Source organism: Colletotrichum jinshuiense, chromosome 6 (genome assembly GCF_051148585.1).
Source record: "Colletotrichum jinshuiense chromosome 6, complete sequence".
NCBI classification, from domain to species: domain Eukaryota; kingdom Fungi; phylum Ascomycota; class Sordariomycetes; order Glomerellales; family Glomerellaceae; genus Colletotrichum; species Colletotrichum jinshuiense.
In genome coordinates this window covers 1,984,188-2,090,109 of record NC_139313.1, presented here as the reverse complement: position 1 = coordinate 2,090,109, position 105,922 = coordinate 1,984,188, and the positions used below count along the sequence as shown (strand labels likewise).

Below are 105,922 nucleotides of genomic sequence, written 5' to 3'. Positions count from 1 at the left end.
CAGCACTGCACTGTCGCCGGCTGTGTCATCTTCCACGGCCTACATGCGGAGTCCTTGCCAGGCTCTGGCAAGCTCGTTACCCAGCCGCCCTTGCCATTTCCCAAGAAACGATCAATTTCGACCCAAGGTATCGACGGCACTAGTTCCGGTCCAAGCAGATTCCTTCTACACTACTGGCCTCCGAAGCAGGGGATGATTCATTCGGTCCGCAAAACCTAGGCCTTGCAGTTGGCGGCTGGACGGCCCAACCTTCTGCGTGAAAGCCAACACCGATAGACACGGGAGACAGGTGATGCCACAGCCCCCTGCCGGAATGTCTACCTCGTTTCCATTCTGGACTGCTCGTCTTACAGTTCCATCTGGTTCGGAAAAGAGATAATATGGCCCAGAGTACGACAAGCTGCCTGGCTGTCGCTGAACAGCCACCGTGGGCTGTCTGGCCGATTCATATGCAGGCGGCCCAACTTGGATCACTGCCAAACTGCCATGCTCTAGGCCCCCCGGTTTCCCTGCGACAGGGAGGAGGTGGAAAGGATCAACGGAAGGTCGACATGAATTACTCTTCCGCTCCCCCAATGTGTGTAACAGCTTCTGCAAGGCTGCCGTTTGACGATTTCAGGCCCTTGTCAAAAGACCGGATGAATGTCTTGTCATATCCTAAAGCGGCGATCCTTCACAGTTCACTGGAGATTCCAGGCTATCTCTGGTAGCCGTCATTCCCAGACAGGCTTCGCTAGTCATCATTCCAGCAGTAAATTCACGAAAAGTGTTGAAGCGCCTATGAAAAGGGCAAGAGGGTTGTTTTGACACAGTTACCTTACCGGTGATGGATCCACCCTTATGAGGCAGAGGCGTCGACAAGTCTTATCGACTGACGCTAATGCCCAGACATGCCCTCGAGACTTCATCGTGTCGACTTGGAGGCTGTACGACGTGAGAGGCACTCGATTTCAGAAGCGGACCTTAACGAGGGAAAAAAGAAATCACCCATCCCTGCTGTAGTAGTCGACTCAGGTGGGGGATGTTGCGCCGTTCAGCTGCGTTTCGATATCCGATACACACCTGCTGATGGCAGGCACAAAACATGGAATAACAGTGGAGGCGGAAAATTCCCGACAATCTTCTCTTCTCCTGACTCGCTCACTGGGCAGGTCCCGTCGGCGCCGCTCTTGGGTCCTTTCCCTCGCACAGACACCGTTCTTGTTGCCAGGAATTTGATCAACCAATCACTCTAAGCTGAGTGCCACGGCGACTTGCCATCGGCTGGGGCCCCAGCAATGGCGCACGCGCTATCGATGACGACCCCTGCCGACCATACGGTTGAAGGCGGGCGAAACGGATGGGATCAGGGAAGGTCTCCGCCAAGCTGCTCTACTAGCCGAACGTCCTGCCTTACGCGGGGCGTCTGACTTCTGCAAAACAACGGCCTCGTCTCCGCGCATTCTCCCATTATGGAGAATATGACATGCCGCCTGGTCTCGACTCGCGTGTTCTCGCTTGATCGCCACGGACAAAATACTAAATTAGACCCAGACCTCACACTTCACGCTGTTGACATCCTTGGAGCGGAGGCGGAGCTGTACGGATACGGATCAGTCAGAATAAAATCCGAGGGCTGACCAAAACCTTGCTGCACCAACGGCCCTTTCGGCGCGAATCAGCGGGACACCAGAGTCGGCCATACCGGGCGTCGTCATGACGCGACGGGTCCAATAAGGCAAAAGTCGGACTCGACGAGGCCGTCGTCGTACATGGCTCTGACACAGATGAGGTCAGCCTGCAGCCCCTATTTCCTCGATTATCCGCGGCTTCCTCTCGTCTAGAATTTCCTGCTGCGTGCCGGCCACTAAAAACCTCTCCGATAACATGGGCAATTATGGCCCCGTTTATCACATCACGCGCCGCCTTAGGGGGGAGCCAACGCCGCCTAGGGTGGCTAGACAAGAGACATTTCGTCATCACCTCGACTCCAAGATGGGTTGCGGATGCAAAGACTGGTGCAGACGCTCACCGGTCGGAGATGGTTTGGCTCGCGAGATTTTCGCAGGGGGCCTAAATCAGCGCTGAACCGACCCCGTCACATGAATAGTCACAATCTTCAACAGTGCTAGGCTGGAAGAAAAGGTGAGATATTACTGCCGGCGATTAGCTGGCCGAAACGGTAAGGTAGGACAAGGGCGATGCAAGACACTGCAGCCAAGAAAAACCACAATGTTCATTTGCTAGAGCTTGACCAGGGTCTCTCGTTCGTGCAGGACTGACTCCTAGACTTGGAGAATCCCCCCCTCCTTCGGCGCGCTCTCTCCCAGAGCATTGAACTCTGGCCATCACCCCTGGCTAATAGGAGGTAGTAACCAGTGGGTTTCAGCCCGTGGATGGATGAAGACGTCGTGCTTTACATAACAAGAACTGGCCCCAATACCGTGAGAATAGGCATGGTGTCACGGATCTGTCAATGGAAAGTCACATATGTGCACACGATTGCCGACAGTCCAAATTGTACTGGCCGGTGCGGAGGAGCTGCGCGGATCCGAGACCTTGGCGATGGCATGCTCAACTAGGTGCTGTGCCAGAAAAGAACGGCAGGGAAGAGGTGGTATGGTATCGACTGCAGAAGCCTCTCGAGATGTGCGTCGTCTCTCATCGGGCAATAGCGGAGCATGCGTGCGACTGGCAGCTCAAAAACGCTTCTGGTCGTCGTCGCATGGGTCTCCATTGTTGCTGACCGGCATCACGGACATTTCTCACGTCGACAAGGGCGGTCGCTGATTGGCTTACCGTCAATGATCCTAGCCTGGGTCATTTCGTGAACATGCGCCACAGCTGAAACTCGGTGCTAACTAGTAGCCCGTCATCGACAATGGCGGCGAAGGAAACGGACCATGCAGCCGAGCAGAGGGCGGTCAAGTAATGCAAGAGCGGCGTTGACATCAAGATCGCAGGATGGCGCTTGCGCGGAGACGGTGCTTTACTAGCTTCGTCTCGGCCTCTGCGCGACGACAGCATGCTCGAAAAGCAAGCGGCAAGATTGTTTCTGCGTTTTCGTGAAGCTTCCGCTTACTCGTGTATCTGCAGCCCTCCAGCTCTGGCAAATAGGACCTGTCGACGAGTGGGTGCGTTTCAACCGAGTCGGCCCAAGGCTGGGATGACTCTTGCAGGGCGGGAATGCCTCGGACTTGGCCAAGAAGGCCGATCAATCGCATACGCCCCCTCGTGGCTTCGGTCTGATTTCCCTGATCGTTTCGAATGTGGTCATGATGGCCATGCTCTTACCTCCCGCCGTCTCGCGTCAGTATCGCGCTGCGATACGCTTAAACGCGATCCTCTCACCCAGCATGTTCTGAAGCTTGATCAGATAAGCAACGAGGGCGGGTGCCAAGGCTGGTGTGTAAGCCCTCGCAGAGAAACTCGACAAGGTTTATTGAGGAGGGGGGTGTGAGGGCAAGGCAAGGTGAGGATAACCGCCCGCCGGCGAAAGATGGTGTGGAGGGTTGATGTTGGCTTCATAGGCCTCCAGCTACAAAATGAGCCGGCGTGGGAGGCGCAGGCGGACGGACGGCAGCGACTGCGACGATGGAGGGGAAAGAAAGGTATGAAAAGACGGACTACTATCCGTACTCTGTATGTTGGAGACGTCTTGGCTGTTGGTTCTGCCGAATGGACGAGCGCGATTGGTTCCAGGTGTCGCAAGCTCGAGGGCGCACAGGCCAAGCCGTACATCATGGGGTTCAACAGAGCCCCACCATCAGGATGGACTGCTTCTTCCCTTCGCATAACATGAGCAGAGCATGGGTGGCCCTGCTGTTCGTCAACTGGGGGGGTGGCCTGGTGGAAGGGAAAGGATGGTGTGGTGGGTGGTGTGGGAGGGCGAGGGTGAAAGGTGCTGCTGCCTACCCATTCCTTTGGGATGACTCGATGCTAGTTGGAAAGCGGCATTGCGAGGTGGGAGAGGAGGAAGAAGAACAATGGGGGGGCTTCCAGACTCGAGACAACGGACGATGAGGGTCGAGTACGGCACGGGTGTGCGAGTTCCCACACCTCCAACACTTTTCTTACTCTCCGAATGAGCCCTGCCAGTGCAATTGCACGGTAGCAACCGAAAGGGGTCGTGGTTATCTTATCCTGACCAGGCCATGGACCCTCGTGGGTGCGCTGCTGGTCCCAAAGAGGGTGACGTTGGAGGAAAAAAGAATAGCGCAGCAGTGTCCATCCTTCTTATTCTTCAAGTCGACGATGTCCGCTGGGTTCTGCGGCCCGGGCGTTAGCCAGCCGTCTGGGGTGCAATGGTGTCTGCATGCCTCGTTCTGTTCTCGCCTGCGTGGCTGGCCCTTGCGTCCGAGGGCCTCAGGAACAGATGGCCATGTTGCTGCTCTGTTGGTAGATGGTGTCGAGTCCATGCTGCTGCTAGCTGTGATGGATGGCTGTCAAACAGTGGATGCCGCCGCAGTGGCACCCAATAGTCCGGGGTAGGGGGAGGGGGGGAGGGCTGGCTGGGGCCGAAGGGGGCGTGGGTGTGTGTTTCCAACGTCGAGGCGCTGGGCGCAAGTAGGTGCCGGTCTCTGAAAGCCCCGGCAGTTGAGCACTCTCGCCGTTGTCTGTCAGCGCTCTTCTTCTGTTCCTCCCGTTGGTCTTGTACAACTTTCCACTTGGCTGGGCCCGGGCACCTGTAGGCGGACAGAACTGACAAACGGGTTAAGTCGAGTCCGGGGCACGCAGCAAGTAAGTAGACCATGGCGGCGATGATCAAGGTCGCAGCCATGGTCACGCTGGGAGTCTTGGACGGTGTGGGGGACTAGAACTAGGACTAGGACTGGTCGCTGTGTTTCCTTTTTACACTGCGGGAGTTACCTTTGAATCCTTGCTACCCGCTCGTGCAGCAAACGCTCATCCATTCTCCATCCCTCCCCCATCCTCCATACCAGTCAGTCCACTTGGGGCCCTTCCCAACCCTTGAATCAATCACCCATCACCTCCCCCCCCCCCATCTTTTACTGCGTGGCCCCCCTCCACCCCCTCCCCCCAAACTGCAGAAGGGCATCGCCCATCTCGTTTCTTTTCGGGAACCCATCAACAAGAGGGCAACCCGATCTCAGTGGTTTCTCGGTCGCGGCAGCGAGCTGCTAATGTATGTACAGCTGCGCGTGTCTAGCCGCTGTGGAGACGCGACCACCATTGCCCCTCCCCCTCCCCCCCCCAGCCCGGCATACATATGTAAGTCATTCTGTGGTTCTGTCTTTAGTCACCTTTGATTCTCTTATGGGGGCACCCGCCTACACTACCTACACTACATTGTCGCTGGGGTTGGTTGGTTCATCTTGTTCCACTCTCCCGTATCCTTCAGCGCACAGGGGGCTTCTGTCACCACATCGTCGCTGCATCTTCCAGGAATGTTCACCACACCCAAAGTTATCCAGTCTGCAACTGCGTCCTGCCTCGGATGCACATTCACCTCACTTCATAATACACCCCCTCAATTGCCCGGCAGTTCTCCCTGTTTCCTTCTTCGCGCCTTGCCCTAGTCTTTTGGGGGGGAAGCCATGCGTAACGTAACCTCCCCTTGTAGGCGTGCATGTCGGATTCTGTGCCCTCCAACCGGGTTGCGATGCGACTAGTGTGCCAGCTTACCAGCCAGTGGCCAGCTTTCTGGGACGGATGCCATGTCTTAGTCTTGCGCTCAAAGCACGCGTGTCGGTCGGAAGAGGAATCGAACTTGAGCAGGCGTGTCGGCAAATGAGCCATCTCCCTCTCTCCTGGTTGCCATGGCCCATGGGCCGTGTAACTACCGGTTGACGAAACACCACCTCACAAGCAGCGATAGACCTTGCTGGCGTTATGCCTACAATGTGAGGGCCATCATTGGTCACCATACGCCTCCTCGCGGCGCATTTCAGAATGATTTCCCGGTGGAGACGATCAACGCGTTATAAAACAAGTCTGAGCAGCTATGACAGACGATGTACCTTTTCTTGCTTTCTTTCTTCCTTTCTTAGCTCCCCTTCTCCGCACAGAACTCGTTGGGTTTTACCCATGCCTATTCTGTCATGTCTTCCACCTATCGCTCTTGGCCATAGCTTATTCAGACGACGGGTACACCAAGGGGCCCGTCCGGCCGGCGCGACGTGGCTGATCTTCTGTGCCTTGACTCGAATGCAGCGAATGTGTCTGGCTCGAGCCCTCCCGTCAACTCCTCAACTGATGTTGGCATTCTGAACTGCAGGGGGGGGTTGGGTGAAAAATATAATATATAAAAAATAAAAGGCACTAATCAAAGGTTTTCAGGGTCCCGCCACAACACTGGCGACTAACTATGCGATGTAGGGAGCCCGAGTTCCCGGTCGAGAAGTCATTGCCAAAACGGAATGGGCAAGTGCTTCTATCTGAAAATCCGTTAAGAAAGTCTACGCTGCCGTGAGACAGTTCAGTTCGTCGGGAAGGGCAGCGCTTTCTCTGGTAAGCACCACACGCCCCCCTGGCCGTGGTGAAGAGTTTCCCCATCACCACCCCGGCGCGCTTCCGCCCGGCCAAGAATTTCTCGGACAGTTGCAAAGCCAGCCTAGGCAAGGCCCCGTTCCATGCCCCGTAAGATCGAGGAACGGGTTACAACAGACTGCGACGCTGACATGAGGGTCGTTCCCACCCATGGCCTGGCCTGGCCTGGCCTCGCTTCGCTCTGACCGCGGCCGCCTAGGCCACGGAACCGGGGGGGCCACCATCGTGCCATCCAAGCAGGGCAACATGGCAAAAGCCCGCCGGATGATATCCTGTTCGTAGATCATATCAAGGCGAGGTAAGCCATTAATAACGAAACACGGAATCCGAGTAAGCAAGGCTTAAGCGTCGGGTTATTCGTTCCACCAAAGAAAAAAGAGATGCTCAACCCAGTTTGCCACGCATGCATCACTCGCCGTTTACTCTCTGGGTTGGGTCCGATTCTAGGATGGGATGCCGTGGAGGGGTAGATTTTGTTTAAAAAATTTTCCCTTTTTTTTCTCTTCTTTTTCTTTTCCCCTTTGTACGGACACTGGGGGTGGGGGTCCTGCGAAACGGAAAGATGTTTCTTGGCAGATGGGATGGAGTAATCCCTTTGGGGGTGTTGTTTCTTTTCTTGTGCAACCGCGACATGTCTGAAGTCACACGCATTCCGCCGGTGCGCAGGACGGAACCAGGGGGGCGAACCGACATTCGGGGACGACGCCGTGCAACCGTTGGGAGCCTGTCGGGGACGAACTAGAGGTCCAATTTAGGGAATGATCCTAGCTTGTATTGAGGGCACTTGAGTTCAACTCGATGCATGTACCATGAGGTTGAAAACTTCGCCGAGTGCGATCACCCTCATATTCTAGAGGTTTCCGAGGGTGTGACTATGAGAGTGAAAGGGGCGCGCGAAAGAAAGAAAATATGAGATTTGGCAGAGTCGCGTCCGGACTGTGCACGAAGAGAGCTTGGCCATCCGGCCCATCCTGGGTTCCTGTCAAATAACACAAGACACTTAGTTCCCGATGAGGCTGTCAACGCGGACAAAGCTACCGCCAGCAGTTTAGACGTCGTACCAGGGTTGGCGGCCGTGGCGCCCACCTGCTACTGAGCGGCCGGTCCACGATATCAGCTTGGGGATACACGACAGAAAACGCCAGTCGGGAACCAGTCTTTGGAGTGCGCGTGCTAGGCCGCTGTAATTGGTAAGCGGCGCCGTGTGGCAGCCTCGATAAGCGATAGCGATAAGAGGTCTTCCGATAAGGGACCCCAAGCGCCACAAGTTTCCTGATTTGTTTGTCAGCCGCCCCGCGCCTCACGTCAGTTCAATTTTCATTATCAAAAAAAAAAAAAAGAGAGAGGCCCATTTGAAGAGGCGAAGGAAGCATCGCCAACTCACTACTCTCCGACAAGGCGTTGACTTGAATCGATTGACACGATGACGAGTCTTAAGCGCTCGTTCGCGGCGGACCCTTTCGCCGCCAACATCTCAAGCAAGGTCTACGTTCGTTCGACCAGGAAGGGCAAGGTTCAGAAGATTGTGAGGGAGGTCTACCTGCGTCAAGACATCCCCTGCTCGTCCAAGCTGTGCCGGAGCTGTCTGCAGACGGCCCCCAGAGATGCTGCCAACAATGGTACGTGTCGAAACTCATCGTAATGTGAGGCAGCCCATGCTAACGCCCTCAAGTTCAACCGTTTGTCCTATCTGACAAGCCCGCGGGGACCAAGGCGTTCCCTCAGGGACATTACGTCGTCCCGGACACCAACGCTCTGCTGAACGCCATGGACCTTTTTGAGCAGAGCTCAGCATTCTACGACGTCGTCATTCTTCAGACGGTGCTAGAGGAGCTGCGCAACCGCTCGCTGCCGCTGTATAATCGCCTCGTCGGCCTCACCAAGAGCGAAGACAAGCGCTTCTACGTGTTTTTCAACGACTTCCGCCTGGAGACGTACGTCAACCGTGAGGAGAATGAGACGGTCAACGACCGCAACGACCGTGCGGTGCGCAAGGCGGCGAAGTGGTACGCGGAGCATCTGGCGGAGACCAAGGCCAAGAAGGTCCCTGCCGTGGTCATGCTCAGCGACGACCAGGACTGTCTCAGAAAGGCAAAGGTTGAGGGCGTCGCCGCCATGTCTTTGTCTGAGTACGTCGGTGGTCTGGAGGATGGCGAGAGACTGCTGGATATGGTTGCCGAGTCAAAGAGCTCCGGATCCTTCAAGAAGCCGACCGGGCCGATCTATCCCGAGTACTTCACCACGTCCAAGATGATGACGGGCGTCAAGGCTGGCCTCCTGCACCAGGGCAACTTCAACGTCTCGCCGTACAACTACCTGGAGGGTTCTATCCACGTGCCCGCGTTCCCGAAGCCCCTGATCGTCCTCGGGAGAGAGAACATCAACAGAGCTGTCAACGGCGATGTCGTCGTTGTCGAGGTTCTGCCAAAGGAGCAGTGGAAGGAGCCTTCAACCAAGATCATTGAGGAGGAGGCCATCACTCGAGACGAGAATGCCGATGCAGAGGAGGTTCAGGACTTCGTGTCCGAGAAGGAGCGCAAGGCGCTGCAGGAGGAGGTGAAGAGGACGCACAGCAAGAACACCGAGGGCCGGCCGCAACCAACGGCCAAGGTGGTCGGTATCATCAAGCGGAACTGGCGGCAGTACGTTGGACACATTGACCCTTCGTCAGCGAGCAAGAGCGGCGGCCAAGGCCGCAAGCAGGACAACGTGTTCCTCATCCCTATGGACAAGCGCATTCCCAAGATCAAGCTGCGCTCGAGACAGGTTCCTGAGCTCCTCGGCAAGCGTCTGTTGGTCACCATCGACGCGTGGGACCGCGACTCCCGGCACCCTGTCGGCCACTTCGTGCGCTCGCTCGGCGAGCTCGAGACCAAGGCTGCGGAGACGGAAGCGCTTCTGCTCGAGTACGATGTCCAGTACCGACCCTTCCCCAAGACCGTCCTGGACTGCTTGCCTAAAGAAGGACACGACTGGAGAGTCCCCCAGAACTTGGAAGACCCAGGTTGGAGGGACAGAGAGGATCTGCGGAAGCTGCTCATCTGTAGTATCGACCCTATCGGCTGCCAAGATATCGACGATGCTCTCCACGCCCGGCCACTACCTAACGGCAACTTTGAGGTTGGTGTTCACATCGCCGACGTCTCCCACTTCGTCAAGCCCAGCAATGCCATGGACACAGAAGCCAGCTTGCGGGGCACGACCGTCTACCTCGTCGATAAGCGAATCGACATGTTGCCCATGCTCCTCGGCACGGACTTGTGCTCTCTCAAGCCCTACGTCGAGCGATATGCCTTCTCCGTCATCTGGGAGATGAATGCGAACGCGGACATCGTCGGCGCTCGCTTTACCAAATCAGTAATCCAATCCAAGGAGGCATTCAGCTACGAGGCGGCCCAGATCCGCGTCGACGATGCCTCTCAGCAGGACGATCTGACCAACAGCATAAGGACACTCATGATGCTGTCCAAGAAACTGAAGCAAAAGCGCATGGACGCCGGTGCCCTCAGCTTGTCGTCGCCCGAGGTCAAGGTGCAGATGGAGTCGGAAACGTCGGATCCCATCGACGTCAAGACCAAGCAGCACCTGGACACCATGTCCCTGGTCGAAGAGTTCATGTTGCTCGCCAACGTCAGCGTTGCCAGCAAAATCTACGAAGCCTTCCCCCAAACCGCCATTCTCCGTCGCCACGGTGCTCCCCCCAAGACCAACTTTGACGAGCTCTCCAACCAGCTCAGAGTCAAGAAGGGCCTCGAGCTCCGCGTCGACTCGAGCAAGGCCCTCGCCGACTCCCTCGACCACTGCGTCGACCCCGTCGACCCCTTCTTCAACACACTGGTCCGCATCATGGCCACCCGCTGCATGATGAGCGCCGAGTACTTCTGCTCCGGCACCCAGGCGTACCCCGAGTTCCGCCACTACGGTCTGGCCTCGGAAATCTACACCCACTTCACATCTCCCATCCGTCGGTACGCCGATCTCGTTGCCCACCGCCAGCTTGCGGCGGCGATCGGGTACGAGGCCATCCACCCCGCCGTGCGCAGCCGCGGAAAGCTGGAGGCCGTGTGCAAGAACATCAACGTGCGCCACCGCAACGCGCAGCTGGCTGGCCGCGCCAGCATCGCGTACTACGTCGGCCAAGCCCTCAAGGGCAGGGTGGCCGAAGAGGAGGCGTTCGTCATGAAGATATTTAGCAACGGGTTCGTGGTGCTCGTGCCGAGGTTCGGTATCGAGGGTCTCATCCGGCTGCGCGACCTGGCGGAGCCCGAGCCCGAGAGCACGTTCGACGCCGAAAACTACACGCTCACGACGACGGGAAGCCGCAAGATGAAGGTGGAGCTGTTCCAGAAGGTCAAGGTCAAGGTCACGGATGAGAAGGATGAGGCGACGGGCAAGAGGGGTGTGAAGATGGAGCTCGTCAGCGTATGAGGGACGATCGTGCCGGGGTTCAGAAAAACAGGGTCTGGGTGGTTTTACTTTTTTTTTTTCCTTCCTGGGGTTGTAACATAAAAACAAGGCATGATTGGAGCCGGCAAATAGAGGCTCAACAAGAGACGACTAATTTCCTTATGCATTCAAAAATGCTACTGCTACTGTCACTATTGCTACATTACCACTTTGTCTTGTCCTGCTACGTCTTGAAACCCTTGGCCAAACACGGCATCACGGCCCCATTGGGTTGAGGAAAAGGGGAGGGAGTATGAAAGGAATGGATACTTTTTTTCGGCGGTCAAGTTGAGAAACCAACCCCCCCACCTCTCCTCCCTCGCCCATCTCTATGAGCCTCTCCAGCGCCGTTCCGTACCACACCAAGCCCGGCCGTCCTGTGGAGCAGTTTCCCTTCGGACCGGGCGACGGGGAGGGTGGCCGAGTTGGTTATGGCGCCAGGTTAAGGTCAGCTTAACATCTGTTTCCTGGTGGGGCAACCCGCGCGAGTTCGAGTCTCGTCCCTCTCAAGTCTTTGCTTTTTGCGCGCCCTGTTGGCTTCGCTTTTTATTGTACCGGGCGTAGAGGGTTCGCCTTTGTAGTATTTCGTCCTTATGGTGGATGGTTGGTAGCAGGGAGTTGGTTTTTCTAAAAAACCCCGCCCCCTTTCTCCTTGTCTAGAAACCAGTGGTTCGTGTTGTTAGGGGTTTTTTTAAAAGTCGTCTTTATCGTCCCGAATGTGTACTCTTGCTTTCGAAGAGTCATTGCGGGATCACGATGAATGGTACACAAGGGCCTAGTTACCTAGAGGAGAGCCAAACAGTGGCCAGGGGGGCGGCTGCTGGGTGTTGTTGTCTTGGGAAAGAAGGAAGAGCAACGTCTAATCTGGCCTGTGCAGCAACAAGTCACAGCTTCCGGGTTATTGACATGATCCATCACCGAAGAGCATGGTATTAGTCCGAGACTTGCATGTCAACAGTCACCTTCCAATTCATACGTAAACACGGCGGCGAAAGGGGGCGAGGGGGGCATGCGTCACGTGGGACCGGCACAGTATCACGACCAGCATCGTACCGTTACTACGAAAGGAGGAACACATCCACAGCAGCATTTTTGAGGGATGGCGACCACAGGAGCAACGGGAGCAGGCTGCAGTGGCTTATGGATTGCTCAAACGACATACCAGTACTTGGGAGGTGGTCAGCAAAAACAAACCAAACCAAAAAGGAGAAAGAGGGAAAAAAAGAATTTTTCAACGCCCTTTTCTCGCGTGGCGAGAGTCGAACAAGCGCGCTCCAACGGGTCACCAGAGCTCCCTTGATTGAAGTATTTATTCGGTGCTGCTGGGTTTTACCAACTAGGCCACGCCGTCATCGCTGAACTGGTTGAAAGCTCTTGCCTTTCCATGGACTAAATACCAACTGTGCAGGCAGCAGCATGTGACTGGGCGGTGTGGTCTCTGTGTTGTTTGAGTATTCATGTTACGTGGATGTGCTTATACGTGGGACGGGGCTGAACCGAGGACAGCTCTACCATGGTTCAGTGAACCAATGCTGCTCTCGTAACATTTACTGGTTTCAATTACATAGGTCTTCCTCGTCATCCGTCTCTCGAAATAGAAGATGGCTGCGTCCAAGTTGTTCACACACGAACATCACTACTCAGCCCGTGCTGTTTGCCGAGCACCGTCTTCAGCAAATGATGTGGCTCAGCGTTTCCAAAGACATATAAATAAATGTATGGGGCTGCGTAGACCGTTACACACACCGGACTATACACACCAGCCTGTACACACGGGTGCAGAAGAGGCATGTTGATGCTTGTCCTCTGCCTCCCTTACTTATATGACCTATCGGTCTATAAGTAGCGTCAAAGACACGGGCCAAGGTATGCTCCCGGACCATTTTGCCTAAGAGTATAGTAGTATAATATATGATTCGGGTCGTTTGAGTAGGCCTGTCGGCTTGTCCGGCATGCATGAGGGAGCTTGCTCTTAGAGCCGCATCTTGAGAGTATCTGTTTGGTTCCCATATGAGAGGATGCCAAGCCACCGCCCCTAAAGTTCACAAACTGCCTAGTCTGGTTCTTCGTCCGCGATATCAAGACTCCATGATACAGCGATCATCTGCTTGTACGATTTGAGTGACACGAGTCTTCGGTCGGGACAAACACAAGGAGGCGGTGGTCGGTCAGCATAGGCTTATGATGATAGGGCTGACGTGTAGAAGTTTGTGGCTACCACTGGTACTCAGATGTTTCCTCTGCCGGAGTATCGGATGGATCGAGCTGAGACAGATCTAAGTTTGGTGCTACCCTAAATGATTTTGGGTCGTATTCTTTTCTCCAAAGTAAGTGATTGGGCGACTGCCCCTCGACTAACGCTGGTAGCACACACAATAACATCTTAAGGCAGAGCCTTGCAGCTGATTTCACGAAGGGCAATTTTAACTCACCTGAAGCGTTGATTATCCATTCAAGAGGCAATAAACAGGGAGGATCATAGGTAGATTCGCCTCGGCATCGATTGGGACCTCTGTACCCCAGTCAAGCTTGTGCCTTTGTATGCTTGTTACAATCCGCCACCAACACACCAGAAGTTAAGGCTTCGAGTGGGTCTTTATAGCCTAACCTTCCACAAAATAATGCAAGCCGATTTACTTCAGTATAGGTGAATATCTTGTAACTACGTGGTTCAAAATAGCTGCCATCCCGCCGCAGTCGCTCCTGGGATCTATGTATTTAAAGCCAGGAAGTAACAAGAAGAGGCATCGTCAAATACGGTTCTTCTTTGAGATAGGCCAAGAACAAGTCCGGTACGGTATTTCCCCATATGTTTCCAAACATCAAGTTCGGGCCCACGGAGATGGAATTTGCGCTGTCGCGAACTTCCGTAATACTGTAGCCGTAGCAGGGAGGACTAAAGCCAATGTTCAGGCCGTTGTTGGATGGTGGTCAAGATTCAGCACATCACAAGAGTTACCGCCAAGACAAATACGTATTCTATTGTGCCACAGGGCTCTGTGATGGCTGAATGATGTAAGAATCCGGCCACGGGGTTGTTTGCCCTCATGCCCAATGTATGAATGGCGGCGATCAAATGCAGAGATACCGCTAGCCGAGGTTAAACGCCTTGCAAGAATGTACTTATACTGCCACAGTAGTATGAGGGAACTACAAACAACAAGAAGAAACGCATGGTTTCAGTCTGACTTAAAGCCCAACACAGTGATGGCCTGACGGGGGCAGTATGGTTCATGGGGTAAAAGGGTGTGCCTTTGTTCGAATTTGTGGAAAGATTAGATGCAGCAGAGAGTGAAGGATTATTTTATTGGGTTATGGTCGGTTGCCGGATCTAATGCGCCTTCTTGGCTTTCTAGCTTGCCGTAGGGTCGGCGGGTGGTCCATTCTTCGGCCGGCGGATGTGGTTGTGGAAGCCAGGGCCGAAGTTGTCAACAATGGGAAGGTTGCCCCACCCGCAACGGAGAACAATAGGAAACGGGACCTGCAACAATGCAAAGAGGCGTCGGAGGAAGTGGACCTGTCTCCCGCAGGCCCCGACACATTCTCCCTTGCTCCGCGCCACCAGCAATGCAGCTTTCCGGGGGGAGAGCTGCTGGCGACGCCTTTCAGCAAAGGGCCTCCGAAACCTCGTAGTCCGAGTTATTTCTCGGACTTTCCGGGACCGTTCATTAGTGTTATCCGCAAGCCATAGAGGTTCCAGAGGTTATCTCGCTTTCTTGTCAATCTCATGCTCAGGTCATATGCCAGGTTGCGAGACTTTTCGTGAGTTGTCGTCGACCGTGCGGGATTCGACAGTCGACGAAGTCCTGTATAATAAGCACGGGCGGACTCATTTCTCTACATCAAATCCTCTGGTACATTGTTCGTGTTCCACTGCAGACAAGAAGGTGTGGTCCAAGCTAGAGGGCCTTGGCTTGGCCAAACAGAATATCGCGGGAGGCCGGCTCAACCCTTGCTGCTCCGTCGGCCCCAATAATGAACAATACACCCAAGAACGCTGCAGCACCCCTTGTAGACTTACACCGCGTGTCCGGGGAGAAGCCCAGGTGGAGCAAAGCTACAAGTGTGAGGAGATTATATGTCACCGGTGAACGATGGGATGGAGCCCTGGAGGTACGTAGTATCTTGTTATGCTTTCACTTTCTTCCTTCGGCGACCTTCAAAGTTTACACTGCCAGCCCCCGGGTAGTCGCTTCCACCAGCGGAGCTTGGAACGCCGAGGATTAAAATTGCATTCCCTACCAAATGTCGTCTCCTTGTCTTCTTGAACTTGTTACTGCTAAAGAATTCGGCCCTTTGCAGTTTGCTATCCGAGTAAGGCGGTAGATATATATATGGGACTGCTTCTTCTTTCCATGGGAGTAAAAGATTCGTTCAATCATACGTTCCCCGCTTATTTTACAAGTCTCCCCTTCATTGTCGCTCTATTGTATCTAGAGGAGTGGCATCATTCATAAAGCAAGTACCCAATAAATCAGACGCTTCACAACCTACGGCCCTTCCCAAGGAACTTCTTGTGCACACCACCACATCCAAGGATGCTCTCCGAGACTCAAGGTATCCAACCCCAACGATTCGCTCTGCTGCCGAGTCTCAACGCCTTTGTGACCCCCAAGGACAACAATCCTTGTCAGCAAGAGCAACCCCCAGCATACACCCCGGCCGCCCGATCAAGCATCATTGGGAACCTCGCCGCCTACCTCGCCAGCCGGAATGCTGTACCTGACGCCAGCGGCCATGTTCATGGAACTATTCCTTGTTCGCAAGCCTCGGTATCCGGAGATCATCCAGACGATGACCTTGATGAGCCATCACCAATTTCATTACGCATCTCAACGCGCATCAACGTGGCTCGTGATGGTAATATCATCGCTTTGCCTTGTTCGCCTGAAGAGCAAGCGAATTCCATCGCCAAGGCAATCATCGAGGCTATACAGGGCAGAGACTGGACAACGGGGTTACCCATGATCGACGAGAACGGCCTTCCAAGGCCAATCAGACTGGATATTGACGCAGGTATCACAGTTGAAGGATCTTCGAACGTCATCGGCACAGAATCAGTCATCAATGAAGTCCTTGGCCGCAGCACACAGACACAAAGACGAACACCAGGTCGGCAACGTCGAAGTGGGGATTCAACCCAAGCCGGATTTCTTTCATCACCAAATCGAAAACGGAGAGCTTCAGAGCTCGACATACCCGAACATGTAGTCTTCAAGCGGGCCCGAAGCGAAGAATAGAGTTCCACCGGCATGGGCGCTTCTTTGCGTCTACGGTTTCTTTCCAGACACTTTCTGTCTTGGAATCGATTCTATGTCGGGTGGGCTGATTTATCTTCCGACGTAGTGATAAGCGAATGCATAATTGCCCTGGAGAGGGGTATTGACGGCGTTCGGCTGTTGCTGTCTCGAAACGGTGCAGAATGTGTAACAGTAACTATGAGTTACGTAAACGACTATTGTTTTGGTAACTGGTGACGAATGTCCGATGGTGTGTATGCTTGGCTTCCTGGGTGGATTAGGCATCTGCGTGGATGTAGCCGCAACGTTGCGTTGTCGGTCTGACTCCTTTATAGCCAGGACCATCCGTTCCTTTTCTTTTGTGCTACATTATCGCTCTAAAAATTGCAAGATCTGACTGTACTTATGTTGTACGAAGGCATGTTTTATAAGCGGTGTTTTAACGCATCATAAACTATCATCATCATCTATACCCTTGGTGCAAACTTCCTGACCAAAAGTGGGATATTCCCTTTTATTTCTATTATGTCACCTCATTACTTGCCAGAATGTCATCGCACATCTTTCAGCTTACTACATATTTACATCTTCTAATGATCGAATGGGTATCGAATCGTCTTGTGTAAGGGCAGGGGCTGTCGACAACCCGAGCAAGCCCACTGCGAGCTGTATAAATCTAGCCTGAGCGATCCGCAATTTCACCTATTGAAAGGCGGGCGGGGAGAGGTATTGTTTGGGTTGAAGTTTGTCCACTGGGAAAGACGGTCAAATTTCGTTGATAACAGCTGTCGATGCGTCATTCTTAGCACCAGCGGTGTATATAAACAAATATATAGTCGGCTCGGCAAGTGTATAGCTCATGCTTGGGACTAAAAAAGGGGAGGAAGCTGAAGTTACCTTTGGCGTCGCAAGCCTGGCCAGGTCCCGCGAAGTCGTTGAAGGTGGAATACCCCAGCTGTGGTAATTAGTAATGTAGTCGCCCGAAAGCTAGATGTATAGGCCAGAAAATGTTCTGGCCCTGCAAGAGAATACCGGATTTAGTCATCGGCAACTTAAAATACAATACCACTCCTACCGTTCAGGCCGATTCGCACCCAAGGCTACTCCATTAGATTAGGCAGGAGCACAAGTTGTGCAGTTTTCATCGTTATAGCCCAACGCAACGGGCGAGTTTGCTGAGTTGATCAATGCACAAAAGCAGATATGACGGCTTAACTCTCCCGTACATGTTTCCGTCTGCAATAACTGCTCTGAGAGAGTTGGTCAAAGTGGGTTGGACATTCGCAACTTACAAAGGACGTCCTGCTCCCGAAACAGCATTTATCGACAATGGTAAGTGTTTCTTATTTTGACTTTGCGGAACTTGGTCCACATGCTAGGCTATGCAGCAGCACCAAACTTTCTTTCTTCCTCAATTGCTGTAGGTTTCATCCTTAATATTCCCTCTCTGTCTTTCCCCGACGAGCTGTGGCTCGGTCCGAACTGTTGCGCGCCAGTCAGCCTTAAACCGTCCTGTCCCTGCCAACCCACGCACGGTAAAGCGGCTCGGTACCAAGAACACCCCATTTTCAGCTCTGATTGACAGCTTCCATGGCCCAATAGGCGACGCCAATTGCAAAGACGGCCTCTGTCTGCCGTCGCTGGCGAATCATGACCGGTTTCAGGACCCCCTTACTGGCCTGCTCTACGCAAAACCGGCTGTTCTAGGCGGTCCATATTGCAATCTTGATTGCGCTGAGGAGGCGCTGCCGGCCTGAGCTGCTGAAAAAGCCAAGCTGAACGTGCCTAGAGGTTGCATCCCTCCTGACAGCGCCTCACCCCTCCTTGATTATAGCTCGGCCCAGCCTTGAGAGCCCCATTTTACATGCAGGTAACGGCTTCCAAGACGCCCTGGGCCCCATTACACTCGCGTACATGAAGCCGCGGGGGGGCTCTGAACCCCCGTGAAAATCCTCCTCTAATGGGTATCTGCTTCTCACTTCCATTCCCCTCCCCCTCATCCCCGCTACTCCCAACCGCGATGGCCTCTCTCACAATCCGCAACCTCACGGCGCTTCCCATCACCCTCAAGCGCCTCGAGCGCTTTGAGGGTGAGAGGAAGCGCACCGGGGATGTGCTTGGCAACACTCTTGGTACCATCACTTCCTTCATCAATGCGACAAACTTCACCACGAGAGAGACCCATGCCAAGGGAGAGGCGCACCAAGCCGAGGACGTCGACGTACATGTCGAGCCATTCGCCATCCACACTACAGAAATCGGCTCACCGGACACTGGAAACCACGAGGTTATTCGTCTCCAGTTCGAGATCGAGGGCCATCGCTACGAGGTCGATGCCCCGAGCCCCTCTAACCGCTCCTCTGTCATGAAGAAGCTCGACGATGCGCCACTCGAGCTGACTGCTGTCTACGTGCCCAATGGTGCATTCCTCGCCATCATGTCCTCGGCGAACCTCAATGCCTGGATGCACGAGCTGCGCGACGAATACCCGCTGCCGCTCCTCTCCATCCCCGGCACACACAACTCGCCAACGTGCCACACCGCGCTGCCGTCGGTACGCTGCCAAGCCGTTGGCGTTCGCGAACAGCTCGACAACGGCGTGCGCTTCCTCGACATTCGTGTCTCTGTCAACCCGGACAATGACGATCTTGCGCTTGTCCACTCCGCCTTCCCCATCTCCCTGACGGGTAACAAGTACTTTGCCGACATGCTCTCCGATATTTACGCCTACTTGGAGGCTAATCCCTCCGAGACGGTCCTCATTTCAGTCAAGCGCGAAGGCACGGGCAAGGGCAACGACGAGCAGCTCAGCCGGTACTTGCGCGACCGCTACGTCGGCCGCGACGCCCACCGATGGTTCGTCGAGCCGCGCATCCCCCGCCTCGGCGACTGCCGCGGGCGCCTCGTGCTGATCCGCCGCTTCGGCATCGACGAGTCCCTGCACGGCGAGCATGACGGCAGGGGGTGGGCCATCGACGCCCAGAATTGGCCGGACAACTGCGAGGACGGCACCGTCGGCGGCGGCCTCATCCGCGTCCAGGACTTTTACGAGATCGACCAGTCGACCAATGTCGAGAAGAAGATCAACTTCTCCCACGGCCAGCTCGAGCGCGCCGCCGAACAGCTGTTCCACCTCCCCGGCATGCCCGACTTCAACGCCGATGCCCCGCCGCAGCCCTTCTTCGTCAACTTCCTGAGCGCCAGCAATTTCTTCAATGCCACGTGCTGGCCTGAGCGCATCGCCGCCAAGGTGAATCCCGCAGTCATCGAGTATCTGTGCATGCGCCACGGGGAGCCGGGCAAGGGGCCTCACCAGCTCAACGTCGGGGACGCGGCGACGGGTATCATCGTCACGGATTGGGTTGGCGCACATGGTGACTGGGATCTGATCAGATGCATCGTTGGCATGAACGCACGACTGCAGCTCAAACACTAGATAGGGGAGAGTTACAGGAGGCGATTTCTCAAGTTACGTAGACACGAGCCACACAGCATAGTCATTTTCACCAAGTTTAGAGAGAAGAGCATGTGAACAGTGTGATAAAACATGTATTTATTGATTAATGCTATAAACAGAGATACTGAGATCTCGTAAGGGTCTTGCGGTCCTAACAGTTTCCAAGTTAGCTTATGTCTTGGTAACGATATGCAAAAAAAAAAAGGCATAATAATAAATCTCAATCAGTTCTCCAAGGTGAATCGGTATTGTTTTTTTCGTCATTATGAACTCAGTACTAGAGCTAATAGAAGTCATCCGCGAGATGGGTGTTGTGAAATGTGAAAAGAGAAAAAGACCTACCATGTGGGTATCATAGCAATGCGAGATGTGTCAAATGAGACATCCTACCTATGTTGCTAATTAGCAACAGATCAAGCAAATGTGAAGCCAACATAAAGTAGCTAAGCTGCAACAGGTTAGCCAAGTTCCATGACATGACAATAGACGGGTGCAATTTACCTCAATAGTATCAGAAGTTGTTAGTTGTGTTCATGTCCAGCAGCCACCGAAGTGAAGCCAGTCAAACAGTGTGAATACTTGACAAATCATCATAGTATTGAGAGAACACATACTGCCAAGGCAGAACGGAACAAGAAAAATGTTTACCTGCGCATGTCTAGTCAGCATTCTGTCAGACAATACGACGCAGGCGCTAGGGGTCCTCCATTGGAGTACCCCGGATGCCCAAATGATAATAGGTGACCACAATCTGGTGACGACATCTCAACAAGAAGCCCCGGCACCCAACACCACAAGGATTGTACGTCCCCGTTTGTTTCTGGCGAGGGGCGCCAAGGTTCGTTTATGTCCGCCCGTTCGTTCAAATCTTCTTCATATGTGGTGTGGTGTTTGGGAAGAAGGGCAGAGCGCCAGAGGCGAAGGGGTGATTTGTTTACCTATCCGAGATATGTTAGCACGAGTGCCTCTGGATAGATGAGAGCAAAGAATGTGGTTTTTTGGCTCTAGATCAGACAAGGCTGAAACTATTGCACCGGATTCAACATAATATATTCTGCATGAGGAATCCCTATGGTGTACGATGTGATCATCACTTAGAGGAAGGGGGTGTTGGGCGAAGACGGAAAAACATGTGTACGAACCTTTTGAAATAAAAATTGACAAAGAGCTTCCAATTTGAAGCAAGAGACCTAGAATGAAAAATCTGCCACGCGTTAGCTTGAGCTCCAGTAAACACAAAACGCGAATGAAGATGCTTTGCAAATTTTTGCTCAGGCTGTATAGATAAAAATTCACCATGGTGTAGGTATGATTTGGATTGTTCAATGTTGATCAATCATCATGGCAAAAGAAGAGAAACATGGTGACTTTGTATGTGAAGAAACTTACCCATTGGATTCAGCTGCCTGCCCAGCGTTGGCTGAAGCAGCTTTGCGAATGAGCAGGCAGGAAAGGTCAAAGGCTGTTGACCTTGATGAGAAGAAAGAGAAGTCTGTAGCTGTTGGAGAAGCTTCGTGGAAAATTTAAAGGAAAGAAAAAAAGTACGAGTGGGGGCCTGTTTGCAAGAAAAGGCTAGCCTATTCTGGACTAGACTTAGCCCTTCACACGGTTGATCTGTGATCTGTGGCGGTGCGGCCGGAAATCTCCGCCGACACTAAGGTGGCGAAGTCTATCTTATCGCCGCCACCCATATAAGTGCTCCCCGCGAACACCCGTCATCCCCAGGGGACTCTCACTTCCCCGGATACAAGCACGACATCTTCGACTCAGCTTGACGACCTTTTACTCCAAAGGCCGTGAGCTCTCAGGAGTCACCAAACACCCGCAAAAATGTCTGCAGCGGGGGGAATATGGGCTCCAGCAGCCCTACGCCTCCTCCGCGTGGGCATCACCAGAACGACCAAGATGATACGAAACAAGCTCGCCAGCGCCACGCGACCCGTCCAGGGCGAGTTCGCCCACATTCCCATCCGCACCACGCCGACAGGTCGTCAGCCCATCCATCCGGCCGCTCTTCTTAGACAGAAGCGCGCGGGACGCTGGTACTCGACCCAGAGCGTCCACAACACCGTCCGACGATGGATGTCAACAAGCGGCGGCAATGCCTCCACTAACACCGGCGCCCGCTTCAACCGAGCGTCATTCCCGACTTCCAATACCTCCCGCCGCGTGGGCCAAATGACTGGCAGGGCACCATTCGCGAGCACCCTCCGACCGAACCTCACAGGTGGCGCCCTCTCGCGCACCCAAGGCGGGTACAGCGTTGGCGGCGGAGCGAGGTACTTCTCGCACACCCCTGCCGCACCGGCGCAGGTGATCCAGAACGTCTCCGTCGCGATGCGAGCCTTCTGCCTTTCCGGTCAAAAGGTGCGATACGATGGCCTCAACTCCCGAGGCGATAAGAGCTACAGGGCCGTCTCGGAGCTCGAGCAGGCTGCATACGTCAAGATGATGGGTGCTGCCCGCGGAAACCCCGGCTCTTTCATTGACTTCCACGTTAGCCCCACCGTCACGGCCCTCAGCCCCCTGGCTGCCGCCGCTGCTGCGGGTTTCACCTCCGCTAACGCCGAGGCCCCCACCACCACCCTCAACGAGGATGGCTTCCTCGATGTTCTGTCCATCGACTTTGCTCGCGCCCTCAAGGACCTTGCAGTCATTTTTGCCGATCTGAAAAGGCTCGCTGTTCTGGGTGATCTACCCATCACGCTGGAAAAGGGAAGTGTGCTGCGGGTGCATTTCCCTGGCGTCGACGCCGAGACTGTCGAGCGACTATGCGATGATGCCGGCGTTCAACGTGGTGTCGTCGGCCAAGACGCGGATTTCGAGGCCGAGAATGGTGTGTCCATGGCCCTTCGGTTCCCCTATGCCCCAGGCGACGATGCCAAGACCATCACTTCTCCCGGAGGCTCACTCCGATCGCTTTCGGGTATCGATGTGGATCTGGAAGAAGCGTTCATGGACGAAATGGAGGAGAACTCCTGGATATCGGATCCCGAAGGATACGAGAGCATGCAACACACCCCGAAAACCAGTGATAAAAGCTCCGACGAATATGAAGGATTGGAGGGTATCTACAAGTTCTTGGAGGAGTGTGACCGCAACAAGGGACGGTATTAGGATGGAATATTCCTGGTTTACGGCTGGTTAATGCCGCAGATTGGTATCTGGGCTTTGTAAGGAACTACACTCTTTGTACAGTAACAAATGATTCCGGCCCCATGAGTGGCTGGGTCTCTGAATGATATTTATTATGTTGTGCCAAAATTACAAATCACCGTAGTTTGGTTTTTAGCTTGAGCGAGTCAAATTCGTACGCAGCTGTCGTGGGGATTTTGTTCATTCTCCATCTGTAATACTTGGAAGTTTCCGCCAAGCTAGTTTCTGATGCCTTGCCCCAGTCCACATTGATCTCTGTGATATGAGGGATAATGTACACAATCAACACTTGCCCAATTTTGCCGATTCTTCATTCTTGATCAGTATCCGGCAGGTTCATAGCCTTGAACCAGGTCTTTCTCTCCAATTTGAGCACCTTCTTGTCCCGTTCGAGCATGTTATTGAGACTGGCCGTTCGCTGGCTACCGCTGTAGAATGCAGTCGAAGGACTAATGAGTCGTATGAGATCCTCAGAGGCACCGAGGCCTGAGACGGGCGTCTGGCCCCGGGAGGTTGTGGGTGGCGACTTCATGACCACAAATGGATTCTTGGGCTTCTTGGGCCATGCTCTTTGCTTCTGTTTCTTCTTGGGAGGGGGCGTCGGGGAGCCTTGGTCGACCTTGTGCGGGGTCTCGACTTTGCCAATGGTCATGGTGACGCTCTTCACATCTGCATCCTGGCCCTTCTTCTTCCGCGACTCAGTTGTGTTGAGAACCCAAGTTTTGCCATTCTCCACCTTCGATGACTTCTCGATGCCCCTCTTCGCCCCAGAGCCTAGGGTTCCTTCGGGGTTCTGAACACTGAAGGCTCGAAGGTTTAAGAACGGATTGTAGGGAGTTCGACCAGCAGTCGCGAGGAAGGGAACACCAGGGGTGGTCGGGGTTTCAATGCGGGTCGGATCCTTCGGGAATTGCTTGATAGGGGGAATCACATGCTCAACTTCATAATTGACAGAGTTGTCGTTCTTGGCCTGCTCAAATTGAGGGGTCTCATCGTTCGTCTCTGGGCCTGGGGTCTTCATGACAGCAGATTGCTCGTCATCCGCGAGTTGAACAGGCTTCTCAATCTGGACCTTATTCTGTTTCTTGAAGGCAACATCGTTGGAAGATTGCTTTTCCTTCTTGACCTTCTTGGTCACACCAGTGCCTTCGTTGGGGCAGGCCTCAGGTATTTTGGGCTCCTTCTGTTCTTTGCGCTTGGTGACGAACTCGTCAGCAGAAGTGAATGCAGACTTTCCCTCTCTCTTCTTATTTTTATGCTTCTTCTTCTTCTTCTTCTCCTTCTTGTTTTTCTTCTCCTTGTTGGTTTCTTCGATTGAGGCCGACTCTTGTTTTCCGTGTTTCTCAGCGTCCTTTGAGACCCGGGGAATGGAGGCGGTCATGGAATTGCCGACATTCCCCTCTTGCTCCATCTCGGCGGTGAGGACGTGCTTGGAATTCGTATACTTCTTATTATTCGTCGCATCTTCATGCTCCTTCATTTTCTTGTGCTTCTTGGGAAGCTGAGCTTCACCCAAAATAGGAGCCTCCAGGTCTGAGTGCGAGTTGTTCTCGCTGAGCGGTCCGTTTCCCGCGTGCTTCGACTTATTGGAAGGCTGAGAAGCCTCGTCGTCTCGCTTTCTCTTCTCGTGCTTGGTGTCAATAGCCTTTGTGGAATTATACCCCTTCTAGGAGATAGTGCCCACGGGCTTCGACACAACGGGGCTGACACTCAGATCAGTTTCAAGGGAGGTGTGGTAGTAATCTTCGTCGACACTAGAGTTCTCAAACTTGGAGTCTGAATCAGTGGGCGAGATGCCATCGCCGACCTTTCGGGCCGAATTTCGATTCTGTCCCGTCTGCGGAGATCCGGCCTCATCGCTGAGTTTTGACAGCATCATCTTGAGGAGTTTGACGTCGTGAGCTCTGGCTTCCGAAGGGTCCATCTCGTAGAGCTTCTCTCTCTCATCCAGGACCATACTTTGGCGGCGGATAAACTTTTCCTCTCTCGACTTCATGCGGAGAGACATTTGTAGCAGTTCCTCTTGCTGAAGCTGGGCACTGCTAGACTGGCCAAGGTGTTCCATCGCCTTCATCATCCGTTCGTTCATATTGGCTCTTTTCTTGATAAGCTTGTCGACATGTCTAGCCATAATACCGCGATCGGACTTGTTGAAGGGCTGGGCTAAACCAAGGACCTTCCCTTTCTGGAGCTGCGCTGCTTTGAAAGGCGCCATCTTGTTGGTTCTGTGCTAGAGATCGTGGGTAATATAATGGCTTGCAAGAGAGTGATTTAGGGAAGAAATGTGAAGCTTTTCCATTACCCAACGCCAGGATGGAATCGGGGGGTTTGAAGGAAAGAATGTTTGCGAGGGCAAGCGGTAATTCTTTTTTTTTTTTTTTTCAAGGTCAAAGGAGATGAAGGAAGGAGCCAAGGCAGGTGAGGGAAGGCACGGCTGGTGGGAGCTCATACGGGTAGTCATTCGGGGGTAGTAACGGCCGACCTCCGATGCTAAGTCCTTACAACTGCAATCGAGGCTACAGAACTTCTGCACACCTAACAAGCAGAGCAATAGCTTTTGCTCCTTGGGCGGTCGGCTTCCACTGAGTCTTTTCAACTACGTCAATAGACTTACACGGCAACATGTCAGATTAGTGATACAAGTTCAGATGATGCATATCCGGCACTAGCCCTTCTTGGAACAGAACAGGTGCTCATCAGCTCAAGATGCCGAAGTCCAGATCCGGGGTACAAACATGGCGCAACTCCACCCCCACATTTGGACCTCGGCATTGGCAATTACGTTTCACTGCGGCTGGAGCAGACCTGGCTCTGTAAGGTAAGCTGGCCGGTTACCTGGCCATAGCTACGCCGAGGTAGCTCAGCCAGCACTTTCTTAAAACCGTTGCGGAATCCCCAGAGCTCGGCCGAATCGCGACCTTTGCCAGCAACCCCCTCCAATTTTGCCAACTAAACTCCCAACTTGATCTGCATCACCAACCATAACCCACAACATTACTGCCGAAAAGTTACAATGAGCGGCCCCGGTGTTGGATTCGAGTACCCTCGTCAGGAAGTTTCCTGGGTGAAGCGCGATGTGCTACTCTTCGCGAACACCGTCGGAGCCACCGCTGACGAGCTCCATTTCCTCTATGCAAGCCCTCCCTCTTCATTCTCTGTCAAATCCCCGGGACCTTCAACAGCTAATAATCTGCGTACAGGAGCTTCACCCGAACTTCTCCGTGTTCCCTACCTATCCCCTCATTCTCAGTGAGCCATCTCGATTCGCCGAGTCTACATGACCCAGCTAACAGCCAGTCAGCATTTAAGGGCAACACCCAGGAGGTGATCGACTTTTACGCCGCTCAAAAGGCCGTCCAGATTCCCAATGTACCCTCATTCGATGCCCGCCGCGTCGTCGATGGCCAGCGCAAAATTGTGCTTCACAAGCCCCTCCCCACCACCTCGGCTGGCAAGCAGTTCGAAGTCCGAACCAAGGTTCTCGGCGTTTACGACAAGGGCCGTCCCGGATCCGTCGTCGAGACCCAGACCGACCTCGTTGAGCTTCCAAGCAACGAAGTATATGCCAGCGTCATTACCAGCAGCTTTTACATTGCCCAGGGCAACTGGGGCGGTCCCAAGGGCCCTGCTACGGAGAACTTCCCCCCGCCCAAGGGCAAGAAGCCCGACGCCACCTTTGAACAGCAGACCAATACCGAGTCGGCGCTGCTCTATCGCCTCAATGGAGACTACAACCCTCTGCATGCGACTCCCGAGCCAGGCAAGAAGATGGGTTTCCCCGGAGCCATTATGCACGGCTTGTACTCGTGGAACTCGACCGCCCATGGCCTGTTGAAGGCTTTGGGTGGCAGTGACCCCGCCAACATCAAGGAGTACCAGGCCAGGTTTGCCAGCCCCGTCATGCCCGGCGACAAGCTGGTGACGGACGCCTGGAGGACGGGTGATGTTAAGGACGGATGGGAAGAGGTCCGTTTCCAGACTAAGGTTGAGGGCGGCAAGGTCGTCCTGAGCAACGGTCGGGCCCTGATCAAGGTTGTGGAGTCTCCCAAGTCGAAGCTGTAAAATCACGAATCACCAACTGAACATTGAGATTCTTATTGGCATATTGGTGCAACATGTTACGAATTATGTAATCTAAAAAGAACAAGAGAAAAAAGAAGAAGAAAACATAGCCATTGAAGTTGAGAATGAGTGAAGTCGTGATTGTTGTCTGATTTTCCCCTGCTGTGTGGTGAAGCGGTCACTCACTAACAATTGTGGCCTTCAGGGACAGCTCCAGTGACAGCTCACCAATGCAAAAAGCTGGAAGTTCTGTTGCCTGTACACCGTGGCACTAACCCGATAACCCAAAAAATGCACCCAGTCTATCGACCAAATCATCGGTGATAAAGGCTCGCCGAGACTCAATATGGCATCCAATCGTTACATCGGTCAGCGGCTGTCCTACGACGGCGTTCCTTGCACGGTCCGCTACATCGGGCCCGTCGCCGGCACCTCTGGCACCTGGCTCGGCGTAGAATGGGACGACTCTGGACGCGGGAAGCACGACGGCCAACACAAAGGCGTCCGATACTTCTCATGTATTCACTCCTCTCCTCTAATGCGTCCATGCCGAGTATCTTAACTGACGTGGGCAGGCCTCTCAAAAATCCCCACCGCTGCCTCGTTCGTGCGCCCGACCCGCTCCGCCGACGCGGCGCAGAGCTTCGTCGTCGCACTGCATGGCAAGTACGCTTCTGAGGCGGTCGCGGAGCGCGAGCGCGAGATTCAGATCGTCTTCTTCGGCAAGAAGCCTGCCGAAGAGGTCGGCTTCGACAAGATCCGGCGCCAGCTCTCGCGCGTCGAGGACCTAACCATTGTGATCCTCGACGGGACGCGCATCGCCATTGACGTAGCACCTGGCGACAAGAGCGTCAAAGAGACGAGCCCGCTCATCACGGAACTAGACCTGAGCAGGAACCTGTTTGAGGAGTTCGGACAGGTAGTGAAGATATGTCAAGAGCTGGAGAGCCTAAGGAGTCTAAGGCTCAAGTGCGTTCTGTCCACCCTCACCTGTTGCATGTCACATTGACTGACTTGTTCTCAGCGGCAACCGTTTCCGGGTCATCGAAGATGAAGAGACCACAGGGTTCATGAAAGTCAACGAGCTGGAGCTCGAGGAGACATTGCTGAGCTGGGAGGCTCTATGCGGTATTGCCCAGAAGTTCCCCTCTTTATCAACCTTGAGCTGCAGCTTGAACCAGCTGTCCGCGCTCCCTGCAGTTTCGTTCGGCGCTCTCGCCGACACCCTCACGACCCTCACGCTAGAATTCAACGAGTTTACATCTTTCGCCGACCTCGCACCTCTGTCATCCCTTACCTCCCTCCGAAATCTCCACCTCAAAGGCAACAGCATCTCCGCCATCTCCCCTCCATCCGTCACGGCCCCCGTTTTCCCCCCAAGCCTGCAGTACCTCGATATATCCTACAACGCCGTCACAACCTGGTCGTTCATCGATGCCCTCCCCTCGTCCTTCCCAGGCCTGACGGCTCTCCGTCTGGCCCACAACCCCGTCTACGACCGCCCCGACCCTGAAGCCGTTGGCGGAGGCAACCAGACAAAGTCGACAGAGGAGGCCTATATGATAACCATTGGCCGTCTCGCTTCACTCAAGGGCCTCAATTTTACTCCAATCACGACCGTGGACCGTGCAAACGCGGAGATGTTCTACCTTTCTCGCATCGCTAAGCAGCTCGCCTCCGTCCCCGAGGCCGCCGAGCCCGAAGTCCTCGCCCAACACGCCCGCTACGCAGAGCTCTGTGAAATCTACGGCGCCCCGGACATCATCCGCCGCGACGAGATCAACCCGACCTACCTCGAAGCGCGCTTGATCACTGTGCACTTTACTCACGCCACCGCCACTACCTCCGACACTCAGAAAGTAATTACCAAGACGGCGACGATCCCAAGGTCCTCCGACATATACGCCATCAAGGGTATCGCGGGACGACTATTTGGCGCGGAACCACTGCGGCTGCGTCTGGTGTGGGAGACGGGCGAATGGGATCCCGTCGGCGGGTTCGATGAGGACGAGAACGCGGATGACAGCAGCGACGAGGAGGATGCCGCGCCCCCAGGAAGGGGCGGTGTGGGAGAGACGGATACGACACAGGAGAAGGGCGGCCGGTGGGTGAAGAGGGAGGTCGAGCTCAAGGATGGGCCCAGGCAGTTGGGCTTCTGTGTGGATGGGGTGGATGTCAAGATCCGCGTGGAGGATAGGTGAGGCGGGCATATGACTGTTGACCGTGGCGCCGTTTTGTTTTCGGGAAGATGCATATTGACTGTGCATGGCCTGGGTGTCGTTCTGTTTGCTGCGTCTACGGACGCGACGTGGGAAGAGACGCAAGTTGCCGTGCAGCAAAGTCTGAAATATTTGCACCGATCAATTACGACTAGACAAACGGACAGTAGAAAAAGGGAGACGGAAAATAATGGCTGCCTTCTTCCTCCCTCTCCATAATCAGTTGCTGCTGTCTCTTGAACAAAGGCCTTCTCATTGCCTCCTCTACACAGGCCTCGCAGACCGTCCTTCAAAATTTCTCGGCAATGCCGCCCAAGATCACGAACTTCAAGATGCCCTCAATCAACCACAAAAAAGGGGGCCTCTCTCAGTCTATGCACAACCCGCAGGCCGGGGATGGCTCGCACCCGTGGCCAAAGCACTTCATTCTCCGCGAAGGCTCTCCCGACGGCACCCCCGGCGCCATCGTACCCCTTATACCAGTTGACCTGTTGCCGGAGTACGTCGACATCCTCAGCGTACCGCGCAACATGACCATCGAGGAGACGACCGGCATGTCCAACCTGGGCACGTTCAGCAAGCCGGAGGGCCACTTCCAGCTTCACTTCTCTCCCCAACCCCATGCCGGGCGTGATGGGCCCGCAGTTTTAACTACTCTAGGTGATTATGACGAACACATGCACTTGGGCAAAACCTGCCCGCCTCGCGAGCCTAAACATGAACTAGCCCGTCCTCCCGAGGTGGCCATGTGGGCTTCCAACTGCCTTGGGGGGAAACCTCAGCCGGCTCCCCCTTGGCCAACACCAGCACCCCCTCGAGTCCTCGACTGGGCTGAGGACACAGAGACGGTCTCCACGGACAACTTTTCGGTAGCAGAAATCTCCCCGCCCGATTCGTCGACGTCTTCCTCGGCTTCCAACTACAAACGGGAGCAGAGTCAGAAGCAACAGCAGCACCAGCAACAGCGGCCCGCGACCGAGATTGCGGACCGCATGCTCAAGCTCGGATATGCGATGCCGGCGCAAATTGCCGCGCACAGCAAAAACACCAAGGCGCCTGCCCCGGCCTCGACGCCCGCCCAAAGCAACAGCAGCGGCACCGGCGGCAGCAAGAAGCCCGCGAAGGCCGGCAAGCAGAAGGTCGCCCGGCCGGCGGGTAGCCTCTGCCGATACTGGTGCCATACAGGTCAGTGCAGCTGGGGCAACGAGTGCCGCTACACGCACCAGATGCCGGTGACGCTCGAGGGGCTCGCGGACGTCGGTCTCACTGGGCTACCGGCTTGGTGGCGCAAGGCGGCCGGGCTACCCACGGAGGGTACGATTGACATGCGCATCTTTGCTGGAGCAGTCACGGCCGCTAGTGCCAGCGGCAGCAGTGGCTCGATGAACTATTCATCCCCGGCACTACCGTTGGGCGCCACCTCAACCATCCCCATCTATCCGTCAAAGAAGGCTAGGTTGAAGGCGGAGATGGAGGAGAGGAAGATGGCAGAGGAGGTTCATTCGGTTCGGCTTCGGTTTGAGAGGGCACAGGCGGCGGCGTCCCCCACGGTTGAGGTTGGGAGTAAGAGGAGGCCGGGTTCGGGGCAAACGCAGATGCAGGTCTTAAAGGTGCAGCAGCATGAAAAGGTTGAGAAGCTTGTCGATATCTGACTTTGGGGGCTCGAGTCTCTGCTATTGGTGGTTGGCATAGGGTGGCAAAACGTCATCCTGCCCGCAAAACAGAGCAACTTTGGAATGCAATGCAGTTTGAGAACCTCCGCTTGGAAGTTCCATTGCCATGAGTATGAGATCCGAGATTCAGCATGAAGATGGGGATAGCGCACCCGCCTGTTCGAGGCGGCATCAGGTGCACGCATCATTCAGAGTCACGATAGGTGTAAGCTGGGAGCGTAAAGCCTCACTCTCTCCGCCTATCGGGTGGAGGACTCTCATGAGTGGTTGCGAGCTGCCCGGGGATAGGAGCATAAAACCGCCAAGGCATAACACCGGGTTCCAGTTTCGACGTCGGGACTCGGGGGCAGCCCCCGCCTGCCTGCGATGCCGTCCGAACATCAAAGCGCGGATCAACGGGGTGATCAGACGGCTTGCGGAAATCGGTGCAAGTGGCGTCCGTAGAGCCGGTTGGATGGGTTTAATTAAGAATCTCACACGCTCCCACCGGGCTGCATGGCTTGCGGTGTCTTCTGATTGGTGGGCTCAGCGGTTCAGAATTGGTAAGCAGCTTAAATCTGTATCGACACAAGGGGGAAACTCGAACATTTCCGACCGGTCGGGAATCGAAGGGTCTGGTTATTACTAAACCCGAGGCTTAACCCCGTCCAGCGAATCAGAAGCCATAGCGGGTAGAACGGCACGGTCTTACGAAGGGAGTGCACTCTGCGCGAATGTACCGTACGCCTTTATCGTCATGATTGAATGCAAGCAGAGAGGGAGAGAACTTTGTAATTGCTTGTGGTTCAATTTCATATGCGTATTTTGGGGACGTAGGTAGTTTCCTCTTGGAGCATTCAAAGTTAAACCCTATATATATGGCTGGACCCGTCGACTGATCTAGACATACTTTTGTTGGACACCATTCTCCAGCTTCACATTCCGAGTTTTAAAGCTACAGAGTACCCCGCAATTCACGATATAGTCACCTAATTGCGCAACAACTCAGAAACACTCTTCACCACCTTCGCAAACAACGGAAAACCCAGTTTACAATGCCTCAGCTTAACGGACAAGAAGTCGGCCAAGTCGGCTACGGCCTCATGGGCCTCACCTGGCGTGCGAAGCCCCCCTCCGATGAGCAGGCCTTCGAGGCCATGCGTGCCGCGCTTCAGAACGGCAACAACTTCTGGAACGGTGGAGAATTCTACGGCACACCCGAGCACAACAGCATGGTCCTCCTGGAGCGCTACTTCGCGAAATACCCGGAGGACGCTGACAAGGTTGTCCTGAGCATCAAGGGTGGCGTCAACCTCCAGAAGTTCGTCCCGGACGGTTCGCCCGAGGGCATTCGTACCTCCCTCGACAATGTTATCTCCCAGCTCAAGGGCCGCAAGAAGGTCGATATTTTTGAGTGCGCGCGACGCGACAAGAACACACCTCTTGAAGTCACATTTGGCGTCCTCCAGAAGGAGTACATCGATACGGGCAAGTTGGGCGGCATCTGTCTCAGCGAGGTCTCCGCCGAGACTATCCACGAGGCTGTCAAGCACGCAAAGATTGTCGGCGTAGAGGTCGAGCTTAGCCTCTTCTGTACCGATACGCTCACCAATGGCATCGCCGCGGCCTGCGCGCAGCACGGTATCCCGCTCATCGCCTACTCGCCCATCGGCCGCGGCATGTTGACGGGAGCGTTGACGCTCGAGAACATCCCCGAGGGTGACCCGAGGCGCCACATGCCCCGATTCCAGCCCGAATGCTTCAACATCAACCTAGAACTTGTTAAGCAAGTCGAAGTCTTGGCGAAGAAGAAGGGCGTTACGCCCGCGCAGCTCGCCATCAGCTGGACAGTCGCCCTCTCAAAGCGACCGAACATGCCCGAGATCATTCCGATCCCCGGCGCGACGACGGCGGAGAGGGTTAATGAGAACGCAAAGTTAGTTGATCTTAGCGACGAGGAAATGGCCGAGATTGACGCGACGCTGGCCAAGTTTGAGGTGGCTGGCGGCCGCTACCCGCCGGGTGCTCCCATCAATACATGAGAAGCTGCACATCTGGTTCACTTATCTAAAGACTGTGTAAATGTTAGCTCAACATCCCTGTACGTAGGCTAAGAGTACGAGATAGAAGCTTTTTAAGGGCGTGGGCTCAGTGTTGCAGTAACGCGAAGATTTTATCCACATGACGACCTTGCGGTCTTCAGCATTGCAGAATTCTAATTTGTTCATCATAGTGCCTTTGACAGAAAGAAAATGTAGTCAGTGACTTACCACTAGTACCATGTGACAAGGCGGCCGATGGCATTGCTAAAACAACATAATTTGTTGTTTGTTTAACGATGGACAGGAAGGAAGAAACTTGTGAGATCTCTCAGCAAAGAGTTTTCTACGTCCGGTTGCTGACTAAGCATTGGGTACCCATTCCCCGAGCAACGACACGGGGTGGATGCCACACTTTGGTTCCCACTTGTAAGCGACAAAGTTATGACCATTCAGCCTCACAAAACGGGAAATGCACATAAAAACAGATTTGGGGTAGAAACAATGGATCGGATAAATCTGCACCGAGAATAGCTGGCATCAACAAGTGTTACCGCAATGGGTGACGGTATACAGCCATAATGGGGGAGTGAGGCTCACTTAGGCAGGATGGAACACGCCGGAGAGCTACAAAAGAACTACGTAGCTTCCTGTGCTAAGCCATACTCAAGCCTAACAGGCACACCCAGGATCTTAGCAGCCTTGCATCCCGATACATGGGAGCCGCCATCTGGACCCTGTGTTAGACTGGCCCGCCAGAGCTTGCGAGGCTAGAGCGACCGAGCGGACCTGGAATAAGACGTTACCCGGAGTATCGATAGTCCAAGCCAGTCGGTCCTAGCTGTCATGTTTGCGAGCTCACTGGTAAGACAGAGAGTAACCAAACAGGTCATGGATAGGCAATCCTCGGAGTATCAAAGTCCAAGATAGTTTGTCCTGGCTGACATGTTTGTAACCTAGTAAGAAGGCTGGCCAATTACCCCATGGTTTGCGTTGTTGTACCATGCCGTTGAGAAACATACCGAACATTCTTCTCCGCTTTGTGGCCACCGGTCTTCCTCGCGATCAAGTCGACATGGTAGGCTCAGCCAAGACGCCATGCCATGTACCTGTTGAAGCGGTGAGCATTCACCCTTGACCGACTACCAATCATCGTCTCACAAACGTATTCATGATGAAAAAGGAAAAGAAATGGAAGTCATCGAGATTCTTGTCTCTATTGTTAGTAGCCAAATGGTCTACCTATCTAGTCAACTACGAGCCCTTCCAAGCCCTGACATCCCCTATGCCGAAAGAATCTCTCTTTCAGCCCCGGCTATTTGCCTCCCCTCCAACTTCAAGAGATGGTCGGCCAGAAAACCAGGAAAGAAAAGATGTTGAAGTTCTTTTGTTTCCCCGTTAACGCCGATGTAGATGCTTTGTTGCCCCTTTCGAACAATCCGAAGGGTATCTTCTCATAATGCATTGCTCTTTTGTGACTTTGGAAAAAAGAAATATTGCAGGATATGCTCCTGTCCGCTCGTTTGTCTTTGTTGAAAGACGCCACCGCTCCCGTGTCCGTTGTTTTTAACACCGTTTGACATGAACAAAAAAAGACCCTACCAAAGACCACGCCCTGTGTCTGTGTGCCTTTACCCGAAAAGGCTGGAAACCGGGTTTCGTTGAGAACCGTACGCCATGTTTGAGTGCCTGTCCGCATGAATATCAAAATTATTATAAACGTCTAGGTCGTTGCAATGCAGGAAGCTTGTTGAAGGAATCCTGCCAGGTCCAGTGCCAGTTCGCTTAGAACTTGAGAGTCTTAGGCTGCTCCCAGGTGAAGGTCTGGTTGGTACCGAAGTGACCGTTCTTGGCGGTCTGGAGGTAGATGGGGCGGTCCAGGTTGAGCTCGCGGACAATGACACCGGGACGGAGGTCAAAGTTGTTGCGGATGATCTCAACGAGCTGGTCGGAGGTCTTGTCGGAGGTGCCGTAGGTGTCGACGTAGATGGAGAGGGGCTCAGCGACACCAATGGCGTAGGAGAGCTGGACGAGGGCACGGCGGGCAAGGCCGGCGTTGACGAGGGACTTGGCGATCCAGCGGCCGACGTAGGCAGCGGAACGATCGACCTTGGAGAAGTCCTTGCCGGAGAAGGCACCACCACCGTGGGCACCCCAGCCACCGTAGGTGTCGACGATGATCTTACGGCCGGTCAGACCGGCGTCACCCTGGGGACCACCAATGATGAAGAGGCCAGAGGGTTGGATCTGAGATGGATGTCAATAACGGTTGCATGGGAATCGGGTGTACAGGGGGTGGCTCACGTGGTAGATGGTCTTGTCATCAAGGTACTTCTCGGGGATGACCTTCTTGATGATCTTCTCCTTGATCTCCTTGCGGAGCTGCTCGGTGGTGATGTCCTCGGCGTGCTGGGCAGAGACGACGATGGTGTCGACACGCAGGGGGACGACGGCACCGTTGTCGTGCTTGTACTCAATGGTGACCTGGGTCTTGGTGTCGGGGCGCAACCAGGGGAGGGAGCCGTCACGGCGGGCAGCGGACATGGCAGCGTTGAGCTTGTGGGCGAAGAGGAGGGTGAGGGGGAAGAGCTCAGGGGTCTCGTCGGTGGCATAGCCGAACATGATACCCTGGTCACCGGCACCGAGCTGCTCAAGGGCCTTCTCGTAGTGGAGACCCTGGGCGATATCGGGGGACTGCTCCTCAATGGCGACGAGCAGGTTGAGGGTCTTGTAGTCGAAGCCCTTGGCGGAGTCATCGTAGCCGATGTCCTTGACGGCGTTACGGACGACCTTCTGGTAGTCGAGCTTGGCCTTGGTGGTGATCTCACCGAAGACCATGATCATACCGGTCTTGGTGGCAGTCTCGCAAGCGACCTTGGAGAGGGGGTCCTCCCGCAGGCAGGCGTCGAGAATGGCATCGGAGACCTGGTCGGCAATCTTGTCGGGGTGACCCTCACCGACGGACTCGGACTACATCGGAAAGTTTAGCAGGGGTGGCCGGGTTTTTGCCGCATCGGCAAATTGGAACACTTACGGTGAAGAGGAAGTTGCCCTCGTTGTAGTGGGTGCGGCTGGCAATGCCGTTGCCGTTGACACCGTTGGTGGCAGACATTTTGAATGGGGGTGGAAGGGGGGGAGAAATGTGAAAAAGATAAGGGTTGGCAGACGAAGATGTCGAAGAGGATTCGGTGCGGTGAAAAACTACCGACGCGGGGCTCTCCGAGGGGCTATGAAGATAGCAAGGGAAAGGGCTACTTCTGAATCGACGGGTCAGCTGCTGGTCGCTTGGGTCGGCGTGGAGAAGGTGCTCTGGAGCTCAGTGCAAGTCAATTGCTTACCTTGGGGGATAGAGAGAGGGGTACAGAGGAGGCGAGGCTTGTGGATGTGGAAGAGAAAAGGTAGCAGAAAGAGGAAGAGGAAGATGTGGCCGTTCGGGTTTTAAAAGAAGAGAGACCTTGGGACGGTTGGGAAGAAATTCTCGCTCCTCGCTCCTCTCTGCCAAAAGCTCAAGCGGATTTGACGCACTATTCGTGGGAGACCTTGGCCGAGGGCCGGAAGCCAGGGAAGGTACTTGCTCCACCATATTGAGTGTGGTGGCTGAGAGGTATACTCACCCGTCGACCCCTCCATCCCTATGTACCAACCCTGTCGAGGGGTGGCCCCGAAATTCTCCAGATTGCGCCATCCTCACGACTTCCCTCCCTTGACCGCCTTCGCAGCATTTCTGTGTCAACGTGCTCTGCCCCTCTTGAGGACACCTAACAGCACCCCGTGGACCGCTACGGCCACCGTTTGGCTGGCGTTAAACAGCACCCTCCAGCGGGCCTACCTAGCCTCGAGAGGAGCGGCAGGATTCGCACAGTGTCTGGGGGTGCGCACGCCCGACGAGCCGGCAATCGTTCCCCGAGGGGAGCTCGGGCTTGTTCTGTTTCGTCCTCTTGTCACTGTATTCCTTCTGCCTGCCGGAGAGGGGAGGCAGAGGGCGAAGGACGATTAGCCTAGTGTGCCTCAAACAGATGAGCTATCGCGCAATTGCTCTAGACAATTACGGGGTGTGGAAACTCTGTTGACATTTTGACTTTTCGGGGTTCACTTCACCAACACATTGTCTGACAGTTACATTCTACGTGCCCCTTTCTTGCGTGAGAGGGCGCTCGAATAGATGAAGGTTATGCAAGTCAGAATCAAGGTACGGAATGCTGACGGCACGCGCCGACCGCTCGGCGACATTCCACCCGCCGTACATAGTAAACCCGCCGGTTGTGCCCATCTCACTCGGAGCATCAATCCTGCAGGATTCGCATTCCGAGAGCGCTGCGAATCCTCCCCCTCTAATCCCTCTGGGCATGCTGGCTGGCAAGGGTAGGTCGACTGCGCAGTTACTGAATCGTCAGACGACTGAGAAACCCCCACCGAAACAGGCTAACCCGAATCCGGAGCTAAGCTGCGGTAGATCTCTATTTCGGCGGGTGTGAATGTGCCCCTCCCGCCCTTCACACACGTGCGAGCGGCATTGGCCCGAATCTCCGCAGCAAGCCGCTCGTCTCCATCTGAGGAAAAGAGACGGTAGGGAGAGGACGAGTATGAGAGAGAAAAAATTCATCTGGGGCTGGCATCCCATCTCCAGTCTCTTATCGTAAGCTAAAAATCTCTGGGAAATTTTTTCCCACCTCACTCCCCGGTCCCCAATACGGAGCACTTCCTCATTGTTGTCTTCCTTTTATCCTTATTTTTTCGCCTTGGAATCTCTTTTCTCGTTTTCTTGCCCTTTGCTAGCCTCGACTCCGGGTGGCGCTCAGGAAGAAAAAAAAAAGGCTGATCACCGCGACCCTGGACGCGTGCCCGTTCCTGCATGGCGGGGTAATTCCATAGTAAAACATCATTTTTCCAACAACCTGCGGACTGTGACTCTGCCGATCCTGAACCAAGGCACCACAAATACACAAGACAAGACGTCGAGAGGAAATAAACTTCCTCTTCCCTTACATTACTGCCTGCAATCCACCCCAACACCACGTATCACCCTTAACACGCGCCATAATGTCCAAGTACGGCGTCATGGTCATGGGCCCGGCCGGGGCCGGCAAGGTGAATAGAATACCCTTCATTGCTTCCCTCCCCTCCATCCCTGCCTTCGTGCCCGCATACCGGCGCCAGTCTGATACTACATCATCGGTCCCGTGCGCCGGCCGGCATGTGAGGGCCTAAAGCTTCATCCGAAACCGAGGCGGGAAAAAGGAGGAGAAAAGAAAAAGAAAAGAAAAAGAGCTGACGATCTATCTACATACTCCAGTCCACTTTCTGCGCCTCCCTCATCACCCATCTGAACCTTAACCGCCGTTCCGCCTTCTATGTCAACCTCGACCCGGCCGCCGAGTCCTTCGAGCATGCGCCCGACCTCGACATCAAGGACCTCATCTCCCTCCACGATGCCATGGAAGAGGTCGGCCTGGGCCCCAACGGGGGTCTCATCTACTGCTTCGAGTTCCTCATGGAGAACCTCGACTTCCTCACCGAGGCCCTCGACAACCTGACCGAGGAGTACCTCATCATCTTCGACATGCCGGGCCAGATCGAGCTCTACACCCACATCCCCATCCTCCCCGCCCTCGCCCGCTTCCTCTCCCAGCCGGGCTCCCTCGACATCCGCCTGTGTGCCGCGTATCTCCTGGAGGCGACCTTCGTCGTCGACCGCGCCAAGTTCTTCGCGGGAACCCTGAGCGCCATGAGCGCCATGATCATGCTCGAGATCCCCCATATCAACGTGCTATCCAAGATGGACCTCGTCAAGGACCAGGTGCGCAAGAAGGACATGAAGCGCTTCATGACGCCCGACACGGGGCTGCTGGACGACGACCCCATCGCCGCTGCGGGCGGCGAGCTCGACGACGGGCGCGGCGACGTCCACGACCGGGACCTGGTCATGCGCGGCAAGAGCTTCCAGAGGCTCAACAGGGCCGTCGCCGGCCTGATTGAGAGCTTCAGTATGGTCAACTACCTCAAGCTGGACAACACGGACGAGGACAGCGTTGGCGCGATCCTCAGCTACATTGACGACATCATCCAGTACCACGAGGCCCAGGAGCCCAAGGAGCTGCACGACGACGAGTTCGACGAGCCTCAGGACGACTAAGCTTCGTTGCTTCTGCTTCCCCCCCTGACGGCTTACTTCGTGACCTTTCGGGGGGGGGGGGGAAGAGGGTTATTTTCGGCATGGATTTGCTTTGGTGATCATGATCATAGAAAGGACTTATGGGGCCAGAGAACAACATCTCAAGGGACGGATGGGAGGTTCACGGGAGGGGGAAACAAAAGGTGGACGGACATGGCTACCTGCATAGCGTTGGCGTTGGTATTGATTTTATCCATTGACTCGTTCATAATCGTATCTGGTAATGTGCTCGACATTGCCCCTCTTCTGCTGTTTTTTTTTGTTGCACGTGCCTTTGCCCATGCGCCTGCGTCTTCTCACCTCGCTGTGGTCGGGCTGCGATGATTCCGTCCGTCTCCTGCCGTGGTCGTATACATCCAATTTCGTACTCTTCCCGCGGCAATGTGACCTTCCCGTGGCTTCGTCGTCCATAATCAACAGTCGAATGATGCATGATACTCCGCCTTCCTCCTCCATTGCGACCTAGGCCGTCCTCCCACCAGTCCCCTATCCTGTTGCACACTTCTTTCCCCCCTTCCCGGGGTATAACATGGCCCTCCTCACCGATGCCTGCCCCCCTGCACCCTCGTCTCCTGCTCATATCTCTTATATTCACTTACCCAGACGTCCTTCGCCGCGGCCGCGAAACCCACGACCTTGCCGCCCACCACCACCGCATCCCTTGCTGTCTCCCAGACGCCCCTCTGCCACACCGCAGCGACGACAACCACCACGCCGCCCCAGAAGGCAAGCCTCAGCACCAGCGCAGTCCAGAAAGCGACGACGCGGCGTATCCAGTTTAGCACCACCACCGTCGCCGCCAGGAGCCCGAGGAGCACCGCGAACGACACGAGCTCGGGCGAGGAGTGGAGGAATTCGAGCGTCGCGTCGACGGCGGGCGCGAGGTAGGGGTACAGCTCGTCGAAGGCGCGCGATGCCGCGGCCACGGCGTGCCCCTTGAGTTGCTGTAGCGGGGAGGACGGGTGCAGGGCGTTCTTGTGGATGAAGTCGGCCGCGTCCGCGGGGAGGAGCGAGCGGATGAGGAAGTTCGCCAGAGATGGTTCGGCCATTTTGGGCGTGCGTTTGTTTGGCGTGTCGTTGTTGAACTCTCAGTGGCCTTTTCCCTTCTTTTCTTCTCTTCTCTATTTTTTCTTTTTCTTTTGGGAAGTGCTTTCGTGTCCTTCCTTCTCCGTCCGGCTGCCCCCCGGTTTGGGTGCCCTGTTCTTTTGCGCTGGGGACTGCTGGGGGTGAAGAGCACTAAAGACGGACTGCTATTGCGTGTAAGTCGCAAGGCGCAAAGTAGGAAAAAGAATCGTTGTATTCGTGGGCCGTCGCGACAGCTGCGAGCAAACACGTTCGTGGTGAAATTTGGCTACGCGAGGGGAGGAGGAGGTATGTGCTGCGTGGAGAGCGCAAGACTGGACCCTTAGGAGCACAATGCGGTGTGCGCTTGTGGTCGTTGTTATTTTTCGGTGGGGAAAATGGCGTTTGTTGCAAGCATGTGGGCGACAGCGGCGCGCAGAAAGATCAGATAAAAAGGCTAAGGGTCCTAATGGGGAAAATGGCACCCGAGCGTTTGCCAAGTAGCTTGTACCTACCTACGGTGAACAAACGACAACAACGGCAGCCAACAGGGGCAAACCTGAAATGAACCCACGGTGGAAGGTCAGGGATTAATAACTCCCCATCTAGCCAAACATTCTCATGAGAAAAATGAATAATGATTGACGACAAAGGAAGAAAACGTGATAGCTCAGCAAATCTCACCCGGGTGGCTAGTGCGCGAGCTCTACCCCAGCTGGCTCCCGCTCCAACGTCGACCGATTTCATGCAATGATGATCCCTAGTGGTCACAACGGTCTCCATGCCTGTCTTACCTGAGCCATCCATAACTTTATAGTCAATCACATGGTCCATCAGGAGTGGCATCAGCTAGTATATGGCTAAAAGCTCGGCAAAAAGTTGCCTGAAATGTTTCAATTTCTGCCAGTCACCCCCTGATGCCACACGGGCATGTTCAGGATTCCTTTGACACTACTGTGTATATACGTTCCTAGCTGTGGTATACAAAACGCTTTGGACATCAAGCCCATTGGAAACAAAGGGAAAAAAGCGAGTGGCCATCATGCAGATGGGCAATAGATGGAAGATACAAGAAGAGAAAAATGAGACTGGTAACGCAGCCACAAAACCGAAGAAGGGTATCGAATCTAGGAAATGAATCGTCAACCAGCCTGTGTTGGAAAGAGGGCCTCCTCCGCTGACACTGTTTTCCCTTCAACCGCAACCTCCCATATTCATTTGACATTATCAGTTATTCGTTTTTTTTTTTGACGCCAATGTCAATGTCCTTGGCCAGTCGCTGCCACCGCAGATGCAAATGGGCCCCTACCTGTATCGTACCAGAATACTCCAAGCAAATGGTCTTAAATATAAAAGGACACCCCTTCATGAAGTTTCGCCCATGCCCTCCAAAATCCGGCGCGCAGCATCGATGCGCCTTCTGTACATTCGGCTCTCCGCCGAGGCCTTGCCGGCCTCGCTCATCGCGAGCACGCATCGTCCCAGACTAGACACAAAGCGCTCGACCAAGATCTGATCTTCCTTGGCCAGTTGCTCCATGGGGGCGGGCTGGTCCGACTTGTGCATGCTTTCCTTGTCGCAGATGCTTGCGGTTTCGCTCATCAGAGCATCCGAGATGGTCCTCAGTTCCAGTTCAGGAGAGTCCTGAGGCGTAATAACACCGACGCTCACACGGGCCTTGCCCACCAACGGGAAGCTTCGGTTGGTACCCGTCGAGTCGAAAGATGAGTTTGACGGACGATGGCCCATGGTGGCCTGGGTGCTCATCGGTCGGCGATAAGCCAGCGAGCTGGCACGCGCTCGGAACCGCATTTCCTCCAGAGCATCTCCAGTGCCAGCAGTACTGCCAATAGTGGACCGTTTGGAGACTGTCGGGCTCTCGGTGTGCTCACTGATGGGGCTGATGCTTGGAGGAGTGAGAATGCCGTGCCTCAGCTCATCGCCGGCGTCGTTAGTGCTCACTCGACTGCCCCGGCCCTCGTGTGCCGTGGCAAAGGATTCTATAGTCGAAGTTGTATCGCCGCTGCCTCTTCTGTGATGTGATTTCGGCCGAATGGGTTCATCAGATGCCATAGGCCCACGGGTCGTTTCGACGGAACCGTCGGAACTAATACTGCCTCGACGCTGTTGACTCATGGTGCCCATCGCGCTGTGAAGGAAGAAGTGCTCGTAATCAAAGGCATCTTCCCGATCCTCGTGCGACATGAATGTCTGGACGGTATCATGATAGAGGGAGTCTCCGCTCTCACTATCGTATCCATCTTCCTCCTGGACCTGCACGCTATCTTCAAACCCATCCTCGGTGTGCATGTCGGAGATGTCGTCGTCGATTTCAACGTTCTGGTTCGCTTCCATGGCATCGAGAGCCTTTTGTCGTTCTGCCTGGCGGATTGCCTCTTGAGCCATTTCATAGTCTCCCATCACCGACTCGTTGTCGCCTATCGACGGCTCCCCCATCTCGGCATCCACTTCTCTCTCTTCGGCCAATCCGGGAACGCCCGCCGCCTCCGCGTTCCATGGGTCCTTTTCCGATGTGACCGACAATGCGTCTGGCGATTGTGGCTTTTGAGGCTCAGTGTACCACTGGTCAACATGGGCATGCGTAAAAGGACTTGGTGTTCGTAAGCTCTGGAGGCTGCGTCGTCGCATAGTATCCGCGCGGGCCTGCTCTCTCAATGTTGAGATCTTGCCTTTCAGATCCTGTACCTGACCTTTGAGGTCACGCATCTGTGCTGCTGACGTCGATCGTACCAATGGTTTCTCTCGACTTGACGAGCTCAGACCCGGACTCAAGACACTCTCCTGTTTGGTACTGTCGCTCCCCGAATGAAACTCCTGTGCGACCTCATCTTCGCCAAGAGGTTCTAGGCCAATCTCTTGGGCTGCTCTGTAGCGCGGATACCCTTCCCCTCCGTAGTTGAGGCGTTCTTGAGTAGTATCATGAGAGCTCTTTCGCATTGGCAAAGGCTGTCGATACCCTCCGGCTGCCCCCATCGCACTGGCGGATCGCCTCTGGGCAGCACTAGCGTCGCTTGCGTCGAAGTTGATCGATGTATCACTTAGCATCCTCGTGTGCCCATGGGCAGTGGTTGGGGAGGTTGCCGACGATGCAGACCTCTTGATTGGAGGGGAAGGGGTCGAACCGTTGCCGTCAAATGAAGATATTGAGGGGGTCGAGATGCTCAACGAGCTTCTCGCTCTTGACAGGTTCCCTTCCATAGTCTAGACATGTTAGTATGCGTGTCAATCGGAAGTGCAACGCGTAGGCACATACCGTGAGCCTCCGCTTGGCATTTGCCAGAATCTGCTCTGCCCGTCGACTAATTAGAGCGGTCGAGTATCTATTAGGGTCGTTGAGAGATGTCCTGGTAGGCTGAGAGATTATAGAGGCTTCATGAACGGACACATCGTCTGCGTATGATTCTGCCACGCTCTCCTCATCGTCGCCCTGAAAGTTGCTGTCATCTACGCTTGCAGTATCGTCAAAGTCGGCGAACATTGCGTTCTGGTCTTGTGTAGTGGTGATCGTACTCGTGGACGCGACAGAAGATCTCCGTTCCCGCGTCGCTCGGGCCCGCTGCTTAATGCTTTCGAATGCTTTGGTGGGCGATGAAGGAAAACGGCCATCGTCGCCGCCCTGGTTGCCGGCCCGGGCCCAAACGACAGAGGATGGGCGCGAACCTCTACCCGGCGTGCTCTCGACCTCGGTGACCTCCCCAATATCGGACAACATGGTGCCGTTGCCATAAATGATTGGTGTTGTAGGAGCAACGGGGCCGGCGACGTATGCGCTCGGCGGGAACTGGAACTGCATATTCATATCAATGGGGTGGGCGTTCTTCCACATCGAAAGAGAATGAGATAGGTCGGGAGAAGGCGAGCGATCGTAGTCCGGGAGGATCATATCGGGGTTCGTCAAGGTAGGAGATGCGGGTAGCGGGGGATACGAGGAGGTGGAGCTCGAATGGCCATGACCCGCGTGGGCGCGGACAGCCTGCGTCGCCATGGTTTGGGTAGCCAAGTTTTCAGGCGATTCAGGCACGGGTTGTGTAGGTTTCCGGCGCGTTGATTTATCTGGACCGCAGGTGGTGGTTGTCGTTACAGTGGCCGTGGAGTCGTGGGACAGGATGCGAGTCGGGTCCCCAACGGCACGGTTGGCCGCAATTAACCGCAAGTGGTCGTGGCGCAAAAATCCAATATGCGATTACTCGTTGTAAATAAGCAATTGATGTGACGACGGCATTTGGGCAGAGCTTCGGACAACAATCAAACCAGTCCCAACTTCAGCTTGGCCCGTGGCCGGTCCAGTCGTGAGTTCGGACGGAATAAGAGTGAGATCCAGGCCAGGGTCAAACGAGGATGTCAGGTTTGCAACGGGGTCAGATGAAGCTAAGCGGTGCGGCAAAGAGGTGGCGGAAAAATTCGGCGGAGCTGACAACAAGAAATGGGCGGAATGCTGCTTGGGTCCAGTCCGTCCGGGCTTTGGCCGTAGATATGCGAGATGGTGTCGTGATCCTGGGGAGGCGCTGGAAGGGGGATGGCGTCGCAGCAATTAGATGGCCGTTTGCGGAAGGAAAGAAAGAAAGAAAGAAAGACGTCGTTCGTGGGGGTGTTTGTTTGTTGGCGCAAAACAAGCAAACTGGCAGCCGGGTTCGGGGAAGGCGGCCGGAATGGGAAACTCGAGGTGGTGGTCTATCGTCGATCGAAGTTTGGGGTTCAAGAACAAAAGGATTCCCTGCTCAACAACGCTGGTGTCCCCTCCTGCTCTCCTCCTCTTGCGTGGGTTGGCCGATGATATGGCTGCGTCGCGACGGCTCCGAGCTTAAGGGGTTGCAGCCGGTGCTTCTCCAATGGGGGTCCCGCAAGTTGTCTGAAATGATGAGGAAAGTCGACCAATCAAGGCGAGCAGGTGTCTATGAGACATTCGGCGGGTGCCCTAGTGCATGTCTTGTCTTGTCTTGTGTTGTCTCGTCTTGGCCTTGTCTTGAGCTGTCTTGTGTTGTCTTGTCTCTCCTTGGGAGTGCAGTAGCAGCAGTAGGAAGCTGCAGGTTCAACACGAGAGAAGCCGGTGAAGGTGGAAGGTGGAAGGTGGAAAATGGTCCCCTGGTGAATCTTTTCTTGCTCAGTTCGTTCCCCCCTTCACTGCCCTGGGTTGACCGGGCCAGGAAGATAAGATGACAGGCTGCGGGAGATGAGCGGCCAAGGGTTCGAGTGCAGGTTCACAGTGCAGGACCGCAGAGGGGTTCGAGACCTGAGGCGGCAGTTGATGGCCCCAATCCAAAGCGAAGGTAGCTGGGGTGGGATGGAGGAAGGAGGAGACACACGAGGTGAGCAGACAGGCGTGACAGTGACAGTGACAGCCTGGACAAGCGAGCGAACGAGCGAGCCTGGACCGAGCCGGAGGAAAAGCAAGTTGTCTGTCTGTCTGTACTGCGGCTGGTTGCTACCAAAGACAGCCTGGACCCGTCGATCGGCGACCCGACTGAGAAATTAATAACCAAGTGATGGTTTGGACGATGCGCTCAGCTCGCAATTGATTGACACTGCAGCGTCTGTCGCGTGCCATAGGATGGATGCATAGGCGAGTTCCTGTGTGTCCAGGTCTGGCCCTGCCCCCTGCCGTCTCGCTCCCTACCAGTCAAGTCATCATCATCTTCCCGTCCGTTAATTCGCAAAGTGCAAGCCAGGGGACAGGCATTCCCCATGTCCAGCAACCCTTTCCTTCGTAAAATTTTCAAATTTCCTGCTCCAACAAAGAAAGAGACCATGCTCGCACAACCTGGTCGCATCCTAGCCCGCCGTGGGTGGCTTATGCTGGCACACGGGGGGGCCATCCTTTTCTCTGTCCGGCGCTGAACCCTGGCCTGCTGTATCCCACTCGGAAGCCACCAATGCAAGACGCTATCATTGCGTGGGTTTTCTTGGCTTGTGTTAACCTGTGTTGGACAAGCGGACTTATGCAGCTTCTGCCCATCTGCACGTCCTTCCCTGCGGTGCCTGGCATGAATCTTAGAACCACAGGCTGATTGGACCCGATGAGTGAACCTAATAGCCCCCCCCCTCAGTTCCCCTGAGCACTGGCCAGCGGATGGGCTCCGCGCCGGAGTGGAGCATGCCGAAAGGAACAGTCTGAGATCAAATTTGGCAAGAACGGAACCACCTCGCTCGGTGCTGCCTCTCGTCCTGGAAGGTCTGGCTGGAGATGGACACGGAGCTGCAGCTCCAACCAGCACCGCCGCAAGACCGTGACAAGACCGGGCCTGCTACTACTGCAAAACGCAGTAGAGGATGGTGATGCTACCGATTTTCATTGGTCCGCTGCCCGGCTCCAGGGGCTGCACCCTCTATCGCCTGGTGGAGCGGCAGGACCTCTGGTAAGGCAAATTTCGGCAATTGATCAGCCTTCCGCATGCAGAACCCTGACGTGTCTGACTCTCCCATGGCACGTCAACAGCCATTGTGGGCGCCCCTAATTTGACTGTTGAACATTCTCTCGGGACACCGTACTGATTGAGTAATGAGGAGGCCGTCAACACCTCCCCGGCATGTCTCTTCATGTCCGTCATTATCACCTCCATATGAACTTGTCTGGCCAAGGTGGGCTTCTGAGACTAGTATGTAAAACCTTCAATACCACCCCGTTGGTGAGCTGTGGGGATGCCAGACCTTTGAGCCGCCTGTGTAGCTTCCTCCAACTTCATGTGACTCTGGCCCTCTGCGGCTCCTTGACTGCCGCTCGCGTGGACTCCCAGCCTGTCAGATTTATCGCCGACTCACTCTGCCGGTGGAGCACGATTCGAATAATGGTTCAACCTGGTGCCGAGAGGAAGCCGTTCCTTCTGGAACGCTGACAATCTGGACCAAGTCGTCCCATCGCTGGACGCCGGTCTCTTCCTTCTGGATGCACTGTGTTGCATTTGATCCTGGCCCGGATTTGTCTGTAACACTCCTAAGCTGCCGACATCAGCCAAACCCGGAAGAAGACGCCTTGGAACACGATACTCACGTGGGACGGAGTGTCAAGTGCCGCCGCGGACTCTGCGTACCTGTCCTTCTCGTCCCAAAGTTATAATCCATTTTCTTAATGACGCTATGTCCTTTCAATCTCATACACCCAATCCATGGCTTGCTGATTCGTACAACGTGCCAATTATACCTACCACGTCTATATATGATCATATTTTTGTGCATTGATTTCTGGCGCCAAACTAGTCTTGAGATCCCCCATCCCACCGTGAATCTTGGATCGAATCTTGGAGCGAAACCAGCAACCACCGAAAACCAGCAGCATCCTTGCAACGCTCAAACTGGCGGGCATTGTCTGATGTGGACAGGCCTTTCGGGAACGTGGGGAAAACTGAAGGAGAACATGAGGATGAAGCGCGAACTGTAGTCCGTCCCTACGGGGACAGGCCCACGTCCCGTCGACACGTACTGCAGCCCGGCTGAAGCGGCGTCATCCGTGGTTCAGGCAATGATTGGCCTCGGATCCCCTCCGCGATGGCGAAATGAGAAGTCGTATTGTCTGCCCGGGCGCACCACCGGTAGAGGCTTGCGCCTGGATCTCGTCGCCTATCTGGTTCGGTCTTGGCTCTCGTATAGGGCAAGCTCTTTTTTTTTTTAAAAAAAAAAAATCTTTTTAGTTTTATTTTAAAGACTTGAAATTCTCCGAATCGCCCGACCGCTCAGCTCAAGTCGGGCTTAAAACTCACATTCTGGTTTTGCACCTTGCTCCAGCAGTTTGTCACTCGTCAGAATCCTCTCTGCCGCCGTCGATGGAATGTGCAGACCAGGGTCCGGCTCTTCCCTGTCTCAGACACTGTCAGGAATGCGTCTTACGACAACCCACCGCCTTGTCGCGAACGGCACGGACTTCCACATGGCAATGGCACGACGTCACACTCAGCCAGACCTTGCGAAACTAGTGGAACATACACCATATCCCAATTCCCTCTATTCTCTCAATATCGACACGAACATGCGTGCGCGTCTTGGTCTATGTTGAAATGTCTCCGAATATGCCCATGTCTTCTATGCTTTTTTCTTTCTTTTCGCCTAACCGTAATGCAAAACCTCAAGTGATCCTCCCATATGGCTGACCAGGTATAAACAATCCATAATGCTTTTAGTCAACCCGTGTCCGTCCTATCCCGTGTGTACTTGTGGGCCACGCGGCGCGTGCTTAACCCTCGGTGAAAGCCTCGCTTCTTGCCTGCGCGGTGCTGGCATCCTCGGCGCCGTTGTCTTTCGTCGTGGGACGGTTGGCGATGAGGCGCTAGAAGCAATCAGTATTATAATTTCCAAGATGCCGTTGATAGGGTGTCACTCACCACCAAGTTTCTCAGCAAGCATGCAATGGTGACCTTGCCGACCGAAGGGACGTAGATGGCCGCCTTCTCCTTAACCGTAGGAGCATCGAAGTTACGGAACGAGGAGAAGTTGATGCAGACGGCTCCCTCGCGGATGAGCTCAGTGGCAATCTTGTACTTCTCGCTCGGGACGCCACCAATAATGACATCGCTGAGGGGGAGGACCTGCTCCAGACCCCAACCCTCCTTGTTCTGGACCTGATGGCGCAACTGCTTGATGCCCTTGCCACGGGTGAACAGCTGAACGCCGGTGATGTCAACCGAGTACACGGTGGCGCCATCGTTTGCCAGCAGTGCTGCCAACGGGCGGCCGTTGACCTCGGATCTGTTGATGACGGTGATGGTCTTGCCGAAGAGACGGTTGCCGTAGGCCAGGATGGGGTTGTAGATCTGGAGGTGCTCCAGGATCTTGACGACGGCGAGGGGCGTGCAGGGGAGGATGGACTTCCTCAGGTTCTGGGGAGGGTCCAGGAATCGGACGTTGTGGTACATGTTGAAGATGTGCTGGTGGCAGAGGCCTTCGACATCCTTGGCCAGCGAAACGGTCTCCTGGATGTACTTGTCGTGGGTGGGGTTGCCGGGGAAGATTGGGTAGTAGACGATGATGCCGTCGACCTTGTCATCCTCGTTGGCCTCGGTGATCTTGTCCTCGAGGGCCTCCTTGTCAACACGACGCAGGTCAAAGTTGAAGCCGCTGAGGGCGCCTGTCAGTAGCTTTCACCTTGTCTTCGCAAAGATGTCTCTTCACACGGCGGGGTCGCCTACTTCTCGACGCAGGTCTTCTGAGACCACTCGGCATACTGAAGAGCAGCCGGATCGTCATTGGCAAGGAACGCCACGAGGGTTGGCTTGAAGACGCCGCTGCCCTGAACCTTGGCGAGGGTGTCGTGGACCTCGGCCAGCAGGCGCTTGGCGATGGTGTCGGCCAGAATGACCTTGCAGGTCTTGGGAACTTCGGAAGCCATGTTTACAACTGGAATTTTAGAAAGACCTCAAAACACTTGAACGCGTATTAGTCGAGTGTTCCTGGAGCGACCACAATTACTCACAATTGCTGTCTGGCTCGGAGTGAATGCCTATCTGTATCCTATCCCCGGATTAGCACTTGTGAATGCCCCACCACTTCCGACCCCGCGATGCCGCGTTCCATGAACATTGGGAGGGGAGAGGAAAGAGAAACTGACAGATGAGGCAAGGTATGTATGGCAAAAAAGAAAGTACAGATGGTCCGGGTTCAAGCTTGAAGCTCTTGAGGTGAATTGGGGCGACAGTAGTGGAAAAGGAATAATTGCGCAAGGTGAATTAACTCTGAGTCTTTTGGAGGGGCACCTCCGACTTCGACACTCCAAATTTTTTCGTCACTGGGACAGGACCCCGCGGCCCCTGCGCTGCCTGTGTTACCCCTCCATACCCTTTTACCCAACTAGGACTAGCGTATGACTGAACCCGTCTATTGTAAACCCTTTTCAAGCCGCGAGCAGTCGTGAGGAACAGCCGTACTTGGTGAGAAGTCCTTCAAACATTTTAGAAATAAAAAAATTCTAGTTAGATTTCTTGAGATTTTTTTCGTTGAACAATAAGTCACTTAATCGTATCTAAAATACAGGGAAAGGAGAAGAGTATTGCATGATTAAACTATGCCTGAAAAAGAGCCGCTTTCGGAGATTGGTTCCTCCAGACCGTGATAGCGTCGATAAGGTTTTCACCGCTTTCCTAAACTGACTCCCCCACCACCAATCAAGCAGGTCTGAGTAATTATCTCATACCTCATCACCGGCTTTCGGTGGTATGAAGTCAGTATCGACCGTTTGAGAATTACCGGACTTTCCAGCCACTAAAGAAGCCATTTTCAAGGAATATTTCGGCCCTCTGAATTATTTGGTAGCAAAACAAAGATTAAACGAAAACGCAATCTTGTCTGGTCCTGGAAACCTTCTTGGTAAGCACGTGGTGGACTTTACAACAACCGGCAACAACACAGCTCACATTTATTCACATAGGCGCAACTATTGCCATTGAAACTAGCTGGATATATTGGCTATTTCATTCAAACAGAGTTGTGCGGAGTTCGGGCGATATTTCGAGCCTGTACGACCGCCGCTGCCCTGGTTGCCCCTTGTGCACAATTCCGACACAACACTTTTGTTCTCGGCTTGAATTATCGTGGAAGCCATGGCAGACTTTCGGAAACTTGCACTTGAGTTTGTCCTCAGTGACGACACCGACAGACAAGCAACTATTACAAAGGAGGCAGCTGCAAGTACGTATATCTAAACTCGGCCCAGACCAACAAATCAGGGAGTGCTAACTTTGGCTTTAGCAATCCAGTCAGCACCCAGACCCAGCAACCCGGTTGCAAGATGGGTTGAGTCTATTAGGCCCTGGATGCCGAGCGCAAATGATCATATGGACGATGGTGAAGATGGAGAGTCAAGCGGCGACGTCATTGCTCGATCCAAATGTAAGGGGAAAAAACCCCCGCGATCAGATGGCAACCCAATACTGACTGGTTTTGCCCTCCCTAGCATTGAGCTTCCTGGCAGGGACTCTGGAACACATGGATCCTACTTTCCTCAAGCCGGACCAAGGTTAGTGAAGTCAAGGTCTTGACCACGATAACGTAGCTGCTAACAAAGAAACCTCTAGTCAATCTCCTTGTGGCATTCTTTGGTAGCATGTTCAAGGTCGATCACAAAGCTGGCATTTTGCCTGCCGCCAAGGCACTCGATAGAACCGCCAGCATGAAGTCGTTCCAACCCCAGAAAGCCAACGACATCATTCAGAGTGTGTGCAGCCTTGGTGACGATTTCAAGAATCAAGTTGCAGAAACACGCGCCGCTGTCTACGAGCTTGTGGACCATCTAGTCACCAACCCAGACATCGCCAATGATTTACAGTACCAACACGGCACCCCGGCTGGCTTTATAACGGATCTCCTACAGTTGTGCCGCAACGAGCGAGACCCGCGCTGCCTAATGACCTGGTTCGGCATTCTGAAGACCTTTCTTTCAGACTACTCCCCTGCACAAGATGTTATCGACGAGATATTCAGCATCTTCTCAGCGTACTTCCCAATTTCTTTGAGGACTTCTCATCACCCCTCGGGCATCACGGCAGATGACCTGAAGCTTGCACTGCGACGGTGCTTCTCGGCACATCATCGAGTTGCTAGCAAGGCTATCCCGTATTTGATTGGGAGGCTGGACCAACCGGACAGCATAACGGTCAACGTAAAGGTTGGTTACTGCTCCATTACAAATGAGGCTTTGTGGACTAATACCGGGACAGGTTGATATTCTCAAGACTTTGACTGCCTGCTTGAACAACTACGAGCATGTTCAGCAAGGTGTTGCCCCCTTTGTTGACAAGATCTGGAGCAGTCTCAAGTATGAAGTCCGCAACGGAGAGATCGAGGACACGATCAATGCCACACTGGAGGTCATTCGAACAATTGCGAAGAGACTCACAGGAGACGAACTGCGAGACTTCGCTCTTTCCGTTCAGCGTGACTGCTTGGAGGACTTGTCAAACCCGATATACACAGCAGCTTCCGGGAAGCTTCTCATCAGCGTTCACAGCGCAAAGCCTGCCGCTTTCGCACTCATGATTGCGCCCTCAGTCACTCACGTCAAGGACAATCTTCGCCATACAAAATCGCCAGATCATACCAAGAACCTTTTGATCTTACTGAACTCCCTGCTTGAGCTGCGCCAGGCACTGATTGGAGGCGATGTGCTGCTAAGCGTAGAGGATGCCGAGGCCTTTAAATCAACGGAACCGATGCTTGTCCCGCTTTACAAGCAAGCGTACCTGCCTCCCTTTCAGCAAGCCATCCGAGATACGGCTCAGAAGGAGGAACTTGCGATCGGCCAACAGGCAATCAAAGGTCTGGGATTGATGGTTTGTCAACGTGCAGCCCAGACAGGTCAATCTGCTCAGCCGATGCTTCCTGATTCAACTCTATCAGAAATTTGCAACGATTTATCAAGTGTTATTCTCAACGCCGCGGAACAACCTTCAACAGACGAATTTCGAGCCAGCTTTATCGACGAGACTGTGCTTGCGCTCCAGAAGGCTACCATGGCATATACACCAGCTCTTACGAAGCTGATCGAGGACAGTTTCAGAATATGCGAGCCGTATATTACTTCTCCTGAGGCAACTTCACTTCCCAACTTTATCGCAACATTGCAGCAGACCATCCCGAAACTAGCTTTTATCAGCTGCTCCCAAGTGCCTCGTCAAGGTGACAAGCTAGCATACTACGTCCTATTCCTGAGCGTGCTCCTCAAAAACTTGCAGTCAATGCTTGACGCCAAAGCACCCCCTGAGGTATGGACGGTGTTTGTTTCTGGAATCCAGACGGCCATGAGATTTTTCCGAGACGCGGTTCACGCTCTTCTTCCACGCCCAGAGGGGCCGGATTTCAATGACAAGCGATTTCATCCTGACACGTGGGTCAACTATGTGGCCAGCCGGTATCCCACTCTGCCACGCATTGATGGTGAGAACATCGCGTCAGATGTTGCCGCAGAGGCAATGGACATCGATAAGCAGGACCGAGAGCTGGAGAACGCAAGCAACGAGCTGCACGGAGATTTTATTCTGACCAGTCTCTTCGTGGTGCGTCAGCTCTACAGACGAGCTACTAAAATCATTAGCTTCGCGGATGATAACGACCTCTCACTTGAGCTGAGTGGCGACTTCAACAGCAAGGACCCAGAACAGCGAAGCTTAGAGGACCGCTACCTGCATTTCCTTGGAAGCATGGCAACCTTTGTCATTCAGGACATGAATGAGCTGCAACAGACTGGCTTGCTTCTGAACGAGGAGGTTGTGACACTGTTCCGTGGTGACGATGAGTATCTTCACAGTGACCCTACTCAATCGCATCCTTGGGCAAACGCACAGTTGCGAGATGCAATGCTGCGAACTTTCAGTCCACAGGCTACATACAGCATGAGGGACCCTCCCAAGTTCCCAATCAGTGGCTTCAGCCAGGGCCGTGCTGTGGTGCTCTCTCTGGGCATTGTTCAACCCCTTCACCCAACAGCTGTGCAACGTCTGGTAAGAAAACCTCCGATCACAAAAGAGGAATCAATTGACTAACCTTCATGCAGGTCGAGAGAGGTACTGCACACCAAATCCTGATCGCAGGCCTGCTTTCAAGGGATCACTCAGCCTCACCAAGATGCCGCCATATTGTGTCTGCCATCCTTACAATTATCTCCAACAAGTACCCTGTTGAGAAGCTGAGCGAGATCGTTACCATGGTTGAGCACCAGATAAACTTTGTCGTTAGCGAAGACAGCCAGTCTCAGCAGATTGATCAGAATACTGGCTTCCTGGAATATGAAGCCAACAAGATACCTGGCGAGCACCCTGATCAGGTCCGAGCGGATCTGGCAAGGTCTGTGTATGCCATCACCGCTGGTATACTCAGGCGCTATACAGGTAACTCTTTCAAGCAAGTCCTTTCGGCTATTCAACAAGGGCCCGGAAACAAGAAGATTGGCCATACCCTTGCTCGCAACATGGAGTTCATCTTTGCTCCTTTCCCGAGCCTTAGAAAGGAGTTCTTTGGAGTGGTCAAGCCCCTTTGGCTTCAAAGAGCTTACTTCGAAATCGTCAAGCCCATGCTGGCCAAAGCCTGGCCCGCCGGCTCGAATAGCCCAGAGGACATGCTTATTGCCGCAAACTACAGCATAGCTGTCCTTGCAGCTGTCAAGCATATCCCGTTCGAAATATACGAGGATGACACTGAGGACCTTGTCAGGCTCATACTCTGCGCCATACGATACCTGCCGTCTGGCAGTGATGTGCAGGCTGGCCTCGCGGTTCTCGAGGAGATCACGCAAAAATCGCCTGACCGGATCAAACCATTCCTGAAAAGTGTCATCGAGGCCAGCATGTCGGTCTTCAACAGAGGCGGATCGCAAGCCAATGATGACAACTCCTGGATGCCTGCAGCCTACACGCCATTCGACCACTCAGGACTCTACCAGTCACAGTGCCGCTGCTTAGTTGTCCGTCTCATTGGTCTTCTGCCACCCCAGTTTGAACATCGCCACCTGCTCGACTCGGCATCGCATGCTAGACGTTTGCTGGCGCAAGCCTCGGGTGATCATGTACGAGAAGTTCGGAAAGCCGCACTTGTGGCTCGTGCGGCTTGGGTGGATGTCAACTAATGGTGTAGAGAGTGGAAAAGAGAGGACGACCCAGATGAGACTGAGGCAGCATGTGCGAAGGGGTGCCGGCATGGTGAGGCGTTTGGTGATCCAATAGATCAAATTTAGACGAGAACCAAGGTTAATGAGAACGAGATCAACCAGTGGCTTGATCAACTACAAATCAATTTATTTTGTGTGTTTAAATCCTGAGTAGATGTACTTCTCTCGTCTTTGTTTGTTACAGCCATGTAGGCATACTCCTATTACCTCCAGCAGCCAAGCACTCGTGCACAGATAATCTCGGGATGCCGAGTCGGCACCTACTGGCGCATCTCACCCCACGGAGGCGCTGAGTAGTGCGTATTTGAACATGCAGTCAGGTAAGCAAAAAGCGCAGAAGAGCCGCCATTGAGCTGTGTCTATACACGGCATGGGTCGACACGACGGCTGGGGTTGCTCTAGGCAGTACACACTGCAAAGAAACGTCACCACGCATGCTTTTGAGGGTCCTAATTCCTCAGCACACCAATGATTGAGTACAATTAACAATATTCGAATCCCGTCATCGCTTTGATTATCCTGCCTACTCCTTGCGCCTCTTGCTGGAACCCTTGGCCACCGGTTCAGCACCAGTTCCTGCCGCCTTGCTTTCCGCGTAGAGTGCGTCGAGGACATCTGCGGAATATGCTTGGGAGGTGGACTTCACGCGCTTCGGGTCGAGCTTGCCGATGACGGGGATGTTGGTAGCAAGGATTTCCTGGAATGGGATGGTGACGAAGTGACCTTGGGAGTCAAACCACTGGGCGAACGGTTTTGAGAGCTCGAGCGTCTTCTTCTCACCCTTCTTTCCAGTGAGGGTGATCTTAAGGTTGTATGTCGGCACGTTCTTCTTCGTCGAGGTTGCGATATTGATCTGTTTGCATCCCGTGTAAGTCATGGCTGCCGGTGTCGAAGTAATATTCTCTTTTGAATGATGCAAGACTTACCTTCTCGCCTGAGGGGGATGTACCCTCATATACGGTTCCGGCCTCCTTGAGCCAGATCCACAAAGTTAGAGCGCCGTTGAGAATCGAGTAGAGGACCACGGCAGCTGCCGTGTAGTACTTTGTGCTATCGAAGCCCAACTGATAGTCCCAGAGAAAACATGCCCCAGCAATCAGAAAGGCGGAGTAGCCGAGAGCGAGACGAACGTCGGTGAGAGTGTGGGATTGGGTGAACTTGAGGGAATTGAGGTAGTTGGGGAGGGCGTCGTCTGAGGTGTTCTTGAGGTCTGGCGAGCTCGTGTTAGTGCGATGCGACAGAGGTTCTGCGCAAGAAGGATGTGCATACCCGCCAAGTTGTGGACTGTTATTCTTTCGGAGGACGACATGATGCCTGGTATTTCCGCCGGTAATTCGTATAAAGACAGGAGCTATGCGGGAGGATGGCGGGCGTGGAAGTAAAGATAGTTTGTCTTGTAACCTCCAACCTGGCTTTCGGAGCTAGGACAGCTTGGACCCTTGTGTGAATCCACGACAAAGGTGAAAGTGGAAGGTGGTCTTTCGGAGATCCGGCCAAATAAATCGCCGAAAGAGCTCCCACCTCACTCCGCTAATTGAATGGATGCAACAGGAGCTCACAACTACCTGGCAGCATCGCATCGACGAGTGCCCCTTCAACTCCTCCTCATTTATTATTGCCCGGCACTGCTCGTCAATCAAGCCCATCATGGCCCAAGTTCCGGTGCAGACGATCTATCGGGATCCCCAGCTATTGTATGCACCCCCGCATCGCTGCAGCACCACGCCTGCGCTAATTGACATCGTATAGCTACTGGATCCTATTCCCGATTACGGTGGTCATGATCTTGACCGGTATCCTGCGACATTATGCCACCGTGATGCTCGCCACCCCGCCCAAGAAGCTCGACAAGCCAGCGCTCAAGGAGCAGCGTGCGATGATGCACGGCGTCACCGTCCGTAGCAACCACCATGTTCTGTCGAAGAAGTCGTTCGAGACGCGCCGCGATGCGCTTGTTGCGGCGTACGAATCCGGCGCGTACCTTAAAGACCCGGATCGCAAGGGTCAGCCGCCGGCGAACCCACTTACCGACCCCGGCGCGATGGACGGCATGATGGGCATGATGAAGAACAACATGGCCATGATCATTCCCAACACGCTGATTATGAGCTGGATCAATGCTTTCTTCAGCGGATATGTTATCAGTATGTTCGATCTTGGCTAGGAAAGGATGTGATATTGTTGCTGACACTCGCAGTGAAACTGCCGTTCCCAATCACCATCAAGTTCAAGAGCATGTTGCAGGCGGGTGTCGCGACGAAGGACATGGACCCTCGTTGGATGTCCAGCATCAGCTGGTATTTCCTTTGCATCTTTGGTCTCCAGTCTGTCTTCAATTTTATCTTGGGAAGTGACAATGGTAAGCGCAGCTCTCTTCTGGCTTCGAAGCCTCATTCACTAACATTTTTCAGCTGCCAGTCAGATGGCCCAACAAATGGGCCAGATGGGAGGCGCACAGGGCGCTCCTCAGATGTTTGGTCCCGGTGTCGATCCTGACAAACAGTTCAAGGGCGAGGCTGAGAACATTGCCGTCGTTGACCACTACTCTGTTCTGGATGATGTGGAGCAGAGACTGCTTGCGGGTATCAAGTCATAGAATTGTAGAACAATACACAAATCCGCGCCGCCCATACGCCTTATCTTCTCATGTTCAAACTGCCGTTGACGAGGATTCAAGGACCATTCAAGTACTACTCGCTTCCCTGTCCATCCCACCAAAGGCAGACACCAAGGCCCTCCATTGCCATGGTGCCCTTCACCTTGTAAGGCGGCTTTGGTGCGGCAGCTTCTTCCCCCTGACTTGGCCCTGCAGGTGTTTGATCGTGCCACTCCTCGTCGATGACCTGGAATCTGACCATTTCATGGTTATCGTAGAAAAGTCTGTCGCCTTCCACGTTCCAGATCCACAACTGTTCTGAGTGGTTACTGCAGATGTGTCAGCTTATTCGCTGTAGTAATTAAGAAAGACTATTTCTGCTTACAATTCGGCGCCCTCGGGAAGCTCGTCAAAGGGAATAAAAATATCGTCAAAGAAGTCTGTTCTCAGGTTGATGCCTGCTGGCGTGGAACTCCTGATTCTGCCAATCATAACCTCACCCTTGAACGGTCTGAAAACAACGAGTCTGAACTCAACTGTGGAGGGAGTTAGCGAGCGCATCTCGTAGATAGAGTTGGCGACGGCATGCCGTTGACATTGACCAGGCCGGTGCCATGGCCGATGAGGCCTTCTGAGGTCCACAAGACATCATACAGGCAGACGCAAAGTCCGATCTTTTGGATGACTTTGTTCGCATACTTGGCGTTGATGTTGTCCTCGATGGCAGCAACACTCTTTTTGCGGAAGTCTTCCGGTGCGATCTCGACCAGGTCGGCGATTTTGGTCTGGCCGTGTTAGTGACACCCTCGGTGAAATTTGTGAGTCTCAGACTTACCAGGAGAAACATGTTGAGCACTTTCGTCGTTGAGGGGGCGATGGCAAGTCAGAAGATCCCGAGGTTAGTCCTAGGGCATCAATGTCATCGTTGATCCCCTATACGCCTCCTCAAGGTCGTGACTGGGTCTCTTGAAGGGAGGTACAATCGGCTGTGTCTGGCTCAGTGAAATCGCAAAGTCGGCAAAATCGCGGGGCGCTTGGTGCAAGGAAGCAATCACAGTCTTACCGCCCGCCCCATCAAGCCTAGCACGGGCAACCTTCGGTGACTGGCACGCCCACACTGCACTACGACCCACCTCACATCAGCGGGATTCGGGCAGCCAGAGCCAGCGCCTTCTGCCCCAACCCGCTGGAACTGTTATTGCGGAAACCGAAACCACGACCAACTTTGCCGTGGAAAGCTGTTGGGCTCCACCGCCTGCTTCAGCTTCGCGTCGGGGAACCTGCATTAAGCTGCGTCTTTCATCCTCGCGACACTCTTTTTTCTTTGGTCTGTATGTCGTAGCTTGGGCTTCACCTTTTCCAAGTTGAGACAGCTGCTTAGTTGAGATCAGTTTTGAACACCATCTGCTTTCGTGGACGCCCTTCGAAATCGACTACCACGAGCACCTGCTGAGTTTCCAGCCAGGGAGCTCGTCCGCACGAAGCCGTCGAATCCGTTCCAAATCGAGTTGCCCATCTCCTACAACAACCACGAAACCTGCTACCACTGCCATCAAAACCTCAGACCTACTATTGTTGCCCTCCCTTGAGTCAAGATGTCGGGCTACAACTATGCGCCGCCACCGCCGCCCCCTCCGGCAGCCCAAGCTAGCCACCCTGGATACGGACACAACGGGGGCCCTTATCAACAGCATTCCCGAGGCGGCGGTACTCCTGCCGCTCGCGGTGGCCGCGCTGGATACTCTTCCAACGGCCGTCCCGAATATCCTCCAGCTCCTCAGCCTCAGTATGAGTATGGACGACAGCAGCCATATACCCAACATAGTCCCGGCTATCCCACTCAGCCTACTGCCAGCAACTACCCTCCCCAGCAGCAGTGGCATCAGGATCACGCACACGTGACGCCTCAACATGGTGCTCATGCTCCTGCCCCTCTCTCAACCACCAACTACCATCCCAACTTTGCCCCCCAGGTCTACTCCCACCCGCAACACCCTCAGCCGCCACCTCATCAGCCTGGGTACGGCCCTCCACAGCAGCAGCAGCAGCAGCAGCAGCCCTATGCTCAACCTTATCATGCACCCGCGCCATACAATGCCCCCCAACAATGGGCTGGACACGATCCACACGCTCAGAGCCAGTACGGCGCTGCTCGTGGCCGCGGCGGGTACGGAAACGATCGAGGCGGCTCCCGAGCTCCTAACATGAGTACACCTGCGCCAGTAGTTTACGGCAATGACGCGATGCAGCACCAGGCGAATGGCAGTTACGGCCAGCCGTACGGAGATCCACGCGCCCAAGTTCCATACGCACCTCCTTCGCAGTACCCTTACCACGCCCCCCCACCTGTTCCTCATGCGTCAGCTCCTCCACAGGAGCCCTACTACAAGCATGATGGCCAAACAGGCCGTGGAAGAGGCGGTCCCCGCGGTGGTAACGCGCGTGGCCGCGGCTCTTTCCATGGCAACGACAGGGCGCGCCATCGCCCACAGGGCAATCACAATCACCGCCAAGACGGAGGGTTTCATCACAAGCATGATAATGCCGCGTCAGGCAAGAAAAAGAAACGCAAGACTAACACACTTGGTCTTACCCCCGGCCAGGACTCGGACTCGGAAGATGACGAGATGGAAGAGGAGACGCTCCGCAAACTGATAGGGGCAGATGCCTTGCAGTAAGTCGAGTGCTGGCGTGGGGATTCATGTTGACTGACTGTATCTCGTAGGGTGACCGATGTTACAGCCTACATTGCCGAGCGGAAGAAGCGCTTCCCTACAGCGGCGCGAGTCAAGGCGAAGAAGTCTGCCGAGACGACGCATGGAAGCGGCCACAAGTTTGCAGCTGCTTTGGAGAAAGAAGAGAATCTTGCCAGCAAGCTACGCAGACAGCTGGAGAAGGTCGAGTCGTCTATCAAGCGCAAGCGTGAACAGCAAGACGAGGGCGATGAGATGAGAGACAGCCCTTCCATTGACATTAAGTCTGAAGACGACGAGCCAGAAGTCGCGTCAAGTCGTATTCAGCAGGCTCCCCCTCCACCCCCTCCAGCGAAGAAGGCAGATATTTCAAAGCACTGCAAGTACTACTCAACCGGAGGTACCTGTGGCAAGAAGGGCAAGTGCCGCTTCGTCCACGACCCCGCTGTCAGAGAAGCAGCAATGAAGGACCGGGAAGCAAACAACGGCCATCTTACTATACAGCAGCGATTGATTCTCAACGATAAAGAACAAGAAGACCTCACTGTTCTCCAATCGATTCAATACTTGAGAGAGAAAGGTCTGATGAGACCTGAAGAGAAAGCCAATGATGCAAATGGGCATAACGTCTCAGGTGGTTCCCAAGCCCCCCAATCTCAATCGCGCCAGTCTTCCAGCAGTCTTCCTGCTGCGCATGCTTCTCTTCCAGCGCCACCCATGAAACATCATAACGGGCTCCCTCCACACAACCCACCACCATCCGCACTTTCGATGGCGAACAGCGGATCTACAGTTCGATACAAAGGCTGGAATCTGAGCGGATATGGGAACTCAGGTCTCAAGTCGGAAGATCTCCCATAGGGTGCTGGCATGATCCTGACTAAGACTACTGGATTCCTGCGAACACTCAAGTCTCGCACTTCTAGACGCACGAGTTTTTATGCGTCATCCGTCTGAGTTTGGCGGCTTTGAACGATGAATGCTGCAAGAGGTCTCTCGCTTTGGCGGAGAAGTCATCCTTATGCGGCAGTTCGCGCCAGCAGCAATGTTTGTATTTTGTACTTGATCTTTTCCACCCAAGGGGGAATCAGGGAAATCATGGAGAAGGGGGCAGCAGACAAAGCGGCAGTAGTTTTTCTGGCCGGCCTTTGGAATTACTCTCATCCTGCCCGAACAGCTGGCTTGAGCAGACTCGTTTCTTTTTTGGCTTTTTTTCTTCACAACTACATGCCGTCAAGGCTGGATCTGCAAAGTTTGCGATCGCAGATCGCATGTAATAACATCGACGTAAACTCAAGAAGGCATGGTACAGCGACCATCTTTCGCGAGCTTGTTTGGCGGCCTTCAAAATTGCACCTTCTGGAGTTCTCGGTCGTGGGGGAAGGAGCTTAGTAGCTTCAAGACGAATGCATTTGCACTGCATGCGTTGGGCATGAGACTTTGGTATCATTGAAGGCGTTCGGGTGGATTGTGACCTGGAACGACTTAACTCGATACCACATGGATGTTTTTAGCACTGGGGCTTATAGACTGGAACACGAAAAGAGACATCCGTTTTACACATGTGTGGGTTTGGTGATAACGAAGGGAATATTGACTCTGTGTTACTGCTACGTAAAGGCAACCTCGTTCCACGGTTAGCGGGTGGGCATATTACGTGATGGGACTCCCGAACATCCCTTTTGGAGATTCGCCAAGTCTGAGCTCATATGCCAGGGAACCTGGCATCGTCCAATAGATGATACAGACGTAAAAAGATTAGGCTAATGCTTGTTGGCCTCCGAGGTATCGTTGCGCCGCGGCACGTATATACCCATTCCTAGTGACAATTGCCAAGGAACCAGGCCGTGCAGTGTGTGGTTTCCCTAAGTAGACATGACAAAACAAAATACAAAACGCCGTCGCTAATGTAATGCCGTCGCGCCTTTCCCGGTGCAAATGCCCATGGTGCCAGGTCCGGTGCCAAGTTCTTATCCTCTCCATTACTGTGAATAGGAGCCCCAAGCTAGCGCCGCGCTCTCTGCTGCTCCAAGAATTTCCGCTTGCGCTCCTCCTTCTCGGCCTTGAGTCGCCTCTCCAGCCGCTCTTGTTCGATGTCTTCTCTCCGTGCTTGGCGTTCTGCCTTGGCTTCTTCCTCCCACACGTCGTCCATACCGGCTTCCATGTCTGAAGAACCGTCGGAGTCGTATGTGTACCGGGGGCCACCGGCATCCTCCTCATCCTCGTCGTACTCGATGAAATCGTCCAGCTCCTCGTCTTCCTCTTCTTCGTCGTAGCGTGATCGTTTTGCAGAGCCGCCATAACGCGGTGCTGGACGAGCATTCAGCAGAGCACCTCCTGGAGCTGGCTTCTTCTTCGTCGAGGCCGCGCCGGGTCTCGGGCGGGCAGTACCAGTGTATCCAGTAGTCGCCACAGCGGCCTTCTTCAGCTTCTTTTGTTGTTCTTCATCCGCAACAGCGCGTGCTTTGGCAGCAGAACGGGGATCCTTAGCTCTGTCGGCTGTTCCATTTCGACTGGCGCTCACGGCCCCGTTTGCGCCGACGCCATTACGCTGTGGGACCGCAGACGATGGCCTTGCATTCCCTTGGAATTTGGAGGGTTGCCTCGCTGCAGCCTTTGGATCCTTCCTGATCTCTTTCTTCAACTCCTCCCGCTCCTTTTTGGTAGTAAGCACCTTCTCCACAGGTTTGTGTTGGATCCTGCCGACCTGGCCCATTTTGTTCTGCGCCTGCTGGGCTCGTGCCATAATCTCAGCGAATGATCCTTTCTTTGGCGGCGCTCCCTTGGGGACGGTGGCAGAAACTGAGGGGGACGGTCGGCTTGGGAGTGTTGAGGTAGTCTTGGGGGTGCTGGACCCATTTAGGGCCCTGGTACCGGAAGAGCTCGGCTTTGCCGTGGCGTTGCCATTTCCCACGGGCTTCGGCGCCGCTGCTGATCGATCGGAAGGTCTGCCAGCGCTGCCTCGATAACCTGTTGTCGTCGTCGTCGGTTTGTCCGCAGGCCGTGCAGGCCTCTGAACATCCGCCGGCTTAGAGGCGACAGATGAGCTGATGTCATTTGTGCTTGTTCGCGGGGTCTTATTCGAAATGTTACTGCGAAGGTCGTCATCGGCTTTCCGTTTTGGAGGGGCGGTGGGCGGCCTCGATGGAGCTGGCGATGTGCTCTGTGACTTGTCGCCACTTATTTGAGCGAGGAGATCCCCGATCTATGGCTCAAAAATTAGCCTATCGATTCTACAAGCAGTTGTCGCGTGCTGACAGTGCTTACAGGCATGATGATAGACTATCAAAGCCAAATATCGTCAAGCAAGTGTCTAGGTTGCTTGCACCGGCCGTCAAGATGCATCAGGCGGACGCTTGAGTCATCAGTAGGAGAAAGTACAAGAACGCAAGTTTCTGCGATCTCAAAGACTGAATACGCGGGCGCAGTCGTCGAGAACGGCAGGTGAGGAGTCGGGAAAAAAGGAGGAAAATCGCGGAAAATGAGAAAGCGGTCGCGGAGCGCACGGGACGGACAACCAGCAGTCTCAAAAATCGAAAGTTGGATGTCGGGGAACAGAAGAGGTGGCGTTGGAGTTGGCGAGTTTATATCTGCTGGACAGGGGGGTGGGAATCGCTGGTACTTCCAGCACCGTTCACCAAGCCTGGCATCTAGCCTCTTCGGAAGATGGAGTGGCTCCGGTTCCGGTAAGCCCGAACTCAGGCCATGTCCCGGTCGGCAATGGCTTGGCAGAACCTTCAAGGCTGAGAACTGCGGACGGCAATGAGGTGACCAGCGTGGCTCCTCAGTAGGCATTATGTGGCTGGTGTGAGCATGGAGGGTCGACGCCACACCCAGCCCCCCCGCCCTAACGCCTAGGGTCGGCTATCTCAATTTTGAACCCACACCCTGAACAAAACCTGGCGGGAAACTTCTTTTCGCATCAATCCGTCTCAACACCACGAATTCCTTTTAGGACCCGAAGATTCAGTCTCCGCCCAATTCGCGGTTAAATTGATTGACCTCTCGTGTTCTTTACGACAAACTGTGAGTTATCCTGCTTTCCCCTATTGACAACGCTATCATTGCTGTCCCTTCTTGTCGCGTCTTCGACACCGGCACGAAATATTTTTGGAGTCCTTGTCTGACATTTTCTCGTCGCAGAAAACCCACATTCAAAATGAAGCACCTCGCCGCTTACCTTCTTCTCGGCCTCGGAGGCAACGCCTCTCCCTCCGCCAAGGATGTCAAGGCTGTCCTTGAGTCCGTCGGCATTGAGGCCGATGAGGAGCGCCTCAACACCCTGATCTCCGAGCTCCAGGGCAAGGACATCAACGAGGTTCGTCTTTGGGATACCATATATGATAAAGGGACATGCGCGCTAACAAATTCGCACAGCTTATTGCTCAGGGCTCCAGCAAGCTCGCCTCCGTCCCCTCTGGTGGCGCTGGCGGTGCTGCCGCTGGCGGTGCTGCTTCCGGTGGTGCTGCCGCTGAGGCCGCCCCCGCTGAGGAGGCCAAGGAGGAGGGTAAGAATTCATCTATGTCAAAAGCAATATTTGCGACCAGTTTGCTAACCCCTCTACAGACAAGGAGGAGTCTGACGACGACATGGGATTCGGTCTCTTCGACTAAATACCCTTCTTACGTTCCTGATGACCAGCCTCGCGCCTCCGTCTCATCAAAGAAGTCAAGCAGCAATTGGCCGACATTACCGCATGTCGTCGACATGGGAGGATCTCTATTGGGTTGGGTTTCGGCACACGTTTGTGCCAAGACACCTGCTAGATTCGGACAAATAAAAAGCTCGCTGCTTCTTTGAATACTGTTCTTGGTGAAATGCTGTGTCTTGCCATGGTCGTATATCGTGTTAATCTCGCAATCGAGGCATGAATGTGAATGTGCAGGATTCCGCACTCCATTTTTTTTCTTTATGTGGGACTGCGTCTCTACCTTGCTGTAGATATATTTGAGCGGCCTGGATAAGGATAAGACGCTTTGACCAACCCAGTAAGGTGGGAATCACTTCAAAACGGCACCTCCTGGCCCTACATGACGCCAGTGTCTGGTTCAAATTTCATACGCCAAACGTAGAATTTGCCGCTCCGCATCCTCCCCGTGGGCCCGTTCAGCCTTCGTTGCTCCGACAACCGCCCGTACCTGCCGTGCCTTCTTATTGGTCAACCCCTGCTAGCTCCAAATACTGGGAACGTCCCGATTTCGACAAGGAATCGACACATCCCTCCAGCATACAAGATGCTAATTAGTGACGCGCCGCATAAACTAATTTCTCCCCCATTCGCAATCTTTCGGATCATGGGCACTATCGACACGTAAATCAGTGTTTAGTCGACAAAAACAATCGCTTTTTCTGGCGGAAGGTGGTCAGTCGCCAAGACGTGGAGGGTCGCGCCGTTCAGCCCAATTTGCCCCGTTGCTCACAATTGCAAAAACAATCATCATCTCCGCCTACCCGAAAGAATCATGGCGACAGCTTCACCCACCCCTTTGGGTACCGCCGGAACCGGATTGTCAAGAAGACCATCCCAAAGGCAGGGCCTTCGTAGGCTGCCCTCGCGACCACACCTCAACCGAAGCGAATCCAATCCTGTGCACGCGACGGCTGCTGCCCCCGCGCTTTCAAAGAAGGCAGACTCGCAGCAATACGCCATGCACGATAGCTCCGACGATGAGATTCCTGTGCCTATGAAGCTCAGTGCTCTCACCAAGGCACTGCTCAACGATGGTGGTGCAGCTGAACCCGAACGCGCTCCCTCGCCGCCGCGAACACGTCGTCGCGCCAGTAATCTAGCCGCGTCTACGGCGTCAGCGACAGAAGAAAGAAGGTCGCTTCGGTCTGGAAGTGCGCAAGCCTACGATTCCAGATCCTCGAAACCCACGTCTCCATTGAGAAGTAGAGATAATAGCCCTGTGCGAAGAAGAGTTGTAAGACTCAGCAACACTCCCAAGAGCCTTGGCCAGATGGGCCCCACCAAGCGAAGATCTACCTCACTGTCGCGATCTACCACACAGCGTCCACAGTCTAGAAGTCGACCTGAAAGCCGGGACCAATCCTCGGATGAGAAACAAGAGCCACCCCAAGATGTTAACACACCCGCGCAGGGGGTTCGGGTCGTTCGAATTGCCGCTGGCTCATCCGGCAACAGGAGTCGACTTACCAGTTCATCCAGTCATTCACGACGCTCAGGATCCCACTTAGAGCAGGACTATCCCGAGGAACCAGTGACAGCAGCACGTCATGCCCCTGGTGTGAACCCGGGCAGTGTTTCCCGTCACACCTCCAATGTCGGAAGGGGTAGCAAACCCGAGGATAATCTCGCACTGCAAAGTTCCATGCGCGTCAAGCGAGTAGGCAAAATTCCTGGAAGCTTCCTGAGCGGACCTGCGCGACGCGGCCGCAGGAGACAGAGTGAGGAAGAAGCAGAGGCCAACGGTGATGGCGAGGGCCTGATTTCAAGTCAATATCATGACAGTCAGGCCCCGGAAATGGAGAACGATCTAGCGTCATCCTTTTATGGAAACGGCAGGCAACTTTCGTCAGGCAGCCCAGTAGCATTGGCCGATCCTTCGAGGGCGAGCCATCGAAGGCCAGTATCATATGCGGAACAGGCACCGTCCTCTGCGCGCCCTTCACCCAAAGAGAGGGACGAGCCGGAAGAGATACACTACAAATTACCTGCGCCACGTCCTCAGGTTCCATCGTCACATGACCAGGAAAACGAAATTCACTCTATCCTCAGGAGCTCCAAGCCTGCAGTCAGCCTGCTGGCCGAAAAAGATACCGAGAAAGTACCGAAGCGACTTGTTAGCCTTGATGCCGCACATCAACGACCCGCTGCGTCTCCTGAGCGGAAACCTTTGTCTTCCCTGGCTCACAACACACCACGTAGGCCTGCCCCCCCTCCTCCTCCGAAGATGTCTGTTCTTGATGCTGCTACCACCTCGGCTGGAGCAGCTACAACGACACAAGGAAAGCAGAGGCGTAACATTCTTCGGGTCAACGGAAAGTCATACACAAGGCTCGACTGTCTGGGCCGAGGCGGTAGCGCTAAGGTCTACCGCGTTACTGCCGAAAACGGGGCAATGTTTGCCTTGAAGAGAGTGTCTCTGGAGAACGCCGACGAAACCACAATACGAGGGTTCCGAGGTGAAATCGACCTATTAAGCAAGTTGACAGGCGTCGACCGTGTTATCAACCTCTTTGACTACGAAATGAACGACGAGAAGAGGATATTAACTTTGGTGAGTTCCCAACGTCAATAATATGGAGACTCAGCTAACACATTTAAAGCTTATGGAGATGGGCGAACTAGACCTTAATACCCTCCTCAGAACCCGACAGAACCCTGAAGCGGCGAAGTTTGATTCTGTCTTTGTACGCTTTTACTGGAAGGAAATGTTGGAATGTCTTCAATCGGTCCACCAGTTCGATATCGTTCACTCCGATCTCAAGCCAGCAAATTTTGTTCTTGTCAAGGGTCGCTTGAAGCTCATCGACTTCGGCATCGCCAATGCCATCGAGACAGATGAAACGGTCAATGTTCATCGCGAAACCCAAATCGGAACCCCGAATTACATGTCTCCCGAGTCACTAATGGATTTCAATGCACCTCGGGGCGGCCGGGTTCCAGGACGGCCCAAACTGATGAAAGTTGGAAAGCCGAGCGATGTTTGGTCTCTTGGATGCATCCTGTACCAACTCGTATACGGAATACCTCCTTTTGGTCACATCGCCAACCAGATGGCACGGTGTCAAGCAATCATAAACTGGGATCACACCATCGAGTTTCCTTCTAGGGCCATGGGCGGCGTTCCTGTGCCCCCCTCCCTTATTCGAACCTTGAAGCGATGCCTGAACCGCGATGTTCACATGCGGCCTACATGCGAAGAGCTCCTTCACGAAACCGACCCTTTTCTCTATCCTAACGAGTTGAGCGAGAAGGCACTCCCGATCGACGAAGAGCTTCTTGGTAGGATCATTCAGAGCGTCGTCACGAGGTGCCGAGAACGTATGCCGACCGAGGCCGAGGCGATGTCGGTTTGGCCTTCGGCATATTGGTCTAGTGTTAAAAAGGCCACGAATTCGAACAGAGCATAAGTGCGCAGGCGTTGGTTATTGAAGAATGTGGAGAAAGGGCGTCATGGAGACTTGACTTTGGATTAATGATCATGGGGAATATTCATAGCTTGGTGTTTTGGTTCTGTCCAACTTCTTGTTCGGCTGTTTGGTGCAGCCTTTTTTTTCTTTTCGTTTCACTTGTTTCCAATATCACTCCCGAGGCCATGGCCTTTAGTTATGATTGAGCACATTTTGCGACGTCGGCATAGACACGACGTCTTGTCAATTCAAAACGAGCCGCTTGGCTTCAGCATTTTCAGCGACTATACAACTCCCAACCTTGCATTACGTGAACCATGTTTTTTGTTTGTCTATTGATACAGCCCCGGCTTGGGGACGACACTAGTACAGAGGATCAAATGATCCCAGGACTTTATACACCTATCTCGTACTCGAACAATTTGAATGCCCCTTGCCGATGATCCCTATCCTAAGCCTCGATTTCCTCGGGACCGTTGATCTTCAGCTCGCTGATCGTCAGTGTCGTGTAGCGGTGTTTGCTCTTGACCGTCTTCACCCTCCTGTTCCTCCGCTTCGTCTTGGTCTTGAGCCGCATCGGCTCGCTCTCGGCTCCTGTAATCACAGCACGACACTCAAACACCCGCTCGTCGATGAAGGGCGAGCCCTTGAGGGTGTAGTCTCTGCTACCGATGACGGACGCACGGTTCAGGCGGAGGATGTCGCCGGGCACGACGCCGGGCATCTTGAAAGGGAGGCGGACGCTGTCGCCGGGCTGGACGAGGTAGGGGCGTCCGTGGATGTGGAAGGTGATGTAGTGGTTGGGCTGGGCGGCCAGGAAGGGGAGCACAGCCTGCACGGATTCGGAGATCGGGGTGGTCGCAGAGGTTGTTGTGGTCTTCGCGGCGGCCTGGGAGGCAGCTTGTTGTGCTATTGAGACCTTTGCAGCGTCTGAGGGGGCTGCGACGGGCGCATCTTGGGTGGCAGCGGGCTCGATGATCGGCGCCGTGGAGTTGAACCTCCGGGCTTGGATCGGAAGGAGGAAGCTCGGCGGGAGGCGCGTGATAGGTGTCCTGAGCTCCAGGACGGAGCGTAGCAGTGATCGGCTCATTTTGATCTGCTCGTCGCAAGAAAGAGACAACTGGACCTGGCGTTGTTGGTCCAATTGCGTGTCTCCCGTTGGTCGATTTTGGCTATCGCGCGACTGGGACCCGGGGGAACGTGAAGCTCAAAAAAGTTCAGATAGAGTGCAGCGACTCCCCTGTGGTGATGTCGGATAAATCGTTGTTCCTTGTCCGATAGGTTCTGGCCCACACTCGGAGGAGGTTCCGCATGGCTTCGTTGACAACGTCTGCACCTGGATATTGTACAACTGTACCAACTCCTGTTTCTAATTGAGTTGTCAGCTACAAAATATGTCGAGGGCGATTTTCCAGTAACGAAGTTCTCATCTTGGCATGAGATAAGCAGACCTTATTTTGGTACAACTTCAAGGCCCACCACCACCAGTAAACAACAAGGCATTTTCCCACTATATCTGACCGAGAGACTGCAACAAGCTTCATTGGTAGCCCGCATTGTGATTTTCCCAGCAAGAAGTAATTTCATTAAAACCCTTGAGGGCATATCCTCTATTGTTTCTAGGCGCTCTTCATCTTTGCAAGCAACATTCCCAACCTTTGCGCAGATATTGCGTTTAGGCTGTTTTAAGTTGTGGTGTAAAAACAAACAAACGTGCAACGACTTGTTTTCTTGCATCAATCAACAGTCACTGCCGTCAGCAATCAAAGAAAAACCAAACCCTCCTCGCCTCTCAGGATTGACGACTATGAAAGTTAAGCGTATGTGAGGGCGAACCATTTCATTCATATTTGCATCCGGCATTCTATCCCACGACCCAATTTGACAACTCTCCGAATTCGCCCAAAAAGGTTCCTTGAGTATGTGAGGTCTTACATGCAGAGAGGGGGGAGGGGGGGTCGTTGTAGCCGGTCTGACTAGGTAGGCATTGATGATGACGCTCGAGGGGGGTTATATCGTGTCGACTCCTTGAGCTTTTGCACTCTTTGTGGCGTCATGGGTTTAGCTATCAAAGGGCCTTGGTTTTAATTGTTCTTCTGAATTTGAAGAGGCTTATCCGCGGCAATTGTGTCGGATGAACACATGTCGTATTAGTAGTACTTCTATCTAGATAATATTGATTTCAATATGTTTTGAGCTATCACGGTAATGCAACAGGCGGGGGGATCAAATCATGGATTCCAACCGCCGAAAGGGTTCAGCCAATGATCTAACTCTAGCGACGCTTTCATGTATTGGCTGCCGTTGGTTCCAAGGTAGGTACATCAAAACCTTCGACATTACGAAGCTCGACATAGCAACTCGTTCGATGCAACTTACCTATATCGGGATACATCAACCGGCAGACGGCTTTCCATACCAAGAATAGGGTGCAGACCCGACCCCTATCTTGAACCTCCTCATATAAAGCTTTATGGCGTAGTAAGACTTGGTATACAACCTGGGATCTATGAAGGCCCTCAAATGAAGTGAGTTGCAGCTTAATGGCTGCTCACATGAAAACCAAGACGCTTGACTTGATCCATGGGGAAACTGTGTTGTGGTCGTTGAGACAAGATCGGTCCGTGGAAATTTTCCTTGCGCCATGGGGCAGCGAGAAACCACAATGACAATGTATTACATCGCCTCCTATGACCTGGATAACCGATTAGTCACCAATTTTTAATATATATATATATAAGAGCTGAAAAAGGGCAAGACAAGCAGTAGAATTGTAGCCCAGCAGCGAGTGTAATACCCCTTTTTGCTGCTCATGGATCGCGACCAAGCCTTCATCAAACCCCGAAACTCGACTTTCCCGCTGTACAGAAATCCTTGTGACTGTGAGGTATGTAAACACTACAATTTATGCTTGAATTTCATAAAATAATAAAGTTTCATGCGGATGATGATGTTCGTCACCCTCAAGCTTTCGCAGTGTTAGGGATAGTATGTACGGGCACTACCGAACGATGAGAAAATGACAGAGTATCAGATTGAATGGTGTATGAAAATAAACAACCCAACAGATCCAAAATCGTAATCGGGCTCCTCAAAGTTTAGCATTATCTTCCAGCGTCTAGTTTTATTCGCTTGGGGGCAGCAGGAGATGAGCCATACTCATTTGCACATCTTCAGACGTTGAAGATTACTGTGGGACACCCCGTTGTCTACAGCCTATCCAGAATAACCCGGTTACAACAGTAGATCACCCATCTTCCGAAGAAGCAATCCCACTGTACATATGTGTGGAATGGGAGTCGTACACGGGCATCGAGTTAGAGGAACATTGCATATCACAATAGTCACACGGATATCATGAAGTCCGAGATAATCTGACAAAGAAAAATGATAAATTGTATGTCTATATCGATCCCTGTAGATCTATTATATGAACCCAAACTCCATTGCTATGCATTGTAATGCTCATGCACCCTCATCATATTTTTCATTCTCGGAACCCCCCTTTAGGCGGAGGCGGTGGCAGCGCCGTTGGCGCCGTGAGCCTTGATGTACTCGTCGCTGAAAGCGTAGGTGTTGTAGCCCTCATCGCTCTTCTTCAGGTAGAAGGTGGTGCGGTCGTAAGGGGTGAAGGGGATGTTGTGCTTAACACGGAAGACGAGGTCAGGATTGGAGATGAAGTAGCGGCCGAAGGCGACGGCGACGTCCCACTTCTTGTAGCGCTCGTCGACGGCCCAGCGGGCGCTGTCGCCGAGGTATCCGCCGGCGACGATGACGGGGGACTGGTTGTCCCACTCCTCGAGGATGAAGTCGAGGGTCTGGGGGCGGCTCTCGTCGAAGGGCTGGACGTCGTCGGTGGCCTGGCGGGGCACGATGCCCAGGTTGACGGGGTTGCCGACGGCCTCAACGAGGGACAGGTAGGCGAGCTTGTAGCCGGCCTTCTTGAGCTCGCGGACGATGTAGCTGGTCTGCTCCCAGGTGTCGGAGGAGTAGGACTCCTGGAAGGTGGCGAAGGGGCTCAGGCGCAGGGCGACACGCTCGGCGCCGATCTCCTCGACGACGGCCTTGATGATCTCGAGCAGGAAGCGGGCGCGGTTCTCGACGGAGCCGCCCCACTTGTCGGTGCGCTTGTTGGCCGAGTCGCGGGTGAACTGGTCGACGAGGTAGCCGTGGGCGCCGTGGATCTCAATACCGTCACCGCCGGCGGCGATGACGTTCTTGGCGGCGTTGCGCCAGTTGTTGATCTTCTCCCAGATCTCCTCCTCGGTGAGGGACTCGGGCGCGCAGGGACGGCCGGTCATCTGGATGTCGGAGCTGGAGCAGTACTTGAAGCCACGGCCCTTGACGAAGCTGGGGTCGGCAGCGCGGCCGAGGGACCAGAGCTGCTGGAAGACGTAGCTGCCATTGGCGTGGATGGCGTCGAAGACGTTCTTCCAGGCGGCGACCTGGGCGGGGGTGGTGAAGTCCGGGAGGTCGAGGTCGCCGACGTCGGCGGGGGAGACGGCGGTGGCCTCAGTGATGATGAGAGTTCCCGGGGTCGAGGCGCGGTCGGCGTAGTACTTGGAGACGATGGGGAGGGGGACGCTGTCGTCGTCGGCGCGGTAGCGGGTGAGGGGGGCCATGGCCACTCGGTTGGAGAGGTCCATCTTGCCCATCTTGAGGGGCTGGAAGAGCTTGGTGTTCTCGGCGGCCATTGTGGTTGTTTGTGGAAGTGTAACTTGAGGGGTATCTAGAGCAGCGATTCAAAACAGAAAGGAATTTGCGAGCAACGGTTTATGAGAGAGATAGAGAGTAGGTTGTAATGGCTGTTGAGTCTGCCAGAAGGCGAACCGTTACTTGAAGCGGACATTTTGAGGGTATTTGTATTCTCATGACTTGGTATAAGTCGGACAAGAACCCACCATGTTACCGCCGTGGAATCATCTGGAGAGCCCCACTGGGGACACAAAGAGATTCCGGGTAGGCTTCTACCACCAGATCTGGCTGCATGAGTTCGTAGATCCATTAGGTGAAGACTTTTTTCTCTCCTTGCCGGCTTAGAAATGGAGTCCCTCCGTTGTTGTCCACGGCGACAGCTCGGAGAGCGGGTCCGATGGCCTACCGTCCATTTCTCAGCGAGTCCATACCTCTCACTCTCCGAGCGGTGAAACCGAGGCCGGGTGTATGCTCCAAGGCCGTGCGGTGGTAGCTTGACCCTTATTGCTAGGTGTTACGCGTGGGTTCCTAGCAAAGAAAAGTTCTCGAACGAACTCAAGCCACTAGGCTTTGAGGCATGAGGCTCCGCAATGGTGCCGTTTAGACAAGACGTAGAAGAAACAACCTTGAAGCAGCGAATCATGTGCGAAGACTAGGACTCGGGTTGACAAAAGCGGACCACGAGTCCGGGCCGAAGGAGCCACGTCGGCAGACAACTTTGCTTTGCTTAGAAATCCGATAGTACGTACGACACACCAGCACGAACAGAGACTGCGAGGCAACGCGATGGGGCCGTGGGTTGAGGTAGGTGGGGGGTGGGCTGCGCTGTACGGATACACCTACAGTACATAGTATGTAAGGGACGAGTATGACGTTGGAGCCTGCATGGTCTAGGGTCCACAGAGAAGCTGGGCCCTGGCTAAAAGTCGCAGAGTCTTACACAAAAGAACAACTTTAAACTCGGGAGAAAGTTTTGACGTGCTGAGAAATGCCACGAGGGGGCGACGGCCCGGCGAGGACGGGATCCACTCTCATGTGCCGCAGCAGGCGCACCCAACCTCGGGATTTCACCGGGAACAGCGAACCCTGGAAGCTTAGGATGAGCCTTGTTTGTGCCACTCGTTGTCGCCGAGGTCGAGGCGGATGAGGGAGGACTCGAGGTTGCTCTAAGCTACCATGAACCGATCAGGAGGTTTCTCGCCGAGATTAGATGAAATGCCATGATAGAGTATTAATCAGTTGATGCGCCGTTACCGAGTCCTTCATGTTTCCGTACGTAAAGGACATGTTTGGATGGGCTGATTCGTAAAAGGTCCGGGTTCAGACAACAAATTCTTCGTTCTTCGATGCTTCCCCGTTTCCAGGATCTGGGGTCTGGCCCTCGGCGATTAGCACCAGTGTGGCGTTTCTAATCTCCTAAATGCTTCGCAGGAATTTGTCAAGCCACGTCCGCCACGATGACCCGCTCACACGTTTACGAACCCCTGAGCACGGGGAAAGTTCATTTGATGCGGAATGCTGCGCAGAACTAGTTTCGTGATGGCCTCATCGTCAGCCGAACAATTCATCATCTCCGACACATGGAATCTGTCTTTTTGCTTTGTAAACTGCCTGACTGTACAGGCACCCCATAGAACACCGAAAATGAGTGACTGGTATCCTTGAGTCTTTTCATCCACAGGTCTAGTCCTAAGCCTCTATCAAGAGAACCAATGCTATGCTCCTCTCAATCGGCCGCCTGAGGCGGATCTACCTCCGCCCCCTCATCCTCGTCCTCCTCATCTTCTTCATCCTAGACGCTTACCTCACAATCCACCGCCGACCCTTCACTCGCCTCCCCACATCCTCCATCCCCTCACGCCACCCGGGCAATGAGACCTTCTTCATCGCCAGCATCCACCGCAACAGCGGGCCCCTCCTGGCCGAAGCCTGGTCCGACGCCATGCTACGCCTAGTTGAGTATCTCGGTGGCCCCGAAGGGCGCGTCCACTTCTCCGCCGTCGAGTCCGGCTCCCAGGACGACACCAAGGACCAGCTGTCCTCCTTGAAGGAGAAGCTCGACGCGCGGGGGGTATCAAACACGGTGGTGCTAGGTAAGACGGCTCAGGAGCAGCGGGGTAAGTTCGAGGACCGGCCCCCGGCCACGGGTTCCCGTCCCCCTGGGTGGGTTTGGAATGAAGGCGAAGGCCGCTTCGACGTGCGCCGCATACCCTACCTCGCTCACGAGAGGAACCTCGCCATGGAGCCCCTGAAGGCCCTTGGCGAGCGCAAGGGCGCCATGAAGTTCGACAAGGTCCTCTGGTTCAACGACATCGTCTTCGATGCCCTGGACGTCGCCATGCTTCTGCACACCCGCAACGGCGAGTATGCCGCTGCATGCGCCATGGATTTCACGCTGTACCCGTACTACTACGACACCTTCGCCTTGCGCGACGACCTCGGCTTAAAGACGGCGTCGTGGTATTGGCCGTGGTTCCACAGCGCCCGCGCCCGCGCGTCCGCAGCGGCCTCGGATCCCATCTCGGTGAGGTCGTGCTGGAACGGGCTCGTTGCATTCGACGCCGCGCCCTTCTACGCCGAGCCCGCCTTGCGCTTCCGTGCCGTCGACGACAGCCTCGCGGCGCTGCACTTGGAGGGGTCGGAGTGTTGCCTGGTCCACGCGGACAACCCCCTCAGCCGTGAAAAGGGGGTGTGGCTCAACCCGAATGTACGTGTGGGGTACAATGTGCCGGTGTACGGCGAGGTCAAAACGGTGAGATTCCCGACGCCTTGGGCGGCGGTGGTGGGTTTGTGGGCGAATCGCTACCTGAGGGTCCGAAACCGCGTGCAGCTGAGGCTGGAACAGTGGATGATTGAGGAGAGGTTGAGGAGGTGGGCTGACGAGACGCCTTCCGGGGAATCGCCGCGACGCGAGCCAGGCGAGATGTGTCTCATTAACGAAATGCAAATCATGTGGATGAACGGATGGAAGCACATATGACATCGAAGTATAAATAGTATGAAATGTAGTTGTATTTAAATTCACCGTTGCATATGGTTAACGGACTGGTCTATAAATGCCCTGTCACGAAATTTAGAACGAAACAAACCCCCCGCCAAGATGCGTCCCAACATTCATTCACCTCGTTGTAGAGAAACCAACCCAGATATACCACCACCAACGCCAATCCTCTGATAATACACGCCTCCAAAGTCACGCCACCACGACATGCCATCTATTTGTTGTGCCAGATGAAGTTGCGCAGCGAGTCCCACTCATTACTTTGCGCGTAGATATACGTCATACTGCTGCGCAGACTGGGCTGCAGGTCTGCCGGGTGCCACCGGAAGAGGTACATGACCATGGCCCAGCTCGTGCTAGCAAACACGGGCCAAGCGTAGTAGCTGATCTTGGGGGAGAGGTCCTCGCGGCTTACCAGAGGCAGGCCCTTGCCGGGGGTGACGGCGAGGCGGGCGAGAGCCAGGACGACCCGGGCAAAGACGTAGATCACGATCTGCTGGTTCACGCTCGAGATCTTGCCGCTGCGCGGAGAGCGACCGCCGAAGACGACGTAGCCGCCCAGCAGGCCCGCGAAGAAAGAGTCGTAGGGGCCCTCCTTGCCCGGACTGGGCCCGTAGTTTTTAAGGAGGTACATTGTGAGCTTGTAGATTGTCGCAAACTTCGCGAGGTTGCGGGCGTGGGTTCGTGTTGCACGGAAGACGAGACCGGCCTTTTGACGGAATCTGTATTGGAGGGGGTGTGTTAACGGGGACAATGGTCTCGTAGTGGGAGGGGAGTGGGGGGGCGAACGTACGTTCCCGATCGGAAGAGAAATATCATTCTATGAAAATGGCCAAAGTTAGCTATGCCGTGATCTTCGGATTAGGGGGAAGGATATGGCGACATACACAAGTGCATGAGGAAAGCGGACTTTTGCGCCGTAGACGGCGCCGTTGCGGGCACCCTTGACGACGGTAAGGATATCATGGTATTTTGGGTCGAGGACGATGCGCTCGAGAGCGGCCTGGGATGCGCGTCAGTTCTCGTGAGCCTCTGACAATGCCGGTCGGTCTGCAATCGACCTACCTTGAGGCCATCGAGGGCGGCGAGCGACATGTTGGCGACAGCGGGAGGTGTGGTGGCTAGCCTCGGCAATTGTAGGTCGTTCCAGGTGACGACGAGTGCGACGATGGGTCGCTCTCAATTGACGGACTTCCGCTCAGCACATGAAGGTCGAAATGGATTTGGAAAGCCCAGGAAAAGAGCGACAACGCGATGGTATTGTAGGATAAGGGGCTCGGACCGGAGGTAGGGGGAACGGAGGTATGGTGTTTGGGCGGCGCTTGGTATTTCGGGGACGTGGTGGACGTGGTTGATTACCCACGGTAGGAGTGGACGAGACGACGGTACCTCGGATGTTCTGTCGATGGGTTCGGCTCTGGCGAGTCACGCTGCAGCACGGCAGCACGACACGCTGGAGCTGTCGGTTCAAGGACACTGCAAACCCAGCCCCCAGTTCCCCCACATGCCCCCATGACGCAGGACCGGCTTGCCGCTAAGCCCTCCAAGGGTGTTCCGTCTGGGGAAAGTCTTGGTGCAGGGCTTTATTTTGGCATGTGACGAGCGATGCGAATTGTACCACAACAGCATCGACATTGTGTTACTCGCCAGGGGCCGCTGCTTGCCGCGAGTTATCTCAAAGTTGGGGCGACATGCCAGGCTTCTTTCGGATGGATGATCCGCAAATGTTTCGAGTCTGAGAACAACTGAACATTTCAAACAGGCACTCGGATGACACAACTTGACAAACTTGGGGTCGACTTTACTGCAAGAGTCAGTGTCTCGGGGCTCCCACATGGAAGCAAATTCCATGTGAATCTGGCTTGGCGCTGATACCATGAAAACGGGCATTTATGAAACCCCCACCACAACATTCATTACATGTGCTTGTCAATTTGCACCAATTTATTTTACATCTCTCTGTGTAGCATTACACAATTGACCTCGCTAGACAATACATGTCACTTTGCCATTGAATGGCGGCTTTCTGATGGATAACCAACTGCACTTGGTTGCTCCGAATTTTAGTTTTATTTAGAAGAATGAAAATGAAAATTGAAAGGTGCGGAGATTACTTGACTTCAAAGGCACAATCAGATCACGTTCAGAATCTTGACTTAGTTCTTTGGCTCGCAAACTGCAATGAATGGCGATGTCGGACCTAGAAAATCAGCACAAGGTTACCACGAAGAACAGGGACAAACTCACCTCCAAAGAACAGCCTCCCCGTCTTTGCATCGTGCACGACCACAGTGGAACCCGGCAACACCTCCGCATCCGCATCCTCAATGATCTTCTCCCACACGTAAACACCCTCGCTCTCCTTATGAATGCGCACAGCGGCACTCTTGGGTCTCATATTCAGGGGGTCCTTGGATGCCATAAGGATCTCGATGCCCCGTGGGAAGATGGCGGCGTAGATATCGCCCTTGGCGTCCACCGACAAGTTGTCAATGGAGTAGGGTACGGGTATGTCGGCCACCTTCTCGAGTCCATTGTCTTCTGGGAGGGTGCGGTACACCTGGACTCCTCCCGCCATGGAGCTTGGGACGTAGATGAGGCCATCGTGGCCACGAACAAGGCCATTGGGCATCCTGTGACGCTCGGAGACACGCTTGCATCCGGATGAGGCGGAGCAAAATGATACATCGCCCTTGCCCAGCAGTGGACCAATGTGGGACATCTAGAAGGAATTAGTGACAACGATTTTAGAGCCGCCGAGCTGCTGGGTGTAGACTTACCAGGCCAGCTTTGTGAGCGCCATTATCGTTGGTAAAGTAAAAGGCCTCACTGGATAAGGCAGCGATGTTGTTGGGGGTTGCAATGCCGGCGTTGGCAAAGGTGCGGACATGCCTCAACGTTGTGGCCCGAGGACCGGTCTCAAAGACCTCAATCGTGGAGTTAGCGCCCACGCTCGCCGAGTTGAGGAACTCGCCGGTGACAGGGTCTACAGACGGGCGATTGTTAACCAGGAGAAGCTCAATCTTGTCGCCTTCCGGGGCATCGATGCCCGTCAGGCCGACGAGATGAAGTTCCCCGTCGCCGGCGGTGCCAGAGAAGCCAGAGAAGCCAGGGGTTGAGAGAGCACGGTACTCGAACGAATTGCCCTTTGGACTGTCAATATCCAAGGCAACGACGGCATCATTGGTCGAGCGGCCCTCAACATTAAGATGATGTGCACTGGGAAGAGCGGGTTAGCGTCCGGCGCCGGCTCGGAGCTGGAACCGATGGGGGGCTGCATTTACTTGGGCATCCATTGTTTGCGGGCAACAGGGTCGGAGCAGGCCAGGAACAGCTGGCGCGTGGTCTCGGACAACCACATATCCTCGCATGATTGCAGGCGGGGGTCTTCGATGCGGCGGCATGAATAGGGGAAGTCGGACAGAGGTTGGAACGTCTTTCCGATGCCAAACCCTAGGTAGACAGGAGTCTTCAGCACGAGCTGTATGGCCGCGGCGAGTATAACGGCGAAGAGAATGCTCGTCTGAACAACAAAGCCAGCCATGGTTAACGAATTGGCCGATTGAAGTTTGAATGTAGCTGATAAAGCTCGTCAACCAGTTGTACGCGAAGCTCGGCCTAGTTTATATGTAAAATGCTGGGCAGTTGAGGTAGGGACGGGACGGCAAGGCTTATCCGCCGTTGTGCATGGGAGCAGATCCTTCGGGGGCGGTCCACAACTAGGGAGCTCCCTTGCTTATGTGTGATAAGTTGTGGGCTTGAAGCACTGTTGACTCGTCTGGAAGAAAATCAGGGACGACGCTATGTTGCAGTGTCCAACTTGGTGATTGTTAAAGTACTGTGCGAATAAAGATCAAGAAATGACATGTCCAATCATCAACGCTTCAATTACCACTATTAATGTCGAAGTTTCAATCTTTTCAATTTGGGTCATAAGCAGCCACCGCTGATGTTTGTGCATATTTTTGGTATTACAGAACATAGGCGCAGTGGACATTATCGTTTTCCAGCTAAAATTGATTGGCCTTACGTCTCGTCCGTCCCCGTCGGCCCAGGATAGCGCCGAAGCCTCCCTCATAACCGGCCGAAACGACATCGGAATGTCGCATTTGACCGTTCCCGCTTACCTTGCATATGTCACCATATCCAACGGGTAAGTACGCCTCCCGGGACGGGACGGGTGTCTGACATAAGGTGAGCTGGGCTGCTTCACCTTCCCCTATCATCTCCGCCTCTTCCTATCTCCATTTGTGGGATGTCGTCGCCTCATTTGGCGAGCGACAGCTTCGCTCCCACTTGTCCCTTCAAGTCGCGGGTTATCAATCAAACTGGATGCTATTAACTCACAGCGTACCCCTGAGTCTAAGTTAATTCAATCCGTTCTTCAGCTCGCCAAATCTGTGTCGCTGACAGCCATACTTATTATTCCCAAGGCTGCCTATACCAACGCCATGAGTCTATTTATATTGTTACAAAATGAAGCATTATTGGTACCATTCACCGTATTGATTCAGACTGGTTAGACGATGTTGTAATTTAGTTCCCCCCCCCCCCTCTGTTTTTCTACCGTTTTTAAACGTCAGTCGAGCACAGGATGACACCACAAGGGCAGATACAAGTCTTTGAGGGATTGCTCAACATCGTACCGATCAGCGTGACCCAACCGATGTCAGGTGTTTTTGTGGTGGCCTGGGGTTCAAAAGCCTCCGCGGCAAAAGTTCAGCAATAACCCCGACAGCGCCATTAACACATCTATAGTGAATCAGGTTCAACGATGCTTGACGGAACCAAATTTCGTGTACAGCATAACATAGTGCCGGAAGCTTGCATGGGGCCATCAGGCTTGTCTTGTTATCCTAATGGCGCGCCAGATTTGAGTCGTCCACCAATACCTGTTTAGGCTGGTCGCTTAGGAGCAAGTACAATCCAAACACTTGGCGTCCCTCACTTGTAGGTGTTCTGCTTCCTAGAAGCCTATGACGATCGTCGCAGTTGTGTTCATCGCTGTCATGGACCCATTGCGTATATAAGAGAGAAGGCGGAAGGGAAAGGAGATGCCGAGCTAATGATGAGGATAATGAAAGCAAAACAGAAAAAACGAATACAAAAGGTAGAGTTAACGCAAATAGATTCTACCTCTACTGGGGCTGCCCGTGCTTTAACCTCACCCACGTGCTGTACAACCATGGAGGATAAACCGCGGGTCCCAAGCGGATTCGATCTTGGAATCCGGGATCGTCAACGCCCTTGTAACACTCTCTAAAAGAGGGAGATACCAAGAGATTGTGTTGTTAACTAGCTTTCGTCAGGTGCAGGTCGTGATTTGATGGCGTCTTGCGAACAATCTCGACTGCTGCTTGAACGCTCGATCCAATATATGATTTCTATCAGGTAGATACTCTAGCATCGACTACTCCCGTCTTCGGTCTCTGCTTGTATTTGACTTAAGATAAGATCGAATTCCCATGTGGTTACTAAGACTTAACACTTACGTCACGTGGAAGAGTTCTTACAATACTGTGGCGAAGTTCATGGCCCAAGAGTTATGATTCTGATACTCAAAGACGTTGATGATGTAGGCTGCTCGGAGAAGACGGGAATTATTAAAGCGATGCAAGAGGTGCAAGGGTGATCGCCAGCTGTAGCAAGCCGTGAATGCAAGGGTGTGTTTGCGTGGCGCGAAGGGTTCAATGATACGGACTCGGCCCTTAGAGCATAGTTGCAACTGATTCTTCGGGATCTGATAATTTCTCCGGCAGAGACATGCGACAAGCTTCCGCTTCCTATACAGGCAACCGGATTATGACGGGTAAGGATCACCTGGTCGTTGCCTTCTCAAGCGAGGCATTCGTGCAGTTTCGGTCGAACCACAATTGCACGCGACATTCTAGTCATGTCAGTCTAGCCCTGTGGAATACATAAAGGGCTAGCTAATAAGAGCCAATTTGAGCACTCTTAGATGCTTCACCACTTACGGGTCACAAGCGTTACAGGTCAATCCATAATGCTCAACCTTAATAAGACCCTAGTCGCAACTCCGGCCTTTGCCGGGCTCATCAGTCTCGATGCCAGCTCTCCATAATCCTTAGAAAGGCGCCTGCCCGGCCGGGTTGTCCGTGCCGGCGACCCTGTTGTCATCCACCCGAACGGCGACTACATCCGTGTCAGCTTCATGAACGATGGGAGTCTGGTCGGAGGCTACGCCGCGACGGAAGGTCCCACTAAGATCCTCCACGTTGCCCGGTCCACTGACGGCGCACAGTCGTGGCAACGCATCGGCGAGGTATTCCGCAGCGAGATCGCGACTCACGACATCGATAACGCTATGCCGCTGCGGCGGCCGCGCCCTGTATGCGTACCGCAACCACGACCGGACAGGGACCGACTTGCATTACATCTACTTCCGCATCTCTGTTTCGTACTCGAATGATGAGGGGAAGACGTTCAAGTATCTTTCTACGGTGGAGGAGCATGTGTCTAACGGCTTCAGTGGATTGTGGGAGCCTTATTTGCGGCTGGCTAGAGATGGGACCCTGCAGTGCTACTACTCGGCCGAGAACTCGGAGTCTGAGCAGGACAATTTCATGAAGTACTCCAAGGACGGAGGTCAGACATGGTCGCATTGGGTTACTGTTTCTGGAGGCGACCGCCTTTCTCGTGACGGTATGGTCGGTGTTGCGCCGATTGAGAATAGCGGCAACTTGATGTAAGTGGTCTCCTCAACATGGCAACAGAAATAGGGTGAACATGGCACCTAGCTAACATTTCGAAAAACTCTACAGCGCCGTCATTTAACTCACCACCAGCGGCAAGTTTAACGTCGACTATGTCATCTCCCACGACGACGGCTACACCTAGGGGCGAGCGCGGCAGCTTCTACACGGCTCACAATGGCAAGATCACGGGTGAACCGCAGGCGTACAAGGTCTGGGGCACGCTGGTAGCGAGCTTAATGACAAACGAAGACGTCGACAATGGCCACGGGTACGATTTCGCCGATATGAAGGTCATCACGAGCGTCGACGGGGGGGAGACCTGGGGCGGCAGCGTCGTGATGGGCCCGGCGCAAGCACACTGGCCCGGGTTGTTCAATCGGGATCCAACACACTTCTTAGCGCTTTACTTGAGGGAGGGTGTTGGCGCTGTGAGCCAGCTGTATAAACTGGCGAACTAAATGATAGCACCTTCTTTCGGACTCCAATGGGTCGATATGGGCAGGATCTTGGCGATGTATCAAATACAACTGAATTAGTTCATCATGTACACACTTAGTGAGGGGACAATCGAATTCATGATAGCTAAATGAGATTGCAACTAGCACTAAGCGTTTTGCCTGGGGTAAAAGTTGAGTAGGCTCGGAAAGAGAATCGCTGTATGTGCCGGTTCCCTTGACGTTGCTGCCTGTTGTGTACCCCATGCTTGTAAGATATGTACTCACTCCGCATGTCGATCAAGGCGTAATTAATGACCGAGTCACTGGAAGAGCGCCTTGGGCATCTTTGCCAAGTCTTAAGTAATTTTCGTTCAAAACAATAGCAATGGAGCTTCCCGGCCGTTAGCGGATCCCCGCAGTACTTTAGATGGCCTCAAGTAAGGCCTGGTCACCTTTAACTGTAATTTTAAGAAATAGCAACAATGAAATTCTGTATTATTCTGGTACTAAACGGTGACGGGTGAAGTTAAGCATTTAACCCATTGGTTTCGCTCGCTAGGTAACAGAAACACAAGGTCGAGCGGAGTAGGAAAACGACCAACTTCAATCGTCCATATCATGGTTATATTTCACGGCTCATTCTATCGTCTATTCTCTTTCATATTAGATTAGAGACATTTCAACAACCAGGCAAGAACGAGAGGAAGAAAGCTTGTGGCTAGTAAATTTTGTAAATCGCGTGACAGAGGAAGGACATTATTACTAGAAATTATAGTCGATAATTTGATTATTAAATTCAAGACAATCTAATATTTAAAGATACTGAATGATGTTACATCTTGGCTATGACCATCTGGAAGCAAGTGTTATATTTGGATGGATAGAACCAGATGAACTAAGCAGTCTGTGGACGGGGAGAAGTGTGGTGCATTGACCCATGAGATAGGCCAGATCAGGCCAGACGGTGCCAGCTGGTAGCCAGAACACACACCGCGGGGCAATGCCAAGATTAGATACGCTTCCGTTTCGATAACGATAAGCAATTTTTTTGACGACCTGAACTCCAAGTCAATCCGCATCCCAGCCACTTGCAGCAAACCCGACGGACGACAAATCGACCAACGGCCACAATGCTTCGTCAAATGTTAGTCGCACACTCCTAGACAATGCAAAACCTATAGAGAGATTCTAATGTGTGCCTTATAGAAAACCCCGCAATGCGCGCTCCAAGCGTGCCCTCGAGAAGCGCGAGCCCAAGGCCCAGTACGTCCTTCGACCTCCTCCCAAGCAACTCTCAACGATCGCAAGCTAATCCGCACCCTCTACAGAGAAAACCCCAAGACAGCGCTCTTCCTCCGCGGCACTTCCTGCTCGCAAGTGACACAGGATGCCCTCAACGAGCTTTACCAGATGCGCCAGCCCTTGGCTAAGCGCTTCGTGAAGAAGAACGACATCCACCCGTTCGACAAGGCCGACTCGCTCGAGTTCTTCTCGGAGAAGAACGATGCCTCCATCCTCGTCTTCGGCCATACCTCCAAGAAGCGTCCCCATTCCCTCACCTGCGTCCGCACCTTCGGCCACAAGGTGCTTGACATGCTCGAGCTCTACCTTGACTCGGAGTCCTTCCGCACCCTCGCCCAGTTCAAGGGCAAGAAGGTGCCCATTGGCCTCAAGCCCATGCTCGTCTTCGCCGGTACTGCGTGGGATAGTCCCATCGCCAACGAGTACACCCTGGCCCGCAGCTTCTTCACCGACTTCTTCCGTGGTGAGCAGACGGACAAGATCGATGTGGAGGGCCTGCAGTGGATCGTCTCCATCACCGCCGACGAGCCCACGGTAGCGACCGCCGAGAGCGACGTCGCCGACGCCAAGCCTACCATCCGCCTCCGTGCTTACACCATCAGCACCAAGCGCAGCGGTTCAAAGGTGCCCCGCGTCGAGGTTAACGAGATCGGCCCCCGGATGGACTTCCGCGTCGGCCGCATGCGCGAGCCCGATGAAGCCATGCTCAAGGAGGCCATGAAGCAGCCCCGTGGCACCGAGGAGCGTACCAAGAAGAACATCACGACGGACACTATGGGTGACAAGTTGGGACGTGTCCACGTTGGCCGCCAGGACTTGAGCGAGCTGCAGACGCGCAAGATGAAGGGTCTGAAGCGCAGCAGAGATGTCGCGAGCGACGACGAGGGAGAGAAGGAAGAGGCGGAGGAGAAGCCCAAGAAGGGCCGCAAGGAGTAATGGCGGTAGTCTTGGTTGGTTGTGTATGTTTTGGACTTGATATACATATCCGAGTGGGAGGAGACGCAGTGGAGGACCACTCATCGGCGTTTTGTTTTTGGTCAGGAGGCATCCCACGGTCGGAGTTTTGAGCTTCTTTCAGCAGATGGTCGGCAGATTACAAAAGCAGGAACAAAGTCAAAAGCATTTAAAGACCTTATTTACTCATTACATGTGATGTTTACACTAGCCATCGTAGCCATCTCAGCCCTCGGCTCGTGGCCGGGTGTGCTTTTGCAAACCTGATGGACCTCGTCTTCGCATTACAACTCCAAATCCGACACCCTCCACACGAGGCGCTCGCCGCTGGGATCTCTCTTCCTCAGCAGCTCAATCGCCTTCTGAGCCCGCTCCAGCATCGTGGCACCCTCGACAATCTTTTGCTTGTTCGGCTTGATGATACCTTGCTCCAGCAGCGCTGGCACGATCTCCCTCTGCAGCTTCTCCTTGAAGAACTCATTCTGTTACTCCAGGTTAGCTTTCCACTTCGGGCCAAATTTTTCTTTTTTATCTCAAATCATGAACTGGACTCAACCTTACCTTCAAGTAGAAGTGCGTCCTCACTCCTCGAAGCTCAACGCCCTCGGCCCACTCCCCAACGAGGGCGTTGTTCACGTCCATCTCATACTCGGGCTCCGTCTCATCGGTCGCATCCCGGATGATGACCGGCAGCATAATCGCAACCTTTGTGCCCTTCCGCGCTATTTTCGTCAGTGGCCTCAGCGTGCCCTCAACGGACCCGATGCAGTCCAACACAAACGGCACGCCCGCCTCGCCAACGTGCGCCAAAATCTTGTCAACGACGCCCGCATCCCGGTAGCTGAACGCCTCCCTCGCTCCGATTTCCTTCAGGTGGGCATGGTGCTTCTCGCTCGCCACGGCCAAGACGTTCCGGTACCCCCAGTGCCGGAGCACCTGCACCGCATACACACCGACGCTGCTCGCCGCGCCCCAGACAAGCACCGCCTCGTCCCTCTCCTTCGGCTCCCACCCTTCAGGCCTGGGCCAGGGCAGCTCGAACCCCAGGTCCGCCGTGGCCGCATGGAACACGGTGATCAGGTTCGTCGGCACCGTCACGGCCTCCTGCGGGGTGATGTTTGACGGCAGCTTGGAGACGAGGTAGTCCGGCACCGTCGCGAAGTCCTGGTGCGCGCGCTCGCTGAAGTCGTGGAACGCAAAGGTGAAGATCTTGTCGCCCGGCCGGAGGCGGTCCACGCCCGAGCCGACTGCGACGACGGTGCCTGCGGCGCCGCCGCCCATCACCTCCGGGTGGTTGCAGAGAAGACCACCGTCGGCGCGGTGAAGGTCCAGCGGGCTTGAGGCCGTCCACTCATTCTGGATCAGCACCTCGCCTTCACCCGGCAGCCGGGTCTCGCGGTCGACGAGGACGAGGGGCGCGCGCTTGGCGGGCGTCGCAACGGCCTTGTGTGTTTTTGGGATGGCGACCATGGTGTTGGTAAAGGAGAATTGCTTCAGGTATATGTCAAAAAAAAAAAAATGAGCGATATGTATTAGTGAATTGCAACGGCTATGGATGGAGAGGAAGAGTGCTTTAAAGACCTGGCCATGGGGCATACGGTGTAGGCATTCCCAATGGTTGGAACCAGGTCCATTTTGTACCCGGCCCCGGGAATAACCTCCAACAAACAATAAAAGAAAATCAACACCCCCCGATCGTCGAACCAACAATCCCGATGCATCGTGTTACGACAGACTCGAATGCTGAATAAGCTTGGCAAAAAATCCTCGGCCCCGAGCCGCGATGTCGTGATTTCTAAGCCATACAAGTGGTGAGATGTGGGGTCTCGCCCCCCTTCTCGTCCTCGTCGTCCGATCACTACCCCTTCCCGCCGCCTTTTACACCGCTCAGACATTGGAGGACCCTTGGAAAATAATGGTTTCAGCCAAGTTATCTTGGTCGTCGAGGTGGAGGCACGAGCTTACCAACCAGTATTTGTTACGTCATTTGTCTCGATTATCATAAACCTTTGGTGTTGAGTTGTGAATACACTGCCATGAGAGCTGTTGTGCCGGAATGCGCAGGACCGGTTGCGCAGGATTCTCTTTCAGAAGCAAGCATATCCAAACCCAACGACACGAAGTTATTTCTGAGGCTTCGCAAAGTAGAATAGTGCTAGACAGCAGCGTGCCGTTGCAGCACGAATGACCACCAATATCAACCCTGTTTAATCCCTCCAAAATCAGCGTCCAAACGGGGCCAGAGCGGCGCAGCAGTGCCCAGAGTCCACACCAGGTCGGTGACCATCCAGTGTGGGTTTAATTTCGATCCTTCGGAACCAAGAAAAACAACAACAGTAAGAATAGGTTTGGTTCAATTTTCCGTTGTTCGAAATCGACCGGTCGTTGACCGAGCTAACCCTCGTTCCTCCGGCCCCAGTCATCTTCCGATGGCCCCACTAAACCCGAGCACCGGGGTGTGCGCGGTGGTTGAGCGGCGTATGGGTCCCGGTCTCCCTCTGCCGAACTGGACATGCTACTGTACGTACCCGGTGGAAGGTGTGGAGATTGTAGGCCTTTTTCGGACGTTTCCTGCTGTATGCATGGAGGCTATAGAGGAGTTCGACACCAAGTTACAGAGCGCCGAATCTTTCACTTGTAACCGCAATGAAGCAGCGCGAATTCATCATCACAGTTTTGTTGCAAAATGCTCCAGTTTCAAGTGAAGATAAAATTGTGGTATCCTTCTATCATGTATTACGTCCGCATACAAATCCGGCACAGTCTATCCGGTTTCCGGTTTGATTTCAAATGCCCGACAAGGAGCTCGACGTTGGCTGCGATCCTTGAGATACGGTAGGCCGTAAGACCATCGTCACAGCTGCCTCCTCGATTACCCCTAGCTGGGTACACCAGCGAACCCCTCCCCAGCTGAGCTGGCCAAGGCCTGTCTCTATCGACCCTGATCCGCTCAGCGAAAGCTCGCAAGAAAACAACGATAAAAACAGCAGAGACACGCCCCGTGTGTTTGTCGAAAAGTAGAAGAAAAACCCAAAGAAGTTATCCGTCAAGGTCCCCGTGGGGATACCGTGCCAACTCCATCAAACGCCTTGCCAATCACATCGCTTCGCATGTTCTTGTAAAAATGTTGGTTTCCCGCATGTCGGTTGCGAGACGGTTTACATGCGCGAGGGCTGGTTGAGGACGTTGGAACCCATGGGTCCGACCGGCACGGATCCCCGAGTCTCGATGCCGTGCTCGAGGTCGTAGCGGTAGGTGGGCGGATGCCCGATGTCGCGGAGGGCTCTCTTGACTCTTTGCCTCACAGAGCGGCGTCCGGTCATCGGTGACACTGCCTCTGGCGAAGCCTCCTTCTCGTAGGAGCAGACGGTGGAGGTCTCGGAGAAGGTGGAAGAGGCGTACGAGTTTCTGTCCATCTTTGCGGTTTTGTAGTTTGAGTGTGGGATGTTGGTTTTGGGAAGAGTTATTGTGGCGGGTGTGATGGTGATGTCGGTAGCGACGATGCTTGAGTTGAGAGTGATGGCAGAGTTGATGAGTGGCTTATGTAGGTGATGATGTGTGATTTGTGTTGAAAGGTTGATTGATTGCTGACGCAGGCCAAGAGTCAAATCAGCCATATCTCTGGCGTCCTAGTCCTCTTTATATGCTCAAAGGCGATGCACCGCCCCCATGTAATGCTGGGCAATGTCACCACACCGCAATCCTGTAGGTATCTCCCGTACAGCCATTTCCACCACGTCGATGGCGCGTTTGCAAAACGGGCGCAAAGTAAGCATGTCCCTTCCACGCAAGGCCGTCCACTCACTTTCCGCCCTCCATCCCATCCCACGGGGTCGCACAGCACCTGCACACGCACACGCCAACGTCCTCCCTGGCAGAGTCTCCAATTCCATCACAGAGAACCCCTTCCCCCTCCCCTGCCCCCTGCACAACCGTCCAACCAGGCCGCCGGAATTGGTACAGGGGGCGTGTACCCCACCCATTGCGTAGTTCCGAAGTGAACATTGGGCTTGCGAAGCTTGTGAGCTTGAGCTTATCCTCTTTCTCCCTGCCGTCCATCCACCCACCACCACCACCCCTTTGGGCATCTTTGCCTGGGTGACAGGTTTTGACTGACGCCGGTTCGTGGATCGTCAATGCGTCAGTCGACTTGAGAGTGGGCCGAAAGGCTTACCCGTCCTAGCGTGGTACCTGCTTTGCATCCTTCTCCCTCTACGATTTGCTTCGGTCGTGACTCAAAGGACAAGGTTCGACCCTAACTGAGCCTGTTTGCATCGCCATCGTCGAGCATGGATCATCACGCACACGCGCATTTCACTGTACGCTGGCTTCTGGCGGCGGCGCAGCGGCCAGTCGACATCGAGACTTTTGGAAAAGAATTGAATTTTTTTTTTTCTTTATGCCGTCTCATCTTTCACCACGAAAAACCACACGAATCGAGGGTTCATCTACTTGCAACTAACCTAATAATTCCTATTTTGAATGCAGGTGAACTACAGCATGATACATTCAATTGCACTTTTGGGCAAACCCACGTTTGACAACGACGAAGCTGCCCCATCGACAATTGCAAAGGATCCCTGACCGGAGTCATACCGAAAGAAAACGTCCCGCATCCCCACGCAATCGCCTTACGATGCTTAGACGTGGCCCCCGAAATGAGGTATGCCCGCGGCGCTCCGGCAAGCGACTCGAACTGACGCACCCACGACCGGGGGCGACGCGGCCGTTCGGCTCCCGGCACCAGCACGCCGGAATAAAGCTCGAATTTAAGCTCCATGGGGAAAGGGCAAGGAAAAAAAAATTCAAGACCTTCCCCGAACCAACCAACCATATCACAAGTGGAGAACTGGTTTGTGGGACAAAAAACAAACAATGGTAAGATTGGCCTGAGTCACCCCGACGAAAACGACCCTGCTGCGTACGCTGGATGCTGTAAAGTTCTGGACCACGGCAGGGGGAGGGAGGGAGGGCTGCCTGTACACTGCGATCCGCAGAAGATCCGTGACGACACTCGCAGCCCTGTATGTCTTGAGCAAAAACTTCTCCGGCCAATCAGCAATTGCTCATGCAATACTGCCCGGGGGGGTTCGATGACTCTCAACGGGACCCATTAGCATTATCTCGCAGCCTAGTAGCAACGTAACACCACGACGCAGTCGTCTATCCAGCAGATCTCCCAAAGTACCATTATACAGCAGGATGCCCCCTGTACAGTGTGAGCATTTTCATCGCAGATGGTTCGTGTCAAAACTCCCTACCTACCTGCCTTACCAAGGCAACCAACCTCCCGCATGACAGAATAGGCAGACGAGACGAGCAAGTGGATGTACGTCCTGTGAGTCCTACAGACTCCGCCACGCTACACTCATCCTCCCCATCGAGTCCTACATGGAAACTCTGCGTTCCAAGCACATCCGCAATAAGCCCCGGTCGCGACATTCGATAAGCCCCGTAGAGCTGCAGGGCCGCTCTGCCTCGTTCGTCAAGCCTTCGTCACGCCGCCCACGCGGCTACGGGAACCAGGCCCTGGCCCCCAACAAAGCTTGTCTCCAGACCCAAAAACAACAAACGGCCCAGCCGATCTCTCGGCGATCCCCCTACTGGCTTGGCTCCGAACTTGTCGCTTGGCTTGGTGAAACCCGAGCCCCTCCCCCCCTCCCCTCATCCACGAAAGGTACCCTCGAACAGCTGCTTCCGAACCCAGTTCCCCCTTGACAACGTAGTTGCCTTCGCCTTCGCCGTGATTTCTGCCTGCCTGACCTGGACTCTCCCGGTCCCTTTTGTCATCCTTACCAAGGTTCCTCGCTGGCGAAGATATGGATGGGGCTTGGCGCCTGCGGCCAGGTTCAAGAGCCTGACTTTTGGACACCAGGCTAGTATGAGGTTCTGCCGCTGATCGGGGGCGGGCACTTGAAGGTATCTTTACTCATATGATTGTGTCGTCTTGACATTCGCTGCCTAACTTTATAGCACAGCGGAGAGAGTAAAAGAGGGGTGGAAGAGGCAGCAAACTTCAGCAGGGTCATGATGCATGAATTTCCAAGTGTTCTATCCTGACACCTTACATAGCTTGCTCCTCGCCAATAGACTCTGACTGGCCATCGTGCTCAACCTCCCCAGTAGGCTTCTCCCGTTCTGTCTCAGGCTCCTCTTCCTTCTCCTGATCTGGCTTCCAAGTGTCTCCCTTTAGCATGGTACACGCAGCCCTCAACATGTCTCTGCGTTCACATCCAACCTTATCACACAGCGTCGTCGCAACACTCATCGTCAGGCCCGGCAGCACGCTAGGATCCCCGGCCTCCCACCGTCGCATCTCGTCGTACATATCGTCCAAGAGCAGCTTGGCGTGATCATGTGCGTCCTCATCACCTCGTACCTTTGCGTTCAGGAAGAAGACGCCGTGCCGGATAGTATTCTCCGCCATGCAGACGCCCATCTCAATGATCTCGGGTCTCGAAACGCCGCTTGGTGCCCTGTACCGCGTGTACCCCTGGCCCGCCAAGTGCGCAAGGACAACTATGCCCGCCAACTCCTGGGCAGGGAGGTTGCGGACGTAGTCGATCTGGCGAAACCGTACATCCTGGCGATTGGATTCGTGGACCTCTTTCAGGGCCAAGTGCCAACCGTCTGGCGGCGGGGCGTCGCGGAGTATGATGTCTTGGTGGATCAAAGACTTGACACAGGGGTCGCGCCGAGGGACAATGTCTTCTCTGTACCGGATCGAGTGTGTCTCTAAGTCGGCAATTGTAGAACATTGCCACAAGGCGCGCTGCAGATTTGTGCGAACGACGCCTGCTTTTGATGCATCTTGGAGGTCGTACTCTTCCCAAAACGCAAGGTAGGCCCCGTGAATAATCTCTTCGATGTTACGCTCCCGGGTTTCCAATTCCCGTATGATTTCAAATGTGTCTTTAGGGAGTACCTCTCGCTCACGCGTGTCGGAGGCGAGGATGTGGTTACAGGGTGCGCAAGGATAGCGGGCGGCGTTGACTTTGGTTACAGCGCGCTCGTACTGATCCAGAAGAACGCGGTTGGTCCTGCAGGTGGCGCGGAGAGCTTGGATCTCAGCGAAGTCCGCGTGCTCCGCGATAAGTAAGAGAAGATGTCCCGGTAACAGCGACATTGTTGGGGTTATGCCGGGTATTGGCTTCCGTCGGCTTCTCTGCTCGTTCTGGAATATCCCAGTCGAAGTACGCGACAGGAACAGTTACGAGGGTAATATATGGAAGGGAAGATGGGAGTAGAAGCAGGACGTGTCTACTCTGTACAGAGGTAGAAAGATTGTGCTTGTCTTTCGCCAACGTTGTTTGCGCTCCTCTCCTAAGAGATGGGTATTAAGGCCGTAGCAGGTGGGTGTTTGGGAGAGATTGTGAGGAGGTTGAGTTCGCGTAGTATGCTGGAGAAGGCCAAAGATGCCCTCAGGGTATCTGAATCAAAGGATGTAGGTTGTATTGGTGTGGTTGAATGTTGTACTCCCTCGGCATGTATGTAATTCCAGCGAAGGCGAAATAGGTATAAGTGGGGGTTGTGTTGGGTTTCCGAATCAGCTCCTTCGCAGTTGAGTATGAGACGGAATGTCGGGCGGCGCCACAGAGCCCACGTTCAAACGACAGCTGATCTTGCCACGTGGGATTTCAAAGACTTGAGATGGAAGGAAAGACAGAAACGTTGAGTGAGTGAGTGATGAAAGCGCGGTGCGGACCCGGCTGCCTTTGAATGTTGCGAACGACCATCCGGGTTCTCACTCGACGACGAGCAGCTGCACTCCGCCCCAGAATTGTTCAGAGCAAAAAATGGTGTCAGAGATCGTCAGAAAGAGACGTAACTTATGCGGCATTTTGAGTCGGGATACCATGATGGCCGACAAATGTTGGTCCTTCGATAGAGCGTATCGTGACAGTTGGGTAGACGAAAGGAGGCCGGGCATCGCACGCCGAGTTTCAATGCAGGACTCAAATGACATACCCCACCACCGACAGCTGCCAAGTAAAGCAGTAATTTCAGGGAGAAGTAGCAAACACTAGCATTCAGGCCAACTGAGTTGTATTTGAATGCGCCGTTGGCAGCGCTCTGGGTTGGTCGATGGGTCTGGTCTGGGTTGATGATCGTGGTGGGGTAGTTGGGCAGAGCCTCACTTGGGTCGAACTGAACATAAGGACTTCAACTAAGGCTGCCAATCGCTTGTCCATTAGCGCAAGTCCATTGTAAAAGCATTGGCCAGATAGCGAGGCGCCCTACTCGAGGACTAGGAAGCATGAGATTTCGCCCCGGGGTGGCCACAACCGTGTTGCGCCTGAAAACAAATGCGGGCTGAGGTTGAACCACTTGAATATATCAAACGACAAGATGAGAAAGCAACGGGCCAGCCCCGACGATGTGCCCACAATACGCCCGAGCACACTAATCGTACACGTCCTTCCGCATTACAGGACTTGCACAGTCGCCTTGTGGTGCAATCCGTCCACAATCCGGCCTTTTGGTAGAGCCCGTGTCGCTGGCCAAGGTCTCGCCGCAGGTGACGTGCGAGTTTATTTGATCCCAAACGCCGAATATGCAATGTCCATTACTGACGCGTCCTCCGTCAGTTCGAATCCCCCCGCCATACCATTTGGTGCCTACTCCGCAGCGAAAGATGCCGGTCAGAAAAGTCGAGCAATATAAAACGAAATGCGGAAATGCGAAAACGCTCAAGTGAGCTACTGGTTCTTCTGGCTGTTGGCAGACCGCTCCTTCATTTCCACCTTCTTCTGCCCGAGATCAATGATCCTGGGAACCAGCTTCTTCTGTTCGTCGAGCTCGGCGATGTCGTCACCCCCGCCGATGCTCACACTATTGACCAAGATGTTGGGGACGGTTTTCCGACCGGTCTTCTCGCCCAGGAAAGCCTGCAGTTGGGGGCCGAGAGGGTGTTTGTCCAGTTCGACGACGAATGGTGCGGGCTCGATCGAGTACTTTTCGAGCAGCAAATCCTTTGCTTTCTTCGAGTATGGGCAGTACGACTTGGAGAAGATGATGACTTTGCGGTAGTCAGTATACATTCTTGTTAAGGGGGTGGTTAGCGGGTGACCTACCTGGCGACTTTTTCAAAATGGAGTTCAATTCAACCTCAACGGCGTGCTCCTCGTCTGACTCCTTCTTTTTCTTGTCGTCATCCGTGTTGTCCTCTGAGACTTCCTTGCCGGCGCCGGTCTTTTCCTTCTTCTTGTCTTGTCCGGCGGCCGAATTGCCCTTTCCGACAACCTCGCTCGGCGCATCGGGCTTCAACGGTGATTTCTTGTTGGCAAGCTCCTTGGCCTTGTCCTCGGCGGCCTTCAACCGGCTTGCCATTTCCTTTGCCAATTGCGCATCGTCCGCGTCGACGTCACCGTCGGCATCCTTGTCAACAGGCACGTTGCCAACCGGCTTGGTCTTACTCTGGTCCAATACCGCCTGGCCGGGTGGTTGTTTATGTTTCAAGCCGTTGACCGTCTTGTGGTAGAAGTCTTGGATCGTCCGCTCATCCTTGACTTCCTTCGCCCGTAGTGACGAGGTGTAGAAAAGGACGAAGACGGTGCCAATGAGCACACCCACAAGGAGGGTGCGCAATTGCCTTGGGGAAGGCATATTGTCGGGTTGGCAGGGCGAGGGGATCGGCGGCCTCAATTGTGGAAGCAAGGGCGGCCAGGAGCGACGTGGCGTGCAAAATCGGAAGCTCGGGCGCGGGTTCGTCGATCAGAAGGAATTGCGATTGCTTCGAATTGGGACCTGGCAAGCGGCGCGGAGCGGCAATGGAACACCTTCAAAGTATGTCGTTTGGTAAGTGCTACGGTAGCAGGCGGGCGACATTCAAAGGGAAGACAAGGATTCGCTTTTGACACAATGCCGTTCTCCCTGGGGGTTTGGCGTAGAAAAGCAGGAGCCCAAGCGTCGGGGTGCTTTGAACGTTTCGAATTGGTGGACAACGGATTAACGGCGCAAGGCAGAATGGATGGATCCCTTGGGGAGAGAAAAATGCGTAGGGCAGTTGAAGCGTCTTCGGTGTCGCAAGCGCAAGAGCAGTGATCGTGGGCGTCGGTTTGAGAGGGAAAAGGGGGTGCGTTGTCGCTGGTGTTGCGCACTATCGTCAAGTCGAGGAAATGTCAAAGGGGGACGGACAGCAGGTGAGGTGGAGGTAGCGTCGGAGCTGGAAGTGGGATCGACAATTTGGCTCCCGTGACCAACTGGCTGCTTGCTTGGTGCTGGCAAGGTACATACACGGTGGCCAGTTGCACCACCAGTTGCACCAGTTGCACCGGAGCCTGGCGGCGTCGTGGTACAGAGTACCGAGCCGGCCTAAGGTAAGCTCCAGCCAGCCAAGACCATTTGCCATTTGGTTCGCGGGCCACTGGGCGGCAATGTTTGGCTCTCGCAAGGCAAAGAGAGAGGGCGGACAGCTAGCTGCACCCGACCCGAATGAGCAGCCGCGACGGCAAGTGCCCTTACCTAGCCCCCGGCAAGATTAAAGTACCTCGACACCGGGGCAGCTGTAGTGGAGTTCCGGACTTTATGCACCAATCAGTGGGTCCAGCTTGCACCGTGCCATAAATAGAGGAAGACAGTGCTGTGCTACGAGGAAATGTCAGCACTTAGACAGTAATTCACAAAATCACACACTGATCGGAGGATCGTCACCCTGACGCACCGGGCCCCGGCTTCTGTGCGCAAAGGAAACAACATGGGACGGCTTGACACGACTCGAAACGAAACAGGTTGCCTTTGCCGCATCCACCTCGCAAATCGACATGTTGTCATTTCAACTACGCACACCTACCATCCGATCATCCTGACGACTTTTCAGAGCATAGAGTGTGAGGGAGACCTCCGTGATCAGCACTCAGGCATGACAAAGGGATGCTCCACGACCCGCCCGCGCTTCCCTTCCTGGCCCGCTTCACCTCGAGAAATGTCGACGAGACAGACATTGTCTCCAGGAGACTTGAGAGAATTCCTGCCACTCGATACCGGCAGGGATACGGGAGGGCGGCTGATACAGCTTCCCCAACACACAACCGGCTTTCCATGCACAGCAAGGAACCTCGATGCACCCACAGGCGATGGCCCTCTCAGGGTCCAGTTTGTCTCCGTCGGGAGCGAAATCTCTTTGGCTTCCGCAATAGCGCAAGAGCCATGTCATACCATTGAAGCTGATTCTAAACCTCTAAACAAAAGTGGCAATTACCAATTACTAAAAATTATTACCAGCCCTATCGTTCGGCTCCGCATTTCTTGCTGATCCTGCAGCTTTTGCCGTTCCATGAATTCATCTGCCGTATCATTCGTTTAGGCAACGCCGAAGGAATCCTGCTACCACGCCTGACTCTTCCCAAATCAAACACTATTCGGGATCCAGCCCTTTTCACACCTCGCGTTGAAATTTGTTGTGCTTGACGATTGCATGGGCACGTAGCATCCGCCTAGCTGTGTCGGCGTGCCGACTGTCGATGCTGTCTGCGACTGGCTTCGAGCTGCCGTCGCCATGTCTCATCACCAGCCTAAAACGTTCAGGTCTGAGCTGCTCTCTGGAAGCCATGACATTCTTTTCTTGTTGTGAGGGCTCTTCAGCATCTGTGGTGACGGTCCCGGGCCCATCCTCGTACTGTGGCGGCCACAAAGGTGTCTCGCCGTGTGATGAAGGTGTTGATGGCTTTTCCTCGGCCAGTTCTTGTTGGGTTGCCGGTTCAGCAGCCTGCAAGGGCTTCATTTTGATAACCTCGGCCTGCTTAATAAGTTTCGCGTGCTGATGGCTCAGGTGAGCATGCGTAGCAGTGCGAGCTCTGTGGCGTTGAAGATGAGAGTGAACCGATGACGGTGCGGTCTGAGCTTGTGCTGTGAAGAGCAATAGCATTCCAAGATACACAATGGACAGCATTGTTGTCGTTGTCCTTTAGGTTTGGGGGGTTTTGTTTTTATTTTTTAGGTGGCCAGAGTAGTGGTTCAGACTGGCCCGATAAGCCAGCTGTCGTTGTTGAAGTAGCCTTGTAGTCGGAAGATGCGGGATTGTGTGTCTTTGGTGATATGGAACGGGAGGGTGAACGGTTTATATCCCAAACTCAAACATTCTCCAGAAAATCTCAGTGACAGACGCATGACGAAGAAACACCCCAACGTCATGTCTAACGGCGCCTAAAACCGTAAAAAGCACGTAGTCGTCAAACAGCAACCAGCCACCCATTGGAATGCGGTCCTCACCGCACAGAAACCCGGTTCAGACCCTGTGATGCTGGCCAAGCCTTCGGGGTCTTCTGTCTGAGTCAACCATCCAACCCCTTCGGTCACAGTTTCGAATCTGTCAGATATGATAAGATTAGAAGTGCCTAGACTCTGCGGAGCCAAAAGCCTCGTCATATTTTGGTGCTTCATCCAGTCTCAGGGGATTCGATCTGGGCTCTATCATGGGTGAACTTTGTGAATACCCGTCCCAAACGCGTTTTGGGACGGGTCTAGGTGTCAACAAAACATCGCTGCTTACATAGCCCCGCAAGCCACATGCTTTCTCGACACCGAAAACCATGAAAAAGTGCAAAAAGCACATTTGGACATGAGTACATCCAACATTTCGATTGTCAGATTGCCCCTGTTGCCCGGCTTTGTCTGCCTAGAGTGCAAAGAGGGGAAGACGGCGTTGATTAGATAAGAGAGTTGCCTATTCTGGCCACCACGCCCTTTCTGACTGGGCACGCGCGAATTCCCTCATCTCTCTTGTCGGCCGGCCCTAGTTAACCCTCCTACCGTTTTTCCTTGCACCCTCTCGTTCTCTTTCCTCCTCTCCTCCCCTTCCTCTTGTTCCTCTTGATCATACGCGCCTCAGGAAAGATCACCGCTAGGCCAATCTTGCCTAGATTCAGGGTCCTTCCGAAACATTTGTCTACATTGGCGTGGGAAATTCTCCTCCCCAGCCCCCCGTTGGCATTCCACTTACACAATTCCTACGTACAGGCCGCCCCCCTTCCCGCCCGGTTCGCACGAAAAAAAGGTCATGAGCCACCGACTGGAATTCAGCAACGCCTAGCCTGAGACTTCACGAAACGCCAAAGATCTTTCCCGGTCTGGAACTTTTTAGGTCGATCAACCTCGGGACGAAGGACGTCCGGACTCTCCGCCCACGTAAGACGAAACGGTCGAGCCCGTTGACAGCCAAACACCATAATGTCTTACCAAGCCGGCGAAGACTCTTCCATTTTGCCCCTCACGGGCGGCTGCGCCTGCGGCAACATTAGATACTCCCTCAATGCCTCGCCGTTGGTCGTCCACTGCTGCCACTGCACCTGCTGTCAGCGTGAGACCGGCACCGCCTTCGCCCTCAACGCCGTCGTCGAGGGAGACGAGGTGACTCTCCTCCCGAGCGCCCCATCTGCTACGCCTCTTCAGCCGCTGGCCTCCTTTCCTTTGTCGACTCACGACAATTGGACCCCTAAGCAGTCCAGCTCCGCCACAGCCGACGGGGCCGGCAGCAACGATGACAGGGTTGCGAGTGAGACCAGTCACGATAAGCTCAAAGATGCGATCCCTGTTCCGGTCCTCCTCCCGGTACCCGCTGAATCAGGCTCTCCGCAACACATAGCTCGCTGCCCTCTCTGTCTTACACCGGTCTGGAGCAACTACGATGGCGCCGGTCCCCTCATGAAGTTCCTCCGCGTCGGTACCCTTGACTCCCCGGCTCTTCTCGGCGGACCGGATACCTACATTTTTATGCGCAGCAAGATACCCTTCGTTCAGGTCTCGGATGACGGAAAGCCCCGCTTCGACGCGTTCTATCCGCAAAAGGAAGGCGTCTGGAGCCCCGAGGCGCTGGCGAGACGGGCGAAGCTGCTCGTTCGCATCGGGGAATGGAGAAAGGAGCAGGGCTTGGATGGGTGAAGGCAAAGGGCGGTGAAAGTATTGGGAAAGGGGCTAGAACCTTGAAATAGACCGTTTACTTTGCCTCGTGCTAGGCCATTCCGCTCACAAACCAAACTGCGTGGGTTTCAGAAGGCCCAGATTGGCATGTTCGAGAACTCGGTCTATTGAAGCTTGTCTTGTTGCTAGTGCCAACGCTTGCCCGTCTTTGTAAACAATCTCGGCATGCCACTCGCTCCAAGGCCTTGGCGAATAGCACTGCGTGTTTCATTCCCGACTTCCATAGGCCTGGAGAGGACGCCGAGTCGGATGCCCTTTCGTTTTCCTACTTTCATGAAGGGCTCATACTATATCCTAGACTTACATCGGGCGTGTATTTCCATCGCAAATATCCTGCTCGACCACCAATTCTTGATGGACGCAGGTTCCTTTCCCCATAAAATAGATGCATCTGGCCTTCTTGGACTCTGGCCACAATCCAAAGGCTGTGGAATGCTGACATGGAAGAGGCCCATTGCTTTGAAAATAATCGAACGTACAGAATACATGCGGTATGTACTGGGAGGATTACTAGATACCGATGTGAACAACTTTGATTCAGTAGCCGAGATATATATGGGCTAATTCGGCGTACCATGTAAGGTGTGGTTTCAGGAGGGAGAAAGGGAAGTCCAAGGGCAATTGCTTCCACTGGAGAGAAAAGGATTGCGACGGAGTTGCGTGTCATGAAGGCTTCTCCGCTCTTTCCAGGAAACGATATCAGGGACGAAATGCAGAGAGGCTTACGGAAAGATCATCTCAGTTTTGTAGAGTAGGTACTTGTGAACAGGGCAACATTGTAGCTCCTCTATCGCCATAGTCATCTTATCACTGTGAACGAAGCTGTTCGGGAATCCTACAAGGATTCATAGGTCAACATTATCAGGAATGCACGGAATAGAGCTGAAAGCTCGGAGGTGTACGAGACGCAGACAAGATAATGCAAAGGGGGCGAAGAACATTTTGTAACGATGCTTGTCCCTCTGTTTGGGTAAATACGTAGGCAACGTACATCCAAAAACCAGCATAAATATATGAAGAGTACAAGAAAGTGAAGGCTGTCCTGGTGAGATTCGTCTTGTGCTTTGCTATTGCCACTGCAACACGTTGGCGTGCTTTGCGCGCTACATGTCCGTCCCGAGCGAGGACGGCGACCCAGCCCACCAGGCCTCATAATACCAAGCAACAGTAAGAACGCTGAGTTATATTCCCGTCTGGACACTCAAAGAGTATTCAGTAGATAGATTCAGGGGCTCTCAAATCTATGGGTTTGCCATGGACGGCCAACGCCGAGAGCCGCCAAACAACACGCACCACACCCGCGTAAGGAAGCCCGCAACCCTCCACAGACCCCAGCATGAATAAATACTATTTCCCAAGACCCAGCCTCACAGTACTCAGGCAGCACCGGGTTTTCGAATACGTAGTATCCTACGCTCAAGGCATGATAGCGATATGGCGGCGTAATTTCCGTGTTTTACTACCTCCAGCTCTCTCCACCCTGTTCATTAGAGCCTGGTCCATGTGACCAAAAACAGAAAAGTAAGCACGGTGGATTCCTTTGTGATATAGCGGAAGTATCTTTAGAAAGTTTCTCTCATTTGAATTGATTTCGGGGATATATCCTTCAATACTTTCACCTAGAACAAAATAGGAAAAAAGAAAATTGATTTCTTATGCACATTTCGAACAGATGCCCATCCCCGTGTTCCCTAGTTTGATCAAATAACAAGTTTTCCCAAGGGAGCGATTTTTGGAATGCTCCCTCTAGGCGTGTTCAGACAAAAGACCAAATGCAATTCCCCGCCCAGCCTCACACCCCACGAGGGGGTATGGTTACCTGCTCTTCCCCACCCAACGCCGTCAAGAAACACAATAAAGGGAAGAAGTCGAAGAAGAGGAAGAGAAAATAATATCATTACTTTGATGATGTTGATCGATGAGCAATAGTGACAATGAATCGAAACAAAAAGCCGCCGGAGCCTTTCAAATGTGTGGGAAAATGGTTGCTCAGGGCGGGAGAGCTGAACAGGATGCCCGAAAGTAAAAACAGGAACGGGCGCTCATTTGAGAGCTTTGTGGTGTGTGTATCATCTCGTGGTGGGATGGTATAATGCAGTGCGATGCAGTGACGATGCAGAAAAATAAATAAAAACCAAACCCCCAAACAAGGCTTGAAAAAGGGGGGGGAAAGGCCGCCAAAATCTTTAGGCGGCTAGGGGTATTTACTACCCCCCGCACCATGCTTTTTTGTTGATGCATTTGCTGTTGTCTTGGTCATACAGGAGGAAACTGTCCAGCATTTCTATCCAGTCCTCTGTCGTGGATTTCGTTTCGTCAGAAGGGTATGCGAGCTCGGCATATAAATCATTCGAGTTGTACAACAAGGCTGCTTCTCGTTGGGAATGTTTGTTTAGCAGACCTTCCTGAAGCCCTCGACTGTCAGAAGCGGGACTTCCACCTCGCTGAGGCCGAGAACGCCTTCGTCGCGTCTGCGGTCGACAAATCCGTTGCACTCAGCGACAACAACGCTCCACTCCGCCAGCGCGCGGCCAGTGTAGACAGCACGCTTGGTGTACAAGCCTACCGGGCGAAGGGGCTGTGTCAGAGGCTCGGGCCCGGACCTGCGAATCTCGGTCTTCTGCAGTAGCTGCTGCTGCTGCTGCTGTTGTTGTTGTTGCTGCTGAGGCTGCAGCTGAGGCGGCGGCGACAACGGCTGCGGTTGCTCCTCGTCGGTTTTGCTCCTAATGGGAGATGACGTCGTCGACGAGGCAGACGACATTGATGACGCAGAGGACTTCTCTGCGCTTTCGAAGTCGAATGTCATCAGCTCCACGTTGGGATTATTTTCAAAGTCGAACTTGTTGCTGAGTCTGCGCACGAGCGAGGACGAGGAAACGGTGGTGACGGACGACTTGCGCTCAAGGGTCGGGGAGCTTAGAGGGCTAGCATTCTTGGCTTCGTCGACGAGGCCCTTTTTCTTCGAACCGGAGACACGCCGTGTGGGGTCCGGGAGGCCAGCAGGCATTGGAGGCGGCGCGCTGCCGCTCCTCGAACGGGCACTGGCCCACGCTTGTGCTGGGGCGGGAAGACGTGGGCGGGTGAGAAGGCGCTCGCGCGGCTGGGTGACGGCAGGCGGCTGCCAGGTCAACGTGAACTTGAACACAAATTTCTGTTCCATGAAGATGGGCGAGGCGCCTGGAGAGCTGCCGTCCGAGGCTGTAGTAACAGCCGAGGCGGACGAAGTAGAAATCTTAGGCGGCAGGGGCGGGCCTCCTTGACGGCGTTTGGAAAGAGTGGCGGGTCGTGATGGTGCAGGTTCCTTTCGCGATGAATCGCTGCTGCTATCCTCACTGTCAGAACCTGTACCGCCCAAAGACAGCATCTTTCCAAGCAGAGACCAGCGCTTCTTGCTGTTGTCGGCCTTGGCAGAAAACTCGATTGGTTCGGGCGGCGGCGTTGTTGCTACAACCCCCTCGCCGTTGATGATCTTGGAAAATGAATCGAAGGGTTGGTTGAAGTAGCCTGGCTGTGGAAGGTTGACTTCTGTGCGTATAATCATGAACTTCTTGCCCGGGGTGGGAAGACATGGCGCAGTAGAGGGAGGGAATTTGCCAGCGGCTTCGGCGGCGTTGCGGAGGTAGAGGTAGTGCGCCCACACGGTCTTGAGTCGTGCCGCAGCAACGAGAAAGATTTGGCTAGGAAAAGTTAGCATCTCAACTCTTGCTTCTCACATGGAAGGAAGACTTACGCATCAACCTCGTTTGCGCTGCCGGCGTCCCGACAAATACGCCAGCAGAGTAGGCGCATGTAGTAGCTGCGCACCATCGGACACCAGTGATTGAAGTATGTGTCAAATGTCTCCTCAGAAAGCAGCCAATCCAAACACAACACCTTCTTTCTCTCAGGGTTTGCAGTGACAGCTTCCCAGGTCGAGAAGATGAAGGACAGAAGCCGAACCTCCGTCATAGCGTTATCAGAGACGAGCATTTTCTTGCAGACATCGAGCCAGAATGACCAGTCGATACATTTGGCAATGGTCGAGTTGTTGATATCGTCGAGTTGATCGTAGGCCACCAACACCTCTTCGAGGAAATCGCAGAGCGTGAACACAGCACTATGGTCATAGGCGGATACCCGGCGAGTTGCGGCGCGTGTGACAGCCAGGAAGGCCTCAGCAAAGGTTCGTCTCGCGGTAGCGATGATGGGCAATGGCTCGCCCAAAATGTCCTTCAGCAGCACGATGAGACGATTTTCAGCCATGTTCTTCAACAAGTTGCCGGGCACCGTCATCGAAGTCGCCGCAGCATCGGCACCGTAAAACGAGTCTGTTGGTGGGAGCGGGTTCATCATAGCGTCCACTTCGGCCTGTCGATGAATAGTAGATTCGATGCAGGCAAGGATTTGGGCTTGAACCAGCGCGAAGCCTGGTGAGCGCGCTTTCTCAAGCAGCGATAGACCTTCGGGCATGAACTCCTCGGATAGGATATGGAAGTACTTGCAGAAGATGAAGAATAAGTCGGTGTCACCGCCGCGCCACCTAGTGACCCAGGGGCTAAACCAGGGAATCCTTGCTGCCATAACCGAAAGCTTGACTCTCTCTTTGAAGCGGCTACTGATGCTTTTTTGCGACTGCCAACCCAACACACCCAGATTTGGCGGGAATAGCGCCATGATGTCCTCGCTTTCGCCATTGTTCTTCTTTGGCAGACCGAATTCATCAGCCGTCCGCCTGATGAGCTCTGGTCGTAGATCCCACAGACGGACGAGGATCTCAGCGACGGATGGGCAAAAGAAGAAGCCGTACGCGCAGGCCTTGCCGCACCAGTTGACCAAGCTAAGAGGCGCGTGCCGAAGCGACATCTTGTCCACCACAATCTGCATCTGCTTCATCAGATTATTCACGAACATGGTCCGCACGTTGTGTTCAGCTGATTCGGCGAGGAAGGCCTGACTAGACGCTTGCGACGAGTCTGCTGTAGACTGGGTTCCCGAACGGGGTCGAACGCGTTCATTCGGTGAGCGATCGGCCAATGACATGAAATATGTCGTCGTCTGCCGCCATTCGGGTCGCATCATCAACATCGTCAAGGCCTCAAGCAGAACTGGTCGGTCGACACCCGCCACCAGCTGGCCCTGTCCATCCAGCATCTCCAACAGCCTGCTCCACCACTTGTTCAGCACAATTGCCCTCCGTTCGACATCCTCGAGGTTGAGTCCCTTGTTGGTGATGTGGTTCATATAGGTCCGCAAAAACGGCAACAAGGTTACGCGCACCGAGTTCATCCGCTGAGCCATGGTCTTGCCGTTGAACGCACCATACTCCGTATCGAGCAATCTGAAAGCAGACCAAATGGTGTCCTTGTTAGCCGACATTTCGCTAAAACACTCATCCGTTACCGTCGCCTGAGACTCGGCAAAAGAAGCCGGTTTTGATTCGGGCTTTTTGATGTTACTGTTGTTATCACTTTTGTTGCTGTTGTCGTTCTTGCTGCGTTGGTCATTCCCGGGGAGGGTAGTAGGTGGCGGTGAGCTGATTATTGCTGTAGGCGCACCACTAACATCCGTATCGCTGCCCGACCCAAGCTTGATGAGCATGCTTTGCGGCCGCTGCTTGATCTTGGTCAGGAATGTGCTCGTGCGGTTAAGGGTACGAGTCGTGGGTTTGAGGGATTCGGCACTTCGCGAAGTTGCGGACTCTGTGTCAACAAGCATAGAGACCGGCCTCTTGCGCGGCGCTTCGGGGCCTTTGATGGATTCGTTGCTGGCTGCTCGGCTGCGAGAAGGACGAGGTGGTGGTAAAGCGGGGGGCTCTGGATTCCTTTTCGGAGACGGGGAGCGGGACGTGGACATCCATGACTTCTTCGCAAAGGTAGCGAAGCTCTCCGATACCGTCCTGGGGCGTTCAGGTTCGACTGGTCGCGTCGGTACTACCGGCGCGGCGGGTGACACCACGCCGCCCACGTGGTCTCCGGCGTGAGTACTGGGTCGTTCGGGCATAGCGGGTCGTTCGGGCAGCGGCGGCTCCCTGACTTTTGACGGCGCTCTGGAGGTTGGAAGCCATGATTTACGTCGCTCCATCAATGATGCCCTCCTGCCTCTCTTTTGTTTCTCCTTGTCTTTTTCCTTCTGTTTCCCATCTCTCGTATTTTCCTTATCTTCATCCCTTGCAGGTTTCGGTTTCACCGGTTCTGGTCGTGCCTTGGCAGTCATTGTATTCTCCTTCGCGGGAGCTTCCTTGGACCCTTTACCGTCAATATAGAGTGTCGTGTCGAACTCGGGAATAGTATCGAAGGACGGGAGCTCGAATGCAGCTCGACCCTGCACGCTTGGCCCTCTCTGATGTGTCGTTGGTGCAGATGCTGTCGATGCAGCGCTTGTGCGGTCGTCGGGGGCATGGGATCGGTGGAGGTAGGAACCATTTGCTGGTTCGACAACGGCCGGAGCCATCGTCAGCGTCGGGCCTTTCATCTCATGGCAAGTCCCACCAAACAAGTTGGACTTTTCTCCCAGATCACTGCGGGAGCGGCAGCTTTCCTAGATGTCGTTGCCCGCCCAAGTTAGGTGGGCAATTGTTTGCGACTGCGCCGGTAGCTGTGACCTAGAACATGCGATTGCGACTGGGAATGGATAGGTTCGCTTGGATTGGATTGGGTAAGGGAGGGCGGCCGGAATGCTCGGTGTCACTTGTGGCACGAGGTCTGCTTTCTTCCAAGTAAAGGTGTGTAAGCCGAAGGTGAGATAAGGCGACGAAAGGTAAGTTCTGGATCCCCCCCTCAGTTTGACATGACAAGAAGCTGGGGTGTATACGGGTAAGGAAAGAAGATGTTTGGGTTTGGGGGGCGCGGCGGTCGGTATCTCTGAGCCGGCAGAGTGAAAGATACAAGGCGGGAAGAGGGTCGTTGTTGGGTGGGTGTGGATATGAATAGTACGGGATCCGCA

The 105,922-nt window shown here is 54.1% G+C and overlaps 33 protein-coding genes across 33 annotated transcripts; 17 read left to right on the top strand and 16 right to left on the bottom strand.

Moving 5' to 3' along the window:
• Positions 1 to 7,912: 7,912 nt before the first annotated feature.
• Positions 7,913 to 10,917, top strand: EsH8_VI_000544 (exosome catalytic subunit DIS3; the record flags this gene model as incomplete). Its single annotated transcript, XM_083271797.1, has 2 exons — positions 7,913 to 8,108; positions 8,162 to 10,917. 2 exons carry the CDS (start codon positions 7,913 to 7,915, stop codon positions 10,915 to 10,917), a joined length of 2,952 nt encoding a protein of 983 aa, XP_083126971.1.
• A 7,278-nt stretch (positions 10,918 to 18,195) lies between these two features.
• On the top strand, positions 18,196 to 19,611 carry EsH8_VI_000543 (PLC-like phosphodiesterase; the record flags this gene model as incomplete). The annotated part of the gene is made up of 1 exon (XM_083271796.1): positions 18,196 to 19,611. One exon carries the CDS (start codon positions 18,196 to 18,198, stop codon positions 19,609 to 19,611), a length of 1,416 nt encoding a protein of 471 aa, XP_083126970.1.
• Positions 19,612 to 21,462: 1,851 nt separating this feature from the next.
• Positions 21,463 to 22,749, top strand: EsH8_VI_000542 (uncharacterized protein; the record flags this gene model as incomplete). The annotated part of the gene is made up of 1 exon (XM_083271795.1): positions 21,463 to 22,749. One exon carries the CDS (start codon positions 21,463 to 21,465, stop codon positions 22,747 to 22,749), a length of 1,287 nt encoding a protein of 428 aa, XP_083126969.1.
• A 349-nt stretch (positions 22,750 to 23,098) lies between these two features.
• EsH8_VI_000541 (uncharacterized protein) lies at positions 23,099 to 25,003 on the bottom strand (the record flags this gene model as incomplete). Its single annotated transcript, XM_083271794.1, has 2 exons — positions 23,099 to 24,454; positions 24,497 to 25,003. 2 exons carry the CDS (start codon positions 25,001 to 25,003, stop codon positions 23,099 to 23,101), a joined length of 1,863 nt encoding a protein of 620 aa, XP_083126968.1.
• A 798-nt stretch (positions 25,004 to 25,801) lies between these two features.
• EsH8_VI_000540 (HotDog domain-containing protein) lies at positions 25,802 to 26,850 on the top strand (the record flags this gene model as incomplete). Its single annotated transcript, XM_083271793.1, has 3 exons — positions 25,802 to 25,921; positions 25,989 to 26,037; positions 26,090 to 26,850. 3 exons carry the CDS (start codon positions 25,802 to 25,804, stop codon positions 26,848 to 26,850), a joined length of 930 nt encoding a protein of 309 aa, XP_083126967.1.
• A 346-nt stretch (positions 26,851 to 27,196) lies between these two features.
• EsH8_VI_000539 (uncharacterized protein) lies at positions 27,197 to 29,051 on the top strand (the record flags this gene model as incomplete). The annotated part of the gene is made up of 3 exons (XM_083271792.1): positions 27,197 to 27,368; positions 27,426 to 27,819; positions 27,875 to 29,051. The coding sequence occupies 3 exons, from the start codon at positions 27,197 to 27,199 to the stop codon at positions 29,049 to 29,051; spliced, it is 1,743 nt and encodes a 580-aa protein (XP_083126966.1).
• Positions 29,052 to 29,374: 323 nt separating this feature from the next.
• Positions 29,375 to 30,721, top strand: EsH8_VI_000538 (uncharacterized protein; the record flags this gene model as incomplete). Its single annotated transcript, XM_083271791.1, has 1 exon — positions 29,375 to 30,721. The coding sequence occupies one exon, from the start codon at positions 29,375 to 29,377 to the stop codon at positions 30,719 to 30,721; it is 1,347 nt and encodes a 448-aa protein (XP_083126965.1).
• Positions 30,722 to 31,776: 1,055 nt separating this feature from the next.
• On the top strand, positions 31,777 to 32,763 carry EsH8_VI_000537 (NADP-dependent oxidoreductase domain-containing protein; the record flags this gene model as incomplete). The annotated part of the gene is made up of 1 exon (XM_083271790.1): positions 31,777 to 32,763. The coding sequence occupies one exon, from the start codon at positions 31,777 to 31,779 to the stop codon at positions 32,761 to 32,763; it is 987 nt and encodes a 328-aa protein (XP_083126964.1).
• Positions 32,764 to 34,545: 1,782 nt separating this feature from the next.
• EsH8_VI_000536 (S-adenosylmethionine synthetase) lies at positions 34,546 to 35,872 on the bottom strand (the record flags this gene model as incomplete). The annotated part of the gene is made up of 3 exons (XM_083271789.1): positions 34,546 to 35,007; positions 35,065 to 35,730; positions 35,795 to 35,872. 3 exons carry the CDS (start codon positions 35,870 to 35,872, stop codon positions 34,546 to 34,548), a joined length of 1,206 nt encoding a protein of 401 aa, XP_083126963.1.
• A 1,928-nt stretch (positions 35,873 to 37,800) lies between these two features.
• On the top strand, positions 37,801 to 38,893 carry EsH8_VI_000535 (protein GPN3; the record flags this gene model as incomplete). The annotated part of the gene is made up of 2 exons (XM_083271788.1): positions 37,801 to 37,848; positions 38,054 to 38,893. 2 exons carry the CDS (start codon positions 37,801 to 37,803, stop codon positions 38,891 to 38,893), a joined length of 888 nt encoding a protein of 295 aa, XP_083126962.1.
• Positions 38,894 to 39,471: 578 nt separating this feature from the next.
• Positions 39,472 to 39,981, bottom strand: EsH8_VI_000534 (Apq12 family protein; the record flags this gene model as incomplete). The annotated part of the gene is made up of 1 exon (XM_083271787.1): positions 39,472 to 39,981. The coding sequence occupies one exon, from the start codon at positions 39,979 to 39,981 to the stop codon at positions 39,472 to 39,474; it is 510 nt and encodes a 169-aa protein (XP_083126961.1).
• Positions 39,982 to 41,359: 1,378 nt separating this feature from the next.
• Positions 41,360 to 44,000, bottom strand: EsH8_VI_000533 (uncharacterized protein; the record flags this gene model as incomplete). Its single annotated transcript, XM_083271786.1, has 2 exons — positions 41,360 to 43,216; positions 43,269 to 44,000. 2 exons carry the CDS (start codon positions 43,998 to 44,000, stop codon positions 41,360 to 41,362), a joined length of 2,589 nt encoding a protein of 862 aa, XP_083126960.1.
• A 4,176-nt stretch (positions 44,001 to 48,176) lies between these two features.
• On the bottom strand, positions 48,177 to 49,328 carry EsH8_VI_000532 (methylenetetrahydrofolate dehydrogenase (NAD(+)); the record flags this gene model as incomplete). The annotated part of the gene is made up of 3 exons (XM_083271785.1): positions 48,177 to 48,269; positions 48,325 to 49,057; positions 49,129 to 49,328. 3 exons carry the CDS (start codon positions 49,326 to 49,328, stop codon positions 48,177 to 48,179), a joined length of 1,026 nt encoding a protein of 341 aa, XP_083126959.1.
• Positions 49,329 to 50,535: 1,207 nt separating this feature from the next.
• Positions 50,536 to 54,551, top strand: EsH8_VI_000531 (Dos2-interacting transcription regulator of RNA-Pol-II-domain-containing protein; the record flags this gene model as incomplete). Its single annotated transcript, XM_083271784.1, has 6 exons — positions 50,536 to 50,623; positions 50,684 to 50,824; positions 50,889 to 50,951; positions 51,010 to 51,599; positions 51,652 to 53,430; positions 53,484 to 54,551. The coding sequence occupies 6 exons, from the start codon at positions 50,536 to 50,538 to the stop codon at positions 54,549 to 54,551; spliced, it is 3,729 nt and encodes a 1,242-aa protein (XP_083126958.1).
• Positions 54,552 to 55,116: 565 nt separating this feature from the next.
• On the bottom strand, positions 55,117 to 55,902 carry EsH8_VI_000530 (signal peptidase complex subunit SPC2; the record flags this gene model as incomplete). Its single annotated transcript, XM_083271783.1, has 3 exons — positions 55,117 to 55,446; positions 55,520 to 55,803; positions 55,863 to 55,902. 3 exons carry the CDS (start codon positions 55,900 to 55,902, stop codon positions 55,117 to 55,119), a joined length of 654 nt encoding a protein of 217 aa, XP_083126957.1.
• Positions 55,903 to 56,240: 338 nt separating this feature from the next.
• EsH8_VI_000529 (ER membrane complex subunit EMC3) lies at positions 56,241 to 57,189 on the top strand (the record flags this gene model as incomplete). Its single annotated transcript, XM_083271782.1, has 4 exons — positions 56,241 to 56,287; positions 56,343 to 56,737; positions 56,791 to 56,952; positions 57,005 to 57,189. The coding sequence occupies 4 exons, from the start codon at positions 56,241 to 56,243 to the stop codon at positions 57,187 to 57,189; spliced, it is 789 nt and encodes a 262-aa protein (XP_083126956.1).
• Positions 57,190 to 57,283: 94 nt separating this feature from the next.
• Positions 57,284 to 58,036, bottom strand: EsH8_VI_000528 (DNA-directed RNA polymerase III subunit RPC25; the record flags this gene model as incomplete). The annotated part of the gene is made up of 4 exons (XM_083271781.1): positions 57,284 to 57,518; positions 57,575 to 57,725; positions 57,779 to 57,974; positions 58,025 to 58,036. 4 exons carry the CDS (start codon positions 58,034 to 58,036, stop codon positions 57,284 to 57,286), a joined length of 594 nt encoding a protein of 197 aa, XP_083126955.1.
• Positions 58,037 to 58,784: 748 nt separating this feature from the next.
• On the top strand, positions 58,785 to 60,743 carry EsH8_VI_000527 (uncharacterized protein; the record flags this gene model as incomplete). The annotated part of the gene is made up of 2 exons (XM_083271780.1): positions 58,785 to 59,863; positions 59,915 to 60,743. The coding sequence occupies 2 exons, from the start codon at positions 58,785 to 58,787 to the stop codon at positions 60,741 to 60,743; spliced, it is 1,908 nt and encodes a 635-aa protein (XP_083126954.1).
• A 1,144-nt stretch (positions 60,744 to 61,887) lies between these two features.
• Positions 61,888 to 63,155, bottom strand: EsH8_VI_000526 (uncharacterized protein; the record flags this gene model as incomplete). The annotated part of the gene is made up of 2 exons (XM_083271779.1): positions 61,888 to 63,087; positions 63,150 to 63,155. 2 exons carry the CDS (start codon positions 63,153 to 63,155, stop codon positions 61,888 to 61,890), a joined length of 1,206 nt encoding a protein of 401 aa, XP_083126953.1.
• An 886-nt stretch (positions 63,156 to 64,041) lies between these two features.
• On the top strand, positions 64,042 to 64,495 carry EsH8_VI_000525 (ribosomal protein P2; the record flags this gene model as incomplete). Its single annotated transcript, XM_083271778.1, has 3 exons — positions 64,042 to 64,200; positions 64,260 to 64,389; positions 64,449 to 64,495. The coding sequence occupies 3 exons, from the start codon at positions 64,042 to 64,044 to the stop codon at positions 64,493 to 64,495; spliced, it is 336 nt and encodes a 111-aa protein (XP_083126952.1).
• Positions 64,496 to 65,344: 849 nt separating this feature from the next.
• EsH8_VI_000524 (serine/threonine/tyrosine protein kinase MPS1) lies at positions 65,345 to 67,979 on the top strand (the record flags this gene model as incomplete). Its single annotated transcript, XM_083271777.1, has 2 exons — positions 65,345 to 67,123; positions 67,173 to 67,979. The coding sequence occupies 2 exons, from the start codon at positions 65,345 to 65,347 to the stop codon at positions 67,977 to 67,979; spliced, it is 2,586 nt and encodes an 861-aa protein (XP_083126951.1).
• Positions 67,980 to 68,430: 451 nt separating this feature from the next.
• EsH8_VI_000523 (mitochondrial 54S ribosomal protein bL21m) lies at positions 68,431 to 69,069 on the bottom strand (the record flags this gene model as incomplete). The annotated part of the gene is made up of 1 exon (XM_083271776.1): positions 68,431 to 69,069. One exon carries the CDS (start codon positions 69,067 to 69,069, stop codon positions 68,431 to 68,433), a length of 639 nt encoding a protein of 212 aa, XP_083126950.1.
• Positions 69,070 to 71,485: 2,416 nt separating this feature from the next.
• Positions 71,486 to 72,673, bottom strand: EsH8_VI_000522 (alkene reductase; the record flags this gene model as incomplete). The annotated part of the gene is made up of 1 exon (XM_083271775.1): positions 71,486 to 72,673. One exon carries the CDS (start codon positions 72,671 to 72,673, stop codon positions 71,486 to 71,488), a length of 1,188 nt encoding a protein of 395 aa, XP_083126949.1.
• Positions 72,674 to 74,391: 1,718 nt separating this feature from the next.
• On the top strand, positions 74,392 to 75,654 carry EsH8_VI_000521 (glycosyltransferase family 69 protein; the record flags this gene model as incomplete). Its single annotated transcript, XM_083271774.1, has 1 exon — positions 74,392 to 75,654. One exon carries the CDS (start codon positions 74,392 to 74,394, stop codon positions 75,652 to 75,654), a length of 1,263 nt encoding a protein of 420 aa, XP_083126948.1.
• Positions 75,655 to 75,889: 235 nt separating this feature from the next.
• On the bottom strand, positions 75,890 to 79,219 carry EsH8_VI_000520 (Tim17/Tim22/Tim23/Pmp24 family protein; the record flags this gene model as incomplete). The annotated part of the gene is made up of 7 exons (XM_083271773.1): positions 75,890 to 76,397; positions 76,469 to 76,495; positions 76,563 to 76,678; positions 76,741 to 76,796; positions 77,923 to 78,397; positions 78,456 to 78,894; positions 78,960 to 79,219. The coding sequence occupies 7 exons, from the start codon at positions 79,217 to 79,219 to the stop codon at positions 75,890 to 75,892; spliced, it is 1,881 nt and encodes a 626-aa protein (XP_083126947.1).
• Positions 79,220 to 81,438: 2,219 nt separating this feature from the next.
• On the top strand, positions 81,439 to 82,849 carry EsH8_VI_000519 (uncharacterized protein; the record flags this gene model as incomplete). Its single annotated transcript, XM_083271772.1, has 4 exons — positions 81,439 to 81,484; positions 81,765 to 82,024; positions 82,215 to 82,381; positions 82,489 to 82,849. 4 exons carry the CDS (start codon positions 81,439 to 81,441, stop codon positions 82,847 to 82,849), a joined length of 834 nt encoding a protein of 277 aa, XP_083126946.1.
• Positions 82,850 to 83,958: 1,109 nt separating this feature from the next.
• EsH8_VI_000518 (rRNA-binding ribosome biosynthesis protein RPF2) lies at positions 83,959 to 85,066 on the top strand (the record flags this gene model as incomplete). Its single annotated transcript, XM_083271771.1, has 3 exons — positions 83,959 to 83,972; positions 84,035 to 84,091; positions 84,157 to 85,066. 3 exons carry the CDS (start codon positions 83,959 to 83,961, stop codon positions 85,064 to 85,066), a joined length of 981 nt encoding a protein of 326 aa, XP_083126945.1.
• A 302-nt stretch (positions 85,067 to 85,368) lies between these two features.
• EsH8_VI_000517 (chaperonin 10-like protein) lies at positions 85,369 to 86,554 on the bottom strand (the record flags this gene model as incomplete). The annotated part of the gene is made up of 2 exons (XM_083271770.1): positions 85,369 to 85,566; positions 85,646 to 86,554. 2 exons carry the CDS (start codon positions 86,552 to 86,554, stop codon positions 85,369 to 85,371), a joined length of 1,107 nt encoding a protein of 368 aa, XP_083126944.1.
• A 1,688-nt stretch (positions 86,555 to 88,242) lies between these two features.
• Positions 88,243 to 88,500, bottom strand: EsH8_VI_000516 (uncharacterized protein; the record flags this gene model as incomplete). Its single annotated transcript, XM_083271769.1, has 1 exon — positions 88,243 to 88,500. One exon carries the CDS (start codon positions 88,498 to 88,500, stop codon positions 88,243 to 88,245), a length of 258 nt encoding a protein of 85 aa, XP_083126943.1.
• A 2,648-nt stretch (positions 88,501 to 91,148) lies between these two features.
• On the bottom strand, positions 91,149 to 92,210 carry EsH8_VI_000515 (uncharacterized protein; the record flags this gene model as incomplete). Its single annotated transcript, XM_083271768.1, has 1 exon — positions 91,149 to 92,210. One exon carries the CDS (start codon positions 92,208 to 92,210, stop codon positions 91,149 to 91,151), a length of 1,062 nt encoding a protein of 353 aa, XP_083126942.1.
• A 1,573-nt stretch (positions 92,211 to 93,783) lies between these two features.
• EsH8_VI_000514 (thioredoxin-like protein) lies at positions 93,784 to 94,690 on the bottom strand (the record flags this gene model as incomplete). Its single annotated transcript, XM_083271767.1, has 2 exons — positions 93,784 to 94,103; positions 94,159 to 94,690. 2 exons carry the CDS (start codon positions 94,688 to 94,690, stop codon positions 93,784 to 93,786), a joined length of 852 nt encoding a protein of 283 aa, XP_083126941.1.
• A 3,561-nt stretch (positions 94,691 to 98,251) lies between these two features.
• On the top strand, positions 98,252 to 98,962 carry EsH8_VI_000513 (GFA family protein; the record flags this gene model as incomplete). Its single annotated transcript, XM_083271766.1, has 1 exon — positions 98,252 to 98,962. The coding sequence occupies one exon, from the start codon at positions 98,252 to 98,254 to the stop codon at positions 98,960 to 98,962; it is 711 nt and encodes a 236-aa protein (XP_083126940.1).
• Positions 98,963 to 101,393: 2,431 nt separating this feature from the next.
• Positions 101,394 to 105,430, bottom strand: EsH8_VI_000512 (DUF1765 domain-containing protein; the record flags this gene model as incomplete). The annotated part of the gene is made up of 2 exons (XM_083271765.1): positions 101,394 to 102,678; positions 102,732 to 105,430. The coding sequence occupies 2 exons, from the start codon at positions 105,428 to 105,430 to the stop codon at positions 101,394 to 101,396; spliced, it is 3,984 nt and encodes a 1,327-aa protein (XP_083126939.1).
• Between the last annotated feature and the right edge of the window lie 492 nt (positions 105,431 to 105,922).